The 111202-nt window shown below is 35.0% G+C and overlaps 14 protein-coding genes and 5 pseudogenes across 20 annotated transcripts in view; 8 read left to right on the forward strand and 11 right to left on the reverse strand.

Moving 5' to 3' along the window:
* The window catches only part of LOC147918906 (uncharacterized), a 4057-nt gene extending 596 nt beyond the window's left edge, over positions 1-3461 (reverse strand). The window contains exons 1-4 of the mRNA XM_087503771.1: positions 2504-3461; positions 570-581; positions 254-404; positions 85-169 (exon numbers count right to left, since the gene is read on the reverse strand). Of these exons, the coding sequence (XP_087359897.1) occupies positions 85-169; positions 254-404; positions 570-581; positions 2504-3461 (1206 nt within the window). The remainder of the gene's footprint in view (positions 1-84; positions 170-253; positions 405-569; positions 582-2503) is intronic.
* A 697-nt stretch (positions 3462-4158) lies between these two features.
* Positions 4159-5284, forward strand: LOC147918907 (uncharacterized). The gene is made up of 5 exons (XM_087503772.1): positions 4159-4293; positions 4382-4652; positions 4727-4838; positions 4920-5044; positions 5154-5284. The coding sequence occupies exons 1-5, from the start codon at positions 4159-4161 to the stop codon at positions 5282-5284; spliced, it is 774 nt and encodes a 257-aa protein (XP_087359898.1).
* Positions 5285-19204: 13920 nt separating this feature from the next.
* LOC147918908 (uncharacterized) lies at positions 19205-20524 on the forward strand. Its single transcript, XM_087503773.1, has 7 exons — positions 19205-19339; positions 19427-19691; positions 19879-19972; positions 20061-20120; positions 20196-20203; positions 20283-20367; positions 20455-20524. The coding sequence occupies exons 1-7, from the start codon at positions 19205-19207 to the stop codon at positions 20522-20524; spliced, it is 717 nt and encodes a 238-aa protein (XP_087359899.1).
* Positions 20525-21090: 566 nt separating this feature from the next.
* Positions 21091-23658, reverse strand: LOC147918909 (uncharacterized). Its single transcript, XM_087503774.1, has 5 exons — positions 22756-23658; positions 22382-22545; positions 22187-22208; positions 21675-22145; positions 21091-21558 (listed from the first exon to the last, which is right to left on the reverse strand). The coding sequence occupies exons 1-5, from the start codon at positions 23656-23658 to the stop codon at positions 21091-21093; spliced, it is 2028 nt and encodes a 675-aa protein (XP_087359900.1).
* Positions 23659-27179: 3521 nt separating this feature from the next.
* LOC147918910 (uncharacterized) lies at positions 27180-29486 on the forward strand (annotated as a pseudogene).
* Positions 29487-29842: 356 nt separating this feature from the next.
* Positions 29843-30337, reverse strand: LOC104770951 (tRNA (guanine-N(7)-)-methyltransferase pseudogene; annotated as a pseudogene).
* A 446-nt stretch (positions 30338-30783) lies between these two features.
* On the forward strand, positions 30784-34746 carry LOC104770950 (uncharacterized). Its single transcript, XM_087503775.1, has 8 exons — positions 30784-31176; positions 32886-32931; positions 33022-33071; positions 33147-33200; positions 33272-33380; positions 33610-33770; positions 33954-34029; positions 34169-34746. The coding sequence occupies exons 1-8, from the start codon at positions 30784-30786 to the stop codon at positions 34285-34287; spliced, it is 1008 nt and encodes a 335-aa protein (XP_087359901.1). The 3' UTR covers positions 34288-34746.
* A 7847-nt stretch (positions 34747-42593) lies between these two features.
* LOC104770949 (tRNA (guanine-N(7)-)-methyltransferase) lies at positions 42594-43923 on the reverse strand. Of its 2 annotated transcripts, none has more exons than XM_087505846.1 (2): positions 43786-43923; positions 42594-43471 (listed from the first exon to the last, which is right to left on the reverse strand). In XM_087505846.1, the coding sequence occupies exon 2, from the start codon at positions 43464-43466 to the stop codon at positions 42711-42713; it is 756 nt and encodes a 251-aa protein (XP_087361972.1). In that variant the 5' UTR covers positions 43467-43471; positions 43786-43923; the 3' UTR covers positions 42594-42710. The 2 variants fall into 2 exon arrangements, with proteins under 2 accessions (XP_087361972.1, XP_087361971.1); XM_087505845.1 differs by having other exon boundaries at positions 42594-43474; positions 43786-43916.
* Positions 43924-44004: 81 nt separating this feature from the next.
* On the reverse strand, positions 44005-47293 carry LOC104770952 (cryptochrome DASH, chloroplastic/mitochondrial). Its single transcript, XM_010495426.3, has 12 exons — positions 46733-47293; positions 46513-46652; positions 46232-46414; positions 45737-45862; positions 45566-45640; positions 45354-45470; positions 45225-45271; positions 45065-45141; positions 44908-44983; positions 44615-44808; positions 44444-44493; positions 44005-44362 (listed from the first exon to the last, which is right to left on the reverse strand). The coding sequence occupies exons 1-12, from the start codon at positions 47124-47126 to the stop codon at positions 44141-44143; spliced, it is 1701 nt and encodes a 566-aa protein (XP_010493728.1). The 5' UTR covers positions 47127-47293; the 3' UTR covers positions 44005-44140.
* An 83-nt stretch (positions 47294-47376) lies between these two features.
* On the reverse strand, positions 47377-51187 carry LOC104770955 (MATH domain and coiled-coil domain-containing protein At3g27040-like). Of its 4 annotated transcripts, XR_015592575.1 has the most exons (9): positions 50991-51098; positions 50697-50849; positions 50205-50383; positions 49836-50088; positions 49350-49735; positions 48448-48540; positions 48213-48311; positions 48087-48137; positions 47885-47922 (listed from the first exon to the last, which is right to left on the reverse strand). XR_015592575.1 is itself a non-coding variant. In XM_010495430.2 (6 exons), exons 2-6 carry the CDS (start codon positions 50846-50848, stop codon positions 47626-47628), a joined length of 900 nt encoding a protein of 299 aa, XP_010493732.1. In that variant the 5' UTR covers position 50849; positions 50991-51187; the 3' UTR covers positions 47377-47625. The 4 variants fall into 4 exon arrangements, 1 of the variants encoding a protein (XP_010493732.1); XR_015592576.1 differs by having other exon boundaries at positions 47915-48137; XM_010495430.2 differs by lacking the exons at positions 47885-47922; positions 48087-48137; positions 48213-48311; positions 48448-48540 and adding an exon at positions 47377-47777 and having other exon boundaries at positions 49572-49735; positions 50991-51187.
* A 2485-nt stretch (positions 51188-53672) lies between these two features.
* On the forward strand, positions 53673-54452 carry LOC104770956 (flowering-promoting factor 1 pseudogene; annotated as a pseudogene). Its single transcript, XR_015592473.1, has one exon. The product of XR_015592473.1 is annotated as a flowering-promoting factor 1 pseudogene (transcript).
* A 3382-nt stretch (positions 54453-57834) lies between these two features.
* Positions 57835-60965, reverse strand: LOC104770957 (uncharacterized). Its single transcript, XM_010495433.3, has 6 exons — positions 60618-60965; positions 58859-60021; positions 58728-58778; positions 58538-58639; positions 58285-58443; positions 57835-58200 (listed from the first exon to the last, which is right to left on the reverse strand). Exons 2-6 carry the CDS (start codon positions 60008-60010, stop codon positions 58051-58053), a joined length of 1614 nt encoding a protein of 537 aa, XP_010493735.1. The 5' UTR covers positions 60011-60021; positions 60618-60965; the 3' UTR covers positions 57835-58050.
* A 4276-nt stretch (positions 60966-65241) lies between these two features.
* On the reverse strand, positions 65242-65638 carry LOC109131307 (uncharacterized). Its single transcript, XM_019242107.2, is given in 2 exon segments — positions 65242-65481; positions 65483-65638. Coding segments are annotated over 2 exon segments (186 nt in total). The 3' UTR covers positions 65242-65451.
* A 13-nt stretch (positions 65639-65651) lies between these two features.
* LOC104770958 (chromo domain cec-like protein) lies at positions 65652-67138 on the forward strand. The gene has a single exon (XM_010495434.3). It carries the CDS (start codon positions 65652-65654, stop codon positions 66945-66947), a length of 1296 nt encoding a protein of 431 aa, XP_010493736.1. The 3' UTR covers positions 66948-67138.
* Positions 67139-74743: 7605 nt separating this feature from the next.
* On the forward strand, positions 74744-76640 carry LOC147918911 (uncharacterized; annotated as a pseudogene). Its single transcript, XR_015592255.1, has 5 exons — positions 74744-74804; positions 74917-75371; positions 75433-75767; positions 75874-76458; positions 76542-76640. The product of XR_015592255.1 is annotated as an uncharacterized LOC147918911 (transcript).
* A 4292-nt stretch (positions 76641-80932) lies between these two features.
* On the forward strand, positions 80933-84842 carry LOC147918912 (uncharacterized). The gene is made up of 3 exons (XM_087503524.1): positions 80933-81454; positions 82576-83462; positions 83542-84842. The coding sequence occupies exons 1-3, from the start codon at positions 81412-81414 to the stop codon at positions 84145-84147; spliced, it is 1536 nt and encodes a 511-aa protein (XP_087359650.1). The 5' UTR covers positions 80933-81411; the 3' UTR covers positions 84148-84842.
* Positions 84843-87631: 2789 nt separating this feature from the next.
* Positions 87632-92199, reverse strand: LOC147918913 (uncharacterized; annotated as a pseudogene).
* A 478-nt stretch (positions 92200-92677) lies between these two features.
* LOC104770959 (stress response NST1-like protein) lies at positions 92678-93902 on the reverse strand. The gene is made up of 2 exons (XM_010495435.3): positions 93279-93902; positions 92678-93188 (listed from the first exon to the last, which is right to left on the reverse strand). Exons 1-2 carry the CDS (start codon positions 93614-93616, stop codon positions 92777-92779), a joined length of 750 nt encoding a protein of 249 aa, XP_010493737.1. The 5' UTR covers positions 93617-93902; the 3' UTR covers positions 92678-92776.
* Positions 93903-107637: 13735 nt separating this feature from the next.
* Positions 107638-110501, reverse strand: LOC147918914 (uncharacterized). The gene is made up of 6 exons (XM_087503776.1): positions 110327-110501; positions 109954-110225; positions 109246-109812; positions 109000-109110; positions 108626-108784; positions 107638-108531 (listed from the first exon to the last, which is right to left on the reverse strand). The coding sequence occupies exons 1-6, from the start codon at positions 110499-110501 to the stop codon at positions 107638-107640; spliced, it is 2178 nt and encodes a 725-aa protein (XP_087359902.1).
* Between the last annotated feature and the right edge of the window lie 701 nt (positions 110502-111202).

Consider the following 111202-nt stretch of genomic DNA (forward strand, 5'->3'; position numbering starts at 1 on the left):
AAATGCAAACCCGTTGTGGGATTTAAATCCAACAAGAAACCATGAACACACCAAAATCGTGTAGTTAAAGTTTAAAATATGTACCTGACTATGGACCCATTTTTGGGACGATATAAGAGTAGAGAAGAATAGGATATCTGCCTTGCGGAATCCGAAAAAGGTGTGTACCCTGTGCAATTTTTTAATTATGGATACCATATATCAATGATTGAGGATATCAATATGTCATCGGAGTAATATATACTACACTTACACATTATCTTGTTTTATCAACTCGGTGAATTTGGCGAATTTTCCATCAGCAACATCTTCCATAGGGTCGTATGAAACCGACCCTGCTTTTATCACTATGGCTTCGGATGGTTGACTCGCATGTATCTCCATTATCAATATCTCAGCCCGTCCTGTTTCATCCACAATAATAACCGTCTGCGGCACTAAATTGTCTGACTCACCGGGAATACATTCCTCCCCGGGACTTTGATCTGGTTGACCTCTAGTCTCTTTACAGCCCTCTTCGACATCGCTTTCGTTGGGTATTGCTTGGTCTCCGGCCTAATAAGATGTACGTACATACATTAGTTGTGACGTACACTTGACCATCTTAGTAGACACTATAAATATGGCAAATATTCGAAATAAAAAAATAAGTTTGCACAATTGGAGGTTAACTGTTGTTTCTATTTGTACATGTCCATCAGTTTTGTTACAGCCCTCCATGCCATCGCTTTCAATTTGTAGTGCTTGGACTTCGGCCTAATAAGGTGTACGTACATAGATTCATACTTACGTACACAAATGTCACAAATACTCAAAATCATCAAAGTTAGACACTTGCCTCTTGTTCACCGTCAACTGCAGTTTCATTTTCTACAGGTATTTTGGTTTTGTTACAACCCTCATCTGACTCGCCTTCCTGACGTCTTATGTCCCCTCCGTTACTGTTAAACCACTCGAACTCGAGTTTCCCGCCTTCTTGATGCAGTTCTTTCCCATCCTCCTATTCAAAATAATGAAACTTTTAAGACGCGTGTTCGTAGTAGGTCCGTTGCTAGAAGCAAAATTTTGCACACGTGTAGATTAGAGGAGATAAACAAATAACCGAATATATATGAAACCCACAGATGGTTATCCCTTTTATGGTTACTTCCTGACCTACCATTTTGTTACAATGCAGATCAGGTTCCATTTTAGTATTCAGCTGCAGCAATATCTGTTCAATTAAAGGTGGACAATGCTTTATTACGAATTTAGTGTTGTAATCTCCATTCCGTGTCAAATACTTACATCGGATACGATTTTAGTTGGTGATAACTCGACAGCAATGTCCCCCGCGTCACAATCTTGGCGACATTCATTAACTCCATTGTCCGGGGATGGTTCGTTCAGGCCACAGTCGTTATTATCGGTGACCCACTCATTAATATGAGTACGGGTTGTATCCTACGGTCAAATATATAAAGCGTATATGATAGGTGCATAAGCATAAACACCCCCATTACGTTGATTGAGTCGTATTCTAAAGAGGATCTTGTTGTCCATTACCTGGCCTCCAACTAAAGAGTCACCACTTACAGTGTGTTGACCATCTATGGCATCCTTCGAACCATCATTATTCCGATCACCCTGTGCACACCACGATAGCAACATAAATTAATATATGTAAGTAGTGAGAAAATTACTACCCTTAAGCTATTTGTCATATCAACCTTAGCAGTGGCAGCGCATCCCCTGTTTCTGACCTTCTCTCCCTTTTTTTTCATAACCATTACTGAACTCATTCTTCTAAACTTTATAGTTTTCCCTCTTTTTTTTTTTGAATACTTCTTCTCTGAAACTGTATGCCAAGCGTCAGAAGGTTCCCCATGTTCGTTTCTTTTAACCTTTAATAGTGCAGCTCTTATCTCCTTGCGGATCTCTGTACGTACGAAAATCTCCATGTTTGCCTGATTTTCCTTCATCAGAGCTTCTTGTTTCCTGTAGAACCGGTATAGTTCCGCCTTAAACCTTTCAAATTGGTCATCGTCCAAACGTTTATGAACAACGTGCGTACCCCCCGGTCGCGCATCAGTTCTCGTGCTCTTCTCTTTCTTATTGTCAATTGTTGCGGTGTCTGCTCTTTTCCTCTTCCGACAGTCAACTGTAACTATATCACTAATTAACCATTAATTTTTTAAAAAATTAACTTTATAGTGTATCCCTTTGTAATGTATAAATGTTTTTAATACCTTTCTCTTCGGGACGTGTCTGTTTTGGACACCTATCATCACCTCCCATCCATATTGCCTCATCCCATTTGTGGCCTGCTTTAATAAGATTTTCAATGTTGTCAACTTGATGGTCTTCCTCTTCGTCACGCCACGCCAATTCTCGACTATCACAATGATCCCCACTACCAACCATCCGTCTAATAACCACCTATAATATGATTACAAAAATATATACATTTTACGGAACTTATAGATTCAGGTCGTTAACGTATTATATCTGATAGACAAGGGATAAGTACATACCTCTTTAGCAGCCTCGCATGCGAAGATGTCTGCTGTCTTGATTGGCCGCAGTTTAGCCAGATTGTGGATCGATCTTTGATTAAACGCCTGATCCTGAACGTCAGATGGTACTAATCTTGCAATTGCAGGGACAGATTGGAAAGCCAGCAGCTGGAGTGCTAGAGGAAATCCATGAACAGCAACTGATTGTTGCTTGAAAGTTTTTACTAAGCTGTCTACGTCTGCTGGACATTTAAATCCTGTTATAGTCTCCAGCGTCCGTTCAAATGACAACCTTCCCCATGGATATTTTAAAAAAAAATCAATATTCTTGGTCATCTCCACTGTCTTCGGATCTGGTTTTACTGGTTGCGTGGCGCATGTTAGAACTCCATCAACTATTATAATCAGCGCTAAAGCTAGTTTCTGCCATGATTCCATTTCCTCAGTCTCCAACCTTTTTACCAACTCGGAGATCGTTGGTTCCATGTTTTCCCCGAATAGAACCTCCCAAGCAGTCTTACATCCTTTATCCGTTTTTGTAGCTCTTTCCACATCTCTCTTTTTAGGATAATTCCCACATTCGAGCCCTGTCAACTCTGCAAATTCCTGTAAACCAAACTTGATTGGATTGCCACCAAACACAATCCACATCTCATGCCGCTTTTTGGTCACCAATTGACGGCAAACAAATCCATGAACAAGTTTACCGGAGAACGAGATCTTGTTAGCAGGGATACGAAAAAGCTGCCCAAATGGAGACTCTAACAAGTTTTCCATTTCCTTTGTTCCACTCAGCACCCTCGATATTGTAGAAAGATATTCCGGTTTTGAATACGCATTTATCTTGGTTTTGAGAGGGTAACGGTCAAGAGCAAATAACCTCCTCGGTAGATCCAAGCTCAATTGAGGAACAATCTCTACAGCCTCGGGATCCATCCTATCACCACGAAGTAACCCTAATACCATATTAATATGTACGTACACTAAACCAATTAGCCTAATACCAATGTCTACCAAAGTTCACTTCTGTTGACGATTAGGGTTATTTAGCCTCTGCCCGCCGCAAATACAAAACTATTCATTGATTTCACATCCTGGGCTACTCAAATCGATACTTAATTGTATTTTAAAAGATTTTGCCTCTACTACTAAACTATTTTGCCTCTACTACTAAACTATTTAAAAATAAAATTTTATTTATACACAGTGCAATGGCTGAGCTTGTCTTTAATTATTTTTATTCATAATATACTGTTTTTCAACGTTATTGGTTCATTTGCACTATATATCAGCCTTTATCTGTCAGTTTATACCAGATGAGATCTATTCCTTGATGTTTTATAAAGTTTTACATTGAATTGGTTTGTTAAATGAACCAATATATTTTCCGGCTATATATATAACGTCGAATATAGGGTCATAATTAAGTGGTGCATGCGATGTATCGTCTTCGCTTAACCGGCTGTTACACGTGTTAATTATCTAAATGCTATGTATCTGTATGGATTGCAGTCACGACGTTTGAAAAACCACAATATGATACATCCGTTTGTGTTTCTTCGCGGATTATATAAGAAGACAAATACACACCCGGTGAAGTATGTATTCGTCTCTCAAAAACCAAAATATCACATCACTAAGTAAACATAAGTGCAACAAAGTCATGGTGCATTTCGACAGGCTATCCGATCTCCAGACGTGGCGTTCTGATTGGAAGGTTTCTGTTAAGATCATCCGCAAGTGGAGAAATAGAGAAGCGAACATTGTCACCTTCGAAATGGTTGTTTCGGATGTGTTCGTAAGTGACTCGTCTCATCATCATATTATATGCACTTAATATTAAATGATTCATGTAGATCATGGTTGAACTTTTTTCGTATTCTTAGGGCGATAAGATGCAGGCAACAATCACCGAGGACCTGTTGCCCCAGTTCTCTGCGAGGATTGAGGAGGGTTTGTGGAAAACCTTCTCTAATTTCGTCGTCACTGACGACACATCCGCTGTGAAGGTCGTGGCTTCCAACTACCGGATCATATTCACTGCTAGGACGGTTGTGGACAACATTCGTTGCTTGTCGACCAATCACTACATCGACTACGTCCCCTTCGACCAAATTTATGAACGATGGCCTCCTTGGACCCAGAACTGCTGCTTAGGTAACGTTGCATTGTGTTGTTACGTTTTTTAATATCAAATCCAATACCATAATTCTAATGAAATGAAACCATAGAGACGATGGGGCAAGTAACTCACGTCGTACAAAGAATATTGGTGGACGATCCAACTGCTCCACGTTTTGCCGAGAGGACCCGGTTGAAACGGTTTTCATTGACGAATCTCGAGTGAGTCGTTTTGGCGATTATTAGCTTTCACACACTTTAAAGATATACCGTCCTATTAACGTAATGTGTCTCTTTGGGTAGGGGGCATCACTTGCAATGTGTGGCTTATGATGAAATGGTCGATGATTTCGCCCGCAATTTTTGGCTATGCGGAGGCAAACCAGTTGTAGTCTTGCGATTCTGGAGGCCCAAGTTTAAGGATGGAGGTACGGATTAGGCAAACGTATTTAAAATAATTCAATCACCTTTTCAATATAAGATTACTTCATAATACTAATTTTGGTTATCCTTTTTCCTTATTTTTCCACACCGCAGGAGGGATGGAATTGGTTAGTCAACCGGGTGTTTCTAAAGTGATATTTGAACCACCCTTCCCTGAGGTTAGAGATTTCAAACTCCGGTTGGAATACCTCGACCAGCGCGAGCGGAGTGAAGACGATTCGTAGCCTATGTTTCCATTTGTCAATGTTGCTTACATTATAAACTTCTAAACCACGTTGCTGAACTCTTTATATTATCTTTATTACCTACATCCAAACAATCTATCTAACGTGGATAGGAATTTTTTGATGTAAAATGTTTGTGTGTTATACGCATGGTTAATTATATATATTTATTTTAATTTGGTAAGCATCTTCCAAATACTGCCAACCTTTAATGTTAGACGTATGTGTACAAACGTGTACAAATGTTTATGTTTAATTGGAAGGGTTTGGTCGATAAAATTAACACGACAAGGTTCCAAACAGTCTTTTTTTTAGACGACAAAATATGTCACTAAACCAAATATAACGTTTATAACTTGATTTCAAACAATTAACCCACAACCCAAAATACTACTCTAATAAAACGACATAACTTAAGAAATAGGTCATTGTTGCTAATATAAACAAAGTCGCAACAAACACATTGGTCAGTTTTAATTTCATAATTAATCCATCACTCTTGTACGCAATCAACTTCTTCATCCTTTCCAACTCCATCTGATTTTCCTTGTGCATATTTAAGATGTTAGCAATGTCCTCTTTTTGTGCCTGAAGCACTTCACGCAAATTCAAACTAGTTAACTTTAGAATATCTTCCTTCACTGTTTTCAGTTCTTCCATCATAGCACCATCCCACCATTTAAAAATGTGATAGTCCCCATCCTGCATTAATTTAAAAATATTGTTTTACACGAAAGTTAAATTATGCAAATAAATCTGATCTTTAATCAACCTAGGCGAAACTGTAAATCACTTACCTCTCTATTTCTACAAGTGTAGTGAAGCCTCCCTGGGTTTGTCCTTGTAAAAGAAGGTTGTAGGTTTGGCGTTTCACCACAGTAACAAACAGCCGGGATCCCATACTCCGCATCGTCATACTCGACTGGACTCGTGTTTGGCAAAGCAGACATTAAGAACGAAACTGATAACGTAATTGAAGGAGTGAAAATAAAGAAAAGAGGAACTTTAAACTATTATCCGAATATCCAACTCTCAAAATCTAATCCAACATCTATGGCAGCGGCTCTCTCTGTTTCCCCCAAATCAGTTCAATGAACCCTAATTTCCCTGAATCTTATAATATATCTATTATATTCGGTTGGCCTTTTATAGAACTTTCTGTATCGTGTCGTTTTTTGTATTGAAAAACAACATGAAGTTTTCCAAGTTGTGTCGTTTTCCAATAGTTGCGAACGGCGTCGTAAGCTTGTTACAGTGCCGATATACCAAGGGCTTTATGCTACAGATTGTATTACCGATTATAGGGGATTAAATATCAAAAACGGTGCGGTGGTACAGTGGTAGGATTGGCCATGAGTGTCCTTCAGTGTCACGAGTTCGAGGCCTTGTAAAGCTGTACTTTTTCTTTTTTCTTATGTTTGTTAATGGTAAAAATATGTTTGGGCGGCAGTGTTGATATTTGTTGGTGTGTTTGCCCGGTGAAACTAAGTACACGTCGTCTTCACTGCACTGTTGATATTTATTTAGGAATATAAGGAGCAATACGACATCTACTAGACATTTTCGGATTAAAACGAGCAAAACGCCCAAAACGACAACGATTGTCATCCACGTTAATTAACATCTTCATTACATAGTAATTTAATTATCTAATGAAACATACGTGGGGAGATGAAACGCAACACAGAAGGGAACCGACGATACACCTAGAGGATTTCACAAATAGATTTGGCCACCCACCACACTCCGCAATTTACACAGATGATGTCATAATAACGTGTGTCGGTCGATAACCTGCCCCATCTCAAACAACTACTCATGGCACAGTCCGGGAAAGGGATCAACGAACTGGATGGATATACAAAAGAATCTTTGTACGTGTTTTTACGCGCCGTCTTAAACATACTCAACCGTTGGAACAGATCTTCCCCGATAAGCCGTACTCCCTCTGATTGGAGTGGATAGTGATGTGCATCAAATTGGTGAAGAAAACGAACCGCCATCTGCTCGTCCCCATATAACATAGAGAAAATTCCACATGCAAGAGTGGACTCGGCATCTTCGGGGACGTTGTTTTTTAGTAGTGCGATACCGCCCTGAATGTCTCGCTCCTCGGCAACGATCCGTAGGCCCTCGTTGTAGATTGCTATGTTGTTCCCTGCTTTCAAGCATTTTTCGAAAATACGCCTGTGAATCCCTTCTTCCTGGTGTTCACCATTTGGATTCCTTGTCGTTTGGAATGAAGAAGGATGTTCACAGATGTGGTAGATGCTGGCAACCTTCAGAACTTCTGGGGCAAGCACCGCATCCACTCCTCGCCGACCAGCCTTTAATAATGGGCCAAGGCGCCAGAACCCATCAATTACGAGAAGCTTGGCTATTTTTATCAACATCTCGTATGGCAGATCAATCTTCTTACGGCTAGCAGACGCCATTTTTTGGGAGTTCAGTAAACTAATAGCAATATGTGCAGAACCAAATAGACGGAAACTGCCGCCTGCCCACTAATATAACCTACGATGTGAGAGGTGGTTGGGGAGTTTGGCAAAAATCCTGGAAATTTATACTACTTTCTTTATGACGTCGTTTTAAATTACCCTTTTGTTAACTACTTAATTACGAAGGAACCCATTTTAGGTTTATGAGCTCTCATGCACGCCTACTCGATTATAATTACTAAAACATATAAGTAGTGCGAACCACGTGTCACTTTCGTGTTATCGGATTTCAAATTCATTATATTCGTATTCGTTAAATATCGGCTATAACTCAACCATCAGCTAACCCTAAGCCTAGACTATGACTTTTGTAGGTTCTCTGATGTGACAACTTCGAAGAGAGTCGTATTTATTGTTGCTTTAGATATGATAGTTTTCTCATCATTATGTTTATTTGATGTGTATCCAGTTACGTAATTATCATCACTTCCTCTCAAGTAGATCAATCCAGAGGGTTGCTATTCACTAGTATTGATTGTACGATTATTTAAGCTTCTGTACGTAGACGACTATCACAATATATTATGACTTCCAACGTACATCAACTATGGTGTGGGGAATAAATTATCTTTCTGATAAGACAATACAAACATTCGTCTTATTATTAGGAGATAATACAAGCATTCCGTCATTTCTTCTACTTTATTTAATGTCCAAAAAGAAATAAAGATTTACTAATATTTTTGTGAAAATAGCTACTAATAATAACAATTTTAATATTCAAAACTCTCCCTATTATTTTCTATCTCAATTTCAACAATTATTCGAATATTAAATAAATAGGATAGAGTACGTTTTAATAATACAACCATTGTACATATTCTCACGAAATTAAACCAATATTTGAAATAGAAAACAACATTTGATTTCTATTTCTCGTTTGTTTTTCATTCCTCATTCCGCGGACAGTCTGACGAACGTCCGTGCAGATTCTGTATGGGTTCCGGAGCTTTCTGCTTCCTGGGCAATTGTTTCAATTGTTGTCCCATCGTGTCCCATCACATTGTTGATGTAGTGTTGTGCAGCAAACTCACTTCTATAAGTTTAAAAAATTAAATGTACATGTGAGAGTCTGAACAGATAAGAACACATACGCTTTCATACCAATTATTAATATAATATCAACTTACATCTCCTTGTGATGGCCAAGTCCTTGGAAATCTGCTCGAATGAAGAATTTAGAAGACGCTTCGGTGTGTACAAGACATGGTACGCCTACACACAATTACGTAATTGAGTTGCTAGACAAATTACATGTACTTGCTTCTATCATAATATCAATTTCATCTGACGTACCTTCATAACTCCCAACCTTAAAGAACCGGAAGACACAAAACACTGGCTCGGATTTGTGGAGAACATGACATCCCTTTGATTCCCAATCAGAGAGGAATTGATGGGCATAGAAGTCTGTGAGACGACATTTGACACTTTCATTCCTGCATTAACGCACAGTTGCTTTCAGATTTAAACCTATGAAGTTCCAATATATATATGTATATTACTATGTCTATAGCATAATAGGTACTTAACCTGCCATTCAGGAGAGTGAAGACAACTTCAATACACCTGCCATCGTAACGTCTTCTTATGACGTCCACATTTACGATGCACCCACAAACATCTAAGGGGGGGAAAATAAAATGGGGATGTAACGTTTATTTTGTACTTTTGCAAATGATACACTTAAAAGTAACGTCCTCAACTGACCAAACGACCACTAAATGAATCTCAGCAACCATCGCAAGTTCATAATTCCACGGACATTAATATATACATATTAAAGGTTGGCGGGATATTTGGGTATTCACCCTGTAGAAACGCCACTTCGATTGTGGAACCCTTCATAACATATAAATTGTTATACATCAAAAACTGTTGGATTTAGCGAATTAAGAAAGACTTGTTCAACTAACCTCTTCGTCCACAAGGAGGAGAACTCGTTTTATAAAGCATTCGTGAATCGACCAAGCGTTCAACACCTTGGCGTGGATACACCAACACCAATTCCTTCTCTCACGGTCCAGTTCAGCAATACGATCGATTCTGAAGCTCATGGTGATCTCAGATTTTGGATATCTCTTACTTTAAACTGTGTTAGGGTTTGACGAAGGTTGAGAGCAATTTAAATATTTACGGAGAGCGAAATCTCGAAACGGCGCGGCTTTTCAACTTTTCATGGTATCCGTTTAATAAGACCCTAAATGTACGTACCTTCCCAATGTAGTATACGTACATATGTATAGTTTGTATATTTACAAGACTAACAAATAACCGGGAATCATAAATTAATAACGAGATCCCGACCAAAACGAAAGAGGATATCGCTAAGCCCACACCTTAACCATTAAACTCATAAATGTTAACAAGCATCGATAGACCAAATTATGTTTCCCTCAATTCGAAACCCTTTACCATAATTGTGATAAACACTTCAAGAGATGGTTTAATCGGGCTTGTTTTAAATAATATTCGGTTATTAGCGGTTTCAGATTTACAAGCAGAGTAAATGTAGATCAAATATTTAGCTTTTCTAGATTAAGGGTGAAGAGCATAATAAAAAGGTATACAATTTATGCATGTCTTTCTCATCCATTAACCACAAAAAGACAAATAAACTGCAGTTAAAAATAATATCTATCTTGAACAGCCACATATTTGATTTATAAAGTTAGAGAACTCGTGTAATTTTATTTGTAAAATATGCTAGTACGGAAACGTGTCTTTTTCTACAAACCGGATTTGAGACAAATTATATACGAACTACACAACTTTCCAATTTGACGTCCGGAACAGCCAATAGCTATAGCATTAAATGCTACAAGTACATGCAGGGATTTGACATCTTCTTTTGTGTAAAATCAGTCTTACTTATATTTTGAAATGACTATTATCTCATTATAGTGTTTACTGATCACTTTTTAAGCAAGTAATAATTATAAACTTTGCCCAACGAGTACAGTATATATTTTTGGTTACCGAGACGACGAGAGAAAAACCTTTATCGTGTGAACCAGTATGATGTTGCGTAAGCATTACGTACACCTTTTCCCAACTAATTACTCTCTGTAACTTATTCTTCAATATGCATTGTGCTAAAAGGACACGCAGAGTAATTATATTGTACAGTTTATATACAAATTTCACAACCTACCTCCTTTATTGTTGAAGCATATATAATAGCTCCGATAACGAAATCTCAAAAAAAAGAAAAAATGCCGAAAGCACACAATAAGCTCCCATATCTCCCTGATGATATTTTACTCAAAATCTTTAGGCTTCTCGCAGTAGATGGGCTGTCGCACCTTGCTCCAATATTGAAGTCGGGTCGGCGAGGACTGAAGACGGTGCTCGACCCCTATGTTCTAAAGGATGCAAACATCTACAACATCTGTTGGGATCCGTTATTGATCCAAAGGTCAGACGACCCAAATGGTGGCCCTCAAGATAAAGGGATTCATAGGTGTATATTCAAAAAATGCTTCAAAGCTGGAAACGAAGTTGCAATCTACTATGAGGGCCTCCGGATTGTTGCGGAGGAGAGAGACATCAAGCGAGGCATTTTTGTTCTATCTCGTAACGTTCCCGCAGACGCTGAGGCAACAATGGCATGTGGTATCTTTTCTATTTTATATGGAAGCGAACAGATGGCGGTTCATTTTCTTCATTTATTTGATGCACATGACTTTCCTCTCAAATCGAATGGGGTCAGCTTTGTAGGCAAGTCTGTGTTTCGCCTGTTGTTTACATACCAGGTGGCAATTCAAAACACGTACAAGGATACATTCGTCTATCCATCTACTCACCTCATCCCTAACCCGGACTGTGCCGCCATTTGTTGTATCCAATCCGGTTTCTTCTCTATAAACTTTCGAGATTACGACATCTTGTGTACTAATTGCGACTTTGGTGGTTGGCGAAATCTATATGTGAAATCCTTTAGTTCTATAATCTCCAATGGCTGCTCTTTAAAGTTTATTTTTTTTTTGTTTTAATGTGCTGTTGTATACGTCTGGTACGTACATGTGAACTTATATGAGCGGTGGTACGTACATCGATAATTTGTAGGGTATGTTATTAAATAAAACAAGACGATATGAACGGGACTAGTCCATGTGTACGTACACGTCACAGACAATAGAACTAGTTTGGAACCGTGTACAACTATGTATTTATGTACGATGCCCTGTTACGTTGTATGTACACAAATACATAGGTGTGGCACCGTGTACGATGGCGGGATAACACTAAATAGAATACATACGTTGATTATAAAATAAACTCCGGCATACACCGGATAACGGTTCGAGGTTCCAAAAAGAAAAAAACAACCATCAAGTACATAATATTTATACATTAACCTAGTTGAAAACGTCGTCACTAAGGTTAATCCGCAAAAAAAATAAAAACATGAAAAGAGGATCTTAAAAGAACGGGCGCAACTCCTGTGCATACCAGTAGAAAAAACAGGACTTACACCCGGTGAGGTAGCTACTGCAAGTACACCTACGGCGGTGGAGGAGAGAAGGCGACGATCTCACTTCAAAAAGGGGACCACCGAGATGGAGGTTCGCAACATGGTACATAACCAGGCCAGCGACTTCAACGGCGGTGTTCATGTGAGGGACCATGAACCATAAAATATTGCCAAACGCCTCGGCCTCCGTCACTTGGCCCGTAAACGTTGCGAACAGCACATAAGCGAAATTCGCATACGGATCCGTTGGTGCAAAATAGCGTAGCTTTGCCATACCTTCAGCAAAGGTGGGGGAGTTTGAAGCTAGCCTGACGCCCTCAAGATAGTTCGCTACGATGTGGCCCCTGTATAGGAGAAGCTCAAAGTAGGGCCTGAACTTAGACTCCATAGTGATGAACTGTGGCCACGTGATGAACGGACGAAGTTAAACAGTTTGGAGGTCGACAGTGTTCAGCGCCTCGACCAATACGGGGATAGGAGTGACAGATACGGGAATAAAATTGACAAGGAGGCTTGTAGGGTTTGGCAGCTTGATGGCCAGGAATATCTCGTTCGGAGGGGTGTTCATTGTTTTTGTTTTAGTTTTTTTATTTTGTTGGAGACGTAATGGGCTGTGGATGGTATTTGCTGTGTGTAGGGAATAAAACATCTTCTTACGTACACACATCTATATATAGTGAGAACAGTGGTAATTTTATTTTTACTATAACAGGTAATTAATTCGATGGTATTTAACAGTAAAATGTACTGATTGTATAGGAATATATTTATATAAAAATGTAATGATTACTTTATGTTTATTAGCCACGCCAAAAGTATTCAACAAGCTATGTTGGTTCTTTGGTACTCGTGTACGTATATAAGTGAAATTACATAACTGATATTTGACATCTACAACCCTGCAAGTCATATGGATTAAAATTCACTTATATGGACGTCAAATCAGTTGGCCATTGCATTAAAAATAGCAACATGTCATTGCATTAAATACGACTACTATTAGATACAAACACATTGTTAATTTCCCTATATTATATATTAAATATAGTGGTTTCAATTTTAAGTATGAAAGGGTAATATTCAATTCGAGCTACACGTGCATGTAACTGTTGATGTAGGTCTTAGCCATGTATCGTACAGAATAAGATATTCGATAAACTATTAGTTTTACTAAAACTAATAGCCAGTTATCACATCTAACAAAGTTCGTGGTCGACAGTGTTCAGCGCCTCGACCAATACGGGGATAGGAGTGACAGATACGGGAATAAAATTGACAAGGAGGCTTGTAGGGTTTGGCAGCTTGATGGCCAGGAATATCTCGTTCGGAGGGGTGTTCATTGTTTTTGTTTTAGTTTTTTTTATTTTGTTGGAGACGTAATGGGCTGTGGATGGTATTTGCTGTGTGTAGGGAATAAAACATCTTCTTACGTACACACATCTATATATAGTGAGAACAGTGGTAATTTTATTTTTACTATAACAGGTAATTAATTCGATGGTATTTAACAGTAAAATGTACTGATTGTATAGGAATATATTTATATAAAAATGTAATGATTACTTTATGTTTATTAGCCACGCCAAAAGTATTCAACAAGCTATGTTGGTTCTTTGGTACTCGTGTACGTATATAAGTGAAATTACATAACTGATATTTGACATCTACAACCCTGCAAGTCATATGGATTAAAATTCACTTATATGGACGTCAAATCAGTTGGCCATTGCATTAAAAATAGCAACATGTCATTGCATTAAATACGACTACTATTAGATACAAACACATTGTTAATTTCCCTATATTATATATTAAATATAGTGGTTTCAATTTTAAGTATGAAAGGGTAATATTCAATTCGAGCTACACGTGCATGTAACTGTTGATGTAGGTCTTAGCCATGTATCGTACAGAATAAGATATTCGATAAACTATTAGTTTTACTAAAACTAATAGCCAGTTATCACATCTAACACATGCAAACATGTTTCGTTATAAAACTACCAAAGCATTTGACTAATTCGGCGAGTGCACCACCAGATTGTGCATTTCCTGCAACGATGCTTGTAAGGGCCCACCATATTGAGTACGTCTTCCTTCCTCATTGAGAGCGCACATTTTAGTGCGCACGAAGGAGTTGTTATTTCCCCATCATCAGGGTAGTCAAAAAACACACCATAAGTTGTATTGTGTGATGCTCCATAGTGAATAAGCTCAGTGATGAGTTCTTCACACATATCTCCAACCTCTTTGGAGTCAAGTGGGTAGTGTTTTATAGAAAACAGCTGAAGCAAATGACCCGCCTGGACTCCGGACCCTTTACAGATGCACAACATGGCAGACGCAAGAGTAGCGTCGGCATGTGTTGGTACGTTACGCAGGAGTAAATTTACGGCCCCTTCAATGTCCCCATCTTTTGTTGCAAGACGAAGGCCTTCATAATATATGGCCGTTGGATTATCCGCATCAAGGCACCTTTCAAAAAACTTCCGGTGTCGACCACCAAACATGATATCATCGGGGTCACTGCACATGTTGAAGATGTTTGCCTCTTTCAAGACGTCGCGACGGTAAACTATAGTTTTGCCTCTATTTCCCGAACGTAGGAGTGACTGCATGTACCACCAGTGTTTTGCTGCCATTAGTTTAGCTATTCGCGCCAACAGATCGTCAGGAAGATTTGGGTTGGTCATATTTGTAGTGAAAGTATTATGTGCACATTGTAATGCAAACGATTTTATAATATAATCGTTTGATATGGTTGGGGAAGTATTTGGTATGGATATAAATGATACTTGATATAACTGCGTGACAAGATGGCGAGGTAACATCAAACCACTAATTATTAAGAGTTTATAAACATCCACTAACAATATAGATGGAGTGTCGTTTTGAGAATCTTAATGGGCCGGTTGGAATATTTTAGGCCTCTTTACATCATAACCATATATAATCCCCCACATCCCCTATTAGTATACACGTGTCATAACCATATAACGGATTTGAAGTCTACTACTATAATCTACTATCTCAATCTCGATTATTCACTACCCGCTCAGCTTAACGTCTATTGTAGACATGACACCTGTTGGCAACTGCGATGTGACAACTGATACCGCAAAAGTCTTATATGGGAAGACGTAGAAGAGTTGTTTAACAAGTAAGTAGAGGGATGTGACTTATATCTCATCGATGTGTCTTGATGAGTACGTTTAACATGATGTGTTTGTAATCATTACTAAGTTACGAAATCTGATCACAGTGTGAACTAAGGGTGTGAACAAATAATATATTCACACATGGTTCGTATGGAACAATGATTACTACGTATTTAGGCTATAGTTTGACCTCTCTCTATGTCGAATTATGTGCGGATTTGTAACTTGTATTAGTATTAAACAAAAAAGAAAAATCAAATTATTGCTTTGTTCAGTGCGGAATTTATGAAACCGCTAGGTAAATGGTAGTTGGGTAAAGTATATGCGGTTCATGGGCTCCAAGTATATGCGGTTCATGTGTTAACTGTTTTGGCAACCGCAACAGTAATTTTGCTTTTCCAAAAAAAACTAAAACTACAGAATATGTCTTGATTGGTAACATCACGCGGATTTAAAAAAAAAAGCTTAAAACGCGCACTTATACATGTCGCCGTTCATTGCCATAATTATTAAAAACCCTGCAACTCCAAACTAGAACTTTCTCTTTATTTAGAGTACCCTCCACAAGTTGCAACACATACGAAACATTGTTTTAGAAAATTCAAGTGAAAATGACGACTGCAACTCGAAAATGCCTGATATACCCGATGAAATATTGATTAAAATCCTCGGCTTTCTCGCAGTTGATGGTTTGGAGTACCTCGCTCCAATACTGAAGGCAGGTCATCGAGGTGTAGAAACGGCGCTCTCTCCCCAAGTTTTAAAGGATGCTAACATCTTCACCTTATGCTGGGATCCGACGATGTTTCAAGCACCACATCACCCAAATGGTAGAGTCCAAAATGAAGGGATCCACAGGCGTATCTTCAATAAATGCCTAGATGCTGGCAACAAACAGGCAATTTTTTCGAAGGTTTCCGGGTTGTTGCCGAGGTGGAAGACATTAAGCAAGGTATCGCACTCCTAACTCGTAACGTTCCCGCGGAACCTATAACGACACTCGCTTGTGGGTTTTTTTCTATGTTAGATGGGAACTGCGAGATGGCTAGACATTTTCTTCAACTGTTTGATTCACACCACTACCCACTTAAATCGGAACGAGCAAGGTTTCTGGCCAAGGGGGTGTTCCGGTTGCTGTGTAGATATCAGACGGCGCGAGTAGACACATACAGGAACACATTCGTCTATCCTATTGCTCCCTTTATCCCTTCTCCGGAATGTGGTCGATTGTGTTTATTGAAGCATGGTTTCAAAAACAAATTGTATGAAGATTATGACATTGGCTGCAGAAATTGCGGCCTCTGGTGGTTGGCGAAAGCTATGTCCGAGATCCTGTAGTTATATTATCTCTTTAGATGTTTCGCCCTAAACGTAATATGTAACGAATATCATGTTTTCAATGCAGTTCTTATATCTTCTAGAATCCTTCTACGGCAACTAAATCCGTTTACAATGTCTCCCTGTTGTACTACCATTTTGGTTCATGTAACACCTAGGTTGTATCCTTCATAAGAACGCGGAATCTATCGCTACTTAATATGTTGTTTACGAAAACTAAGAGGTTGGGTGCCTAAAACTCGTACCTACCCATTGCAAAACCACTTATATATAATACTAAGACGTACACAACCTGAAAGATATTAGTGTAATAACTACGTTTATAATTTCAGTGTACGTTCAAGAGAATGTACGTTTAGTGTACGTACAATAGTATATACTTTAGGCCTTGTACGTATTAGGAGTTGCAATTTGCGTGTTCGTAGAATGGGAAGGAATAATTCAGGCATTATCTCCATTTATGCAATTATTGTTTGGGTGAGCAAAACCCCCTGTATGCAAATTAATTATAAATATATCCGCTGACGCAGATTCTTCTATTTCGTATTAGTATATATGTGGCGCCACCATAATAACGGATGTCAAATGCGTTATACACTACTTAGACAATTATTTCTCTTAAATTCCGCTAGGCTCTACTTAGGGTAGACATGACAGCAGTAGGTTGGACGAAGTGACAACTCCTACCCCCCAAGTCGTGTTATCTCAGCGTGATGTGATTTATATCTCAGCGAGTTTTAATTAAACAGTAGTAAGTGACGTTTGTCACGTTGCATTACAACAATAAACGGGTAGGGTGTTAGCTAAATACGTATCTCGTTAGCGTTCTATAAATTATAATTACCAGTCCCACTGAGTGCAACCTGAACTTTGTGTTCTTCAAACACCCTTCTGTACAAGTTGTAGTTCCTACTGAAAAATCACAGCAAGATGGCGTCTGCGTCTCAAAAAATGCCTCATCTACCAGATGAGATGTTGATTATCATCTTCGGGTTTCTCGCAGTTGATGGTTTGAACTACCTAGCTCCAATAGTCAAGGCAGGACCTCGAGGAGTCAAAACAGCGCTTAGGCCTCAAGTTCTCAAGGATGCTAACATCTCCAGCATTACTTGCCATCCTTCTTGGTTCCAAAAATTACATCATCGAAATCGTAGAATAAAAGAGGAAGGGATGCACCGGCGTATCTTCGAAAAATGCCTTGATGCTGGGAACGAAAAGGCAATCTATTACGAAGGTCTCCGGGTTGTTGCCGAGGAAAGCGACATTGAGGGAGGTATTGCACTTCTAACTCGTAACGTACCCGCAAGAGATGATGCCACACTAGCATGTGGATTTTTTTCTATGTTACATGGGAACCTCGACATGGCGGGTCATTATCTTTACCTGTTTTTGGAATACCACTACCAACTAAATACAACTCAAACAAAGATTTTGGGCAGGGAGTTGTTCATGTTGCTGGGTAGATATCAGACGGCGCGAGAAAACACGTACAAGGATACATTCGTCTATCCGATTGCCCCTATGATCCCTTCTCCGGAATGTGCTAAATTGTGTTTATTGGAGCATGGTCTGTACTCTCTAAACTATCGAGACTATGACATGGTGTGCAACAATTGCGGCCTTTGGTGGTTGGCGAAATCTATATCCGAGATCTTTTAGTTATATTATCTCTTTAGATGTTTCGCCCTAAACGTTTCATCTAAATGCCTTCTGTTATAAACGCAGTACTAATATCTACGTCATAGGCTTTACGCGGACTGAATCCGGCCTTTTGTTTCAATGGTTTTCTCTTCTACTTATTTTTAAGCATGTACCACTTGATGTTGTTTCCTTTCCTTTTGTAACTGTTCTATCTTGCAAAAGAACTATACACAATAGATATATCTGCCAATTGTGTATGTACAACAAAGTGTGTGTGGGTACATGGGTCCTTACGTTTGGTACGAGAAATGTATTGTTTTGTTACTACTGTGCATTCGGTTGGTGAAGTCGGGAAGTGTTCACATCCCTATGATTTCAAGGTATCGGGCCTCAATTTTAATAAGCCCATTCGGTATGGATTTGTTGTTTATTTCTTAAACTCAAACAACATTCGGTCAAATTTAATAAGCCCATTCGAACAAACATCAGAAGGCCTCAATTTTTAGAGTTTGAGTTGAGGACCCATTTAAAAATTTCAAAAATTACATCGGCCTTACTGAGAAAAACAATTTTAAAGTAAACAATACAATTTCTTTTCGCATTGGGCCTCCAATGTTGCTGGACCGGCAATTAAATTATGGTTTTTTAATATGTAAAACTACGAATTAAAGTAAATTTGAAATATAAACCCGAAGAAAAACAAAGAAAGCGAAGAGTCGCGACGTTTTGCTTTATTTAAATAGCATCACCCTGACTCCTTTCCAAACCCAGGGTAGACACGAGTAACAGGATCTTATCAGAAAAAACCATGGAGTTTAGAGTTGATGCCATCGCTGATCTTAGACCAGGAAAAACGAATTGGATTATCCAAGCGAAGGTCTTGAATTCGTGGTATGTTACTGAGTTCTTTTGGAAGCGGGTTCTGCTCCTTGCTGATACACGGGTTAGTCCACTTTGCTTTGTAAAATATTTGCACGAAGTTGTTAACCAACGCAGTGGTCTTCTACACAATTGATATGCAATTTTGTAGGGTGACACAATCGAGGTGGCGTTTTTACCAGGGACCTATAAGAAAATGAGGAAGTATATCTATGATGGTGATTGGTATGAAATTAGGAATTTCAAGGTCATCCAGCCAACACTTAGGGAGAGGAATACACATCATCCTTTCCAAATCAAATTTACTGATGAGTCGACGATGGGCCTGCTCTCACCGGTGAATCAAAAACACTACTTCCGTTTCGAAGATTTGGGTGATATATCTCGAGGGAGAATTACCCATCCCATATCATTCGGTACGCTTATCTTCAATTTTCAATTACACAAATCGTTTGAAACAACGTTAAAAAACGTTTGCTAATTGATATATTTGTGATTATCACTAGTTTTTAGGCCTCATACTAAATAAATAGGTTAGTAGACAATTTCATATCAAAATACATAGGTCGTAACATTTAAAGTATGTGTCTATCCCGGTTTCAGATGTCTGTGGGTGTGTAGTTGGGGTGGAAGACAGAAGAGTACTCGAGGGGGCAAATGCGGCCAATGAAGTTGTCCTCACCCTACTGAATGGGAGGTAAAGGAGATTTGTGCTACCTTTTCAATACATTTACATTTAAAGTTATTTCGTATACCCGTTCAATATTAACCTGAGAAAATCGTAGGAATGAAACCCTCAAGTGTCGTGCCCTAGATGATTATGCTGCTCGCTTCATAAATGCTTGGTAAGCACTCGGGTGTCATCTTACTTTTACATCCGAACCTGTCTTTTGTATTTTGCGGTTCTGGAAGGTTGGAAGCTACGAAGGTATGTTCGATTTGATAGATCAGATAAGGAAACCAGCCTTGTGAAACCATATACAACTAATTTTGTAAATGTTCTGAAGGTGCTCCTTGCCTCGTCAACACAACCGCCTCTACGCTGTTCTATATAAAACCAGATTTCGAGGGAATGGAACATCACAAGGAGATGTAAGCTCTTTGTTTTCCTACTAAAAGACCTAATTGTATTTGTTGCTACTATCAAATACGTTAATACACTTTCTATATTTACCGCAGATCTGAAATCGCTGGACGTTACTATATAGAACATATAATGGAGCACGTAGGGGAGAATGCAGTACCTTGAGAATAAAGGAACCATATGGGCGAAAGGGAGAACTCAGGGAGTGTACCATATTTATTTAAAGAACCGGCACAGATCTATGCAATTTATTAACTTTTTTTTCCCCGGTGTGTTTGTACTTTTGAATGAACCCAATGTTACGCTGATTATGGATAATATATGGTTATGTTTTGTCAACAAAATATAAAATTAAGTACTCCGCAATATATGTACGTACATAACAATAGTTATCTACGATAAGTGAACATGTCAACACTATCCAACCATCGAATTATGTCCTCTCTAATGGACCATATAAAGGCCACAAACAGATATATTTCGCTTTAAAAAGCTTCTTATTCAAACAGAAAACCGTTTGCTTGAGATTTCTAAAAAGCCCACACGAGTAATAGGCCCATTTAGGGCAGCCGACAACAATTTCTCCAACAATTATAGTTAAACAAAAATGTGGGCTTAGAAATTAAAAAGGGCCATCATAACCATGTTACAAAAAGCTATGTTGGCACTTACGAAAAAAGAGTATTATCCTCACGCCAATTAAAGATAACACGTCTATTGTCGCCCATGCACTACGTATTAGCTGGGCATGTTGTACGGTTGTGGCCAACCTGTTGACACTGAGAACAAGCATGCTGTTTGCGGGGCCTCTTCGTCTCCAACGCAACCTCGACAAAAGACTTTCTCCTCGTCATCTTTGGCCTTCCTGGAGGATTCCTAACAAAAGGCGGTTTACATCTGGACGGTGTAATATCAGTAGGAACGATGCAGGATGTATCTATCGGCATTATCGCCTCCGCATACCCACTGCAGAGGCTGTCTCTGCGGAAGTATGGATGGTGCTGGTTTATAACTGATACGTTGGCCGTATATGCGGCTGCGATAGCATGTACGCATGGCATCCTCTCTAGATCAAAACGCCTACATGAACACCTCTTATACCTCAGATTGACAACATGCGTTGAGTTACCACCACTTACTTCAAATCGATCTTCATCAATTTCTTGAACCTTTAGACGCCTTGACTGTTCAACACGTGCCTATGAGTAAATCAAAGCGTAAGTTCATATAACCAAAACAACAAAACATATCCACTAACATTTTTCAGGCCTTTCGTTAACATATATATCGATGGATATGTTAATGAATGTCACACCTGTAACAGATTCTCCACTCCTTTGGTTAGTAAAGTTGGCATTGCGGCAGCTTGTTTTCTCCTTGTAGCAAACCAACGTGTCAACATATTCCGAACAGCTTCTAGTAACTCTACAATGGGATAGGCTCTGGCAGGATTCAGTACTTTGTTTAGCGATTCTGCAATGTTGCTCGTGGTGAAGTTGTACCTATCACCAGGAAAGTGCGCCCTGCTCCACTTGGTTAGATCTGCACGAACCAAGTAAGCATGCAGTTGCGGATTCGCTTCTTGAATTTGCTGGAAGATTTCTTCGAAATCAACTACACGGTACGCTGCAGCTGCTTTTTTTACCAGCCGGAATGTTTCGCTCCCACTAAATCTCAAGATAATATTCTTGTGAAGATGATAAGTGCAGATTCCTCGACTTGCCAGGGGGTACACTTTAGCGATAGCTTTACCAATAGATTTATGCCGGTCAGATATCAGTGCAAGCTTCATCATCAGGAATTACACTACTTAATTGAGTAAAGAACCATTCCCACGACACGTCGTTCTCTGTATCAACAACCGCATACGCCAGAGGGAAAATATTAAAATTCCCATCTTGTGTTGTCGCTATCAGAAGAGTCCCTTTGAATTCACCTTTCAAAAAGGTTCCATCTACAACTACAACTTTCCGCATATACCTGAAACCCTTAATGCATCCAGCAATCGCAATGAAAACATACTTGAATCTATCTTCTGCATCAACGACCAGTCTAGTAAGGGTCCCCGGATTAGAGGACCTCAGCCTGTATAAATATGCCGGTAATTCAGCGTATCCACTTTCAGGTGTACCCCTAACATACTCCCGCGCCTTTATAAGTGTACGATGTGCCTTCCAGTAGCCAAGCTATTATATGAAAATGGTCAGTAAAAGACATCAGCACTAAACACTATCAACTAGATCGAATTATATATATGTGCAGTGCAGGCCATAGAATCAACTAATTTCTGACAAACTCAACAAACTTAAGCTACGATCTGTTTGTACACCCTATAAACAAGTACACTCACAGAGCCAACCATAAAACAAACATATTCAAGTATTCCAGTAGCCAACCTGTACACCATATCGTAGGTTGAGCCCATCCCCAACAAGATTTGGCACAACAGAACTTCCCACACCACCAACATAATCCTTGTATAATTGAGCTAGGATTGGTGGTTTAGCATTACGGCTACGGCCATATCGTTCCGTAACAGAGCAAGTATGTTCACGACAATATCTGCGAATATGAAACACCGGCGAATCACCCATGGTTGAAGCCCGTATTCTCCATTTACAACCTTTTACCCAACACTCAACGATTAACAAAACGGGCGTTGAATATCGAACATTGTAATCATATTTATCTAATACACTCAGCACCCTCAACCTTGCCACCAATGTTTCTTTGCTATCAAACTTATCCCCCACAGCAATATCACCACCTCCGTTTTCTATTTTGCGAACCTCCTTCTCAATTGCATCAGTTGCAGAGTTAGTCTTGCGGGTACGGTTATTTGATTCTGTGTTACACACATTTTCCTCTATACAAGACCCACCCCCAGGTCCGTCGTCCAATGATTCCTCTGCTTCATCCGGGGCGAAGTTGGAGTATAGCAGATAGTCTTCATCCCCTGAACTTGCACCATCGCTGTCGTCACAGTAATCAAATCTACTGTTGTCCTCGTCATCTGCTTCATCTTCATCTAGATCATTTCCTACATTATCTTCACCGTCTTCCTTCCGGCTCTCGTACTCATCATCTTTCTCTCCCATTTCCTCTGCCACGCCTACGAAATCATCTACAACGACTTCAGGGGTCTTGGGTGTTGGTTCTGGGGTTTTCGGTTTAACTTCCTCGAACAAGGTTTCACCAGATTTAGCTTCGATCTCAACGCATAGCCGGATGAGTTCACTCCTATGCTGTTTGAGAAAGTTTTGAAACTGCCGACCATTCGAAACAATCACCGGTGGCATATAACATCCGCTTTTTTAATATCTATCTAACATATAGCTCAACTTTATCGCGGAAGTTCTTTCACAGAAACCAAAGTCATCGTACACCATAGCAGTAAAGTCTTCAAACTTTGTTTCTTTATCGGCAACTATAATCCTGCACCCTTTCCTAGTATCAACATCAAACAACCAGCGCTTTTTGTCTACCCTCCACCTCCCACACGCCAATACGATATCTTGCTCTTCCATGGATGAACCGAGATCAAAGATTAAAGAAACTGAGTAGGAAAAAGACGTTTGCTCCGGCAGACAAACAGAACACGATTCATGAATCTGCTACAAACTTTATTACATGAACACCATAGATCGGAAGAACAGTAAAGGTGTTTAGATCTTCTTCCAATAAGTCTATCGCAACGCTCTACTGTCTTTGCCAGCTCAAACAAATTCGTGTTATTCTGGTAAGACTTTACAGCTGTCAATCTTGCTTACTAAATCTACCACGGACAAGAAGCCTACCACAACACTACGAAAACTATTTCAAAAAACAAACAAAGTATACCAAAAATATCTGTAAGGAGAGAAGGCTGTCGCATAAATCTGTCGCAACATGCCATTAGTCTACCATAAATATCTTCCCACCCTGTTACGTTTGCCGCTACACGCGCTTAAAACAAAAGTCTATCATCAAAGGGAAATTCCTCTACCAACTTAATCTAACGAATCGATTTCATGTACGTCCACCGATAAGTGTACCAACACTACAACTAAGTGTACCATCTACAGTGACCGATAAGTGTACCAAGACTACAACTAAGTGTACCAAAAATATCTGACGTACACCTTTAATCAGTCCACGTGTATAAATCTACCATCAAAGGATCGGTAGACTTAGTCCCAACTTCCAATGTTTTTTTTTTTCCTAATGGCATTAGCCGTAATTACGTTTTTTCTCAACACTAGTTTCAGGGGTAGTATAGGTACAAGGTGTTAGTCTAGTCATTACAAACAATTGTATGTTGCTTTTGTAATAAGGAAGCTTTTATGCAATATTCTAGTAACTCACCCTAGAAAGTATTATATATATTTAACATTGTTTTCAATTTTTATTTTATTTATATAAAAATAAAATATTTCTTTTATATTTCTTGCCTTTCTAATCTATTCATATTTATTTTTTAAATTTGCATAGTTAAATTTAAATTCACATATGTTGGTTTTAACAAAAAAATCAACTTTATTTGAGAATTAGATGTTCCTATTCATTTTTAAACGATCAATGTGTAACATAATATATATAAGCATTTTGTCTTGCAATCACAAGTTCCATTTCCATTGCTTAACTCCATGGTTAAACTATAATATATGTTGTCATATTTGTAGGAACAACAACATACTTATTTAATATATTTAAAAGAGCAGATGATTAATCGAAATAAACATTTCTCCAAATTTTATAATTCAATCAGTGTGAGTGTACTTATTACTTTGAAAAACTTTTACATTGAAGTTCATAAAATCATATAAGAAAACTAAAATACTATGTCACTTCAAATTTGGAAGGAAACACTTGGTATTCCTTTTTAAAAAAGTTAAGACACATATAAAAATTTATTAATATTTAACTCACTTTAAAGACATTAAAGGTCATTTAACTCAAAAATAACTACTATCCAATAATTCCATACATTCCTCCCACAAATAAAATACATATATATATTTATATATATGTTAAAGATTATATTTAAATATTACAGAATTTTGTAGTTACCTAAACTTATATTCACATATATACAAGGAAAAAAGATGGCTAGCTACACGAAGTATCCCAGAAAGCATGGTCACACATGCTAAGTATACTATTGTATACTCAACTACACAAAGTATATGTATTACATGACCACATGCATGAACTATATGACGTTATGTGGTCAGCACCATAGACATATAATCCAGTACACCGGTCAACTGACTCCGGCGAAGACCGACGTTGACTCCGGCGTTGACCAACATTACAAAAAAAATATTCTAAATTTTTTAAAATTTTGTTTTTAAAATAATAAATTATTATACTCTAATATATTTATGGTATATTTATATATTATACTCTAATATATTTATGGTATAAATTATTATACTCTAATAATAAATATATATTTTTAAAAATAATAAAATCATTTATGGTTTTTCATGATTAAAAGACATATTCTATTCAATATCCAAATAATTTTTTATATATCTCTAATATATTCATTCTTTTTTGGTAAAATATATTCATTCTTATAATTAGTTACTTTTTTTTTCAAGCTAAAGTAAATAGTTGAATAAATATCATTTATAATTATTTTCAAGATATAAAAAATCATTTATAATTATTTTCAAGATATAAAATCATTGATAATTATTTTCAAGATACAAAAATCATTTATAATTATTTTCAAGATAAATATATATATATAAAAAGCTCTGGTAATCAGATTATTGAAATATTACAAAATCAATAAAATTAAATTCAAATACTTTCATTAGAAAATAATATGCAAAAGATTAAGTATATGACTCTTTACTCTAAATTTTGCATGGTAAATGTTATACAAAATTTTAGATACTCTTAACTTTAAAATTTACAACTCAAAATAACATATAAACAACAACAACAAAAATTCACAATATTTACTTTTAATATATAAAAGATAAAGATATAAAAAACCATTTTAGCAAAACAATGTATTTGATATAAGGGTATGTTTTGAAAAATGTATAGAATAAGAGTATTTTTGCAAATGCCTTTATATTATATCTTGAAAAGAATGAAAGTAGTAATGAAAGTAAAGAGTCATATAATCAATCTTTTGCATATTGAATAGAGTAAACGACAAGAAAACAATTGTTTACACTAATAAAGAGTATTTTGAAGAGTAAATTTTAAAGTAAAGAGTATCTAAAATTTTGTATAACATTTACCATGCAAAATTTAGAGTAAAGAGTCATATACTCAATCTTTTGCATATTATTTTCTAATGAAAGTAGTTGAATTTGATTTTATTGATTTTGTAATATTTCAATAATCTGATTATCACAGCTTTATATATATATATATATATATATCTCTTGAAAATAATTATAAATGATTTTTATATCTTGAAAATAATTATCAATGATTTTTTATCTTGAAAATAATTATAATTGATTTTTTATATCTTGAAACTAATTATAAATAATTTTTATTTAACTATTTACTTTAGCTTGAAAAATAAAAAGTAACTAATTATAAGAATGAATATATTTTACCAAAAAAGAATGAATATATTAGAGATATATAAAAAATATTTGGATATTGAATAGAATATGTCTTTTAATCATGAAAAACCATAAATGATTTTATTATTATTTTAAAAAATATATGTTATATTAGAGTATAATAATTTATACCATAAATATATTAGAGTATAATATATAAATATACCATAAATATATTAGAGTATAATAATTTATTATTTTAAAAACAAAATTTTAAAAAATTTAGAATATTTTTTTTTGTCATGTTGGTCAACGCTGGAGTCAACACCGGTCTTCACCGAAGTCAGTTGACCGGTGTACTGAATTATATGTCTATGGTGATGACCGCATAACGTCATATAGTTCATGCATGTGGTCATGTAATACATATAATTTGTGTAGTTGAATATACAATAGTATACTTGGCATGTGTGACCATGCTTTCTCGGATACTTCGTGTAGCTAGCCATCTTTTTTCCTATATACAATATATATACATAAGAATTTATATTACTTATTAACACCATAATTCGACCCATTATTTGCGTAACTCAAAATTGGTTTCAAAGCCAACTAAAGAAAAACAGAAATAATCTTATTGATATTAGACCAAAACATGGGCATACAGACATAATCACTTACACGGAAGATAATTATTTTAAAAAAATAACTTATTATTGCAACATCAACGTATGAAGGGATTACATAAGCAGTTAATTAGAAAATCTATAATACAATAAATGTATTGGAAACAATATCAGTCAATGATAAGATTGGATCCTCAAAAGCAAGAAACAACATCCTCATAATTCATAAAAAATAAACGCCACAATTGTACACATCTAAACGAATGGTATAAACATATAGTGTATAAATACAAGTGACGGCAAAGCCCGTAGATGCCTAACTAAAACAAAATAATACAAAAGAGAAAACGAAAAAGACCAAAAAAAAAAAATACCAACTACATCACAACCCACGCGTTGCGTGGGGAAACACCTAGTCTAATAAGACTTAGTGAACAAGGAAAATATTCTTCTTTTATTTTTCCTGGAGGGCATTTTTAGTTGATTTTATAGTATGAGCTAGGGATTAATTCGTATCTTCTATCTTTCCACCAATAATTATATCACTATAATGAGATCTCTGCTTCTCTCCAGGCTTTGTCTTATGAGGCAACCACGAACCACCTCCGGTCGTAAATGTAAGCTTCACTTCTCTCCGTTAATTGTTCTGTATCGCTTTTCTTCCTCTTCTTCTTCTTCTGCTCATGTCTGATTACTCTGCAGAGACACCACCTCTGTGGCGTTCGATTCTTGTCTGAAACCCCTCTCTGTCACATTGTTGGGGCCGAACATTGTGGATCTACTTCCAGAGATGGGGATGTCGGTAAACTCGTCATTGGCGATTACACTCATGAATCTTCTTCTTATGGAATCAAGGTTTTGGACAAGACGGTGCCAATGGATTTGATGAAAGCAACGGGAACAATAGGAGCATCTCATGGCTGGGTGGCTACTTTGAGAGACGGCGTTGTGTCTCCAAGATGACCTAAACCCGAGTGCTTCTGATTCAGACCCAAAACGAATCTCACTACCTCCTATCATCGTAACTCTGCCTCATTGCCAAACCAAATTCGTAACCAACGTGGCCATGTCCTGCTCTTCTCCTGAGGACGATGACTGCATTGTGGCCCTTCAAGTTCCTGGGACCTCAGCTCAGCTTATGTAGGCCTGCTCGAAAAGACAAGGTCGAGTGGGTCAACACTCAACACCAGAGTCAAAGATCCAGCCTTCTTCTCCTCCAGAGTCATGTACTCAAAGAGGAATGAGATGTTCTCCATGCCTGGCTCTGGAGGCGCACACACGGGATCCTGGGATCTTGGAGAACATATGCACAAACCTAAGATACTACCTGTGTTCGACACGAGACATTATCCTGAGTTCGTTCAGTCAGAGTTGCAAATACTAGATTCGTGTAGCACGACCGAACACTTGGTGGAGTCACGACCCACGGGAGAAATGTTTTTGGTTAAGTCGTTCATAGGGAGAATGGAAACGAGGCATACAATGGTGTTCAAGATAGACGAAGACAGAAACGCTACATACACCCGAAGACATTGGAGATCTCTGTATTTTCCTCTCCAAGTCCGAACCATTTTGTCTCAAGGCTAGCTTGTCTGGCCACTGCAGAAATACGGTCTATTACATAGAGAACAACGAACGCGGAACAGTTAACCTCAAAAATAAGGACAAGGATCGTATATTTATAACTTACCCCGCACCTTACTACATTCCACCTCAATCCTCCTCCTATTAGTAGTAAGCTACTACGCAATCTGCTTCAGTGTATTTGGTTTCATTTTTCTTTGAAGGACAGTGGAAATGGAAACACTCTGAATTATCATCATGTAGTCTACTTGCGCTTCAAATGGAAAAGAAACTTTACTATGATGTTCTGTTTTGTATTGAGTCCATATTTCTCCTTGTTCTGTTTTGTGTTTGAGATTAAGATGTTAGCTTCCAGTTCCAGATGATACATCAAGTAAGCGTAGTGAAAAAGTTGAAACACTTATTTGGCTGGTGCAATCCTCCCTCTAGTGGGTTGTGCTTTGCTCTGTTTTGGCTTTCAGACTTTCAGTCACACAAATGTTGACAAGCCTTTGAACATAAGGGCACATACTCTTTTAACTTCTTGAAAACGTCTGATGTATCATGCTTATTTGGTATATTGGTATAGTTGAGACTCAGTTGACGCTTCATGTGAAAATTAATTAATCATGTACAACAAGATACTAACATAAAAAATCTCCAACTTGTTGTCCTCAATACACCATAACTTCTTAATTTCTGCAAACACTATCCCAAAATTTTCAAATACAGAAAGAAGCTTTTGTTACAACAATAAAATGACAAAGACTGAAAAATCAAGAAACATATGCAATGCGTCTAAATATTGCTCTGAAAGTCTGTCCTCCATTTCTGGCAACTTTCTGTCTTTTTCCTCGGTAGCACTGCACAGAAGCTCGACGACGGGATCCGAATCAAGCTCCTCTTGTGTAAGAGATTCAAACATGGGATGTTTCTCAAGGCGAGCCTTCATCCACTCTCCAAGCTCTTCCACATCAGTGATTGTGTAAATAATCCCACCAGCTCTAAGAACGTAAGCATACTCATCAAGCAAATGAGTGCTAATCACTCTCCTCCTGTGATTCTTCTCCTTGAAATGCGGATCAGGGAAGAGGGAAAACATCTCCGAAAGCTGTCCTTTCTCAACGTAATTCGGAATGTACTTCATCGAGCGAGTTTGTCCTAACAACTGAGATGTTCTCATACTGTCCCTCGGAGCTTGTTCTCCTCAAGGCTAAGATCCGTTCCTTAACGTATTCTGTGACTTTGTCTCTCAACTCCATATCGATCATATTGGTAATATATGGTCGTGAGTTCGAACAATTCTTTCTCACAATTAGACAATCAAATGAAGAGTTGTTTATACATTTGCTCTGTTTGGAAATCTTGTGGCATTTGCATCATTCGGCATTAGTCTCCTTAAACCATTACAAAATCTTGCACTGGACCAACATCATATAATACCAACATACCATATACTACTAATAAATGATTTTGTGGGCTTACTCAATGCATGGGTCCACTCGTTTTTTATAAGTATCATTAGCTAATAAACTAAACACAAGAAAATAAACAAAGAAACGAACCAAGAAAGGAGAGTGGAATGTAACAAGACTTGGTGGGCAAGGAAAATATTCTTCTTTATTTTTCTTGGAGGGCATTTTTAGTTGAATTTATACTATGAGCTAGGGATTTAGTTCGTATCTTCTATTCTTTCACAAATAATTATATCACTATAATGAGACCTCTGCAACCACCTCCGCTCGTAAATGTAAGCTTCTGCCATCAGAGTGGGAACGGTTGCTTTCATGTTGCAGGACCCAACACTTGGTGTACTTCACCCACAGGTGAAACTTTTTTGGTCAAGTGGTACACAAGACGCTTCTCACCCGAGTACGTATATTCAGAGCGTTTCTTTGTGTTCGATATAGCCCGGAGATTCTATGGTGGTTCGGCGGCCGTGACTTATGATATTGGAGATCTCTGTCTTTTTCTCTCCTACAAAGGTGAACCTTTCTGTGTCCAGGCTAGCTTGTATAACCTATCGCCAAACTTCATCTATTTCTTGGGCACCAATGACTACGGAAAAGCAAATATCTGGGATAATACCATGGTTCGTGGATATGACATGGTTCGTGCATTTGCCATGTACCCATCCCCTTACTTCATCCCACCTCGATCCTAATTCCGTTTTTTTCCTTTTTTGTTTTGATGTCTTAATTTGTTCTAGAATGGAAATTGTATCTCTCTTTTAGATTTATCTACTTTCTTTGGTAAAACAGTCACTTTACTAAAATGTTATGTGGTGGCGTTTTGAGCATCACAATGATACAACTCTTCGTGGTTTTTTTTGATTAAGAGGACTGCTATCTGGCAACTATATGATGGACGTTGGAACGGAGAGAGTCACTTCATAACTATTCTGAGATGTCTTGTCCTTGGAGAAATAATCTTGTTTCAGCAGCAAAGTCAATTGTAGAAACACCTCTTACTGTTATCCTCTGTCTCTTCTCACTGTTATACTCTTGCTGAGAAACACTGATCCGGAAGGGATGAGATGACCAAGTAGTTTCTTGCAGGAAACTTATTTACTTCACCTACCTGGAGAAAACCAACATAACATCAGAACCTGGATAATCAAGAATGTGTTCTTAAATGTTGTAAGTTGTTTTAGTTTTATTACCTCTGAGTTTTAGTTTATTGCATGAGTGCAGAAAACCAAGCTTCACCCGTTGAGTCAGAGACTTTCACCGCCATTATGTACCTGATCATACAATAAGTACACATGATCAAAGAGGAACACAAAATAAACAAGATCTAATATTTGGTCTTGAATAGGATTTTTTATGAATCTCACAGTCATCTTTACCTTAAACTCCATTCTTGATCCTTTTTCTGACAACCTTCACACCAATAACCAGAGTCCATTGTTTCAGTCAATTTTTAAGACGGCCATTAGAAATTTAAAATTCAACAAATAAATAAATTTTTTTTAATTAAAAAGTAAATTTCAATGTCTTAGACATTTTTAGTGTTCAAAACAGCAAGATTTTTTAACTGACACATCATCAATACAGAAAAGGGCTATATTGCAAGTGATTTTTGAGATTGTAATATTGACTTACATTTATTTGATTTGGAGGTTTTTCTTGCAAAAAAAATTATTTGGATGGTTTTTTTTGCACTAAATCCTATTAAGATTCTATTAATCGATATAATTTACTTGACTTAATCATTGCAACTTTTGTAATTTCTTACAAATGCTTCGCTAATTTTTTTTGTATTTTTTTTGTCAACCGTTAAAAAATATTTGTTTATGTATTTATATCACATATAATCAATGTTAGCAACTATGTTTTGGTTACATAATTTTAAAAACAAAGTTGATTCACAGTACCACCATTGCCTTTCTACAATACAAGAAAAATTCTTTAAAATCATTTGTCAAAGAGTTTGGAAATTCTTTAAAATCATTTGTCAAAGAGTTTGGAATATATATTAAAAAAAAACTTATTATGATTTCAGTAACATTGTATATTGTATTTGTTTGATTCGAGTTTTAGTCAAACAGTAAATATCATATTATATATTATATATTATTATACTGGATATAATATTTTAAATTAAAACTTTTAAGAACTTAAAATATCATCGAACAGGGATATATTATGTTGACAAATGATAATTAGCCAAATTATAAAATTGTCCTGCAATGTACCCAAAGTTAAAATCTAGTCATTAGCTAATAGACTAAACACTTTGATAAAATAATAATAAAAAACTAATAGACTAAACACAAGAAAATAAATAAAGAATTTATTGAAAATAGACTACTTTTAGACACCCAACATTGAAAATAGTTCACAAGAAATTTTGAAAAGTGAAGGTAAGAACTGTATCAAAGTTTTGTGAATTTAGGTTTCTTCTAAAGCAATGTAATGGTCCCTTTCTCATGCAGATAAAGATACAGATACAGATGCCATAATAGCCAAGGAAGTAACAATGGATAAGAATATCAAGCCTTCTGTAAGGACCTTGTGCTAGGACCATTATTGTTGTTTCTTCTCTGGTTCTTCCTTATGATCAAATTACAAATTCCAGGGTTCAAGCGCAAGATTACCTTTGGTACATTCTGAGAAGGTGAATCGTACAAAGGTAATACAAATATGTTTCCTTGCAGATGGTTTTACACTCTACGTTTATATATCAGTGAACTATATTTACAGGTACTCGTTGAATGTGAAGGTGACTCGATAGATTTGAGTGGAGACATAGGGGCTGTTGGCCGCGTGGTTGTTTCAGACACAACTGGGGACATGTACATGCACTTAAAAGGCATGTTCCCTCAAATATACATATAATTGGCTTCAGTCTCTTTGCTTTTTATTTTTGATTTCTCCCATAGAAGAACTCCAAAAGTGGTTCTCTTTTTGTTAGCAAAACATGTAGCAGAATAGCTATGCCTATTAAATGTAACAAAGCTGATGTGGTTACAAGTATCCGATAACAGAATTAGTTCATGACTGGAGTCTCTTAAGTAACACTTTGTCGTTTCATGTTTCAGGAACCATATATAAATCAACAATCATTCCATCCAGAACATTTTGTGTAGTACGTTTTTGGTTTCCTTCTATCTTTCCGAATTGTAAGGGCACTTTGTGGTTTATAATTATTCACACCAGTGATCTTGTATTTCAGGTTAACGTAGGTCAGACAGAGGCAAAGGTTGGTAATTTCTGTTGTGCTTCCTTAGTTTCAACCATCTAAGTTTTTTATATTCCTGCTCATAGATTCCGACTCTGTGTGCACTCTAAACATTTGCTAAGCTAAAATTTAGAGGCTGGTTGAGAAACTAAAACATAAATTGGAACGATAGCCTAAGTTTTGGATTATATGTTTCCTTGTCAGATTGAAGCTATTATGAATGACTTTATACAGCTGACACCACAATCTAATGTGTACGAGGCAGAAACAATGGTGGAAGGTCAGCTCTATTTCTCTTTCTCTGTTTAGAGCGTAAAGATATTATTGCTACCTTGTCTTCTTGTAGCAATATTCTCCATTTAGTAAACTGATTTTACGAAAATGATTGCTTCTCTGGCTTATTTTACAAACCCATTTAGGCACTCTGGAGGGATTTTCATTCGAATCAGATGATGAAAATAATAAAAACACCAAGAATGCTTCAAAGCCAGCTGATACAACATTATATACATCAAATAGAGTAGGTTTACAAGTTTGAGGTGAAGCCAATTCAGACAATTCAAGGCAATCTATTTGAATAACAAAGCTCAGAATCTATGAGTTTTGTATCACTTTCTCATTAAAAAAAAAAAAGAAGAATGATGACCGATTCATGTCATGCCTGATTGCCTCAAAGCAGTTAGACTGAAACCAAGAAGCAACAAGACTGGAAAAGGTCGAAGTATATTGGATGAGGATTGAGTCTCTCTTTGACTCTGATCCTCAATTGGGGGATTCATATACTGGTCGTTTGGAACTTGGTTCACTGTGGGAGGAGGCATGAACTGTCCATTCCCATTTTGATTCTGAGGTGGGGAAGCCATTGATTCCTCGTTTGGTCCAGGTGGGTTCAATGAGAGGCGCGAAAGGTGGAGTGTACTGATTTTGAGTCGGTGGGGCCACCACAGGTTGATTGTATTGATTCTGAGTGGGAGGAGCCATTGGTTGACATGTATACACCTCTTCTCATCCCTATCCCGTAAAAGAAAAGTAGAAAATGGACAATGGATCCGGTCAATTAAGTGAAAATAAACCGAAATTAAAGAAACGGATACTTACTAATCGGGCAATAAAACGGGTTTGGATATAACCACTTACCTGTTTTAAAAGTCGATTTAGAATTAATTTATTAATAATGACATCTAATTAGTTTTACATAAACAGTTGTCAATAAAGCTTTAATTTTGGCACAATTACCAGTTATTATAGAAATATCATTTAATTACAAAGATATCAATCTTTAACAAAATTTTCTAATTACAAAACTGAACCTAATTGTAAATTGTTAGTTACATAATTGATTTTGAAATCGTAGATCTAATAAAATTATATCGTAATTAAACCTAATAAATTACGATTACTTAATTTGGAAGCAAAAAAATATTGAAATTTATATATGTAAACTTATTTAATTTAGCAAAGTAGCAATAAATTATTTTGGAACTATTTTTTTAACAAATATATTGGTTGGATATTCACGTATTTCCTTAACTAAAACTATAGTAATAAATTTGGATTACTATAGATATAAGCAAAAAAATTGTAATTGTATATATGTAAACTTATTTAATCTGGCAAGGTAATTAAAAAATATTTTCGAGATTCCTTTTTAAAAATATATTAGTTAGATATAAGATATTTCCATAATTCCTTGGAAAAAATGCACCTAATTTGATCCATAAAAAAAAACATACCAAATTTGAGTCTTTAGCATTTAAATAGATTTCCATAACAGACGTCCATATTTGATTTTGAAAAATATAGTAGCATATTAATTTTAGATCTTGATTAAATAGATTTCCATAAGAAACCATTTCAACCAATATAAAATAATAGATAAGGAATTTTTTAAACTAATTTAAATAATAATTATCTAAATATTTGCAAATCTTTTTCAGTTGTCATATATATAAATTTCCAAATATATAGGACTACCATATAACAATGATTTTCTTAATTTCACAATTAACATATTATCAAATTTTCGAGATTTTTCAAAAAGATCTAAACAACAAATTTGAATTAAATTCCGAAATAAGAATTAATTAAGATACTGAATTTGTTTTAAAAATTTTAACTAGGTCAGCCTATTTTTTTTCTCATTAACTCCATCTCTCCCTATAAATATATGAATCATATGGCTGAAGTCACAGAGACTCATTAGTCACCTTTTTTAGAAAATGGTTCTTTATTTTTTGCTTATAAAATTTTGCTTTATGATTATTTGTTGTTATATGATTACCTCTAGAAATTTTACATACGTTTTGATGTTTTCTTTTTCCAGGTGAAATTCACTACATAGAATCAATTCACTACATACAACTGCTGAGTTGCATGATATTGAGCCGTAAGTATATTTTGCTTTGATTATATTTAGACATTGTTTGATTTATGTAAACATCACCCATTTAACTTTAATTTTTTTCAGATCGAGATTCTGTGTGGAATCATTTAACCTTAATTTTTCTTATAATGTAAAATCAGATCGAGATTCTGTGTAGAATTTATTATTTTATCTAAGTTTCTAACTAATCAAGATACCCATATTTTTTCTCAGAAAGAGTTAACTTCGTCAAAAACTACCATTGTAACACTCTTTCTTATTTTATTTTTCTTTGAGCTGTTACTAAGAGGTTTTAGTTGTTGGAGTGTATAAAAATGTTGACAGCATTATTATAAAAACCGTATAAATATATTTGTTTATTACATGTTTTCATACTCTAGAACTTACTTTTCATACAAATTTTCATCTTAAAAAAAATTCTCTTTAATATGAGCCATTAGATATTCACAGGTGAGAAGAATACGAGACTTCAAGGTATGAAACAAATAAGGATAAAAAAGATAGAAATGAACATATTAGAGCCTCTACTGTTATCATTTGTATATAATATTTTGGAAAGCAATATTGATATATTTTTTAAATAGTTGTGAAGATTGTAATCTTTCAAATATATATTTCCCAATCCCACATCATGTTGAATTATTTCATGCCACATTTAAAATGACTTTTAAATTTTAAAATTTCAAATTTCAAAAATACCAAAAACATATTATATGTTTAAATAATTTAAAATAAATAATTTAATTTTTTATTGGAAAAATCACATTTTAAACTTTTAAAGTGTCACTTTAAACCTCGAGAGAATTTCACTAACACTATAACCTTTAAAATAATTTTACTAACATTTTGAACTTTTAAAATGATTTTACTAACACTTTAAACCTTGAAACTGACTTTCATGTTTGTACTGTCATAAAAGATAATGGAATAATAATATCCGTCATTGCAAAATAGTTAAATTATGGTGGTTTAATTTAAATTTTAATTAGTTTTAGTTTTTATAAATAAAAAAAGAGAAAAATATAAATTTGTATTCATGTTTATTGTAGACAAAACTTTTACGACGTTACTCTTCACATTATTAATCCTTTTAATAAATGCATCTCCTCTGAGTTATGATTCAAACCGATTGACTTCTCATTGGAAACAATGAATCTTCTAAATATGTCGTCGTCTTCAGTTTTACATTTTTCAAATGTTTTAACCTTACCTCTGATTCTTCATTTTTTTGCTTTGATATATTTTGTTTTTGTTTTTGTTTTTTAAAATTTTTTATCAGTTGTAATAAATAATTAAATAAATTAAACAAGTATTCAAATAAAAAAACTAGCATAGTTTAACTATTTCATGTTGACGGATTTTATTGTTTCGTCATCTTTAATGGCAGTGCAAACATGAAAGTTAGTATTAAGGTTTAAAGTGTTAATAAAATCATTTAAATGTTTATAATGTTAGTGAAATAATCTCAAGGTTTAAAGTGCTACTCAGTGACACTTTGAAGGTTTAAAATGTGATTTTCCCTATCCCATTTTTTATTTTATTTATTTTTATTATATCAAAACTCATTATATCACCATTTATTATATTCACCTTTTTATATACTATTTTATCAAAACTCATTAACAAGTATATGATTCACTATAATTGACTGTAATATAGTTATGAAAATGTAACATATTTCATTTCATTAAATATTATATATATATATATATATATCTGTAAATACTTCCCCGCGCTGTAGCGCGGATCCGATCCTAGTAAATAACATAAAAAACAACAACAACAAAGTTGTCACTGGTTTAGTCGGTACGGTTAGATTTTATTAATTTTCCATTTCGATTTCTTTGCATACCGAGACTCCGAGAGTAATGTATTTTGTGGCCATTTTCTTAAACTTTAAAAATTTTATGAAGTAAAATAAACCTTTATAATGTTTTGTTTACGTCATGTTATTGCTCCAGTTGTTTTCCTCTTCTCATGATGTTCCAACTTTTAACTTTTTATTTTTTGAAAAAATAACAAAAATATTTACTAGTAAGATTTATTTCGTGGAACTCATAACAAGTCACAAAGTAGAATCCATGCAGCTTGCATTGAACTTACTACGTAGATCAAACTTTAGTAATAGTATCATTATATACTAGGTAGGGGTGTCAAAATGGGTCAAGATTAATGAGCCAACTCAATTCAACTCAACTCATAAATCCTAATGAGTTTAAAATTTTGACCCTAATGAGTTGATGGGTTAAGTAAGTTAATGATTAAATGAGTTTGGTTATAATGGGTTTATGAGTTAACCACTAACACATCATTTCTTCGTTATAAACCTAATATTATCAATATCATCATCATCATACTATCATCATCATTGGTCTACCATCATCATATCAACATCATCATCCTACCATCATCATACCAACATCATCATACTATCATCATCATCATCATCATACTACCATCATCATATCAACATCATCATACTATCATCATCATCATACTACCATCATCATACTATCATCATCATCATCATACTACCATCATGTAACTATCATCATCATCAACATTGTCATACTATCATCATCATACTTTCATAATCATATTAACATCACCATCATCATATCAACATATATATATCATAGTCAACAGCATGATGTCATCATCATCATCTTATAATTTTCTATTAAATATTAATTAATTTATATTGTAATTAATTATAATTATTTTATATTAAATATTAATTAATTTATATTGTAATTAATTATAATTATTTTATATTAAATATTAATTAATTTATATTGTAGTGGGTCAACCAAATTATTAATCTAACTCATTTAACTAAATTGATTCATGGGTTGATCCATCCCAATTATTAAATGAGTTGAGTCAACTCATAAACTCATTTAACTTTGAACTCATTGGATAATGAGTTGAGTTGGGTTGGATTAACCATTTTGACACTCCTAATTTAAACAATAAAATTTATATAGGTATATTTGTTTTCTATTTTCTTTTATAATAAAATTATTTTAGGGTATATATTCTTTTTCCTTTTTCCCTAAAAAAGATATTTCAACTCTTCTCTTCTTATTTGACGAACGCCGAGGTTCCTCCAATTTGAGAAATTTACGTGCAAAATGTCTGAGCTCTTATTCTATGAGCGCCGATCTCATAGCCTACTACATTGATCATCATCATGACTTCTTCTTCTTCTTTATTATGCTCTCTTTTTCCTTTTTTTTCAACCAGTTTTTCTCTCTCATAAACAACAACAAAAAATGTTAAGACCCGAGATTTTCAAAACTTTCCTAATTTCAATCGAGCAGAAGATGACCACCTTTGGAAAGCAAGGGAAGAATGTTATTTTGATGGACAACTGGCCCAAGTTGAAATGGGAAGGAGCGGCAGTTGTCCAGAATCTACTAAAAGAGAGGTCTTCTTCAACTCCTCCAATTCCCCGTGACGTGCTTGATTCTATTGCATTAGGTAGCTACTCTTTCCGTTTGAGTTATGGGAAGATAATATATGAATAAAATGCTAAGTACATTCATGAGTTTGACTCATCTCTTTTGGATGAATTGTTGCGCCATATGGGAGACACTTCCAAGAAAGTACCAAATGCAGAACTCAAGAGGATAATGGAGAGCTGGATTAGTATGGGAGTGAAGAGAGAAGTGGCGCATCTCAGGGAAGCTTCAAAAAACATGACGTCATTGGAGGAAGCTTTTGTTCATGCTGAATCTAAATAATATGAATTTTAATATTCAATATCCAACATTATTCTATAATCTAACTAGAGATTTTAGAAATGATTATAGTAATATAGAAATTTAATCAACTTTAGTTATGTAACTTACAATTGCATTTATTTATCGTAACTTTTCGTAAAATATATGTTTTTAAGATTTAACTATTTCATCATTTATTTTGAGAAGTTATGTATTTTTATTATAATTATTGGTTGATAAATTTTCACTCAATATGAAATTTATTTAATTTTTAAAAACATTTTTATCAGAAAATTGCATTTACTTATTATAATCGTTCGTCTGATATTCTCACTTAGGATCACTTCGTCATAATATTTGTTTATGAGTAATATATATATATCAATAACTGTTATGATGCTTTTTACTCTTTATAAATTATTTTCATACAATATCTTATACTAATAAATAATAATATATACAAATTATTTAATAATTTACTCCGATACAAGTAGAGCTGTCTCGATTCATTATGACTTTTCATTTAATAATTTTCAACTAGAGTTGAGTCTTTTTACCATATTATTTTTTATTATAAGTTTTTATTTTGATGATTATGTTTTTTAACTCATAGTTATATATGTTTAACATTTATGAAGTTTTACCCCTATTTATTATTTTATTCTTTTGAGATAATTTTTAATTTTATTATTTAGCATATATTTTCAAATAATTTTATAATATAAAATTTTTAATTTAAAATTTGACTAAACTTAATTTGGATTATTTCTACGGCGACATCTTGGAGGTCTGAGTTCCAGTTAAATAAAGGGAAGAAGAATAAAAATACACAACCACATGAGATTAGAAACGTTTTGTTAATGACATCAAAACCCTAATATTTACTTTTTGTTTTGCACAACCATATATATAAAAAAAGTGAATGAACCGACAAAAAAATGGAAAATTTGTAATTCCATATTTTTCATAATTTTCTACATGTTAATTAATAGAAAAAACAACAAAATAAAAATGGAAACTTTTAACTTGATAAATACATAACATTGATTCGCTCACGATTTATTCTCTTTATATAATCGATCTCTGTAACTCATTGTTTCTTCATCGTTTTGTTTCGCTTCTGATTTCTCTCTAATATTTTCAATTAACGACGACGCAATGACAGAGACCGAAACTTTCTTGCCTGCTAAGGAACGCATGAGACTTAATGACGAACCAGAAAAAGCCGAAGTGGTCGCGTCTGCTACAAAGACGGTTGCCGTTCGAGGCAACGTCAAGTACAAAGACAATTAGTTGACACTTGATAGTTCTCTGTTGGATATATAGACTTAATTAATAGCAAAATTCATTTTTTTATTAATCACTACTTTTCCTTTAAATAGTTGTGTCTATTTATTATTCATGTATTTTGAACTCTATATAGATTTGTCTCTTCTTTAGTTACTAACAAATCATTGTTAGTAGAAACATGTTTTTTGTTTTATGTTAAATCAAAATAATATAAATATTAATATATTAATATCCAGTATCTAATAATATTCTATAATCTAACTTAGAGATTTTAAAAATGATTATAGCAATATAAAAATTTTAATTTTTAAAATATAATTTAGAGTTGGGTCTATTTATCTTAACACTTTGTAGAATATGTATTTTATTTTTAGAAGTTGTGTATTTTTACTATAATTTTCCTTGATACATTTTCACTGAGGATGTATGTTGAGAATATATATATAATATCGCGGAGGTCTGAGGATGCTGAGAATGAGAATGTTGGTGAGGAAGAGGAAGATGAGGATGCTGGAGAGGAAGAGGAAGATGAGGATGTTGGTGAGGATGCTGGTGAGGAAGAGCAAGATGAGGATGTTGGTGAGGATGTTGGTGAGGAGGACTAGTTTCTGATTGTTAGTTTGGTATGTGAGAATCTTTTGATGAAAACTTTTGAGAACATCTGAACAAAACTCAATATCTTCTTATCATATTGTATTTTGGATTTGAGTATTTCTGATGTTGGCATCTTCATATTCATCATAATCATGGTTCCTGATTAGGTGTTAGGTGTAATGGTTTTGAGATTTAGAACTGGTTTTGTTTAAACTTGTCTATTTTCTCACAATTTAGCTTTCACAATGCATATCAAGAGTATGATTATCGGTGTTGATGGTTTGTTCACTGATTTCACCCGAAGTCTACACAATTACGGTCTCCTTTGCCTCAGTGATAGTGATACTCCCAGTTAGATTTGGTCTTCTTTTTGCATCCTTAAGCTAGTTTATGTTTTGTTAGTTAGGTTTACTATGATGTTCTGTTTTGTTGAGTCCATATTTCTCCTTGTTCTGTTTTGTGTTTGAGATTAAGATGTTAGCTACCAGTTCCAGATGATCCATCAAGTAAGCATGGTGAGAAAGTTGAAACACTTATTTGGCTGGTGCAATCCTCCCTCTAGTGGGTTGTGCTTTGCTCTGTTTTTGTTTTCACATCTTATTGGCTATCAGAATGCAAATCTACAACTGCCTTGTTTTCACATATGACATAACCCGTCCATCCATAAAACTTGTTCATCGATTAGCAGCAAGGTTAAAAACAAACATGTTGCCAGCTTTCAGTCAAACAAATGTTGACAAGCCTTACGTGTGATGATGTATTATGCATATTGGTATAGTTGACACTCAGTTGACGTTTCATGTGAAAGTTAATCATGTACAACAAGATACTACCATAAAAATCTCCAACTTGTTGTCCTCAATGCACCATAACTTCTTAATTTCTGTAAACACTATCCCAAAATTTTCAAATACAGAAAGAAGCTTTTGTTACAACAATAAAATTACTAACAAGACAAAGACTGAAAAATCAAGAAACATATGCAACGCGTCTAAATATTGCTCTGAAAGTCTGTCCTCCATTTCTGGCAACTTTCTGTCCTTCCTCGGTAGCACTGCACAGAAGCTCGACGACGGGATCCGAATCAAGCTCCTCTTGTGTAAGAGATTCAAACATGGGATGTTTCTCAAGGCAAGCCTTCATCCACTCTCCAAGCTCTTCCACATCAGTGATTGTGTAAATAATCCCACCAGCTCTAAGAACATAAGCATACTCATCAAGCAAATGAGTGCTAATCACTCTCCTCCTGTGATTCTTCTCCTTGAAATGTGGATCAGGGAAGAGGAAAAACATCTTCGAAAGCTGTCCTTTCTCAAAGTAATTCGGAATGTACTTCATCGAGTTTGTCCTAACAACCGAGATGTTCTCATACTGTCCCTCCGCCGAGCTTGTTCTCCTCAAGGCTAAGATCCGTTCCTTAACGTATTCAGTCACTTTGTCTCTCAACTCCATACCGATCATTAACGTGTCAGGGAAGAGCGTCGCGAGTGAAATTAGCAGGCCACCAAACCCGCATCCAATATCAGCAAACTCAACCTTCTTGGAGATTTTGTTGTCAGCTTCGACGAATTTAGGGAAGTGAAGTGAAAAGTCCTCATGAGCTGGAGAAACCGGAATCGGGAAGTGAGAATCGCTAAGAGGGTTACTATGAGCTCTTGCTCTGTAGAATCGCTTCCTAGGTAGCCCTGTAGATTTGCTGAAGGTTGGTTTCGTCTCACCATCCATTATCACTTCTTAATCACACAAAAAGATAATAACAACAGTGAGTGACATAACCAAAACATAGTCTTATTGCAAGTTTTGTTCATTCGAGATTCTGAACTAGCTTAAACATGGCAAAGAAACGAACTTTGAATCAACTGAGACCGAATCTGCAAAACCCACTAACATGCCTAAACCCTAAACCCTACACCCTAATTTTCTAATGTCTCTGTTCTATGAGAAGATCGAGAGCAAGCATGCTTAAGAGAAACCAGAAACATGGATTCATAGATACGTAATACGATAAGAGAACAATAAGTAAACTTAGTCATTAATTGAGTACCTGATTCACTCTGCACTTGGAAATTAAAATCTCGAGCTCTTTGTTCTTCGCTGAGAGAAGCAGAGAGAAGAAGAAGAAGAAAGAAGATCTTACCTTACCTAAGAATTAGGGTTCCTATGCTCTCAATGGACCCAAACCCATAACTTACTCTTAATGGGCTTTCCTACAGCCCATAATAATATTTTGATAAAACTACATAATGATTTAGAAATTTACTAATTTAGAGTATGAAATCTTTTTTTTTTTACTGTAGTCAATTTAGATTGGAGTTTGGACTGAGACAATCATTGATTCATGTGCACAAGAATCACATAATGAAGATACAAATTCGTGTAAATAATAGTTGTTTGTTTCTCTAAGAACCATTGTGTCTAGAACGTCTTCCACTATGACTACCTCTGAAGCCACCACCAGGAGGTCTTGACCCTCCAGCCATTGGACCATTACCATGCTTTAATGGCACAATGGTGTCCATATACATCAATCTCCCTGGCGAATGTCTCTTCTCTTTCGAAAGCCGACGCAGTTGCTGCACCCAAAAGGCAACATATTCTCCTTCTGGATCATAATTCTGTGCCTGAACAAACCAAACAAACACATTGTCAACCTCTTCTGCATTAGTACTGTTTCTAATGACTAGTGTTTAAAAGTTACTAACTTGCTTGGGAATGCTGAAGTAGCGGTCTTCTCGGGGATCATTTCCAACTCCTTCAGTGAGCAAAAATCAATTTTTCATCTTATAAAGTTTCCATTTTAATCTCATTCTCAATGTTGAGATAGAAACCACAAGTCACAAAGAAACAAATTGTAGCATGAGTAGTACTAGTACCTGCTCCATAGGTCCAGTTTCCGTAGTTAGAACAAGGATCATAGTCCAATAGACATGTCTCGAACCATTCTGCACCCATGCGCCAATCCAATCCCATGTCCCGGACAAGAAACGAACAAACAATCTGTCGGCCTCGATTTGACATGAAACCTGTAGTGGCTAACTCCTTCATGTTTGCATCTATAAGAGGATACCTAATACCATTTCATGAGACAGTCACTAATGGTGAAGGCATTGGAGCATTTTTGATTGATGCTTTCGAAAAAAAGTAGTTCATGATATGAGATATTTACCCGGTCTTGCCATCTCTCCAAGACTCAAATAGTCTCTTATCTTGACTCCATTTCCCTTGCACATTTCTAGGCCCACCTACGAAGATATATAATGGTGCTATTTAAAAGATTCATTCTGATCACATGGCGTCACGCTTTAGCTCGAAAGCATCGTTACCTAGTTGGAAGAGGGAGTTCCCACACTTAATTGAAAGAAACCTAAAGTAGTCCCTCCATATTAATTCAAACAGCACCCTGGAAACATATATCAAATCAGTTAGGAGTAAGAGTGACGAGAATGCAACAGTGATTTGAAGCTCTCACAAATGAAGACATACCAATATGTTGAATTATTTGCTACTCTTTCCTTTTCATATCTTTGAACCTGAAAATTTTCAGTTGCCACATACAAGTGAAACAATGCTATATGTTTTTGGGACACTGAATAAAGCTTTAAGATATGTGACCTCTTCATATATGAAACGAGGAGAGATACATCCAAAGGCAAGCCACGGAGAGAATTTTGTCGAATAATCAGGTCCTAACATTCCGTTTCTCGTGTCTTTGTATACTTTTAATAGATCCTGCATGAAAAACAAAAACAAAAAGACATACAAATATTATGTACATATACAAGACACGAAATAATAGACGCAGGGAGAGCTCAATGTCCTCTTGCCTTCTTCCAAAAGTACTCAAATACTCTGCCTACTCCTGCACTTTCACCACCCACGAATCTCATTCCTCTGGTTACCTGTATCAATATACATACAAAGAGTTGACTAGTAAAGAATGCTTTTACTTACTGTTCTCTCTTGTCTCCTCAAAAGAGCTTCTCAGGGATACTCACCTCTTGTGGCTCAATTCCAAGTTGCTCAAGAGTTGGAACATCTCCCCAGTTATCAACAGAAGGTGTTAGTCCTAGAGAAAGTGGAACGCGAGTGGACCTTCTGATACTACAATTGCCTTCTACCGACTGCAAGTGAGTTTTCAACCAGAAACAAACTTAAATATGAATTCCAAATATTCAAATTAAGTTTATTTACTGTAACACAAAAGCTACCAATATATGCTCTATAAGTCATCAACCGCCCAACTAGACAATTACTGATCTCAATTACTAAAATGCCGCTTCATCCGCAATTGATACCTCAAAATGTGAGAATTTGTGTGCAATTCATTCTACTGTATCACAAAGTATGGTACTAATTAGTATCCTAAACCATTCAGAATGTTCTAATACAGTAATACTCACTCCTATTGTATCAAAGAAAACACATCAACGGAAACAAGAACCAAACAAGTATGGTACTAAGTATCCCAAACCATTCAGAATGTTCCATACCTTACGAAACTGAGTGTAGACATCAGGCAAATCAAAAACATCAAATGGAAGATCATCTTTGTGATACATAGTGCTTCCCCAAATAAGCTCAAGCTTAGCACCATTCCCAACCCTTTTCAAACCTTGATTCACAAGTCTTTCAACATCTATCTCCTCACTACACGTTTCTTTATGAGCAAACACCTGAAAAAAAAACATAACCAAAAACAAAAATCACATTTTCATGTTCCCTAACAAAACTCTGAAAATTTTCTTCAACACAAGTAACAAAAACACTTAACCGTATGAGCTCCAAAATCTTTAGCAAGAGAAGGAACAATATCTTCAGGTTTACCACTTCGAATAAGAAGATTCAACCCTCTTTTCATAAGATTCTTTCTCAAATCAACCAAACATTCCATAAGAAAACCACCTCTTAAAGCTGAAAACATTACCACATACAAAGATTAATAAGTGATCAAGATCAGAAAAAGGATTGGTTTTGAGAATTGGAAACATTACCTCCGGTTTTAGGGAAATTGAAGAAATGAGTAGTGTGAAAGAGACGAGGATCAAGACAGTAAACAGGCAAAAGGGTCTCAGAGGAAGACCAAGCTTTGTACAATGCATCATTAACAAGAACTCTAAGATCGTTTCTAAACCAGAGAATTGAGACTCCTTTGCCGTTTCTTTTCACGGAAGAAGAAGGCAATGCGTATCTCTCAAACGTCTTTATGGCCACAGAGTCAATCTCTTCCTCGTTGAGAGCTGGAACACGATGGATATGATCGTTCATTCTTGCGACGGAGCAGAGGAACAGTGAAGAAGAGGAAGAAATGGGATGAAGGTTGTGAAAGGTGAATCTGCGAAGTGGGTTTGAGAGATGAGATGAGAACGAGAGCGAGGAAGCCGCCATTTACGGATGATGCTTTGTTAACGTCATCTAGTTTTTGGTGTTCGTGTTTTGATGAGTTGAGAACGTGACACGTGGTGTTTGGTTTGGAAGTGTGACGTGGCTGATATTTAGCCTTTTGTCTGGATCTGATTTGGTCATTTTCATTTGTTTCTTATATTAAATTAGATGTCTCATTTGTCTAAAGATGGTATTATATATATGGAAAACAAAACAAATTACTGAAAGCTTAATCGTAGAAAGATTTAGAAACTAAAATAAAACTGGCAAGTAGGATATATAACCAGGATTACAGAGTTTAAGATAGTGGCATAAAAACAGAGTTTTCAGACAGTGGTAGACAACTAGACATGCATGTCAGATAGTTTATATCCCTAAACAAAAGGGTGAATTTTTTTAGATGACCTTAAAGAACAACATCACATATTTTAATCTCAACGCATAATGCAGAGTATTCCCAAAAGTAGAAGGTAGAGACATGCATGGTTAAGGTAGAGATACCCTAATTAAAGAAGGGGTTGTTCCTGCTGTTAAGGACTTCACATTCCATCTCGACGTTCACAGCATCTTCAGTGTCCAAGTAGGCCTCCCCAAGTTCAGCTAAAGACATGGTTTGAACAAGACCCATCGCTTTGTTCATGACCCACATGTTAACTACCACGAAACAAAGAACGTATATAAAGCAACATTAGTTATAAAGGAGTACTGACATTTTGACATTGCGAAAATAGTAAACATCAAAAGTTTTTTCTTTTTTGGAACTTAGAGCATGGGCATTGGTGTCCCTCAGATTTTGGTCCTTCAAATATAATAAGATTATTTTCAGAGTTTCTTAAATTTGACATAAGCATTGGTGTCCCTCACATTTTGGTCCCCCAGCATACAATATAACTACAATGAGACACAAGAGAAAGCTAGCCATACAAAGCTAAATCACACTTGACCATTGCTTAGTTAAGTTACCTGAATAACTGACGGCAAGAACAGAGAAAAGAGCCATTTGAACTGCAGTCCCTGCAAGTAGGAGAAGCAAAGAAACGAGTCAAGGTTCATTCTACAATATAATTATGTAGGGAGAAAGAGGATTACCTGACTGATGACAAATTTTAAAATGCCAGCTCTTTCTAACTCAACCAAAGCCATATGAGTCATGCTAGGCATTGCACGATGAAATGGCAAAGATGCTTTCTGAAAACAATAAACACGGCTCACATATGTTAACTTGCAGGATATTATGCTTTATGAAATGTTAGGTATATAACCAGACAGTCCAAGGAAATGCCATCAAGTCAATCAATGATGAGTAAAAAGCCTTGGCTCAGACCTGTAAAGTCCAAATTCCTTTAGGGCCTCGGAAATCAGGAATACCACAAGAAGTTGAAATGCCAGCACCTGTGAAGACTACTAGATGCTTACTCTGCAAAACATAAAACCATCCTTCTTGAAGATACTTACATAAGAACAGGAAACAAAAGCCAAAATATGCAAAAGCATCAAGAAGAATATGAAAACAGGACACAGATCCAAAACCTTTTGAATCATTTCCCAAAACCAAAGTTAGCACAATGGTGAAATAGACAATAAATACGCCAAGAATCTAGCAACCAAATCCCTTTATACAGACGTCATTTGCCAAACATTTGGCTTGTTAGATTAAAACAATGATAAACAAAGAGTCAAATTCTACACACAAAATCAGACAAAGGCTTTTTGCATAATCAGTAAATAAGAACCATTGACATTGTTTTTTTAGGAGACCCACAAGGAATAAAGACACCTAGCTCATCTTAAGTTGCTTGATATAACCCAATTCCAATTCTTCCAATTAACACAACACAATGCAAGTCCAAAAACAAGTACGGTAAAACCTAAAATATACGAATCATTAAGTAATACTTCCAACTCTTCAACAACCATCACAACCCATCAAAAAGACAAGATGATAAAGCGTTAAAGGGCTTAATATGAACATGCGATCCAAAAATCAAATACTAGGACAGAACACACGAAGGATCAACTGTAAGAAATCTAAACTGCTAAGCGATCAATCCAGAGACAAGAATCAACGAAACCTGAAATTACATAAGATTACGGAGAAAAAATCGAGTAAACCCACAAAAACCCAGAGAGGAAACAAAATAAAGAAACCCAAGAAGAACAACCTTGCATTGTAGAACGTGAGAAGGGTCGAAGAACTCGGCCTAATTGATCAGAAATTGAACAAACCTGTGAAATTAAACCTTCTTCGATTAGAGGTCTTTGCTCTTCTTCGATGGAACCCATCGTCTGAATCTTCATCCAATCAAAAGGTAGCACGCGTCCAAGTGAACGGAGAAAAAACGTCCCAAATGAAGATACGTTTCTTCTGAATTGGGCTTTTTTTTATTTATTTTAAATCGAAAAAAAACGGGGGACGGGTTAAAACAACACCAATGCACATGGTCTTACGCCATGTTGTTTTGTGATTGGAACCACGCGGGTCGAGAATCCGCAGCTGAGCTCGCACGGAAACCATCTCACCAGGCTGCAAGACTTCACCGTCAGCTAAATGCAAAGACATGGTCAAATCGTCATCTTCACCAGACTCTCCCTTTGGGTACAGCTTCAAACTCCTGTAAAAACGTTATTGACAGACCACTTGTTAGCAGTAAATCTACCAATGGAGACACAAACAATACGTAAGGGGAAAAACACAAACTTTTACAGACTCACCAGTTTTTTTCTTTCATTGGAAAGATCTTTGAAACGCAATCATTCCCTTTCAGCAGCGAGACATCCCTAACACGCCAAGTGAATTTGGGAAAATCGAGTTTCTCCTCTGGTGGAGCAATCAAGACATCAGCACCAAACTCACATTCTCCATCCACAATGTAGCCTTGTTCAGGGTCATTGAACTTGTCAAGAGGAAGAACTTTTGACACTCCCCACACCGTTCTTGAAGAGTTGAACAGCTTTGCTTCAACATCTACACATCAACAAGTATATATACAAGTATTAGTGATTCATTCATATCTATATACATAGGCATACAAGAGAGAGAGAGAGAGAGAGAGAGATAAGGCTATATATGTTCATACAAACCTTGAACAGAGAAGTACTTGTTCTCTTTCTTGTTAAAGACAAAGAAAGAGAGATGAGCAAAGACCTCCGTGGGTGATGTTGTGGAGGATGAGAGGCAGCTCTTGTCAAGTTCCACATACATCGACACAAACCCACTTCCGTTGTCATCTTCGTTCCCTTTAGGGTACAGAACCATTCTCCTGATTTCATATTTTTAGAGATAAATCGGTTACAAAAAGACAACATTTTTTACTTCTACATGTTCATAAAGATGGAAAGATATGAACTTTTGTTTCAGAACAAGATCATTTCATACTTCTACATGCTCATACTGATGGAAAGATATGAACTTTAGTTTTTAAGAACAAGATCTTTTCTTACTTCTACATGCTCATACAGATGGAAAGATATGAACTTTATAGTATAAGAACAAGATCCTTTCTTACTTCTACATGTTCATAGTGATGGAAGTATATGAACTTTAAGTTTTTAAGAACAAAATCGAGCACATACCAGTTGTATCCACCGGATTCGAACTGAGGTGACTCGTATTTGTTGTTGATGGCAGTAACCTGAGAGAGCTTGACAACTGAGGAAGTAGGAGAACGATCTCTCCAGCTCTTCAAAACTGTGGAATCTGGTGCACTTGAACCCATGTTACCCATCCTACAAAAATTACAAAAAACAAAAAAAAAGGTAAGGTCTTTACTTAGAATTCGCAAATGTTAAACAACGTACAGCTAGTTTTTGTACATTCTTCTCATAGAAGACGAAGAAGTTGAAAGCTAGAGAAAAGATCCGACGAACCTTGAGGCAAAGAGCGAGACGGAGACTGAGAAGGAGAGAGCCTTGACACTTGTTAAGTAGAGAGTAGAGACTGACTATTCTGGAAGCTTGAGTCTTCTTCTAGGGTTAGATAGGCTTTTTATATAAGGATGTTATAACGGGCCTAGCTCGTTTTAAAATTGTTGGCCTGTGGTCCTGCAAAACATCGACAATTCAATATAGCAAAGGATTCGACTGTGACATGATTTAAATTTTGGTTGATACGGATACATTTTTTTTTTTTAAAGAACAAGAATAGAATCCTTCTAAATATGATTTTTGACAATATTTTTGTATCAAAGTGATGATTTGTACCATATGATTGATTGTTTCTTAGACTATGCGAACGTGAAACTCTTTTTATCGAGTTGAAATCGTATGGTTTATTATGGGATTGTATTTGCTTTAGACTTTTCTTTTGTATAGTAAATTTGTTTAATTGAGTCTATAACTTTGGAATTTTTCTCTATAGTGGAATCATATGCTTTTTTTGATAGAAACGTTAGAAGAATGCGTAGCAACATTCTCTTTCTTCTAAAATTGATTATAATCTCACTCTAAAGTAGAGTAAAAATATAATTAATCTATATTTAAAGTAATTCTATTTTTTACTCTATTGTTTGTTCTATTATTTTGAAAAATATTGGAGAGAAATTTTATTACATTAAAAATTTACTCTTATCTTAAATTAGAAAATAGAATAAGGGATCCACAAATATGGTCTCAACAGAGGATGAATTTACGTTTTGTCCCAAATCTACCGCTATATATACCACATGCACCTAGACAGATACATGCTTTTTATTCCTTCATCCAATCCAAAGCATTTAACAATTAGTATAAATTTACAGAGAAGATATACATATTTGTATATGTTCCCGCATCTCTATATTTTTAATAGTTATTCCATTAAATCTTGTGACTATATATACATTTTTATAAGAAATTGATATTAAAATTCTACGCATCGAGGAAAGAAATTAATCTAGTGTAACTTCAAAAAAAAAAAAAAAGATGTATTCGACCGATGACGCATAAGGTTATTGTGTACGTGCACTAATACAATTATTGATTGGCCATGCTAGAATCATATTTCTATGTTAGGGAAGCAAATGTTGTTAAAGTTGCTTAATGTCGAATCTTTAATTATTATTTTCAAGTATCAAATTAAGAGATAGAGATTCGCCTACCATTAGTGTGTATGCATGATTCTCTTACATGTGTGATTCGTCACTATATATGTAGCTCCACCATTAGGGTCATTGTCCATGGTCTTTTTTTAATACTGATTTGTCGTATAAAAAGCTGAGAGTGAACTGTGAAGGATGACAATGTTTAATCTCAAAAATAGTGTGCTTATAATTGCTAGAATCGTAAAGGATGCTAAAGTGACCTAACCGTCGAATTCAAGATAGAAAAGAAAAAAGATTTTACGCATAATGTGAGATGACATTATGGAATAACACGTTATTTTAAAAAATGAATTGTTCAATTGTAATATCTAGATAAATATAGTTTACTTGGTTGAGAAAATCAACTGGAGAGCTAGCTACTTAGCCAGGGGTGATCATATTTTCTAATATATATCGTTTGGATCAGATGAATCATTTCTTATATATGTTTTAGTTCATTATCGAAGAACAAAATACAACATTTGGCGCTGAACCAAAACTCAAAATATCACTCCATGAAAACATTTGAATAAAATATTGTACCCCTTAGATTATATTAATCTTCTATCGAATAATATAATAAAATAATACCTACAATAAGATCTATTATTAGTGCTTAAAATCTTTAAAGGTTCATAGAAACCAAAATCAGAATTTATCCGAACAAATTCTTACCAAACATGAAAAAAATACTAGTGTTTGTTTTTAGGAAAAAGATTGAGGAATGTTAGAAAGTATTCCAAATTTTTTTTAAGTAGTGAAAGTAGATTAACCAAATAATATAAGTTCTTCATCAGGCTGGCGAGATACAACCTTCACCAAATTAAATATGCATGCGGACATCTAAACACATAAATTAAAATGTTATGTCATTATGATCATCTACATAACAATTTATTCAATGTTTCTTCATAAACCATTCTTATTTAAAACTACATATCCATTTCTTGGCTAAGTTTTGTTTGTTTCTAAAAATGTAAACAGTGAAATATGCGAAAATAATCTATTTAATTTGTACAATTCTTAGTTTGACGAAATTAAATCAATTTTGTAATACATATTGACCCCAAAAAGTGGTTTCTATAACCTATTGATTAACTTTTTTTTTTGGTCAAACCACCTATTGATGAAGTAACTTAGGAAAAAATAACAAGCAATTTTTATATTTCCATGAAACATTTGAGTAGAAGTAGCTTTATTAATCGTTTTAATATCAAAACAACAAACTATGATATCAGTTATGTGCAGTCTCAAATAACAGCTTACAAACATATTTTCGGACACTTCATTCACCACAGTACCATATATAATTTATGTATCAACAGGTTATTCCACTAGTTTTTATTTCATCTTTTAGTTATTTCACCAATGGACCCAAAAAAAATCATTGATAGCTATAAACTTTAAACAGATTCTACTTGTCACGTCAAAAGGATACTTTTTGTCTTGATGTGGTAGACCCTCTCATCTTACTTACGGCTATATAAAAACAGTACCACACACAACTCTCTTCTCAAAAAAACACCAAAACCATTCCATGTTCTTTCTCTCTCTCAAGAAAACAAAAACTAAAGAGGAAGAAAAAGATCATGTCAGGCGTGTGGGTGTTCAAGAACGGAGTGATAAGACTTGTGGAGAACCCTAACCAGTCAGGATGCGACACACAGAGCCGAAGGAAAGTGATGGTCTATCTACCGACAGGAGAAGTGGTCTCATCCTACTCTACGCTGGAGCAGATCCTCCAGAGTCTTGGATGGGAGAGGTACTTTGGGGGCGGCGACACAGATCTCCTCCAGTTCCACAAACGGTCCTCTATTGATCTCATCTCTCTCCCTAGAGAATTCACCAAGTTCAACTCCGTTTACATGTACGATATCGTCGTCAAGAACCCTAATTACTTCCACGTCCGAGACTCCCATTAAATCGTCTTTCTTTTTTTGTGTTTTGTGTGTGTACACATGTGTTGTTTGGTTTTTTATAATTTAGAGTTTGTTGGGTTTTGTTTTTAGTTGCATGTGCATGTTTTATTTGTTGTGGACGTTGAAAGTTGTGTTACGTAACTGTGGTTTGATGCAAGTTGAGATTAAGAAGGGACATGGATTAGGGAGAACTCAATCTCAACATTAATTGTTCTCTTCCTTAGCATGATTCGATTCGGTGATGACTGGTTGTAAATTTGTAATTGAGAGATCATATTCTCTTTGGCTCAGTGGATCTCAAATGCTTTTCTATTTTAATATAAAAGCCAAATCTAGTGATGGTTTTTTTTTTCTATTCTAGTTTTACACTTTTACTTAAGAACTGGTGACGTATATTAGATATACTCCCATAGAGATATGTCGTGAGGATATTTCAAATTCAAAGTCCCTAAATTAAATAGCCAATGGGAGAATTCAGAATCAATTATGAAAACCCACTTTTCTTAGTGGCATTTGTGAGTTTTGCCATTTTATGGATTTGTCATATTTCAAAATTTTAAAATATAATTATATATTTTTGTTAAAGAAATATAATTTTATATATAATGTTTGGGATTTTTTTGGTTCCATTTTTTCTTATTGTTATAAATTTTAAAGTAAAAAAAAAGAATAAATCTAAATATTAAAAAATGACAGATTCAAAAGAATTGGAGTGAGAAGTGGCAAAATCTGTAATAATCCCAAGAATTAATCATAAAGTTACATTATCAGGTGATCGAGTAATCTATGTTGAATAAGAGATATATAACTATATACATATAAATAGGAATATAAATTTATATATAAAGAGGGAATATTTTGGGGGACCCCATGAGGCTTAAGGAAGTTGTTTTGGTTAATGTATTTTGATTCCATCATTCTTATGAAAGCTAATGAAAGGTATTGAAGAGGCTGCTGGTCTTTAGTTTTGTCAGTGTTGTACTAATGAGTTCTTGTTTTTTGCGTTAAGGGTGTACATAAATAAATATCATTAATATGAAATGTTGATGGATTACATTGAACACTACTTAAAGAAGGGTATGCTTGAGAAAAAATAATTAAAAACTAAATTACAGTTTTTAAAAAAGGGTTTTGTGAGATTATTACCGAATCCAAAGAAACAATATTATCTTCGGCCATCGCTACCTATTATGTCTTCTTCCCGTGATCGTGTTACTTTGTTTTCAGATATAATAGATTGTTGCTTGGCCTGGCACTTTCTTGATTAGAAAAGGTCTTAAGTTATAATCAGTCTCCGTATATATGAAATTAAAATAGTGAATTAAGCTGAAGACACCTATATATAACGCTTTTATGAAACTTTTATATATAAAAAAAAGGAAAAAAAAAAAACTTAAGATCTATTTGGCCCTCGTGCTAGAGAGTCGAAAGGGACATTACGTATAGCTTTTGCTGGCAAATTGGTTGTGTCAGTCTCTCAGTAAACACCGACTAGCGATACATCTATCATTAGGGTTTTCCTTGCACTTTTTTTGACCTTCTAGGCTCTAAATAGTAATATGTTTATGAAAAACTGAATGTTAATTTCTGTATTATTACTTTGATGGGAAAAAAAAAAGCGGCCTAATAGGTTAAAAAAATAGTGATACATCATTTGGAAATAATACTAAATACTTCAATTGTTTTCATGAAATTTACAAAATGGTTTCGTTGGCCAATTTACATTTTTACTTTAAGTGTGAATTTAACCAACCATGCATGTTTTTCTTTTTATCATTGGGATATAAGAAATAAATATGATACTAAAGTAATTGCGGTTACTGTGTACTAGCGATGTATGATATTGCAATATACGTATCCCACATTCCCACTATATATCATATGCATGTGTTTGAGTTTGTGAATCGAAGGAGATATTTGTCGAAAACATTGACAAAGAATATCAATATATTGTGGTCCATACCTTGTATCCCTACAATCGTAACATCGAGATGATTAATGTGCCGTATTGGTTTAACCAAACTATACTTCAATATGATTTGCAATCCCATAGTCAAAACTCATGATTGACGAGGCTTGTCAAAAAAAAAAAAAACATACACATAAAGCAAGCAATATAGACCACAGTGCATCACGTGAACAAAGCATTGTCAGCTTCTCGGTGAACCTATGAGAGTTCGAAACGTGTGTAAAGGGACATTGCTTTGAGAAACACATCCCACTCCCTAGGAGTATTTCTCACGTGGCCTGAGCTTTAATATCATCGACACGCACAATAACTCCTTTGATTTAAGTAATTCGTACGCGGGGGCAGCCGCAGATTTATTGGAGAGAGACATGGATTTGAGGAAGCTCCTCATATATTGTCGACGTGCCATGTCGTAGTCCAGTGAGAAGATAGGGCTAGGGGCTAGTACATAGGCTCTACTTTGAAAAACTAGTTTAGGAGACATCACATCTCATTCTGCCTTGTTACTGCATGTACTGATTGACGACGATTGGACTTGTCATTACTAAAACATTATTCAATTAACTTTCTCTTTTATTTATACATTTTAAACCTCTATCAATACTACATAAGTACATATGAATATATATCTGTGTAAATACATGTAATATACATACCAAATGAATATTTCATACCTACTGTATAATTATTCACTAAAAGTAAAGCATCCATTATAACTGATCGAATGTAATTACCTTATTTTGTTGGGTATGAACTATGAAGAATATGGTTACTTTGATATCTGTAAGGAAACGTGTGAGACCGGATCGATTTTTGATATTAGTCTGCCCGCTCTGCACCCTAATCCACCCAACCCTAAACATCTCCATTCGGGGTCTAAAACTCATGTTAGTATCTAATTAGCACTATAGATTGTGATTCATAATTTTGGTTATAATATTTACTGAATTATATTTATGTGGTGATAAGCAGCTTCAGTTTGAACACTGCTTAATTAAAAGAAGAGTAATCTTGAGAAAATGAATTAAAACAAGGTTACAATTTTTTTTACAATGGGTTTTGTGGGCTTATTACCAAATCCAGAGAAGCATTAGCTTCCCTAACTAACCAGTAACCAATTTGGTTAACAGAATGTTGTGATTAAGAGAAATGCTTAAAAACGAGAGACAAGCTAATACTCATACCACGCGTCTTCCAAGCAATGGAATTTTTTTTTTTGTTTTTGGCATGAATTCCATTTTAGTATTTTACAGTTAGTTACTAGCTGAAAATTCATGAATTTAGTTCTAATTAATAGAACTGAGTTTTGATAGACTCAAAATCAAGTAGTTTTGATTCAAAAGCTGGTCACGCATCTGGAACGCATATGAGCTAAATTTGTTGAATATTTGATAAAATGGGAACACTAATTAATAATTATGCATGACGACGCAATCAAAGTAGAGTGGTTAAGTTCTTCATGGAGCATTGAGATCTCCGGATGATTCCCTTGGATTCACAAGAAGTCAATTGTAGTATCGTTCTATAGTATTTTTTAGATGACATATCCCCACCCCATGCATATTTCCTATGTTCAGAAGTTTAAGATCCACGAACAATGGCTTTGGCTTTGGGCCTATGACAAATTTATGGGTTACTAGTTTGTTGGAAAGCAAAGTTATCGAACAATGACTACCTTCTTTATTTTTCCCTTTAACCGTTCTCTAGAGCCAATATTTTCATTTAGAAGCAAAATGAAAAAGTGCAATAACAGTAAAAGTGGAATATGGAACTAAACCAAAATATTTGGTTGAAACTGAAATGTTTAGAATTTATACAGGTGAAAAGTTTGTCCACCTGATCTTATTTTCTATTTGTTCCCAAATTGTGTGTAAGTAAAAAAGAAAGAAAAACCTTTTATGTACAAATAATAGAGAGCAAGATATATGGTGGAAAGCAGAGAGACAAACACTTTGGTGATGGTGTCTCTGCAAATTCCATCATCATGAAAATGGCTGTGGCTGAGATTCTTCTGCTGAGGTTTTACAGATAGGACACCAATTCTTCATGCGGAGCCATTGTTGCGCGCAGCTCACGTGGTACTTATGTTGGCAAGGCAGAGTCCCTACTTCATCTCCATCAACATACTCTTCCTGCATATTTTAACATAGGATGCTCTTTTGAGCTTTTTGTAAAGACTACTGAGAGTAGACTCAGAGAAGAGAGAGTTATTATACCTGGCAAATGCTGCATTTGACATCATCATCTTTGTTTACGCAGATGTCGCCGGATTCATCTGTTGGAAGATAGATGCTTGACTTAAGGCTTTTCAGTAGCGCTTCCTCGCTTAGAGCAGTGCTCACTGTACCCATCTTCTCCTCCAATGCTAATAGTTCCTGCATGAATTTTGACAAGTTTAGCTTTCATATCTAAACACTTGAGCGTTGCCTTTGACTGTCAACAAAAAATACACAAATAGGTAAGGCTAACCTCATACGACATGTTATCAATGTCAAGCCTCATGTCTCTATGCTGATCGTGGAAGCTGCTCATACCATTTAAGAACAAATTGGTCTCTAAAACAGCCAATTGCTGCAAGGGAAATAAAGATGTGTCAAAATAGAACTCTGAAGTCAGTCAAAACCTCTGCATTTCAAAAGGTCCAAGATGATGAACTCACCTCGTATGTAAGCTCTTCATCTTGTTCAATCCTTTCCAACGCCAACAATACCTGCAACATTGAGTATTTGAGTTTGAGTTACTAAGACGCTGGAACATCATTACACACACAAGAAAGGTTATGATGACTACCTCTGCAACTCCATTCATGTTATACCGTCTGAAACCATCACGGTTCATCAAAGAGCGAGAAAGGCCGGCTTCTGAGGGGCTACCAGGCATCATCAGGCTACGTAACCTGCCGTCACTACTGATTGGCCTACTGTAACTATTTAATGGACTACGTGAAACTTCTGTAGATCTAGAAGGATTGAGATCAGCTCGTGTTGCAGGGCGAGGCGTTTGTAGAGTTGCAACCGCTCCAGCACGTCCTGTTCTACCATAATAACCAGTTGATCTCCTAGCACTACTTGAAACAACACTGTTGTCCCTAACACTTTGTAAATTTCTGTTCCTCCTAGATTCAGATATGGTGATGCCATTACCCTGAGGAAAACTTGAATTCCTTCCCCCAATCACTGATCCTTCCGTCTTATTCCCTCTATTTGAAGAACTGCTCTCTCCATCAGAGTTTTTCTTTCTAAATACGATACTTTTTCTTGTCGGATTTGAGTTTGATGGAACAACATCAGAAACAGATTTGCTCTTCAAGTCTCTCAACCCATTCCTGTTCACACTAGCTCTACCAATTTGGCCACTGTTACCCAGACGAGCCTCTCGGGTGACCAAATCAGGTCTCTGATAAATGCTTCTACCAGTTCCTCTACTTGAGCTTCCTGCCTCTGTCACAACTACTTCTCCAGAGACAGTATTTTCAGAAAGAACACTAACAGTGCTTTCTTTGGTCTTTCCACGTGGAAGAGAAGGCTCAGTCTTGGGAGACTCATCATTATTAACACTGCTACTCTCTGAAGAATCCATGTCTAAAAGAGAAGAGAGCTGTCTCCTACCACCAGTAACTTGAAGTGCCTTTTTCGTACCGCCAAATCCAGTCATACCTCGAGATGAACTACTCCCAACGGTTTCCTTCCCATTCAAAGAAGACCGAAACGAAGACACGGTAGATTTAGCTTTGTGATCAATCATCAAAACTCCCTTAGTGGAGGAACCAATCCTGGAACTACAACCAATCCGGCTGCAGATAGGAACAACACTCTTCTTATTATGATGATGATCATCATCATCTTTCTTCTTCATATTCATATTCTCATGAAGAACAAGACCACTTGCTTTCCTGGACATAACCGGTCTTGATGATGTTCTTTTGCCCTTAAATCCATCCATACATAAAAACACTGCAATAGAAGAAGAAACAAAGCTTTGAAATTTCAGATTCCCTATCAAGAAATTGCATCAGTTCTTTCTACAAGTTTTGTAAAAAGGGTCATCAAAGCCTAATCATAACAGAGAAAGAAGAACATATATAATAACCTGATGAACCATAACTAACCCATCAGGCTTCAACAACAGATTAATTAAGAGATTGTTATAGAAGACTTAAAGAGAAGAAGATGAACCATCCATGAAAATAACGATTTACACGGAGTTTCCATAAACACGATTAGTTTCTCCGTGATTTAAGCTTCTCCATTAAAACACACAACAACAACTCTAAACCAAAAGATTAATAATTTTTTCAAGAATCAGAAACAACCAAACCAATCAAATTTCATCGAATATTTACATAATTAATCAACCAAAATTAAATAAATTTTTGGAGATTGTATCAAAAGGCAGAATCATCAAATTCAATCAGCGAATCCAAAAATAAAAAACACACAAAGGTTTATGGGTTTTTTTTATTTTCTTGTAACAACGAAACGTAAGAGACCGAAGAGAAGACAAAAAAAAAAAAAAAAAAAAAAAAAAAAACTGAAATTTCCGGCGATACCTTAACCCGGCGGCTATGTATGGTTCAGCGAAGAAAACGTGGAGTGAGAGAGATGCGATGAAGAAGAAGGAGGAGAAGTAATATATTCTGAATTTTTAAGTGATTTTATAAATTTTGTGATTTTTTAAAACCGGAGAAGAGGAAGAAGAAGAAGTAGTGGCGTAGCAAAGGCGAAACAGAAGTCGGAGTGATCTGAGCCGTTGATTTTGGGTTTTTGTTGTGTGAAGCCTGAGATGAACGGCTTAGATATATACTACGAAAAGACTTGAGAGAGGTTTGTGAAACGGCGCCGTGTTTGATTAGCGTCTCGTTAAACACGGAATGATATGTTTTAATTTAATTATATTTCTTTTTTGGTTCCATTTCCAAAAAGTTATAAAGGGAGTTTAAGGAAACATAATATTAATTGATCAAAAATAGCTGGGGTGGAAATATTAGTAGATTACATAATTAATTGTGCTGATAATATTAATTTATTAATTCTACTGTTCACAAATTCTCTAAGTTTAACATGTAAAACGGTAACGATGATGAAAACATACGTTTTTTTAGCATCTAGTAAGGAAAATTCTATAAATTTGAAGGTTTTGTTGAAACTAAATAGCTTACTCCTAAAAAAATATATAAAATATTTGTATGAGAAAATACGAAGAAGAAAGATGATAAGAAGAGTGTAATATGAACAAACGTTTTTTTTTTTATTTTGGATAAAATTATAAAAACGTCATACTCAACCATAAAAATTGACAAAATTATTGTTGAGAGATGATAATAATAATAATCAAATATAATATCAGTTTGGCCCATTCTGGAATATGTAAACTAATTAAAGGAAAGGCGACGTGATGAGAAGAAACTAATTATAAAGATCCCACATCCATGATAGAAAACGAAACCATTTTATAAATTATAAACAACTTTAAAACATTAATAAAATAATAATTATAGACATAAAAGTCATTGGTTTATTATTTTGTAAATCAGCTATGTTCATTGGAAGATGAAAGATGAGGAGAGGGTTAAATCAAAATGGACCCAAGTCAAAAGCCAAAATTCAGAACGAGAGCCCACCATATTCTGAAACACACACAGGAGATTAAGGGGTGGGGAGCGTGAAAGGACCACGCAGCATCACGACCAGACGTGAATACATACACTTATCTGTAAAAATGTCAACTTGAAGAAACAAATTTTTGGAATCATCCTAAAGCTGCTTTTCTACGTCATACGTCTTTTTCTATCTGTATGTGTTGTTGCATTTGCATACATTGATACATAATTTATAGTATATTATAGGTACTTATTCTCTTTTTCTCTCGTAGTCTCGTACCTAACACCAAAAGAAAGCATGCAACCACGCAACACATAACACTATAATCATGCAAAATTTGATTAATTGCATATAAAAATGTTCAGTAGGGTTAACACTATACAAAAAAATATAGTTTGATTTTGCAAAGATACGTAGGAACAATTCCAAGGGGTCATATTTTGATACAAAATTAATATAATTTTGAACTGCATGTGAAGAAATGTTTCCCACGAACTCTATCAATCTAGTTATCTAATCATATTCATATGTTTCTTTTTGGATAAAATAAATCATATTCGTATGTTACTTTGAATGCACTTTTAACTATTTTGTATTTATTGAAATCATACAATGGAATTATGGAAGAAAACTTTTCCTAGAAGAGTTTTATATGTTAAATATATTAATAATAATTATTTTCAGTTTAGTATATGAAAGTACAATTGCATTTTCTAGTGTTTGTCAACTTAGCACGAATAAATTATATACATTTCTTTATAAAAAATCATTTGGAAAATATCCATTACCAAAATATCGCTATATGATGACCACGAGCAATAATCCACTAGAAACTATGTGTCGTATACATGGTATAAGAAATCTAATCCAAGCATAAATCCCTAATTTCTTATAGCGGTCACAAACTCACAATCATACTAGATAAGGACTTTTTCAATGGCATTTATAGTCAGTGCCGGTCCGGTGAAATCCGAGGCCCAATACGAAAAAGAAAAAAAATTAAGGTTTTTTTTAAAAAAAAATAATAAAAGTTGAAATATGTTTTGCTAACTATATTGGGGCTTTCACAAATTTTTATTTATTAACTCATTTGATTTTGAGATTTTTTTTGCTAATTATGGACTTTTTTTTGCTAATTTTGAGGATTTTTTCTAATTTTAAAACCTACTGTATTTTATTAGTTATGGAATATTTTCAAATTATATGGCTTTTTAACTAATTCTTGGACTTTTTTGGAGCCTATTATTGGACATTTTTAAAAATTATGAGGCCTTTTTATTAGTTTTGGGAGGTTTGAAGCCTTATTAGTTTTTTTTTTAATAAAAAATTCTTGCAAAATGGGCTTCGAAATTTTGAGGCCCAATACGAATGTTTCATTCGAATGGGTGAAGGGCCGGGCCTGTTTATAGTTTTTGTCATTTCACCTTAAAATTTTTAGATTTGCCATTTTTTAAGATTTAAAAACACAATTTAACAGATTATTGTTGGGTTCTCTTGGTTCCATTTTTTCTTAGGGTTTAATATTTGATATGAAGTATGTATTTTAGCAAAAAAATTTACAAAAACACACATTTTGAAAAATAAAAAAATGGCAAATCTATAAAGTTTAAATGAAAATGGCACATTCATAATATTTGAGTGAAGAATTGGCAAAATCTATTAGACAATATCCCACATCGAGTGAATTAAGATTTGTGGAGCAATATAAATAGTACATGGATACCTCCACTCATTGCCAATTGGTTTTAGGTTGGATATTCATGTTTACTAATATGGTATCAGAGCTCATAGTTAGGCCCAACAAGCAAATTCTCACAAAAATGATTTCCCACCTATGTGGCCCATATAAGTAACATATCTTGTTGTGGATTAAAATTTCTCTCGATTGTGGGGTCACCCGTGGATGTCCAGTCCCACAAACTTCACGCTACAGATGTCCAATCCTGAGCGTGAGGGGGTGTATTAGACAATATCCCACATCGAGTGAATTAAGATTTGTGGGGCATTATAAATAGTACATGGATACCTCCACTCATTGCCAATTGGTTTTAGGTTGGATATTCATGTTTACTAATATGGTATCAGAGCTCATAGTTAGGCCCAACAAGCAAATTCTCACAAAAAAGATTTCCCACCTATGTGGCCCATATAAGTAACATATCTTGTTGTGGATTAAAATTTCTCTCGATTGTGGGGTCACCCGTGGATGTCCAGTCCCACAAACTTCACGCTACAGATGTCCAATCCTGAGCGTGAGGGGGTGTATTAGACAATATCCCACATCGAGTGAATTAAGATTTGTGGGGCATTATAAATAGTACATGGATACCTCCACTCATTGCCAATTGGTTTTGGGTTGGATATTCATGTTTACTAATAAAATCCATAAGAATCCCCACAATCATATCCAAATATAAATTGAACATTCGAGACGAGATGGCTCTTGATCCAAACAAAATGCTTTTATCTCGATTTACATAATTTAGCTAGATCCCAATAATTTTAAACATGGTGTATTCAAGTTTCTACAGGTTCCTGAAAATGCATGAGCTTCACTAATCCGTTGATGAAACAGATCAAACACTTGTCTCCACTATAGTGGCAGCGATGCAACACATCAACACATCATACCACTATAAAACATGCAGCTTTTGTTTTTACCATATTTAGTTTAATTACTTTACAATAGTAATCACATAACCCCAAATATCAACAATCTTTTACTTCTCGCACCAATCACCATGTCACATGGAAGAAAGAATGTTATAGTTGGTGATTGCACGAAATTGAGGGGTACAACAAGTAAAATGATTATTGATGTAATATGACATATACGGTTGTACCCATCAACGTGTAGGTTTTTTAAGTTGAGTTGGCTTTTAACTACCACCGAAATAGAGTTGGTTTTAGCCTTTATGTTCAATTTTGGGCCCATTACCTCTATTGCAGATTAGTTCCCACAGCAAGTGTGGTTTAGTATGTTTTAGTTAAAATGCATAAGGGAATAAGGGATGAGGTGATACGTGGCAACAGAAGCCAGACACATTTGGTCTCTTCAATTTCGTGTCTAACTAAGAAGAAGAACAATCACACCACCCCATCACAAATTAAAACTTTCGACTACAAGAAAAACTAGTAAAGTAACTACGATATATATATATATATATATATATATATTTGTTCACTTAATATATCCATCTGTTATTGCTACAACTCCTATCACATAGAAATCATAATCTTTAGTCGTGACTCGTGACATGCCACAAACTTTTTCGCATCAACCATCGCCATTTGGCATGAGATTTAAAATAGAACCTATAATTTCTTTTCTTTAATCAAAATGATTGAAAAGATTATGTCGACAAGAAAAACAAATGATTGAAAGGGAATTGGGATGAGTGGATAGCATGTAGAACATTGGTGGAACCGTTCCAACAATGGCTCCATCAGAGTTAAGCAAGCCCATTCTTCTTTCTTTACATATATAATTTGTTTTGAATTAGTTTAATTCCTATTTTTGGCGATTTAGTTAACTTGTAAAGTCGCAATTACGTGGTGTTATATCTTATCATATATGCTAATGACGTGGGGACAATTATCTTATTTAGTACTAACATTGAAACGGTCTAAAACAAAAAAGAGAGACAAAAAGACGCAAGACAAAACACATAGTTGGTGTTCTTTGTATAAATAGAAACGGCTCAAACTAAAGTCAACGGTTCTCCATAACGACCGGAATCGTTTTATAATGTTATAATTTAGTTTTTTTGATTTAGTAATTTGTTAGGGAGATTGATGGCCTCCACCACCATTCACCACCCATGAAATTGCGAGATTTAAGCTCCGTTTTACAAAAACATAAGTAATCGAATCTCATTTTATAGAAAACCCTAATTTTCTTTCCAAAGATATTTGTTTCCTTGATATACACGTTTCTCTTTTCTATTGCTGTTTCTTCTCTTTGATCCATATTTCTTGAGGTAATGGCAACGACATCAACCACGACAAAAGCAAAACCGGACAACCCAAACCTAACCAGAAGCAGATCTCTCGGCAGAAAACCAAAGCCACCTTCGTCGACGGTGTCATCAGAGGATGGTACTGATCAGAAACCGGAGAAGCCTTTACCAAACTATCTGAAACCAACAATCAGTTCGAGACCTGATCCAGTCAAGTTCTTGAAGAAGAACAATAGTAGTCTTGATGATAACCAGAAGCTTCTCCGTAGAAGATCCTTTGATCGACCTCCTTCTTCTTTGACTTCTCCTTCTAGTTCTTCTGCTACTCCGCGTATCCAAAAATCACTCAACGTATCTCCTTCTCGCCCGCTAGATAGACCAGCGGTTCCTAGAGAGAAGCCTGCCACAGCTCTACGCTCTGCGTCTTTCCATGGAAGCAGAAACGTCCCAAGAGGAGGCAGTACTACTGCGAAATCGCCTCCTGTGGTTCCAAAGAAGAGCGGGTTGAGCAGCGGTAGCATTAATTCTTCCAAGAGCAAAAAGGAAGGTTCTGAAAATGTTAAAGTAAAGAAAGAATCTGATAAAGAGATTGCCTTGGATTCTGCTTCTCTATCGTCTGCTCAGGAAGATCATCAAGAGGAGATTCTCAAGGTTGAGGGTGATCATGTACAAGTTGTTGAAGAGATAGAAGAACCAAAAGATGAAAAAGAAAACAAAGAAGTGCAGGTAGATCAGGTTGTTCAAGCCGATGACTCCGGTGAAGAGAAGAATGAAAGTGGTGGATCAACAACGGTTACTTCCCCTGTTGGGAAAGATTGCACTGTTGTCATCAAAGAATTAGAAGAAAAATTTGTTAATGAAGAAACCGAAGTCGAAGAGAAAATAGAGGAAACTAAAGAAGAAGACAACAAGGGTGAAGATGGGGAAGAGGTTAGTAATAAGATTGATGAGAATGATACTCCGGAGAAGGTTGATATTGACATGAAAGAAACTGAAAATGTCGAAGAGGCTATAGAAGAAAAAGAAGAAGAAGTGAAAGGAGAGGAGAAGGAAGAGGTTAAAGAAGAGGCAAAGGAGAAGGTTAAAGAAGAAGAAGAAGTGAAAGAAGAAGAGAAGGGAGAAGAGAAGGAGAAGGTGAAAGAAGAAGAGTCGGGAGAAGGAAAGAAGAGGGAAGTAGTGAAAGGGAAGAAGGAATTTTCATCAGCTTACAACGATGTAATAGCAAGTAAGATGCAAGAGAACCCGAGGAAGAACAAAGTTTTGGCTCTTGCTGGAGCTTTCCAAACCGTCATTGACTATGAAACTGCTGCATCTAAGTAATATATATCACACAGCAACAACACCAAAAACAATGTCATCTTTAGCTTTTTAATGTTACCTTTTTTTGTCTTTCTGTACTAATCATCATTTTTTCCATTGTTATAGTTTTCTCTCTTGTGAAATTGTATGCTTTTTTCGAGTGAACAAAGTCACCTACTCATATGTTTGAATGGATTGGATTCATTGGTGTATATTTGTCATGTCTTTTAACTCCAAGATTCTCCTATTATTTTCTATATGCAGCAAAATCTGATTGTTTATAGAGGTTTTGATTACTAATCATTGCAATATTGAATGTACTATATTTTTCATCGTAATCAATTATAAAAGTGGTAAAAGAAATTATAAAACTTTTTATAATGTTTTCTTATACGGTTATATACCATTATCTTTTACTACTTAAATTTACTAGGTTTTAAACTCGCGCGTGTGTCTATTTGATATATTTTGATAAAAATTATATATGATTGATGAAGGTAATGAAATATTATCTTATAGAAAACTTTAAATTATTATTAAGGAAAAAATTAAACTTCAGATACACAATTTTTAAAAATATACAAATCTGTTGTATTTTAAAATAAAATCTGATTAAAAAATCATGAATTTAACTCGACGTCCAGGCGAGGCGAATCAACCTAGTGACCTCACATATCCTAAACCATTTATTTGACCACCAGAAAAACGAAACAATTTTATAATCATGAATTCTTAGCGTAAATAAACAAAAATTGTAACAAAAACAAACACATCTTCAAGCCTAGAAACTTCATGTCATCGTTACTTTTACCATCTAGTTTTTCGTTATATTCTTTTTCTTGTTCTTCCTCATCAACTTCTTCACATTCTTACACTGAAAAATCTTTTTTTTAGACTACCACACAACTTGTTAACCCATCAAACTCCAAGACCAAAATCATTTCTTTTCTCATAAAAATTATGCAATTCATAAAGACCAGCTATAGTCAACACATGCACCCAATTATTGATAATTTCATCAATATACTTATTCAGTTTTAGATCCACACTTTGAAACTTCTGAAACCAAAATCCTTACTTGCAGATAAAGTAATATGAACAAATGTATAGTTAAAACAATATTTGTGCTTTTCGTCGATCCTTCTTCTTTAAACTCAAGTAACATCAAATCAAGGTCTTGCGACGTCAATCCTTTTTTCTTAAACTTAAAAAAAAACAATTTTTACTGCAAAAATATCAAATCATCTGTAAAGTCATACACAAAAACATGTTTTACAGCTCATAAGAGATATAAAGCACAAACAGAGATAAGTAAGATTTTTTCAAGATATTAAAAAATTTGATATATAATATTTAATAATTCTTAAACTTTTAAATTTTTAATAGAGATAAAATATTTAAAATATTTCAAACTTTAGATGTAATTTAAATATTTGTAACATTTTTTTAGAGTTAGATATTAATGACACTTTAACTTTTTATAGAGTTTAAATAGTTATAATATTTTAAAAATATTATGGAGGTATTTATAATATTTCTAAACATTCTATAATAAATATTTTAACCTTTAAAAATTTTAATTTGCTAAAATAAATCAAATAAAATTTTTAAATTTAGAAACCTGATAAATAAGCATAAATCAAGCAAACCTGATAAATTTATAGTTAAAAACATATTAGTTTTATTTATAATAGTTCTTAGCCGTTGTCTAAAATTTTCTAGCCGATGTGGAACGTTGTACATATTTCTTTTACTTTTATAAATTTTACTCTTTTTTTCTAAAAATCTTAATAATATAGATTACTACTATATTTCTAAAAATGTTATTAGTGAAATCCTTTTACATGTTAAGAAATTATTAAAATTTAAAAATTATAATATTTTGAAACCTTTTAAAAGCTAAAACTTGTAGAAGTTTCAATATTAATAATATTTTAACCTTTTAAAAAATTTTAAATATTATAATTTTTAAATTTTAATAGTTTAAATATTATAAATATTGAAAATTTTAAAAGTTTTTATATTTAAACTTTTAAAATTTTTATATATTATAATATTTTTTTGAAACTTTTTTAAGTTTTAATTTGATCAAATAAAAAAACCGGATCAAACCGAATCAAAGTTTTAAACTTGGACGCTTTCCTACTCATTCGTTGTTAGAAGCATATTAATCTTATATATACTGGTTCTGAACCATTGTCTAAAACTTTTATAGCTGATGTGGAATATTGTACATAGTTTTTTTATTTCCATAAATTTTAAAATTTTACTTTTTCTAAAAATTTCTAGAAATTTTAAAAATGTTAATGAATGACATGTCAAATCCTAATCAGTCGTTTAAAAAATATCTTAATACAGAAAGTTTTGGAAATTTTAAAAATATTAATTAGTGACATGTTGAATTCTGATTGGATGTTTTAAATCCTAGATGAACAGTCTTAAGAGCTTATTTTTATCTTTTATTTAGTATAATTTCTATATTTTTATCTTTTTCTAGTACTGCAAAAGATTCATAATTTTTTTGTGTTATCGATTGGAAAATAAACTAAAAATAGAAAAGAGATAATTAAATTAATCGTTACATACATGATACATCCACTAGAGCAGCTTTTGGTGTGGTACAGAATAATCCCACGTGGAAGAGAGGTCATCATGTAGTTGCCGAGTGGGCTCATGGTTTAGTACGACTATATAATATCAAAATCTAATTTGTCCCCAAGTTGAAGTGACTTGAAAATTATGAAGAAAAGTATAAAAAAAACCCTTGTTGTAATCTTCTTACACATATAAAGTATTAATTCTAAATTAATTAGTTAATCTACTAGATAATTGATAATATCTTATTCATGGACTGATTTATTAACCAAATGAATTTATGACATAATGAGATAGTAGAAGGATACAAGTGTTTGGTTCCTTTCCAATGTGGAAGTTTGTCACACGCACATGAGAGAGAAAGAGAAAGAGAGAGTTCCTATCAACTTTGACATTTTATTGTAACAAAGCAACGCAAAGCAAACATAATAAGTGGCACGACACAAATTTAGTGAAATTGAATGACCTCACATATCCTAAACCATTTATTTGACCACCAGAAAAACGAAACAATTTTATAATCATGAATTCTTAGCGTAAATAAACAAAAATTGTAACAAAAACAAACACATCTTCAAGCCTAGAAACTTCATGTCATCGTTACTTTTACCATCTAGTTTTTCGTTATATTCTTTTTCTTGTTCTTCCTCATCAACTTCTTCACATTCTTACACTGAAAAATCTTTTTTTTAGACTACCACACAACTTGTTAACCCATCAAACTCCAAGACCAAAATCATTTCTTTTCTCATAAAAATTATGCAATTCATAAAGACCAGCTATAGTCAACACATGCACCCAATTATTGATAATTTCATCAATATACTTATTCAGTTTTAGATCCACACTTTGAAACTTCTGAAACCAAAATCCTTACTTGCAGATAAAGTAATATGAACAAATGTATAGTTAAAACAATATTTGTGCTTTTCGTCGATCCTTCTTCTTTAAACTCAAGTAACATCAAATCAAGGTCTTGCGACGTCAATCCTTTTTTCTTAAACTTAAAAAAAAACAATTTTTACTGCAAAAATATCAAATCATCTGTAAAGTCATACACAAAAACATGTTTTACAGCTCATAAGAGATATAAAGCACAAACAGAGATAAGTAAGATTTTTTCAAGATATTAAAAAATTTGATATATAATATTTAATAATTCTTAAACTTTTAAATTTTTAATAGAGATAAAATATTTAAAATATTTCAAACTTTAGATGTAATTTAAATATTTGTAACATTTTTTTAGAGTTAGATATTAATGACACTTTAACTTTTTATAGAGTTTAAATAGTTATAATATTTTAAAAATATTATGGAGGTATTTATAATATTTCTAAACATTCTATAATAAATATTTTAACCTTTAAAAATTTTAATTTGCTAAAATAAATCAAATAAAATTTTTAAATTTAGAAACCTGATAAATAAGCATAAATCAAGCAAACCTGATAAATTTATAGTTAAAAACATATTAGTTTTATTTATAATAGTTCTTAGCCGTTGTCTAAAATTTTCTAGCCGATGTGGAACGTTGTACATATTTCTTTTACTTTTATAAATTTTACTCTTTTTTTCTAAAAATCTTAATAATATAGATTACTACTATATTTCTAAAAATGTTATTAGTGAAATCCTTTTACATGTTAAGAAATTATTAAAATTTAAAAATTATAATATTTTGAAACCTTTTAAAAGCTAAAACTTGTAGAAGTTTCAATATTAATAATATTTTAACCTTTTAAAAAATTTTAAATATTATAATTTTTAAATTTTAATAGTTTAAATATTATAAATATTGAAAATTTTAAAAGTTTTTATATTTAAACTTTTAAAATTTTTATATATTATAATATTTTTTTGAAACTTTTTTAAGTTTTAATTTGATCAAATAAAAAAACCGGATCAAACCGAATCAAAGTTTTAAACTTGGACGCTTTCCTACTCATTCGTTGTTAGAAGCATATTAATCTTATATATACTGGTTCTGAACCATTGTCTAAAACTTTTATAGCTGATGTGGAATATTGTACATAGTTTTTTTATTTCCATAAATTTTAAAATTTTACTTTTTCTAAAAATTTCTAGAAATTTTAAAAATGTTAATGAATGACATGTCAAATCCTAATCAGTCGTTTAAAAAATATCTTAATACAGAAAGTTTTGGAAATTTTAAAAATATTAATTAGTGACATGTTGAATTCTGATTGGATGTTTTAAATCCTAGATGAACAGTCTTAAGAGCTTATTTTTATCTTTTATTTAGTATAATTTCTATATTTTTATCTTTTTCTAGTACGGCAAAAGATTCATAATTTTTTTGTGTTATCGATTGGAAAATAAACTAAAAATAGAAAAGAGATAATTAAATTAATCGTTACATACATGATACATCCACTAGAGCAGCTTTTGGTGTGGTACAGAATAATCCCACGTGGAAGAGAGGTCATCATGTAGTTGCCGAGTGGGCTCATGGTTTAGTACGACTATATAATATCAAAATCTAATTTGTCCCCAAGTTGAAGTGACTTGAAAATTATGAAGAAAAGTATAAAAAAAACCCTTGTTGTAATCTTCTTACACATATAAAGTATTAATTCTAAATTAATTAGTTAATCTACTAGATAATTGATAATATCTTATTCATGGACTGATTTATTAACCAAATGAATTTATGACATAATGAGATAGTAGAAGGATACAAGTGTTTGGTTCCTTTCCAATGTGGAAGTTTGTCACACGCACATGAGAGAGAAAGAGAAAGAGAGAGTTCCTATCAACTTTGACATTTTATTGTAACAAAGCAACGCAAAGCAAACATAATAAGTGGCACGACACAAATTTAGTGAAATTGAATGACACGTGGTCGTCAGAAAGAGAAGATATGAAATTGGCAATCGCTTGTTGTGTGACCAAAAATAAAATAACAAAAGAAGAACAAAAAGAAGAACAAAAAGAAGAAGAGGCTACAACACGTCTTGTTTCCTTTTTTTTTGTTTTTTTTCTTTCTGATTTTGTTTGTTTTATACTTTCTCTAGTTGTGGAATCAGGTTTTGGTGACATTTTTTCATGGACGTAGGGAGAAAACTCTTTATAATAGGTAAAAACTAATATTCAAATTCTGATATAGTAGTTCACATGACATTCCATAAATTTTGACTAGAGTCAAAAATTACAAAAACAATTTTTAAAATAAATATGTCTACAAAAAATTACATTACATTTTTATAATACTTTTGTATTGAAATTATTTCAAAAAAAAAATAATCGAAAAATTAAGAAATTCGGGCTATAATTCTTTATATATTTAATAAAAGATGTGTGTTTTAGTTTAGTAGTGCTACATTTCTATTTCATTGTGTCGACCATGTTTTAATATATATTTCATAAAAAATCATGATATTTTGAAGAAAAAATCTATTATATTTTAAAATATAATTCACACAATAACACCAATTCCACCAAACTCTCTACTCACGATTTAATCTGAGCCAATACATTATTATGAGTATATATATATATATGTATAATATTTCCAAGTAATACTATTATTCAGTATTTATTACATCGGTTAAGTTCTTACTACAATGATACCAGTACACCATCCTCATAAAACTGCCTATTTGCGATTAAATTTTAGTTAATCCGATTATGTAAAATAGCATGAATAACATGATATATATTCATTTTCCAATAAATAATATTAATAAGTATAAATCCGTTACAAATTTTTTTAAACAAAAATAATTTACACAATAATATTATTTTTACTATTTTTTAATTTTAATATAATTTAAACTACTTGCGTTACTTCGAAATGCTATAAATAACATGATACATTTTTTCCAAAAATTGAAATATTTGAAAGTAATACATTCTTCTGATAACTCCGTATCTTTTACCACACCAACAAAAAAATTCTAATCTTACACCAAAGATAAATATGTTAAATTTCTAGTCTATACACAATCATTTACCAAATTAAGTTGGTTAAATCTACTATATCCGTTACGACTATTTATAGATATCAAATATTCTCTCTCGAAAACTCCTCATCTCTTACCACAAAAACAAAAAATCTTACACCAAAATAACTATGTTACGTACCTATATGTAAAAAAAAGGGGAAATTGGAAAAAAGACATTTTTTTTTTCAAAAAATGTCCATTTGTACTTTTATCTTTTAAATTTGTTGAAATAGGTTTTTTATTAATAAAAATTCAGTTTTACCCCTACTTTTTAAAACCAAACTAAATACAAAAATACAGTAAATAATAATTAACAAAATTAAAAAAAAAATTGATGGAAACCTCTAATCGATTTAGAGGTTTATACACCCTATAGAATGAAAACTCGAAAACCCTTTTACACTTAGCTTTCACTTTTACCAAATCGTAAACAAAAGAAAGTGACATCGACGGCGGCTTTGACGGACGGTAAATTACTGCTGCTTGTTCTTCCGAGTAATCGACAACGGTGAGTTATTTTTTTCATCCTTTTCTCATCTGGGTGAAGTTTCGTCCTTAAATTTGTGCCCTTCCTGATTTGGTTTCATCTTATTAATGCGATTCATGGTTTTTTTTGCTCCCATGGTTTTTTTGCTCCCATCGCTCATTGTCGTTTGCTTCTCTTCACATCATTTGAAATTCGGCTTGATATTACAATGTAAATCACTCTAGATTTTTCATTTTGCATAGATTTGGAAGTTGCATGTAGATTTTGTTAATTGCTTTTGAATTCCTATTACTAAATTGAGCTATCAATGATGAGAGTAAAAACAAGGCTTTTCTTTGTTCATCTTCATCTAATTGTTTCATAGTTTTTCAATTTTGTTAGATTTAAAAGTTGGTTTGACCGCTTATGAACTGTTCTTGGTTTCATGTTTGGTTTGATAGTTATTTGATAGTAATATGTTTTATGTTTCATGTTTGGCTTGTCTTGGTTCATCTTCATATAATTGTTTCATAGTTTTTCAATTTTGTTAGATTTAAAAGTTGGTTTGATCGCTTATGAACTGTTCTTGGTTTCATTTGTGGTTTGATAGTTATTTGATAGTAATAGGTTTGATAGCTTGAGTTTGTGGTCGCTAAGTTTTATATTAAATTGTCAATTTTGTTAGATTTAAAAGTTGGTTTGATCGCTTATAAACTGTTCTTGGTTTCATGTTTGGTTTGATAGTTATTTGATATTAATATGTTTTATGTTTCACATGTTAGGTGTACATGATTAATATTAGCTTGTTGAACATGGATGGCAAAGATGGATCAAGCGGACTGATATCAGGTACTTTTATAAAAAATTTTATTTGTTTTTTCCCTGTTGAGAGCTTTTTCTGCTATTTCTAACAACTCTTAATGTTTGTGTTTGATTTAATTTTTCTTAATCTATTGTTTAGGCGTTGGAAAGGAGTACCCTAAATGCCTTTTCAAATATGGTGATGAATCACAAGTGAAGCAGATAAACAATAGCTGCAGAATGTCTATCATGACAAGAATCAAGGATGCTTTGCCAACCGAGTATGAGAAAGTGAAGAGTGATCCTGTGTTTGCTAATGTGTTTGCTATCTACGAGAATGGGTTAGGATACTCTGCGCGTTTGATACACATCATTATGTCTCGGCAGTTGATCACAGATAAGAAACATGAGCTTTGGTTTGTGTTTGGAAGGAAGCCAATGAGATTTTCGATGCAAGAATATTATGCAGTCACTGGACTCAAATGCAATGATGATTTCAGCTTAGATTTGAAATCTTGGAATGAAGACAGTTGGAAGAAGGACAAAGGTTTTTGGGCTAGATTATTGAAGAGAGATGGGGAGATTACCATTAAGAGACTGATGGATGTGCACCTAGTAGAAGCTCCCAAGTGGGAACCTGAAGACAAGCTAAGATTTGTATATGTGTGTCCTTAAGGACGAGAAGAAAAAGATCCCTCTCTCATACATCAAGTTGGTGATGGATCTTGATAAGTTGAGAGCTTATCCTTGGGGTTTACATTCTTTTGACTACCTTGTGACCTCGATCATGGACACAAGAAAGGAGTTGAAGAAGACCAACAGTTATATCCTTAATGGCTTCTCCTTTGCACTTCAAGTATGGTTATGGAAGCAATTCCAGTGATTGGAGAATTGTTGGGAGAAAAGATCAACAAGGAAGTCACAAACGGTGCTAGATGTTCTAACTGGAAGGGAGCTGCAAAAGTGTCTTATCAAGACATTATCATCATAGAGCAATCGTTTGGACCAAAGGTTAGTAATTTATTTTCTCTATTCTTCTTTAATTGTCATGGTCTGAATATGGTTCTGTTTTTTTATTATTGCTCAACCAAAATTTTTGTTAATGTATTTTTGGTAGGATATCGTTTATCCATACATCTCGAGGTCAGGAAATTTTGACATAATCGATGATATAGAGTTTTTTAGACCTGATGAGATCAATGATGTGGGAGTCAAAAACGTAAACGATTTGGTGCGATCTAGTTACGATTTTAGAGAACATGAGTGGGGTCATGTTAAAACTAATGATGTTGAAGAAGAGAAGATATAGGAGGTTGTAAATGAAGATGATCCTGTTGAAAAGGAAAGTGATGGAGACAATCAATTGTCTGGGTTGGAGAGTAGCGAGAAGAAGCAAGATGTAAATGTGGGAGCATCAAGCACGAAGAAGAGAAATACGAAGCAGATTGATCATGGTGCAGAAAGTCGAAAAATGCAACTCCAATGTCAGCGAGCCGCAACGTCGGGCACTCATGGTTTTGATGAAGAAATGAAGTCATTCATTAAAGGTATGTTTGAAGCTTCTTTCAAGCCTTTTAAGGAAAAAATAGGCCAGCGATTGAAGAAGATGGAGGAGGATGTATCAGAAGTGAAGGAGATACTATCGACTCTAGCATCAACTTCGACACAAGCCACACCACCATCCTTTAAACCAAAAGATGTGGTAAGTCAATAAATAATTTATATGCTTTGGTGTTGTATATGTAATGATTTTGTCAAACTTATTGATTCTTATTTTTGACATAGGGGAAATCACCATCCGTTCAACCAAAGAGTTTGGTACGTAAAAAGTAACTTGGTAAAACTTGTTTTCGATTTAATGTTTTGGAAATCGGCTATGTTTTTTTGTTTTTTTTTAAACATTCGGCTATGTAAGTTATTTGAAAATATTCGGCTAATTGGAAACTTATGTATTGTAATTGTCTTGGTGAACTTATGTATTGTATTGTAAACATTAAACTTTGTTTGGATGTATTTGTTTGTAAACATTAAACTTTGTTTGATCTTTTCATTGACAGGAAGACAACTTTGTTTTCGATGATTTGTTCACCAAATCGGGTGCCATAGATCTTAATATCGAGAGTCAAGATTTATTGAGCACTCAAGATTTCTTAGAGAAAACATTAGGACATCTTTCGCAAAAACTATGTGTACCCGAAGTTGAACCTACAATAGATGCGGGAAAGTATGACGACGATGCTGATTTGGTGTTCGTATCCGATGCTAGATGGAATGCTTTGGAAGCATGGCAAAGGAATCTTGGGTACGTCTTCTAATTTTTATTCTAAGCATCAATTTTATAATTGTCCAGATTTTAAAAATTTTAGCTTACAAATTACTATTTTTTTAACAATCACGAGCAACTTAAGTTGGGTCCATCGGTAATTAATTTTGAATCACTTGATCGTGTCATTTCTCACAACAAGTGGCTGCACAATCAAGTAAGTATAAACTTTATTTTTCTCAATACTTAAATTGTTCATTATTTTACCATGGTTAAATTTAAATTTAACTTTTATTTGTTTTCAAGGACATGGATGTGATGATGTATTTATTCCGGGAGAAAACATCTTTAGGGCAAATGAAGTCAGACCGGGTGGGTTTCATGAATTGCATGTTCAGTGAGAGAATCAAAGTGGAATACACCAAGTACTTGAAAACAAAGCGTCAGCACAAATGGGATAGTAGACTTCTCGATTATGCTAATGGTGAGTTTCCTTCTCACGGAAAGACAAGTAAACAATGGGGTACATATGTTGACAGGATATACGCTCCGATTTTCGTCAACGGCAACCACTTGATTTCTGTTTGCGTTAACTTTGTCTTAAGAACTGTTGAAGTCTTCTACTGTGCTGGACACATGAATAGAAGGTATGTCGAGTGTTTCGCAACCTGCATCCCAAGGGAGTTTGATGGCGTGTCTGCAAGGGAGTTTGCCCATTGGAACTTCCCACATGTACATGTCCTTCTCTCCAAGTCAACCACAAAGTCTATCCCATGCGCTTTAACCTGTATTATGTTTCTTCCAATCGGATAATTTTTAAAGTATTTACCTTTCACTATTCTTCTTGAAATCTTTTTCTCCACCTTAACAGTTAAAGGATCTTTCTGCTTGGCACTTAATTCTCTTCGCTCAAAAAACCAGCATGTTAATATCTCTCTGATGCTGTCTAATAAAGGGATTACTGGATACTCTCTAGGTGATCTCAAAGCTGAATTGATCGACTCTGCAGTATTGTTTGTGTTCAAGTCATATCTGTATCCAGGGAAATGGCATCGAGCCCATTTTTTAACCTCAGCATCCTCTAGGTACTCTCCAATCGCAGGACTGATGTTGCAAATTTCTCCAAAATGTTTTTCAAACTCAGCAACTCTATAAGCTTTAGACGCTCTTGAAACCAAATCAGCCACACCCCTTCCCTTGTGATATGTAATAACATTACCAATCAAGTGGTGGATGCAAATACCATGAGTAGACAATGGATAGATTTTTTTCAAGTGATTTGCTAATTGACACATGCCTATCTGATATAAAAGATAAATCTTTATCATCTCCAATAACAACCTTTAGTTGCTCAAAAAACCACTCCTATAAAGAATCATTCTCAGAATCAGCAATTCCAAATGCTATTGAATACAAATTAGAGTTCCCATCTACGGCTGTAGCAACTAGTAGAACTCCTTTGTATTCGTTCTTCAGAAATGTTCCATCAATCACAATAACTTTCCTCATTCCCTTGTAAAATCCTCTTATTGACTGACCAAAAGAAATAAACAGATACTTGAATCTACTGTCGCAATCAACTTCATAATTTGTAAATGTACCCAGATTCGCTTCTTGTATCATGTACAAGTATTTTGGTATTTTACCATAACTCTTCTCAGGATTTCCTCTAACTTCGTTCACTGCATACTTGCGAGACTCCCATGCCTGAGAGTAAGTTAAATCACAACCATACTCTGTACGAATAATATTAATGATATCATTCGGTTTAGGCCCTTCCAATACACCCTCATAATTCTGCATAATGAGATGTCCAATTGTTTTAGCTGAAGGTGTCCTACAAAATTTCTTCTTCTTTGAAGGAGCACAAGTATGGTCCCTCACAAACTTGTTGATCTTGAAATACGTAGACCCATTTAAACACTCAGCATGAAGACTCCATTTGCAAACATCCTCTATGCAGCGTATACATCAGAATACTGTATCAGATTTTGTAACCCTGTAGTCACAGTTGTACCTCATAGCATACAACTCCATTGTTGTTTGTAACACTTCTTTGCTTTTGAAATATTGACCCTTCCTTACGATCACACCTTTGTACGACGTTCCAACACCATAACCGGCGTTCTCGTCAGATGTTTTTTTTCCCTAAAACATCCCTCCGTTTGGCATCATCAGTATCCACAAATAAAGCTAGGTTTTCATTTGGTCTACCATCGCCATCTTCAACAATTGAAATCCCTGGTACTTTATTCAAATCCAGTATGACTTTGCTCCCAACATCCTCAACACCACCTTTGAATGTCACACACAAATTTACTGTTTTCTTCTTTTTATAGTATGAAAGAAAATTTGTGACCTGACTATTATTCATCGTAACGACAGGAGGACAATCAGCAGTGAAATCCGTGGGTAAAAAACTTAGCTCCATATCAACCATACTAGGCTCTTTTCCATAGGCTTCTGAAACCATAATCTTCAATTCTTCATGTGTAGTACTCGATTCCAAAGTTAGTAATCTTCCACGATTTTCTTCATCAATAATAAGTCTCCACTCATGATTGTCAAACAATCTCCACACACCACTCTTAACATAGATGTGCATTGCCATGGCTCAAAAATGGTGAAAAGAAATGGGAGAAAATGATTTTACACACCATAAACTAGTGCACTAAACGATTAGAGTTGTTTTAAAAATTTCTAAAATCATTAGACAACTTTTTTTAAATTTGGTAGAACACAATCTTAACAAATAATTACGATCTGACCTAATTATTAGATAAATATTGAGTTTTCTATTCTAAATATTCACTTTCTTTATTTAGCAATCACTAAAAGTTTCAGAGTATACAATCTACTTTTTGGTAGTAGATGTCAACTAATTTTCTCAGAGATAGAGTAAAAAGAATAAAACATATTCTAACGATTTAGAGCATAGAGTAAACCGTAGGAAGATTATACTAAAATTTTTAGAACATAGAGTAAACCGTAGAATACAAATTATGAATTTAGTAGAATTCAGAATTTCGGGCCCCTAAACTATTTAGAACATAAACTATTCCTGAATTTAGTATAACATGTATAAAATGGTAGAACACATCATCTTAAATTTTCAGAACAGCAGAAAACGTTTTCTAAATTTTTTATATCAAATTTTATCCATAAAAAAAACAACTTATACATTTTTTTTTTGTGAAAAAAATTATATTACCTATATTATTATATATCTACTTATTTTCCTATATTTCACATTTTAAAACTTGTTAAATTTAGATTTTTCAATTTTTATGGGTATTTTAGGTAAAAAAGACCATTTTCAAAAAAAGTTGTAGATGGACAAATTTTTTTTAGTGATCCTTTATTTCCAATTTTCCTTCAAAAAAATAACAATATTTACCAAAAGAAGTTTTGACCAACTTCATTTTGCTAATGTCATCCAAATATTTTGGACATCATCTACCAAACCAAATAGATACTTATGCTTAAACTTTCCACATTATTATAAGATAACAGTACATATTTTTCCATCTAAATCAATTAATTTAAGGGGCACTGTATTTGGACCTGGGATATTAAAAGCTCACTTTTCTAGAAAAAAAATATATCAAAACAAATATTGACTTGACCTTTCACAAAAATTAAAAAAAAAAACAATAAAACAAGAGAATCGATGATGAGAAGATTAGAAAAAGGACAACAAACAGATAAGCTAAAAGAAAAGAACAAAAACACTTATTAATTAGTCGGGAAATTTATGAGATAAGCATTTAATTCCAAGAGTATTGTCTGATTCGGACTTTCTGTCCGTGCTTCTGAAATTAGCATTTGTTGGATACCTGAAATTACATCGCTAACCCTCACAACTCGAAAGGAAAAAACTTTTTTTTTGCCTTTAATTTTTTTTTTCCCCCTTATTCTAGTCTTCGTTAAACCTTTCGCCTCTTGCCGACATTGATGACGATTCACCATCAATGTTTATCTAAAATCTGCAGAAACATTCATGACGGATAAATTTTTTTTATCTCCCCCCGTTGTAGTCAGATCTGCTGTCTTGTTTCGGTATTTACCTCAACTGCCTCTTACACAAATAGGCTTCATTCAATTTCAACATCTTTCACTTCAGCCTGGAAAATTTACGACTCCTCTCTTCCAAGAACTTGAAATTTCTCTGCTATTCTCAGTCTTCAAAGGGTTATATAAAGGTCGCACCTCAGACTGTGTTTGTAGTTCTACCAATCGGTAGGTCTGAAGAACTTTCGATTCGAAGGGTTAGGCATGTCCCCTTCTCGATAAGTTCATATTTTTCAAGTTCAATGTTATCTTTAAACTTATATGAGATTCTTATCCATCTTAACCACCTTAATCCTTCTTCCGTAGGTTCAATTGTTAGCTATGTCTGCCTCTACTAACCAACATACTACTTCACTATCAGCAGGTAAAAAATTTGAAATAGATTAGTAATTGTACTTCGATTACTTGCATAATTGTATATGTCTCTTGTACAATAGCCACATATAGTTAGTACTTATCACCTGTTTCCTTAGTAGACCCATCGACTCTATCCTTCCTCTCGTTCGAGAGCTCTGCTCTGTGTTATTTCTTTTGCTATTACTTTACCTGAAGTTGTAGGCTAAATTGATGTGGTGGATATCTTGTTCGGTCGATTCAGTTTAGGTTCTATTGTTTTTCTACCCTTCCAACTCTCCCTCATTGTTCCGTGCTTCTGTTGCCTCACCTATAGTTAGTCTATAAGGGTTTCCTGTTACATGTCCTATTCTTCTGCTGTTACTCGTCCTCTATTAGATTCCTCCCTGGGGTTCCCTTTCTTACAATCCTTAGGGTTTATTTTTAATCTTCTGCTGTTACTCTTCCTCTCTTACATTTCTCCCTTGGGTTCCCTGTCTTACAATCCTTAGGGTTTTTTTTAATATTCTGTTGTTACTCTTCCTCTATCACGTTTCTCCCTGGGGTTCCCTTTCTTATAATCCTTAGGGTTTATTTTTAATCTTCTGCTGTTACTTCCTCTGTTACATTTCTCCTTGGGTTCCCTGTCTTACAATCTTTAGGGTTTATTTTTAATCTTCTATTGTTACTCTTCCTCTATCACATGTCTCCCTGGGGTTCCCTTTCTTACAATCCTTAGGGTTTATTTTTAATCTTCTGTTGTTATTGTTGTTATTGTTGTTATTAGTTGATAAAGAGTCTCTTATTAGTTGTTATTGTTGTTATTCTCCCTTGGTGGCCCTGTCTTATTAATCTTCTGTTGTTATTGTTGACAAAGTGTCTCTTATTAGTTGTTATTGTTGTTATTCTCCCTTGGGTTCCCTGTCTTACCCTCCTTAGGGTTTATTTTTAATCTTCTGTTGTTACTCTTCCTCTGTTACATTTCTCCCTTGGGTTCCCTGTCTTACAATCCTTAGGGTTTATTTTTAATCTTCTTTATGTGTTTTAATCTTCTTAAGGTTTATTTTTAATCTTATGTGTTTTAATCTTCTTAGGGTTTATTTTTAATCTTCTTTTAAGCGTTCTTTATGTGTTTCCTTCTATTCCCCCAAGGTGACGTTCCTGAACGGATTTTCGCTGTTAATTGCTACCCTTCACATGTTGTTCGTATCAACTCCTACTCAAGACCTCGGTACCTCATTGACATCCTGCATATTCTCGCTGGGTTGCCTGAGCTAGATATGTTGTTGGCATCTCCTCTTGGGGCTCTTTTCTCCTTGCCTGTTCGGTTTTGCTCACTATCTGGTCAACTAGTCCACCAGCTCTTATGTAGACAGCTTTATACTCCTAACAGTGACGAAATTTGGTTTGTTTATGGCGGCCAACCTTTGCAGTTCTCCTTGATTGAGTTTGAGCAATTGACTGGGCTTTCATGTGCACCTTTTCCACCACCTGAAGACCTACTCCCTCTAACCACACATGCTGATGGATGTGCTCCATATTGGTATAAACTTATAGGGCGTGACCTTGGCTCCACTACTGTTGATGATCTTCTAACCCTGTTGAAGGCTGAACCAAACATGCCGGCTTGGCGGAAGTTTAGAGTTGCATTAGTTGTTATTGTTGAAGGCATTCTGCTTTGCCGCACGCAGCCTGTCAAACCTTCATTGGAAGTTGTTGAGATGGTTAAAGATATTCAATTCTTTCTTCACTATCCGTGGGGACGTCATTCATTCAAACGCCTATTTAGGATGGTCACGATTGGAGAGTACATCCCAGATAAAGCGTCGCTTATTAAAAAACTCAAACAATCATCCTTGGCTGTTCATGGGTTTCCTCTTCCAATTCAGTTACTAGCATTTAAATCCATCCCCGCGCTGCTCAACTTTCTTCCTAATAGTCAAGACAGGTCAACGTTTCTTGACCAAGGTATTACATATCTCCCCAAATGCAAGTCCTACCATACCTCCAACATATTGTCAACTGAGCATGATCCATCGGTAAGCGATCTCCCTGCCTCCTACTCAGCTTTGTAATTGTAGTTTACTTTCTTACACATCTACCTATCATATATTGCAGTTGCAGGTTTTATTCCCTTGGTCACCAGGTTCTGAATTCGAATCTACTGCTGGAGGTGATCCCAAAAGGCACCTCTTAGAATCACTTGTCTCATCTAGATATAAGTTTAGGCCAGAGTTTGGATTTGGAGGCGATTCATCTCTACCAACTCTTAACGTCCTCCCAATCCGGAAAAAAAAAATTCGTCACTTGGTGAGTTCATCTTCAGAGGTTGATTCCACACGTCATACCAGAAAGCACTGTAAAATGTCTCACGTCTTTGAGTGTGCGAAGCATGTTGATGGTATTGTAACGCTAAAGTTGACAGCTTTTAAGCAGTCTTTACTGGCTGATTTGGGTGAACTCCTATTTAAATCCAAATCAAATGAAAAAGATGAAGAGGTATGTGCGAAGGGAAACTCTTCCTCAGAGGTTGGATCAGATACTAATGTCGCCTTATCGCGTTTCACGCCTTCTGATTGTGCTTCGCTGCATGGACAGCACGCTTATCCTACTGCAGAAACGTCTGACGCATACTCCGATAAGTCCTTATGCTTCGCATCTTCCACCACACATGTGCTCTCTCTAACCTATATAACCTTATCAATGCTTCTGCCTATTTTATAACTAACCCTCATACGAAGCTATTGGTTAACGTAGGTACCTCTTGTTGTCCCTTGCTTATGCAGGAAGCTGAAGAAAATAGATTTTTGTTAGTTGATCGTCCCCATGATCCACTTCTTTATCTCTCCCGTATTGATGCCCTTGAAGGTCAGACCTCTTCACCCCAGGAACCTAACGCCTCCGAAGCTCTTTTTCATGTCTCCTCCCAGTTGAAGCCTAATGAGACTTCTTGCCTTGCGATTGTTCCTCTTCTTCAATTACCTCTTTCTTCTACCGGGATTTCACCTCATCCACAGCAAACTCGGGTGTCGATGTCAGACCAAGCAATATCCAGCTAATAACAATGGTGCAGATCATAACGTCAGCAGCAGGAATGTTTCTTCTCAACTTAATTCCACCAGACGTGTACCGTCTTCATGACAAACTCTCCTGTCTGACACCCCATTTGGTCAGACCAGAATATGGTACACACCTCCATGTAGAGCAAGTCTCTATCGAGCCCGGCTAACCGGCATCGCATTCCTCAGAAACAACTCCGCTTATCATTACTGCCTCTTTTACTCATTAAGTCCCCTTCGACGTTAGTTTGCAGGAATTATAAATTAATTTTATGGTAATTGTCTCCAATTCCTTACAACTGTTTGCTGTTGTAATTTCGCACTCGATAAAACATTCAATGCAGATGGAAATCTCATATCTACTAAAACGCTTAGCCTTGAATTCTATCCCCACTAAAGTCATCTCTAACACATCTCTTACTGAAACCCTTTGCCATTTAGTCAAACATATAGGACAACAGATACCTGCAATACTATCTATGCCAACTCAGATACAAGTCTACTACGCTTCTTGTTCTGTATCTCATCATACACACCTTAGTACCCGACTTTAATGCATTTGTTTACCACCATAAATACTCACTTTATGTACATCACCTCTAACTCTTCAATCTCTCTCTCTCTACTGAAACATTTTGTTTCCTCAAATGGATAAACTTGATATTCATGTCGCACTTGACATTGCCTCTCGAGTTGGTCGTTCTACATTTGCTGATCTCTCAGGTATGCTTTCTACATCAAAGTTTTACTCCGGTCTTGCTTCCCATCCTAGCGTTCTACATACAATTTCACTGCAATTCCTCTTCGAAAATCCAAATCTTATCAACCTCACTTCCCCTTACCGTCCTTTCTTCTCTCGTTGTCTACAAGCAAATAATCCAACAGCTTCTTATCTTGAGAGTTTGAAACTTGCGACCAAACATGGACATGCGGAGACAGCTCTGCAACTCTTACAAAGCATACCTGCAGCTCACCCCCATGCTTCCTTTACAATATCGCTCCTCCAAATTTGCCTTGGGTTTTATGAAGATGCCATTTACAATTCTAATTTACTTGTAGCATCTGTTGGTTCTTTTGAAGCTGCTGATGAAATTGGCAGTACTGTTTTTCGTCAAATCATGAAGATTGGTCCAAGAAAGGTTCGGTCTCATGCAAACACTTGGAGATATGACCATATTCCGAAGTGTGGTCCATGCTCACTTTCCAACCGTTGTCCAGATTGTTTTTTGTACTGGTTTTCAGTTATGTATCTTCTATTATGTTAGGCTTTATCGTCTATTTCCCATGTAATTTCGGTTTTATGCCAATGTTTATGTCCACTTTAGCCTACTTTATATCTAACGTCTCCCTCTAGGGAGCTCTACTTATTATCTCTCGGTTATGGCCTTTAATACGCACTCACCTATTAAATATCCTCTATAATTTCCCACTTGCTTCTCCTGTTGCACCAACAACATAATTACATGGTTGAGTTTACAGCGCTTGGTAGGTGCTATAGTTAATGGTTTACTCTGACTCACTAAAAAGTGTTCCCGATATTTCAACCAAATTCAAACTCCTTCACAGAGTGTCTAAAACACAACAATCAGACTACAAACTATTTCAATGGACTCCATTCCTCATGTTTTGCTGGTAGATATAGTGAGACGGGTTTCCCAGGATGGTTTTCGTGAGTTGGGACCTTTGCTCGCATCTGGTCCTGAATTCAATAGGATTGCCCTTGATCCTACTGTTTTGCATGATGTTGACATTGACGAGTTCATTTTTGTAAGCCCTCTTGCGAATCAAGGTTCTATTTACCGTCCATTCTTACTGCGCTGCTTGGCTGCTGGGAACCAGAGTGCCGCGTATGTCGAAGGATTGCGACTTGCTGCCCAAGCCGGACCTTCTGACGCCTCTATTAATCTCCTCAGGTCCTCAGCTTCCAAAAACATATACGCTCACTTTGCTCTAGGGACGTTCCTCATATGTTATGGGTCCTTTGACACTGGTATGGAAGTAATTTTCTCATTCTTATCTTTGGTTCGATCAGTAGAGGAGGCAGTTGGCATTGCCGAAATGGTTGTCACCCAAATAACAGAGATGGGCACACCAAATGCTGGTTTCTATGAGCCTTTTATGCGTTTTCCTACTCTCCCACACTGTTACCTTAACAACTTCTCTGTCCTCCACCTCTGTCCCAAGTGTTTTGCTTTCAAGTACGCAGCTCGATTTCTCGAATTGTGTTAACTCCAGCTTAGTCTCTCTTTAGTAGGTTCAGTCTTCTCTATTTTCATGTACGCAGCTCGCTTTATATTTTCTATTAACTCAAACTTACTCTCTCTTTAGTAGCTTAAGTCTTCTCTATTTTCATGTACTCGCTAATCTCTGTCGCAGAAACTATATTTTGTTTTCATCTGCAGTCGAATATGTACTCTAATTGTGTTAACTCAAACTGAGTCTCTCTTTAGTAGATTTAGTCTTCTCTATTTTCATGTACGCAGTTCGCTTTCCTGAATTCTGTTAACTCGAACTTAGTCTCTCTTTAGTAGCTTAAGTCTTCTCTACTTTCATGTACTGTCAAATCTCTGTCGCATAAAATATATTGTGTTTTCATCTGCAGTCGAATATGTAATCTTATATGTACCGCTTCCCATTTATGCACCAGACGCTTTCTCATATATATATATATATATGTCTAATATCCATACAAATACCATCAAAGGTTCAACCAACAATTTGAACCATACACATAAATAGTCAGTCTTTCAAGTAATAAGCTATGATCCAAAAAACCATTACAACACCTTCTCATATCCACCTCCACTTGTTACTGACATTGCTCTGCAGTACTTCATCCACATTACAAATGCAGAGTCTGAAGGCTCGAAAAAAAAAACATTCCTCTTCAATGCGACTGCAGCTTCCCTCCATAGACCCCAAAAAGGTCTACCAGTTCAATTACCAATACTTCCTCTTCATTCATCATGCATCGACTAACATTACTACTTGCATCTGGTGCCCAAAAAACAGTCCGCCGATACCTGAAAACAGAACAGACACTCAGTTTCTCTGTTTACTTTCAAACTATTGTTATTCTCAATGTGAAAGTAATTTGAGCCTGTCTCTAACTGAAGTACCCACCAAACACAAATATAACATCCAATACCTTATCCTAGGAAGTTTTTACAAGTAGCTCGGTTATGGCCTGCTTGTCCACATGTTGAACACTTATGGGGGGCTATTTTTTTTTTTATTGCCCTGCAACCATCAAAATCAGTATACACTCTAAAATACAAATTTACACGGGATGAAGGATTAAGTTTGGTCATTACCGGATGTTCTCCAGTAGAAGGAATCCTTCTCTTCCTTCTTTGTCCTGGACCTGGTGGGTTAGTCGGAGGGTTGAACTCATTCTCCACAACTGCTACAGGGACTTCTTCATCGCCATGATTAGGGACAGGGTATATTAGCGCCTCATAAGTAGCTCCGAAAACAGGGACACGATACATTTCTCCTACAAGTGAAGGAATGTAAACACCATTTATCCTCGCTGCAGCCAACGCATGGCAACAAGGTAAAAGAAGCTTTTGAAACCCAATACAAGAACAACTTTTCTTCTCAAGATCGACAAAGTATGTCTTGCCCTCTGTTTCACTGACTTGGTAAGCCCAATCTGAGACTGCTATAACTGCCAAACCTGCGGATGCTACATGGTTGCGCAGCATAAACTTATTCACATTAGGTGTTATTGGCTCAGGAAGGGTAGCCAATTTTTTTGCCTTTGCTCGTCTGATGCAGAACCACTGCATCAGCTTGGTCCTAATAGACTCAACCATAGTGACTATTGGGAGCTCAACCATCTTTGCTATAGCACTATTCAGAGCTTCAGCGATATTACTACTCATTATATTATACCTCTTAGCGGGGCAGTGAGCTTGAGTCCAATGTCCAAGTGGTATTTCATTCAAGTACTCTGCACACCGGCTGCTTCTATTAGCTATTTCCAGTGACGACTCGTTGAAATCACCAACATTGAAGGCACGAGCTGCTTTGCCAACTAATGGAGATAACCCTTTACCAGCAAAGTGTCTCACGTTTCGCTCTATGTGTACTGCACAAGCCCCATGAAAAGCCTGTGGGTAAACCTCACCAATTCCAGCATAGATAGCGCGGTGCCTATCAGATACGATTACCAAGTCTTGAGCATCTGGAACAATTAAACACAGCTGTCTGAAAAACCACGTCCAAGCAGGGTTCCCTTGCTCAAGCAAATACATATATGTTGCCAACAACTTGTAACTTTCTGCATCACTTCCTCTACTGTGCGTAACTGCAATTTCTTTGCCATACCACGCCTTCATGTAAGTGACAGAGACATTCAGCTCTGCCAGAACAAGGTGTGGGATCTCATTCGCCCTAGGGCCTGGACGACCGTTTGCGTACTTGCCGTGCAACACAGAAGCAATAACCTTTGAAGATGCTAGCTTTGCATACTGTGATCTTGATGTAATTGTGCAACTATGGGTCAACGTAGCAGTCCGAACCTCAAAATTCTTTGAGAACTTCGACACAGAATGACCAAACACTCTCCATCTGCAATGCGGATCAACACAAACAAATATAAGCCTCTCCGGGTCAGATCTTGTTTGCCGAAAATAGAAAAGTCGTTTGATAGCATATATCGACACCGTATTCTACATATCGTCTTTGTCTTTAAACAGTCGACCTATATAGGTTGCATCTTCTTAAGCTGATACAGGTCCACAACCATCAGTGTTCGTCAAATCAATGACATCATCAAACACCGGCTCTGCGTCTTCAGTTGGCAAAGTCTAATCAAAGTTAATGTCATCTTCCAATGTGTTGCGAGAGATTGGTTGATGTCTTGCCGTAGTTACAAATGAGATCACCTGATCGCCAACATCTGCTCTGCCCCCGTCTGGTTCTTGAGCCATCGCGTCCTGAGGTTGTGCTACCAATGACGGACCACCTTCTTCCATAACAGATCGCCCAAACTCTGGAACGGTTGGAGTGTTAACAACATCATTCCAAAAGAGGGAATCCAAATCTTCCGCAGCTTCAGAGGAAGAAGCTGTTAGGCCATCTGTGAAACATTCATCACTGGCAGGATCATTGACGGCTTCAACATCAGGGATAATGAAGTTGTCAGAGTGAGGCAAAAGTTGATGTGGTGTTTCAGGCACAATTTGATCTGGTGATTGAGGAACAACTGCTTTCCCCTTTTCTCTGGCTAGTTGCTCTGCCTGCTCTTGAAGCAGTTGTACCTCATACAGAACCCGTTCATCCTCAGAATTGCAGGTATATTCCTCCTTCGTCTGGTCTTTGATGTTATCTGCCAGTGAAGGTGTCGCCGCATCTGCAAGTCTTATTATGCCACCAATATCTGTTCCTGGCCACTTTTCTGCACCTCTATCCGCCACCAACCTCTCGCAACCAGTACTTCCTTCTCCAAACTCTCTGGCACACTCATCCACTCGACAACTATCCCTCCCGCCATTGGAAAATTGCCCATCACCTAAGTCGATGCCTTTCCCTTTGTCAATACTATCATTAAACAACATCCGCCTGACACCAGGTCGATTAGTCCCTTCATTGGTCTGTGCACCACTAGAGTCAACGCTATACATCCTTATGCACTCGTGTGCTTCCTGAACATACTCTGGAGATACACCAATCTGTCTATCATTCTCTCGACCATTGTTCGTATGTCGAATCCTTACGCTCCTGCTACCACTTATGTCCTCCTGAAAAGCTTCCAAAGATAGCAACAAATTTAAGTGAATGGCTCCTCTCCGAACATTGAGAAAGTTTCTGACGCCCATGGTAGTGGTAATAATAACTGGAGGCCTGCTGTTTATGGAGAAGATCGAAAGTGCACATGGAAGCCAGTAACTCAATTTTGCCGTCAGACTCATGTGTTGCAGCTCAAACTCATGATTTACATGTGAAACCAGTTCTTCATAACTCATGGACAAACGCATACTGATGAGCCTTGCATAGCATTCCTTCGCAATAACAAAAGCCCATACTCCAGAGTCCGAGAATTCCCAAGTACCTGCAATCACAACGACTGCAACTTCTTCCACCTACAGAAAGAGCATCAATGAAATGCGGTCAACAAAGCAGTCATGACAATGTCGCCATAATATAGAGAGAACATTGTATGAACAGACTACGAAGGACAGGATCGATGCAGTCACCGCTAAGCATCAATGACAACAAAACATAGACAAAACAGAACCCACAAATGTTGATTGTAAGGTTAAAGTGAGGACATCTGATGTGACCGCCGGACGCGGTCTCGGTACGATCGCGGTACGGACGCGGCTTGGACTTACGGCCAACTTTCAGTCGGTGAAGCTTTCACGGCCGAGGTTCTGGGCTTCGGTTCTAGGGAAGAATCAAACGATGGAAACGGAGTTTGAAGGAATTCAAACGAGCCGTTCGGGAGATACTTCAGGAAGCCACGAACGGTTCAGTCGGTCAGTACGGATGCGGGATGAGCGGGTGGACGTCTTTGAGGGAAACGATAGCGGAATGATTTGAGATGATTCGAGGGGACTCGAGATAGATGAAAGAGGACAGATGGAAACGTAGTGAGGGGAAAATACGGATGGATCGATTGACGACACAAGAGGTTTGGCTCTCCTCTTGATACGGTCGCTAACAAGGGCGAACCCGGTTCGCGTCTTGTTAGGGTTTTCTCAAGGTTCAATCCCGGATTGAAGAAAGAGAAGAGTGAGACAAGTTTCAAGAATCTCTCTTGAGAAAAGTTTTATTTTCATACAAGTCTAAGGAGGAACAAGGGCTTAAGAAGAGTTTAAATAGCTAGGTCTAGGTAGGAGCTTAAGGACACGCGGATTCATCTTGATCCGCACATCGTCCTTTTGACGTGTCCCCTTTACAAAGAGAACACATCGCCACCTTTTGACTAACACGCTTAGCCACAAACACTCTCCAACGTTCATAAACATAGGATCAAAAGAGAATATTCTCAAGTTCAAAATTAAACCAAAAATAAGAGGGAAAGAGAGATAACCGCCTTGGCCTTGCGCGTGAAGCAACTTAGCCTTAGGCGTTTTGCGTTTAGCTCCATGCCTCGTTAAAACCTCCTCCGGTAAACCCATTGGGACAAACCCGGAGTGAGGAAAAAGAGTACACTTCCTCGCTTAACGACTTGACCGTCTTCACTCTTGGGTAAGAGTGAAGACTAAGCGGACTGAGCCTTCGGAGTCTTCGTTGGGTGGCTGGTGTCGGACGTAGGTTCGGACAAATAGGTTGAGCCGCTGTTTGGCCGCCTTTGCTGAGCTCTTGGAACGTGTGGTGGCTCCGGGAAGGATCGTTGGAGCCTTGGCCACGTCTGAAGAGGTTGCCCTGGTCGCGTCCGATGCGTCTTGGTCAGGCGTCTCGGTCGCGTCCGGTGTGTCTTGGTCTTCTTGGCTGAGGTCGCGTCCTGCGATCACATCAACATCTCTCTTGGTTTACAAACTAGACAGGCCTAACAACATGGCATATAGCACCAAACTGCTGTGTAAAGCAACCTACGATCAAAAAAGCCTAAGGTAATGCTATATTATGAGCAAACGTTCACGACCAACAACTCACAGCAAACCTTCAATAACTCACAACAACTCACAACTCACAGCAAACCTTCTACATCGGACAAATTATAGAAACACAGAAATACAAGGATAGTAGTTGTTATTTACCTCATCGCTCATCTCTGTCTTTCTCTTGCACAAGGTAAGTTTATGAAATTTACCCAGATCTTTTAATTTTTGCGGTTTGTTTTTTTAATTTTTCCCCAAATGTCCACAGAAAGACAAACCCTCATATATATCCTTGGGGATTAGAACCTTTAACCTAATCAACTGTTGTAGCAAGCCACATCGTCAATTCCCAGCCATAGAAAAACAACTACTCGTCACCCCATCGCGTCGACTCTACAATTCTCTCATTTGAAGGCAAGCAAATCCCGCGCATCGACAAGAAGGGTAAATCCGACATTTCGCACCAAAAAAAAACCTAAATTTAGAAGTACGGACAAAAAGCTCAATTATGAAAGTTTTGCTGAGACAAAGGCCATATGACAAACGCCCCTTAATTAGTCTGATTACTTTTTCTCCCGTCCGATTCAAAATTAATTTTGATCATTAACTTTAATTTTATCCGAATTAAAACGAAAACATTAATTCGCTCGACGAAAATTAAAATTATATTTTTCAGAAGGAACAAAAAAAAAACTTATGAACAAAGAAAAAAAAAATTCATCATTGCATTTTGCAATTAAATTATTGATCATCATCATCATCATCTTCTTCCTCAATCAGATCTGAAAGTGCAAAACAACTCCGAGACATGTAAGCTCTGTTCTTGAAAGATCCTTTCCTCGCAACAACCTTCTTCACTTTACCTCCTTGTTCATCATCATCACTCGATGATTTATTATTCTCATCAAACCCAGATTCCAGATCTTCCTCATCATCATCATCTTCATCTTCGTTAACTGGTAACAGAGGCATAGATTTAGGGTTTTGCCAAGAATAAAACGATTTCCTTGCTAATTTATTACAGATCTGTAATCTTCTTCTTTTATTCAACGGATTCTCTTGTTTAGCTACTTCTTTCACACTACTACTCCCGATCTCTCCTAAATTCCCAAATGATTTTGATTTCCCTTTGTAATGATTCGATAACCCTCTCCTGCAAGTTACACAACCCACAAATCAAGAACCCTAAAAAAAAAAAGATACGATTTTTAAGAAAACAGAGGAATGAATGAAAGAAGTTTACTTTGAGGGGAGAGAATCTTCAAGAGAGCTCATAGAAGCTAACCCACGAAGCCCTAGTTCATTAGAAGAAACGTCATCGTTTTCGCTTTGTTCATCATCGTCGTCTTCGCTATCTCCAGGTGTTCCGATTGATGAACTATCAGATGAGTAATCAGCGGTTTGTCCTGACCAGATTCCACTTCCTGGACGGCTTAGAGGACCAGATTCTTCTTCGTTTGCTGTCTCGAAAGAGGATGAAGAAGACGAAGCTTTCTCCCTCGTCGTCGTCGTCGCCGCCGGTAGATCGGTTCCGTATTGAGAGACTTCGATGGAGAACGTTGGTTTAGCCATCAACTCCATCAAACCGTACTTTTGTTCAGATCAACAAAAATCAGACAGAGTTGGTCGGAATCTATACACGGTGTTTTGTGTTTCTTTTACTTTTTTTGTCTGAAGTTTCTGTCTCATCAAATCTATAAAGATCAGAGAATAGTAGAAATCGCCATAGCAGGGACAATAAGAGAGAAGAAGAGAGAGAGAGAGAGAGAGAGAAGGGATAAGGTTTTTTTTTTTCTTTAAAAATAAAATTAAAATTGAAAGAAGAAGACGATAAGGACGATATAATTGGATAAAATATATATCCTCTTGGCTTTTGGGAAAATTTGATTTATATATAGTATGATAGTATTTGTGTATGAGTATGCGTGATTTTGGTAAACTAAACAACTGTAAAATTAAGGCTTTTTCTAGTTTTTGCTTCTCACCTCTGTATTTTTGATATTTTTTATTTGACAAGATTAAAAATAGGAAAAAATTTGTATCAAAATGGAAAGTATCTTTTTAGGGTTGTAAAAATAGATACAAAAATATTTAACTTAGCCGAACTATAAATATACACTATTGATAAAATCAATATTCAAAACTACTATACGTGTGGAGTATTTTTTTAAACGTGTAAGTAAAGTAAGTAAATAAGATATACGTAAATACTTTTTTTTACCATTGTTTAATTATAGTTTTTTTTACAGTCTTTCAGAAAATATTTGAATGTTACGTATTCTTTGATATTTTTAATCCTATATTATATATATATATATATACTAGATTAGGATCCGCCTGATATGCGAATTTAGAGTTTTTTAAATAAATTTAATAAATAATATAAAATAAATATTTTTAGTAAGTAAAAACTATCTATAAAAATAAATTGATACACGAAGTTGTCCAATGTGATATTTAGTGTAAATAGTGCGACTATGTGGTTGAGACTATTAATCATGTTTTCTTTGAATGTTCTCGCTTTTATGAAGTTTGGGAATTATCTCTGACTCTGATCTCATCAGAAGGTTTTCCATATGAGTTAGTGTACTCGAATTTGGATTTTGTTTTCTCGAGGGGTGCCTCTCAATAGGGTAATCCTGATCAACTTCTTCAATTACCATAAAATTTATGGGCAATCTCGAAAGCCATAAATTAAAAAGTTTTTCAAGATTAGAGATCGAGGAGAATGATATAATTGCTCAGGCTTTGAGCGATAAGTTAGCTTGGGAAGATGCGCTCTCTTTTACGGCGGTCATACCAGCTCCATCTTCGTCTTCGGATGTTCAAGTTTCTTCACCTGGTTGTCCGATTAATGGTTCTTGGAAAGCAACCAATGTGCATTCAGGATTGGTTGGTGGTGTTGCGTTGGTGAGGAGCGAACCTTGTTTTTGGGGGGCAAGTGTCTAAGACGGAGCCCCTCCTCCCTACATTTGGAGTTAGAAGCGTTGTTGTCGGTCATGGAGCGCATACGTGCTGCAGGGATCGCTTGTCAACATTTCGAGACTGATTGTGTTGAGTTACTCACTATTGTGCAGTCCCTGAAAATTGGCCGTCCTTCTCCAACCTACTCGATGATTTTAACTCGCTGGAGTCCTTCCCACTATTCTATATCTCTTGGATCCTCCGTGCATCAAATACGAATGCAGATTGTCTTGTCTGTGCTTCGCGTTCTCTTATCTCTGAAGTTTCTTTTGTAAACCCCTTCCCTCCAGCTTGGATAACTAACCAAAGAATTTCTTTTTAATTTATTGTTTCGTTGAAAAAAAGTTAATAGATACACTTTTAGTTAAAGAAAATAGCTGTGGATGAGTTCAAAGTTATTAAAATAAAATTAAATTTAACAAATAATATATATTTAATTCTTTTCATAAGTAAAAACTATGTATAAAAATAAAGAGATAAACTTTTAGTTGTAGAAAATAGTTATTTTTTGTTTTCTGTAATACACTAATGTATATCCATTTACAAATCTACTACATACATTACCACTAAAAATGTATTTATACACATAAATATATTTTACTGTTAAAATATACTCTTTAGTCTTTACTACTACCAACAAATTATCTTTACGAACACATTATATAGCCTATTATATGTCTCTTCATTTTAACATTTTTATAGTTAAAAAACGCATATGTTAATATTACATACTCCTATCTTATATATTACAATAGCAGTTTTTTTGAAAAAATTATTTGATTGGTGAAAAAAAATATATGAGAGGATCTATATATATATTTTTTCACTTCAACCATCTTTTTCTTTATGTAAAGGTGAGTATCTACATTTTTTAGAAACAGTAACTAATTGTACATTTTCACAACCATTTTTTTATCTTATATAAAAAGTAATCATTTTGCTTGTAAAATTAGCAACTTAAAATTAAAATAAATAAACTATATTATAATTTTGAATTTTATGATATATATTTATATATAATTTCCTTACAATGATCTTTTTAAATTCTAAAGCTGTTTAAATTTTATAGTTTTCTTATAAATTGCCTTTTAATATTTTTAAAACTGTTAATAGTTTTATTTTACATTTGGAAGTTTACAAATGTTTTTTTTTTTTTAAAAGATTTTAAATAAAATTAGGTTTTGTTTTTTCTATTTGACTTTTATATAAAACCTTTTTATGATAGGTGTTGAATTTTTACATTTTTATTTTTAAAATTTTAATAAATTTAGAATTGACATGTGTCACATCTGAATGATACAATTGACACGTGTCACGATCTTGTTAATGAGTAACTTTGAAAATTATATTTTCTTTTCTCTATTTGATTTTTATATAAAACTTTTTATGGTAGGTTTTGAATTTTTACATTTTAATTTTTTTTAATTTTCATAAATTTAGAATTGACATGTGTCAACATCTGAATAATACAGTTGACACATATCACGATCTTGTTAATGAGTAATTTTGACATCAAACTTTATATAATAAAATATATATATATATATATATATATATAAATCGAGTTACATGTTAATTTTTTTTATAAAACAATATCATAGCTTAAAAAAGAAGTTTGCCTAAGTAAATTCCATAAACTTGTGAACATCCATTTTTCTTGTATGAAGGCAAAATTTATTCACAAACAATTTTATAATATATCAAATGCATCTTTAGCCAATGTGTTTTGGGCAATAATTGAAAAAAAATTAGTTAGAAGGTGGACAGAGCAAACACAGAACAAAAAAACAAAAATTATTTCGGACTAACTATATATCATAATGATAATCCATTACCGAATAATATGGATGAATGTAAATGATAAAGAAAGAAAAAGACGACAGTTAGTAGAGAGAGTTACTAGAGTAACTTGACTATCAAAGACTATCAATGTTTAGGATGAGAGGTTTCAGACTTGTTCATACTTTGCTTTATTTTGTTAACATCGTTTACTAGTCTTAATTGATACTTGGGATGCATATTTTACCACTGAATGCCGGTAAAAATTTCATCTCAAATAAAAGTTAAGGGATAAAAAAAATATAAAATAATTCTCTTTTGTCATCTTATTAGTGTATCTTGACATGATTGTAAACTGTAATCAAAGAATTTGACTGAATTGTTTAATATATTTGAACTTTTGGTAATTTTAAGATGAATTTTCTGTGACTTTGGCATAATCTAGCAAAATAATTAAAACTTTAATTAACAAATATTGACAAATAATTATGAATGTAAAAAGAATAACTAAAAAGTATCATAAAAATAGATAATAATTTAATGGTCTCATTGACTGTTATTTTAATAAAAAATTGTTAGAAATACCTTTTTGTATATACTATTTTCCAAAAATACTATTTTTGGCTATTTTCATTTTTATCTTTTTACACAATTACAATATGTTAAATTAACTAAATTTTTTTTTATATAGGTTTGGATTCTCTATTTTACATTTAGGTTATAGTTTTGAGGAGGTAGAGTTTAGTATTTGGAGTTTAGGATTTAGAATTTTAGTATTTTATATATGGAAAAGGATATCATTAAAAATGGACAACAAAAAAAATGGTATTTTTGCAAAATGGTATAGAAAAGGCCAGGTTTCCAAATGCCCATATTTTAATAAAGAAATACTAAAACCATATAAAATTAATTCTAATATAATAATATATTAGTTAGCAAAATTGAGTTATTCTTTCATATTTAATTTTTAACCTATTAAAAGAATGTAAACCAATTTATGAAAAGCTTTGTCAAAGCATTATTGAAATTAATAAAGATTTAATTGCGTTTGATTTTAATATAATGTTATAATCTGCTTAATAATGAAGTTAACATTGATTGTTAGAATTGGTATTGACTAGTATTGTTTATAAGAGTCTAGAGTGACAAAAAGTGTGGACAATCCAAGTGCAATTTCAATATCGTTTTTGAGTTTATTTGATGTTATTTTCTCATCTTGATTTGGTTTTAGTTAAAAGATAACTTAAATGTACAACCAAATTGAAAACATATAATATTTATATGATTAACATACAGTAGTTTAAAATTAAACTAAATATTCATGAATTTATGATTTATTCGCTTCTGATATATAGAAGAAGTTTTTTTTTGTTAATTTTGATTTATTTTAATTTTCGAATCTCATAATAGGTAAATCACAGACGGTTTATATATAACTCTTTGGTTTGTTTTGGTTTAACTATATAGTAGGTGAGTGGGTCAGACAACTCAACTAAGATAAAAATAAAAGAATATTCCTTTTTGAATATTTGGATCTTAATATATGGCAAACAAATACTTCGAATTTCATGATATATATACATATCATATCAAATCCCATTGACATAGAGTTACATCAAATTATTAACTAATCTTTTGTTGCCATAGCTTTTTTGTTTTTATTTTTTTGTTTTCTTACCGGTTTAAAATGTCACTGCAATTTCCAACTAATTTTTGACATTTATAATTCTTACTTGCAATTTTATTACTCCAAAGTCCAGATAATATATTCTTATTCTCGCTTACATCAAAAGTTATAGAATCTTTTTTATATAAATGTCAAAATCTATACTTAACACTGACCCTACACAAGTTTTAGATTTATTTATGGTATAATGTCAATCTATATATACATTTTCCAAGTACAATTATGAAATAAATCCTCAACTTCAAACTTATTTACAAGACTACCATTGGTATTTAAATTTAACTAAAATGACTAACAGATTTTCCAAAATTGGAACTAATATTAAATATATTAATTACTGTTACAAATCTAATATTAAAAACAATTTTCCATAAAACTCGAATCCTAATTTAATTAAGTTGTTGTTTTGGAAACATAATTATTATACTTTCAAAAAAAGAAAATATTTTCACTGTAGTAATTAACTTATACATAACTATAGTAATAGACTAAATAGTTTTAGAGACATAATAATTAACTTAGTTATTTTCAATTAACATATAACATTCAATTAATTTTTCTAAATGTCTTAGTTCTGATTTTTTAAATACGAAAATAATAAAAAGTTCTATTCTCTAATATTAGTATGAAATAGTTAAATTCACACAAAAAATAATTGCATGTTTTCATAAGGATGACTTTCATTGATAAATACCAAAGCTGTTATTACAATTAGCTATTTTGGATTAAAATTGTTTTCTAGATTTGTTAATATCATAATTTTAAATTTTAAATTACAACATTAGCTATATTGGATTAAAATTATTTTCTAAATTCGTTAAGATCATAATTTAAAAAGTTAAATTACAACAACCAATATTTGGCATTTTAAGTTATCTTTGATTAGGTTTTCTATTTGTGGGTCAATTATATTTTAGAAAATATTCTATTGAATAATTATTGTTTTGTAAAAATATATATTAATTGTTTACACAAATGTTTCTTAAATTTTTATAAAGTATTAGTTTTTAATTTTTTAGTTAAAACCTTACAACACACTGTAAACATCTCCTCCCCTATCTTTGTTTTACTCAAATGAAATATATATTGATTAGAAAAGATCATTACAAATAGAGTCCCTTAGCTATGGAGGCTGTACAACAGAGTGTGTAATAATTAGAATTTAAACAGCCAAATCTAGCTAATACATGAGCCACTTTATTACATTCTCTTTTTGTGAAAATTAACCGAGGTTGTTGTAATTTTGAATACCAAGCTCTGATATCATGAACAAGATTTGTTAAAGAAACTTCAACACTTTGGCCATTAACTATCTTAGTCAGAGCTTCACAATCTCCTTCAAAAGTTACTGAATGATATCCTCTAATCCATGCCTGTTGTATAGCAGTGAGCAGTCCATTTGCTTCAGCCTCTAAAGGTGATCGTATGCGGCTAAGTTTTGTTGCTCCCCACACAAGGGGTTCACCTAGATGATTCCTAAAAATCCATCCACCAGTTGAATTGTGTGTATGGTGATCATAGCTCGCATCAAAGTTACATTTTATGGTTGGAGGAGTCGGGGATTGCCATGTATTTCTGCTCCTTTGTGTAACTGGTACCGTTGGGTGATTGTAATGTAAATTGTTGATCTAATCTTTTGTGTCTGCCTTTGCCTGTAAGACTGTTGTCGATGCACTCTCACGATAATTGTTAAAAACTTGATTGTTTCGTGCTTTCCAAATACGCCATATTAAAACAAAAGGCATGAGGGAATCAAAAATGTTTGGTGTTTGCGAATGATACAATAGAAGTTGAGTAAAGATTTCCTCAGTATCCATAGGCAATTGATTGGTGTTTAAGGAAGATGTTCCGGATAATCTCCAAGCCATGATAGCAAAAGGACATGAAAATATCGCGTGGTGTATTTTTTCCTCTGTTTGGTGACATCTCGGGCATATTGGATCAATGGTCATACCTCGTGATCGTAGTTTTGTCGTGACTGGTATTGCTAAGGATAGAATGCGCCATAGGAAATGTTTGATTTTTGGTAAAATACGTAGCTTCCATATCTTGTTCTTTAGCTCAATCAAACCATGGGGTTTAGGAAAAACATCTCCTGGGTCAAAGGGATAGTGAGTAATGAACCAATATCCTGTTTTAACTGTATAATCCCCTGAGCGAGTATAGTTCCAAATTAGCTTATCAGGGTATTCAACTTGTGAGAGATGGACGTCTTTGATGATCTCCTGATCTGATGGTTGAACTACAGAAGTAAGTTTTTGATTGTCCCATGTACGAAAATCACCTCTTTTAGATATGAAATGTTTTAGTGTGTAGTCTAAAGCATCGGTGTTGTTTGGACTAATCTAGGGGGGTGTTCTTGAATGAAATTATCTAGTCCTATACGAATAGTCTTACCATCCCCGACAATGTATCTTGAACCTTTCTTGATGATGTCTAACCCGATTAATATTGATGACCACCCACAAGATTGTTTTTTCCTTTGTTTTGCATCTAAAACTGTGTCATCTTGGTAATATATGTTTTTCATTACTCTTGCAAACAGAGAATTAGGATATTTGATTAGTCTCCACGCTTGTTTTGCTAGGAGAGCATCATTAAACTTCGCTAGGTCCTTAAATCCCAATCCCCCTTCTTTCTTCGAACATTGTAGTTTTTTCCAAGCAATCCAGGGTATACCACGCTGATTTGAATCCTTTTCCCACCAATATTGCATTAACAAGGATTCAATATCCGATGTGATTCCTTGGGGTAGTTTGAAATATGACATAGCATAAACCGGCATTGATAAAGCCACTGAGTTAAGCATAATTTCCTTGCCTGCGGGAGATAACTTCTTGGCTGTCCAACCATTTGTACGTTTTTTAACTCTCTCAACTATATACTCAAACATTTCTTTCTTCTTCCGACCAAACTGTTCTGGCAGGCCAAGATATTTCTCACCCCCTCCATGATTTGGTATGTCTAATATTGCTTTGAGACGTGATTGAGTAGTACCATACACCCTGCTCCCAAAAGTGATCATTGATTTTGATGTATTTATCTGTTGGCCGGAGTAATACTCATAGATATCAAAGACATCTTTCAAAGTTTGACAATTTTTCTTATTTTCTTTACAAAAAAACAAACAATCATCGGCAAACTGTAGATGAGTTATACTTGGAGCACCATTGCCTATCCGAATGCCACATAAATCGCCTTCCCTTTCACTTGTTGAAATTAAATGGCTGAGAATGTCTGAGCATAGTATGAAAAGGTAAGGTGATAAGGGGTCACCTTGCCTGATTCCTCTTGATGGTTTTATATATCCATAAGGAGCGCCATTTATTAAAACAGAGTAGTTCACACTCGTTACAACCGCCATGATCCAGTTTACCCATTTGGGGCAAAAACCAAAGAGTTTCAGAGTTGTTTCGAGAATATTCCACTCGACTCGATCATAAGCTTTAGTGACGTCTGTTTTAACCGCCATGTAGTTCTGTGAGACTCTCGTTCGGACCTTTAGAGAATGCATAACTTCGTGTGCAATCATCACGTTGTCCTGTATTAATCGTCCTGGGATAAATGCTGCCTGTGAATCTGAAACTATGTCATTCAGGTGTGGCATTAACCGTTGGACCAAACATTTAGAGATGATCTTGTATAAAACATTGCATAAAGCTATAGGCCTGTAGTCGGAGAGAGTTTTAGGATTTTCGATCTTTGGTATCATACAAATATTTGTGTGATTTATATTCGACTTCATTACTCCAGTCTCAAAAAAAGTATGCACTTCTTGTATTACTTGCGGTCCAACTGTTTCCCAGCATGACTTGTAGAACCGTGCTGTTAGTCCATCAGGACCTGGGGCACGATCATCACCAATAGAGTTCACTGCGTTATAGATCTCTTCACCAGTAAAAGCTCTTGTTATGTTTCTATTTGCCTCGTCCGAAACTTTGGGTTTAAAGTCCGCGAAAACTGATGGTGACACATGATGATTTGCTGTTTTGAATATATTTGAGAAAAAATTTTGTGCGTGATCACCAATTTCCCGATCTCCCTGGTATAAATTTCCGTGTGCATCTAAAATAGAGGTAATCCAATTTTTGGCCAAACGTGTTTGTGCACATGCATGAAAGAAGCTGGTGTTTTGATCTCCAGCAGTCATCCATTGGTTTCTGCTTTTTTGTTGCCAGTGCTTCTCCTCATCACTATAAGCTTTTGTCAAAGCATCTTGTAAGATTGGGATTGAACTCCTAATAGATGGAATCATGCTCTCCATTGCAAAATTTAATCGTGATTGGAACATAGATATACGTTCCTCAGAGTTGAGATGATGATCTCTTTTCAACTTAGACATACTCCGCCTGCAATTGTTTATCCTGTCGTTGATTGAAATGTCTGTGTTGCCATCATCCATAAGCCAACCTTCCTTTACTGCTGCTTGGAAGTCTGGGATGTCTATTAGTCGTTTATCAAACATGAAGATGCGTCTTTTGTGTCTAACCATATCATTCAAATCCAGTAGAATAGGCCTATGATCTGAGCCTGGAAAGTCGAGAAAGTGAGCTTCCGCATTCGGGAAATGTGCAGCTCCCGGAGAATTGAACATAGCCCTATCAAGGCAACACTGTATTGTGTGAGAGTGGCGTTCCCCAACCCATGAGAAAGTGTTTCCTCTTGATCGTATATCTTGTAAATCACAAACAGCAATCATGTGTCTAAAATTTCGAAAAGTCCAATCTTTCCTAGCTGGTCCACCTATCTTCTCTTGGTTACTCATTATTTCGTTGAAATCTCCGATTAGTATCCAAGGTTCATTTCGTGATTGGCCTAATTGTTCAAAACGCTCCCACAGTTCATGTCTTTCAGTCGGTATTGGGTGTCCATACACACAAGACAAATAGAACCTAGTGTTATTATAGTCAACAATTACATCAATAAGTCTCTCATCCTGTGAGAGTAAGGACAAGACAACATTGTCTTTCCAAAACAAACATAAACCTCCACTCCTACCATGAGGGGGTTGAATAAAAGCATGTAAAAATCCTAAATCACACTTAAGTTTAGATATTACATCATTTTGGTTTAGAGTTTCAGAGAGAAAGAGAATATCACACTTAGTACTAAGACAGAGTTTTTTTAAACGCGAAGACGTTAAAGAAGGACAAACGCCTTGGCAATTCCATGAGAGGATCTTCATATTGGAATGTCTGGGGGTACCGGGCCCCCCGCGCCTCCGTCGAATCCTTGGTGAACAGAACAAGAGCCCACTGAATCTGTGCGCTATGCCTTCTTGTGGAGTTGGTTCAGGACCACCATCTCCTCTGCTGCTTCTGCATTGTTGAACGAAGTCTCAAACTGCACCCTTTTGCGCTTCATGAAGACAAATTCCGGTTGAGCATTGTCAGATATATCATCAAGAAGGTTCTTGGGTTCATACTGATTAACAAAGCGTCCTGCATATTTTGCGTTGAAGTAGCGGATACGCTCAGCAGTGAGATCCTTGTCAATAAAGACGCTTGGGAGAGACTTATTCACCATTGTGTGTGGAGTAGAACCCTGAAGAGGGCCTGATGTTGGTGGTGGCATTTGTAGTCCCGGGATCAGATTAACCGGGTCAACAGACATTAAGGTGTTCGCCTCTGACAAATTCTTTTCTCCATTACTTTGATCTCCTCCATCATCACTATCATTATCAGACTCCTCTGGTTCAGAATCATCAAAGGCCAGAGGACACTCCTCAGCCTCATGTTTTAGTGACCCACACTTCGTGCAAAAATTACGAAGTCGTTCATATCTAAACTTAACTACCGTGTTTTCATCAGCAATGAACTGGATGTTCTTTTTGAAACGTAAAGCATCATCTACATTCCAGTTAATCAGAACACGAACCGCTCCTACTTGCATTTCATTCTCATTATAGTCAACTTCAGATACATAGCCTATCTTGTTCCCTACCCACCTAGCCATAGCGTTGGTTAAACAGAGAGTGGGGATACCTTGGATTTGTACCCAGAAGGGTATGATCTTCATGTTATCCTCGGTTATGTTTGGATACCAACGGTGAGTTGTTATCATCCAATCATTGAAAGACCAAGGATCCCTTCGTAGAACCAAATTGAGAGAATCTTCGGATTGAAAGCGGAATTGGGCTCTCCCACCTTCAAGGATTTGTCCAACGCATTCGTCGGGGAAACCCCATACCCGGGGCATCTGTCGTATAAGTGCTCAGAGATTTTGTTTACGCGGATTGACCGGAGTAACAACCAGCGTGTGGCGATTGACGGAGATTGCGCGGTTGAGAAACTCCGGTGGTAAAGAGATTGGAGCATCTTCAATGCCCAGATCAAGATCCTGAACGGATTTACGAATGTTGTCACTCATGATCGATTTGGTACTGGGATGATTGAAAGCAATTGGGGTGATGAGTATGAAAAAGCGTGGGAAATTTGGGGATTTATAGGAGACCCATGGCGGTTTTCTTCGACGGTTATCTCCCGAGAAAAATAGGAGAAACAAACTGTCATCAATAAACGACAGAAACAAACCGCCGACATGATTCATCAAACCGAAATTGGGGAAACTCCCGGTCGGAAACAAACTCCTGATCCTTAATCGGATCGGAGAGAAAGAATTTGAAGAAGGAAGGAGACAATCGCCTGGCGGATCGCCCAAAGCAAAAGCCATCTTTGAAATTTCCTCCCCTATCTATATATACATTTTATGAAATAAATCCTGAAGTTCATACTTATTTACAAGCATGTCATTGACATTAATCATTAATTTTTTTATTTAATTAATTAATATTAAGTTTCTATTTATGAAACAAGATTTCTCATCCTAAATAAATTTTCAAAACAATTAGAACCATTCTCTTTAACATTAAATATTAAGTTTATGATTAATTTAATTAATATTAAAATTTTCAATTTTACAAAATAATATTTTCTCTATACACAAATTTCCTAAACAATCAGCCTAATCAGTACACTAATTGATTTTCGATCTTAAAGGAGGATCTGTGGCCGAGATTTTTGATCTCAACGCATTGATCACAACGTATTTAAAATTAATTTTTACTTTCACGGATTTCATATGATGAATTTTTGTGGATTATAAATCTTTGAACATGTTGTCTGACCCGCCTAGCATGGCGGGTTTAGACTATAGAACCAACACTAAAACTATTAGTTTATCACATATATACTATAGATTTGTAATCATAGTTTGGAAAATTAACTTATAAATTATTTAGTATATAAACTACAAAATATTACACATACTGTAACACATTTTTAATATTCAAAAAAAAAATACAGATAAAAATATAAAATAACATACCATATAGGCATATACCTCTGTTTAATTCTAGAGAACAAAACAAATCTAGAATTTTATATTCTATCTAATAACAAATTTAATGTAATTATAAATCAATTAGACAAAAGTTAATTAATTGAAGATTTGAAAACTAAATAAATAAAAAAATTATTTTTTAAAATACAATAATTTATATTTAGTCTCGCAGTGTACTGCGGGTGAAATCCTAATTTAATGCATTACCAGTTTCGTGCCATCTTTGAATATTCGATTTTTTTTTTTAAATAGAAGTCAAAGTTTCTTTTTAGATGCAGGCAGTTAATAGGAAATAAATGGTAAAAATACTTTTAATAAACGTTCCAGTGATCTGAATATAAATTGGATTCCAGGGGCTAAAACAAAGGGGAGTAGAGGATCGACCCTTCCTGTCCTGAAGAATCAGCTCTTTGCCTTTCGGCTTCAAACTCCAGGTAATTCAACAACTAAAGCCTTTAACTGAGACGAATGGAAATGATGCCTTTACAGGAGGCTTTGTAGAAGAAAGAATATGGCCACCGGATAGAGCTTTGTCCGAAGCAAAACCAAACCGAAGCTTTTCCTCGAAGTCAGGTTAAGCAGGTCTCCGGTGTACAAGATTTGATATATATATATATATTTTGATATATATATATATATATTTTTTTATGGTACTGCATGGAATACTTCTGTTTGACAATCATATATTTATGTTTTAAAATCGTATTTTAACCAAAAATTTGGTTAAAAAAATGGTATATTTCTTAACTCTAATTTCCAAAAAAAAAAAAAAAAAAAATTTAATGAGAATGACATTGTGCATACTATTTATCGAATTTAGAGTAGTAGAGATGATGATTGACAAATGATAAATGAATTTAAAGGTTACCGCCAACAAAAAAAACGTGGTTAAAGTTATTAGTTAATACTGTCTATATAAAGGTCAAAGCACCTAATCTTATATTTTTCTTAAGTTTTTTAATCTTTAACATTTTATCTTAGAATCACTCTTAGATGTCCACACACCTCTCCCTCTCTTATTATCGTTTCCTTTCAATTTAAATGTTGTTTTTTAAAAGAAATGTGAACTTTTTTTTTTTCTCAACCATTAGGCCACAACAGACCGGCCAATTAGTCTAATTCCTACATTTATAGGGAACAGAACTCAATTTCGAGTGTGATGATACCTTGTGCATTAAGGAGTTACCTTTGGTCACTGCACTAAAGACACTTCACTGAACTTTTTGTTTTAGGAATTAAATATTTTTTAAAAAAAAATTGATTATGAACGTGAGAAAAAAAAATAGAGAAGGTGTATTTGTTTGGTTGGCTAAACTTTATAGAAAGGTTAATTTATCATGCTTCCACCACCCACAATCTCATGTTTTAAACAAATACAAAACAAATCATTCAGACACAAAGTTTCTTGGCATCTTCCATAGTTCCATATATATTATCTGTTAAATAATTATGAATCAACTTCTTTATACGAAGGATCTTGAGATTTGATTGAAAGGTCAAATCTATGAAAATGACGATATTAAACTATAGATTATTAAACCTAAGAACAGCCATCTCTTATTCATTTACTATGGTTATCGTTTTGTTTTGTCAACAAGGATGATAAATCAAACCAAAATAAACCAAAAACAAGAAATCAGTACGACAAGTTAGAATATATATATTTTTTTTTTGTCATCTGGATTTTCCATTCATATAAGAAAGGATTACAAGGAGTAACTTTGTAGTGTGATCAAAAGTTACTAAGGGAATGTGATTACACAGAATCAACATATCCCTCCAAAAAATAGGTTCTAAACACTTTAGCCAAAAAGGAGACAGAAACCAATAATTAAAAAGAAAAAGAGAGTCTATCATGTTCAAAGAGTTCCTGTAACCAAGCTGGAAAGCTAATGACTACATAAGATTGTAACAAGGCATAATCTAGAACACTTTGAGCAATGAGAGAGGCTCCTCTGTTTTCAGATGGTGTCTCTAGCTGTACTCTCCAGTCTTGTAATGTAGTTAGTTGCAGCAACATTTCTGCTTGATGGTGAGCAAAGGAGGGCCATGCTTTGGGTCTTAAGATCACTCCAACAAGTGCAGCTGATTCAAAAGCAAAGATAACTTTTGTTATCTTGTGACTTATCATGCTTTGAGCCGCCCATAGAAAGCCTTGCAGTTCAGCTTCATCTTTAACTAAATAACCCGATTGAGCTTTTCTGCTATGAATAAGCAGCCGACCAAACTCATCTCTCATAACCCATGATGCACCCGATATCTTGTTCTTTTGAGCTCTAGAGATGCCAATGTTACACTTTAACCAACCTGTCGGAGGTGGTTTCCATAGTGAAGTTTGGTTACGATCCTCGGCTTCTTCCACCTCATCACTAGTAATGTCAACCTGATGAGATGTGCTCCATTGCTCTGCATCCTCTCTAATTTTTGAAAGTGTATCAACATGATCAAACATTTTTTCTTCAAAAAAGAAGGAATTTCTAATTTTCCAGAGCCGCCAGAGAATCCAAGGGAAGAGCCTTCTTGTTTCGATCGGAAAATCTGGGTTCTTTGACGAGGTATACAGATAGTGGAAATTAGAATGCACTGATAACTCATCAAAACCATCTGGAGGATAGGGATAACCTGTTAAAGCCCACACCTGCCTTACTAGCGTACATGTGCCGGACGTGATTGATTGATTCTCCTTCATTGCCACAAATTTGGCATCTGGAATCCAGTTTAATTCCTTTTTTTGATATCAAGTCCGATACAGGAAGAGCATCACTAACTGCTCTCCACAAGAACGCCTTGATCTTGGGAACTGTCTGAAGAGACCAAACCTTGTTCTTAATGACATTGAGGGATGGTTGCATCTCTGCTTCCTGAAGAAAGACCGGATTTTTCAGAGTGCTAGCAAGCCAATAACCGGATTTGACAGTGTATTCCCCACTCTTCGTGTGTTCCCAGCACCAGAAATCCTCTTTGCTAATCACCGGTTTCTGCTTTTTGATGCAACAAATATCATCTGGAGAGAATAGAGAATCCAAAATTTCATTGTTCCATGATCTTGTTTGATGATTGATCAGCTCAGAAACTCTCAAAGTCCAATCAAAAAAGATATTTTTCCGGTAAGGTGCTCTCCAAACGTGATCAAAAATCCATGGATCCATCCATACTCTGACCGAAGAACCATTGCCAATCTTCTTCTTCAAACCTTTGATGAGTAGATCTCTTCCATGAAGGATACTACGCCAGCCAAATGATGGTCTAACTCCAAGACCTGCTTCCAAAAAGCATCATCTTTACAATAACGGCTCTTAATCACCTGAGCAAAAAGACAATCAGGTTCTTGCAGGATTCTCTAAGCCTGTTTAGCAAGAAGGGCTTGATTGAAGTCTTCCAAATCCTTGAATCCAAGGCCTCCTTTTTCTTTGGATAAACACATTTTTTCCCAGCTCACCCAGTGGATTTTCCTTCTGTGCTCCACTGCATTCCACCAGAAGTCTGACATAGCACTAGTGAGATTGGTGATGGTGGTTTTTGGCAATCTGAAGCAGGACATGGCGTATACCGGTGTCGCCATAGCAACCGCCTTGAGAAGAATTTCTTTACCACCAAGAGACAGTGATCGAGCAAACCAGCCTGAGAATCTGAATTTGAGTCTTTCCTTCATATAATCCAGAAGCTGGATCTTTGAGCCACTGAAACACTCAGGGAGACCCAAGTAGGTTCCTGCCCCACCCTCTGCGAAGATGTCTAAAAGCTCTTGGATGTCCTTTTTCTTGTCTTCCTCCACTTTATCTCCAAATGTTATCGAAGATTTTATCACATTCACCCTCTGTCCTGTTGCATCTCCATAGACTTTTAGAATGTTCTTTAAAGCTTCACATTGAGGTAGCTCAGCTTTGCACAAAAACAAACTGTCGTCTGCGAATAGAAGATGGTGAACTGATGGACCTTCTGGAGAGAATTGGATCCCATTGATGAGACCTTGTGCTTCAGCTTTGTTCATTAGATGAGTAAGCCCCTATGTGCATAACACGAAAAGAAACAGAGACAATGGCTCCCCTTGTCGTAAACCTCTTTTCGGTTTAATTAGTCCAAATGGTTGATCGTTGATAAGAACCGCGTAGGAGACAGTCGTTACACACCTCATAATCCAACTAACCCAAATAGGCCTAAACCCCAAAGCACTCAACAGCAACTCCAAGTAGTTCCACTCCACCCTGTCAAAAGCCTTTGACATGTCTGATTTAACTGCCATGAACTCCTTTAAGATAGTTTTATCTGTTTTCAAACTATGTACTAACTCATGATCAATTAAAATATTGTCAGAGATTAGCCTTTCAGGCACAAAGGCTGTCTGATTTGGGGAGACAATCTCATTCAAAAAAAGTTTAAGCCTCTTGATGATGATCTTGGAGATTATCTTGTAGAGAACTGAACATAAGCTTATAGGACGAAAATCTGACATATGCTCTGGATTCTCTTTTTTGGTAGCAAATAGATCTGGGTGTAACTCCATTCCTCCGAGAATATACCTGAAGTGAAGAAAGCTTGAATCTCTGCAGTTACTTGAGCTCCAATAATGGACCAATATTTTTGGAAGAAGAACCCCGTGAACCCATCCACTCCCGGTGCACTTGAGGGTTTAATACCAAAAACAGCTTCTTTCACCTCCTCCACAGAAACCGACATACAAAGATGATCATTCATCGAGGCTGACACTCTTGGTCGAAAATCTTGGAATATATATACATATTCTTTTTTTTTACTAAAGATATAAAGGGCTTTGTGAACAGTGTGTATCAAGCCATATAATGATATAATGTGGCAAGGTTCCGAAGCTAAATATAGTTGTAGCCTTCGCATTGTGGCTTGGTGGATTATAAAAGTTTTGTATCTCCGTATCAGAGAAGATGTGTTTCTCAAAAGTGAGATCATTCGATTCATCCTAATATCATTTTTTTTCGTCTACCAAATTCTAAAAAATATATAAATAAAGTTGTATATATAGCTATTTCAACAAAGCTCATTACAATAAGGTAAAAGAATAATAATATACTAATATGTTCTAGGACATTATTTTAGATAAAAGACCCAATCATTTCAACAAAGCTAGCTACAATTACTATTTGACCAACTTCTCATTAGTTCCAAGAAATTTGAAATTATACTTTTAGTCAAAGCCTTCACCACTGTAATTCAACTACTATACATTTTCTAATGTTTTTTTTTGTTTTGCTAATTTTTGTTGGACACATTTATAATAATGATCATGAATATTATCTCATGTTGATGTTGGCCTAATCAAGCCATAGTAAAAAATTATACCAATACTTAAATTGCATCCTTTCCATTTTAGTATCTTTGCCGTACCTGAACAAAAAACAATATACTTTCTTTGCCGCCTTATA

This window comes from Camelina sativa, chromosome 20 (genome assembly GCF_030686135.1).
Source record: "Camelina sativa cultivar CO46 ecotype springtype chromosome 20, ASM3068613v1".
Taxonomy (NCBI): domain Eukaryota; kingdom Viridiplantae; phylum Streptophyta; class Magnoliopsida; order Brassicales; family Brassicaceae; genus Camelina; species Camelina sativa.

What these genes read in the sequence shown, in the direction of transcription:
- LOC147918907 (XM_087503772.1), top strand. Translation starts at nt 4,159, where the DNA reads ATGGTGCATTTCGACAGGCTATCCGATCTCCAGACGTGGCGTTCTGAT. An exon ending in TTTTCATTGACGAATCTCGA is followed by an intron (nt 4,839 to 4,919) that starts GTGAGTCGTTTT and finishes CTCTTTGGGTAG; the next exon opens with GGGGCATCACTTGCAATGTG. An exon ending in GCCCAAGTTTAAGGATGGAG is followed by an intron (nt 5,045 to 5,153) that starts GTACGGATTAGG and finishes TCCACACCGCAG; the next exon opens with GAGGGATGGAATTGGTTAGT.
- LOC147918908 (XM_087503773.1), top strand. Translation starts at nt 19,205, where the DNA reads ATGGAGTTTAGAGTTGATGCCATCGCTGATCTTAGACCAGGAAAAACG. An exon ending in TGCTCCTTGCTGATACACGG is followed by an intron (nt 19,340 to 19,426) that starts GTTAGTCCACTT and finishes GCAATTTTGTAG; the next exon opens with GGTGACACAATCGAGGTGGC. An exon ending in CTCACCCTACTGAATGGGAG is followed by an intron (nt 19,973 to 20,060) that starts GTAAAGGAGATT and finishes AGAAAATCGTAG; the next exon opens with GAATGAAACCCTCAAGTGTC.
- LOC147918909 (XM_087503774.1), bottom strand. Translation starts at nt 23,658, where the DNA reads ATGCCACCGGTGATTGTTTCGAATGGTCGGCAGTTTCAAAACTTTCTC. An exon ending in ACCTACGATATGGTGTACAG is followed by an intron (nt 22,546 to 22,755) that starts GTTGGCTACTGG and finishes TTCATATAATAG; the next exon opens with CTTGGCTACTGGAAGGCACA. An exon ending in AACGACGTGTCGTGGGAATG is followed by an intron (nt 22,146 to 22,186) that starts GTTCTTTACTCA and finishes CTGATGATGAAG; the next exon opens with CTTGCACTGATATCTGACCG.
- LOC104770950 (XM_087503775.1), top strand. Translation starts at nt 30,784, where the DNA reads ATGAGACCTCTGCAACCACCTCCGCTCGTAAATGTAAGCTTCTGCCAT. An exon ending in TAGGTCAGACAGAGGCAAAG is followed by an intron (nt 33,771 to 33,953) that starts GTTGGTAATTTC and finishes TTTCCTTGTCAG; the next exon opens with ATTGAAGCTATTATGAATGA. An exon ending in GGCAGAAACAATGGTGGAAG is followed by an intron (nt 34,030 to 34,168) that starts GTCAGCTCTATT and finishes AAACCCATTTAG; the next exon opens with GCACTCTGGAGGGATTTTCA.
- LOC104770949 (XM_087505846.1), bottom strand. Translation starts at nt 43,466, where the DNA reads ATGGATGGTGAGACGAAACCAACCTTCAGCAAATCTACAGGGCTACCT.
- LOC104770952 (XM_010495426.3), bottom strand. Translation starts at nt 47,126, where the DNA reads ATGGCGGCTTCCTCGCTCTCGTTCTCATCTCATCTCTCAAACCCACTT. An exon ending in CAATTTCCCTAAAACCGGAG is followed by an intron (nt 46,653 to 46,732) that starts GTAATGTTTCCA and finishes TAATGTTTTCAG; the next exon opens with CTTTAAGAGGTGGTTTTCTT. An exon ending in TTGGAATTGAGCCACAAGAG is followed by an intron (nt 45,641 to 45,736) that starts GTGAGTATCCCT and finishes ATATTGATACAG; the next exon opens with GTAACCAGAGGAATGAGATT.
- LOC104770955 (XM_010495430.2), bottom strand. Translation starts at nt 50,848, where the DNA reads ATGGGTAACATGGGTTCAAGTGCACCAGATTCCACAGTTTTGAAGAGC. An exon ending in GAATCCGGTGGATACAACTG is followed by an intron (nt 50,384 to 50,696) that starts GTATGTGCTCGA and finishes ATATGAAATCAG; the next exon opens with GAGAATGGTTCTGTACCCTA. An exon ending in CCAATGAAAGAAAAAAACTG is followed by an intron (nt 49,736 to 49,835) that starts GTGAGTCTGTAA and finishes ACGTTTTTACAG; the next exon opens with GAGTTTGAAGCTGTACCCAA.
- LOC104770957 (XM_010495433.3), bottom strand. Translation starts at nt 60,010, where the DNA reads ATGGATGGATTTAAGGGCAAAAGAACATCATCAAGACCGGTTATGTCC. An exon ending in ATGAAGAGCTTACATACGAG is followed by an intron (nt 58,640 to 58,727) that starts GTGAGTTCATCA and finishes TTTCCCTTGCAG; the next exon opens with CAATTGGCTGTTTTAGAGAC. An exon ending in TCAAATGCAGCATTTGCCAG is followed by an intron (nt 58,201 to 58,284) that starts GTATAATAACTC and finishes TAAAATATGCAG; the next exon opens with GAAGAGTATGTTGATGGAGA.
- LOC104770958 (XM_010495434.3), top strand. Translation starts at nt 65,652, where the DNA reads ATGGCAACGACATCAACCACGACAAAAGCAAAACCGGACAACCCAAAC.
- LOC147918912 (XM_087503524.1), top strand. Translation starts at nt 81,412, where the DNA reads ATGTCTGCCTCTACTAACCAACATACTACTTCACTATCAGCAG. An exon ending in TACTACTTCACTATCAGCAG is followed by an intron (nt 81,455 to 82,575) that starts GTAAAAAATTTG and finishes TATTCCCCCAAG; the next exon opens with GTGACGTTCCTGAACGGATT. An exon ending in CAACTGAGCATGATCCATCG is followed by an intron (nt 83,463 to 83,541) that starts GTAAGCGATCTC and finishes CATATATTGCAG; the next exon opens with TTGCAGGTTTTATTCCCTTG.
- LOC104770959 (XM_010495435.3), bottom strand. Translation starts at nt 93,616, where the DNA reads ATGGAGTTGATGGCTAAACCAACGTTCTCCATCGAAGTCTCTCAATAC. An exon ending in GAAGATTCTCTCCCCTCAAA is followed by an intron (nt 93,189 to 93,278) that starts GTAAACTTCTTT and finishes TGTAACTTGCAG; the next exon opens with GAGAGGGTTATCGAATCATT.
- LOC147918914 (XM_087503776.1), bottom strand. Translation starts at nt 110,501, where the DNA reads ATGAATGATCATCTTTGTATGTCGGTTTCTGTGGAGGAGGTGAAAGAA. An exon ending in TCAAGCTTTCTTCACTTCAG is followed by an intron (nt 110,226 to 110,326) that starts GTATATTCTCGG and finishes GCTTATGTTCAG; the next exon opens with TTCTCTACAAGATAATCTCC. An exon ending in TGGGGTTTAGGCCTATTTGG is followed by an intron (nt 109,813 to 109,953) that starts GTTAGTTGGATT and finishes TTATGCACATAG; the next exon opens with GGGCTTACTCATCTAATGAA.